At 42.2% G+C, this 144,179-nt stretch overlaps 1 long non-coding RNA gene across 4 annotated transcripts; it reads left to right on the top strand.

Moving 5' to 3' along the window:
- The first annotated feature begins 95,624 nt into the window (after positions 1-95,624).
- Positions 95,625-143,879, top strand: LOC138107551 (uncharacterized). 4 transcript variants are annotated; one of them, XR_011149579.1, is made up of 5 exons: positions 95,625-95,701; positions 107,370-107,541; positions 121,681-121,805; positions 125,569-125,703; positions 143,616-143,879. It is a non-coding gene; the product is annotated as an uncharacterized lncRNA (long non-coding RNA). The 4 variants fall into 4 exon arrangements; XR_011149580.1 differs by lacking the exon at positions 143,616-143,879 and adding an exon at positions 126,034-126,602; XR_011149581.1 differs by lacking the exons at positions 125,569-125,703; positions 143,616-143,879 and adding an exon at positions 122,295-123,935.
- The last annotated feature ends 300 nt before the right edge of the window (positions 143,880-144,179 follow it).

The raw sequence follows: 144,179 nt of genomic DNA, 5'->3' as shown, positions 1-144,179 counted from the left end.
TAAAATGATTTTGTGCCAGTTGCTTTTGTTGGGCAGGATCCACACATAATATGATTTTAATCCTGTTTATATACACTCCTGGGACAGATTTGAGATCAGTGCTGCCATTTAAGTGAGGTTAATCAAGCATACTGGATGCAGCCTTTGTTTCTCTATTGTGTGGGAAAGGTGACTGGAGCTGCTGGGATCCTGGCTGGCCGTTCCCTGGAAAACCACAACTTTCTTGTTACCAGAGTGTCTGCTCATTAACCTAACCCCAGCCCCGGAGCCTCCTCCTGCCCGCTCCTTGGGACTGTACAGCTGCTGTTATTCACAGAGGAGCTCAGAGTTATGAACTGGCTCGTCCTGGCAGCGGATCCGTGGCTGTACAGAGAGTGGAACACAAGTGAAAAATAATTACATCTTCCCTAAAAACAAACACTATTTTTTGTATTCTCGGTGCGTTTTATGTGTATGTAAAGGACATTATGGCAAAATGAAAAAGACCCTCATAAAAATCCTTCTTGAAAAGTATTGTTGCTGACAGCCGTGACCTCTGTGAGTCTGCATGTTTACCCATAATTCATAATTAACAAAGACATTAGAACTGCCACTAGAGGATTCTGGGCTTTATTTCTTTCTAACTGGGCAGTACTAATGCTGGAAGTGCTCCCAATTCAGTGATTTAACATTTCAGGAAATCTTGGAGAGGCAGCAGAAGCCTCCTTATATAGTTCATACTCTGGGACTGTGGTTATACAGATATGGCTGAGATAATTATTCAGCTCTTGTTATTGCTATAGTTCTGCACCTGATCCCTGAGCCATTAGAGCACTCTGCAGGTTATTACAACTATCAAACATCAAGGTCTCTTTTCTAGTCTCTCGACTATGTGGTTATCATTTTACTTCTTTTAAATCCTCCATCTGCAGAGAAAGCATCGGTGCTCTAACTTGGAGATCTGCTAACGCTTTTTTTTATGACTTCCCAAATGAGGCCCTTTCCTTACCAGCACATTAACATAAAACTATGAACTTAGACTTTCTCTGCTCGTGTTGTATTTATTTTTTTCTGTCCTGTTCGTTTCTTCTTCAAGACCCTGTGTGCCTACACTTTACTGTGGGTGGAGAAGAGCACAGGGAGGCAGGGGTCTTCAGAACCATAAACCCCCATGAAATCTCCCCAAGATTTTAGTGTTTATGGGGATGGGTTAAGTCAGTGTAGATTTTTAGCTGATACACTTCTTTGCTTTGCAAACATTTCTTCCTCCTTGCTGCTTTTCAAGCTGGATAAAAATTGAATGAAGATTGAATGGTACCTTCAAATGGGGCTTTGACTCTGGCTGTGCTTAGAGATTCCTGGCTTTGTGTGCTGGAGGTGGGTAGTCCCCAGGTAACATTTAAGATGGGGAAGCTTGTTGGGAGAAAATCCTTGCTGTACGTGATAATATCAGTTTATTGTCACCTGGCTTTCAATGATGACCTGAAGCCAAATGCAAAAGTATGATCCAGATTGTGGAAATCTGAATATCCAGTCCTTCTTTTAGGTATTCAGGGGACAGGCATTCACTGGGATGATGCTATTTAGGATAATTTTGTGAAGAAGGGCCTGGAGCAGACCCGTGTCAGCTGCATCATAGGGGAAACCAGGAGCTAATGCTGCATTATGCACGAGGGAGCTTGGCTTTGGGAAAGCTGTGTTCTGTGGGAGAGCAACAAAACACCTGCAAAAGGATTCCATCAGCACCAGGCAGACTGGGGGGGAGCTCATCCACCAAGGGGCAGGGGCACTCACAGACAGCGTGGCAAAAGCAGCAAACATATGCTTGCCTTACTTAATATTGCTGTGCTGTCGTCCCACAGCATATTCCCCTAAATGGGCATTAGCTTTATGGGCAGATCAGGAGGATGTGGAGCAGGAGAAAATAAAAACATCATGTGTGTGCCGGTTTGTTTTTTTTTTTTTTCTTCATTTTTTTCAACACAATGTGTAATTTAACAGATATATAATTTATGTTAGGCAGAGGACTGAATGTATAATGCATGTTATGCTATTTTTAAAATCATAGATATTAGCGAGTGTCTCTGGAAAGCTGTGGGTTTATGAAATGAAAGCAAAGGGTAATTATGCTGTGACTGGTGCTTTACTTGTTCTCTGGTTATTCTTATGTATTTTTACTGTCTCCTCTGCATGGCCTTGCATAAGAATAGCACTTTGCACCAACTCTTTGTTAAGGTCTTTCAACAGCAACTTTTAATATTTTTGGCTTGAAAATACCCATAATTTGCCAGTTGTGTTTTAGATTCTATTAGTGTGACATTAAAATAAACAGACTTTACCCAGAGGTTGTTGAGAAGGACTTCAATATTGTCGTACATTGAAATAGCTGTCTGAAATATATCGAGATATATAAAGTAAGGATGTATCTGACAAGTGAAACTGGACAAAATGGTAAAAATACACAGAATTTAAGATTTAAATAATTCTCTTTCTTTTCTATATTTTTGGAAGCTACAAGAAAAGACATCTTTTAATTTTTTTTTTTTTTTTTAAGAGTTAAAATTACTGTGGCTGACAAATTGTAAGAACACATTATTTGTGCACACAAGTCCAACCAGCTACACTGCAGGCCTGCAGAGCCTTTCAACTTAAGGAGTTATATTAAAAATAAAAGTAAACATTCTTAGCTTTCAGGTGGCTAATATAAATCTGGCTAAATGCACTGCACTGCCTGCAGGATTCCTCACCAACACAACTGATCAAAGCACACAGCTAGGGAAATAAAGATAATTTACTTAACTGAATATTACTGGCTTTCTTAAGGATAGATTAATTAGGAAGTAGGATCAAAACCATTTAGAGCAGAAAGAAAAGGCTCTGGGAACAGCACTGAGGAGATAAGTGGTGTCACCCTCAATACAGATCCTGTTGTTCTACATAGCTTTCTCTTGTTTAAAATCAACGTGTGCTTGCCACTTTAAAGCCAGAGTTCCAATTTCATGCATACGTGCAAAAACTTGGACTTGTATCCTGGTGGATTTTGGACAGATATAAGAATTGACTTTGACCTTAGGATGGAATAATCAGCACCTTGTTTTCATTAATCCTTGTCTTTAAATAATAATTACTAGATTTATGATATTTATTAACTTATAACTTGCTTTGGACTGTGAAACCACATCAATCAGAAAATGGGTCATGAACTAATTTTCAGGTATTTAATATTACACTGTGAGTGGAACCTTGTTATGCTGTTTCTTATAAAAGGTGAATAATGGGAATTTGATAGAAATGGTTAATTATGCATTTTTACTTGATTTTAGGAACACGTTGGAATGTCAGAGCTATACCTGTCTTGACCTAACATAAGGCTTCTTGCTTCCCTGTGCCATCATCCCTTCATCATGTTTGGAGACACTTCTGGAAACATCACCTCATGGTGCTCTGGAACAAAGGTGACTTCACTTTAGTGGTTTTCCTTTTAAAGACAGACACACACACATGGAATGGGGCATTATATGGTTGGTCTTTTGGACAAACAGGACAGTTAAACAGTACATCCTTACTTCCCTGCTCTGAGAGTCTAACACTGAACTGTCAAACTTCAAATTACAGGCAAATTGCATTGCTTAAGTTTCAGTGGTTTTGTGCACTTAGGCACAATAGCACCTCATTATTGCATAGGTAGATAGCATCCACTGAAAGGAAAAATATACAGATGTTTTATAGGACTATATTCTGTGTATCAGCTTTGTATCAGCTTCCCTGTCAGTTGTACAGGTGTTCTTGATATTAAGCCTGGTATTTCTCAGTTCAAGAAAGCATCAAGTCTTGACATCTAGTGGTAGAAGGTACCTACTTTACTGCAGACAATCTCTTCAGAAGATCTGTCTTGCTGGTACTTGTCCCAATGGATGAGTGTGTGAGTGTTGGCAAAATCAGAATGCAAGGGAAATGCTTCAAGCTATAACAAGCAAAAGTTAAGTGAATACATAACAAAGCAGTGCTTGTATATATTTGTCCTTCCATGTATCCCAACTCTGGTCCTGGGGTTTGACCCACGTTGTCATATGGGACTGCACTCATTGGCATGTACATCACAAAACCAAATGAAAAACTTGGCTGCATCCTTCACCTGCTCCACTGCAACTTTTCTTTGCAGCAGATATTTCATGTAAACTCACCTTCTACCTGGGTCTTGAACAGTTGGGTAATACTGGATGGTGCTTCAGTTCTTGATTTCTATTGCAGTTATACCTGGATGTCTATCTATTGTTTTCCTCATCTTTCTGATGGATTAGAGCAACACCTTTCCCCCCCATCCCCCAGAAGATAGGTTTTAAAGAAATGAGGTTAGATTTTAATTTGTATTCTTGCATAGTAGTCACTTGCTAATGTCAAAAGTCTCTATTCTGTTCTGTCTTCTAATGCATGCATGTCACTAGTGGTTAGGTGTGAAGTGATGTATCATTTTCCGTTTCAAAAGCATTGATCTCAGTCTCCTTCACCGAGAGGGATTTCTTCTTTTTTCCTTTTTTTTTTTTTTTTGTCTTAAATAAATCTTAGTGAAGCAGTGTAACATTCCAGGTCAGTTCTGTAGGACCACTCTGCTCTCACTGTAACCGCTGCTGCAGAGCATGGAAACTTGCTGGCACAGGATTGCAAAGTGACTCTGCGGGGGCTGGATGACTTCCAGCCAGCGATGAACCACAGCCAAGAAATGCCAATATGGATAATGCAAACAAGAGAGATTTGGGGCACATTTCGATTTAACCATCTGATTTAATTGACAGAATAAATGCACCTGTCATCGGGTAATATTCTTCTGATTAGTTTTGGCTGTGCTGATGAAACGATGTTAAAAGAATGTCAGAACAACCTGTCCTGGGACTCCTACAGGCAGTTTCAAGCTAAGGAAGGTCAGTTTGCAACTAGATGAAAGGTTTAGAATTATTTCTTCTCTCTTTGTGATTGCGTGTGTCTTTTACTGGGCCACAGAACAATTTGTCTTGCATATTCTCCTTCTTCAAGCATGAGGAAATGGGTCCACGGGTCTAAACAAACACACTTCAGTGAAACCCTTGGTTTCCCAGGCTCTGTTAAGGCTATTCTGTGTCTGGAAGGAGGTGCATTCCTAAGGGCACGCTTTGCCTATTTGTACATTGTCATTCAGAATCGATGGCCTTTGTGGAGATGGCACCTCGTTTAAGAGGACTGGTGCCAGAGCCTTTTTGCATCCCTAAACGCAAGGAAAAGAGTGCAGCCCTGAGGCCACACTCACCTTCAGGTGATCTCTGCACCAGGAACCAGGAGTTGGTTATGAGCAATAGGGCTGCCTTTTGGCTGGCACAGGTGGCATTTTGGAGCCTTATCAGTGGTTTTAAAGGTAAGATGTGGGTTAATCAAAGTTTTCTTTATTGTTACTGCCTGTGGTGTGGTGTCTGTACATGTAAGCTGTGGACAAGGCCCACTTTGTTGGTGTGTGATGAGGAAAAACTCTTGGTTTGAAAAGGTAAACTGGCAAGATGGACAAAGGTTTGGAGAAAAGAGAGGTGAGGGTCTCCATTTGATGGGGAACTGTTCTACTGGAGGGGAAAGGTCCTAAGAAGGGATTCCACCTCCTCCATGAGCAGCTGAATAGGGCTTGCAGCTTGTCCATTGTACCTGCTGCAGGGATTCTCAATGCCACGTGCATGAAGTGGCTGTGAGCACATGGCTGCACATCCCTCAGTACAGATGGAGCTGCAGCTGTCCCCTGTTGCAAAGGGGGAAAGTGAGGACAAGGCAATTGGGTGATTTGCCAGAGGTCACAGCTAAGGTCTGTGCTAGCACAGGGAATGAATCTAAATTCCTTCAGGCCCAGGGCCTTACCTACAAAACTCTGCTCCCATTAATAACAGAAAATAATATTTTGGTTCAGCACCACATTTCTAGTGGTGTTTAATCCTCATTTTGGTGTACTTCAGACCTTCAAGTTGATATTTATTGCTTTTAAGTGAGGATGTTATACTACAAAGGAATCTTAGTGACAAACTTTCTTGTTGAAAACCTGACTGTACAGCCAGCACAGGCTCCCCCATGGGCAGAAGCACAGGCCACACAGAACTGCTCCAGGGCAGTTACACACTTGGACACCCACTTCTGGGGAAAGGGAAAAACTCCTGCATCTGCTTCACACTAAAATGGCTGAAGTAGCAGTGCCAGACAGGGATTTTGGACTAGATAAATAAATTTAGCATTTGAATATGTTTCTGTGCTGAGATATAATTTGTGAAAAAACAAATTGGTTCTGATTGACAAGTTACAAATGGAGAGGGAGGGAAATTTAAGTTAACTTTCTCAGGAACAGGACTGCAGAGCCAGAGTGGAACAAAATGTAAAGTATCTTTCTTTTGACTAAGGTTTTGTTGGTTTTATTTTTACTAAGTCCACATGAATGAGATTGAAGGGGTGGCACTTATCCTATGGAGAGATGGCCCATAGATTTAGATGCCATCGAATTCCACTGCAGTCCCATGTTGAGTGGAGTTTGAGACCACACTGCTTTATTGCAGAGGTGTGACTCTATTTAGAGGCCAGAATTGCTGTACAAGTGCTCTTGAAGGTGCCCTATTTTCTGTTTGTCACTTTTCTGAGCAGAAACACGTTACCTTCCAGATAGCACCCAAATATCCCTTGAGTGACACGCAGCTAACCATGAAATTTGGGGTTGCACATGGTTTCACCCTCACATCTTGAATGAAGTTTTGATTTCAGCCTATTTAGACATTACACACTAAAACAAGCCAGTTAATGAGCAGCCACTGCAGAGTGCTCAGCCTGCTTCCACCAGTGGGATGCTGCATGTGCTGGGTCAGTCACACCACAGACAAAACCTGCTTTTGATGATGAGGATGGTGTTAAAAATAATTTTTGGATTCCATTTGGGGCTCTGTTAAAGGAGTCTGCCAGTGCCCCATCAAACAAACTGCTCCTTTTAGGGACCTTATTTTAACACTTTATTTTCCATGATGCTGCCTCCCATTGTATGTCCACTTACACAGGATTGGAAATATTCAACCTGAGAGAAGTTTTCTTCTAATTTACATGAGAAGAATGTTTATCAGGTGTAATTGTATTGATTTCAGGGACAGCATGTAAGGCAGGGACTCTAAGACTTCATAACAACTCAGAAAAATGGGTCTGTGCATATTTTAGACTTCAGTTTGTCAGATTAAACACATTAAAATTCTATGAGAGAAGAAACACTAAAATATCACTGTAAAATGAATTCAGCAGATTGTGCCATGGACAAGGCTCATAGGAAGAGAGGGAAGAAAGCAAAAACAAGTTTGAAACTTCCGTGTGGTTGGAAGTGTGGCAGCTTTAACTCCTTCACCTTGAGCTTTGAAAATAAAATCTTGGGTTACCATGAGAAATGAGGAGACTGAGGGATGTACGGTATTATTTAGAAATACGTTGTAACTTGTAAGCCTGGGAAGTTGGGGTTTTTTTTCAGTACTCTTTAGAGGGACTTGGCATTAAAGAGAGAAGACTACTTTAATTTGGTTTTGAAAGTAGAGCTGTTCAGCAAATAACATGCAGATGCTTTTTCTGATTTCTCTCTGTCTAGATTTTACATTCTATAAATGATAAACTGAAGCTTGAAAAAGTTCTATTTCTGCCACTGTCCCAGCTTTAAGTTTCAGCAAACTCAAGTAGATGTGTCCAAGGTAACAGCAGCTTCCCTCCAGCTTTGAAGCACCCTTGAAGCAAGTGTTGCAAGTGCCATTAGAGCAAAGCGTGTCTGGCTGATGGATGTGGGGTCTCGTCACTTCCCTAGATTGGTTTCCTTTGCTTCCCCTATTTCTTCCTCTTCCCTATTGGTGTGAGCAACTCTCTTGTGCTCCCAGAAGTGCAGTGCAGCCCCTGAGTCAGTGGAGAGGAGGAAATCAGCTCCCTGTGTGTGCAGGTGTGGGGTGGAGTTGGGCTGAAAAGAGTCGGGGAGGGTGGAGCAGTTGTGTGGCTGCTCCTTCGCACCTGGCAGAGCATCACCTTCCCCAGGGCTGGAGACAGGGGAGAGCTCTGAGACAACCTGGCAAGCTGGGAGAACCTTTTTCTTCTGGAGAAAAAACCCAGAGCACTGGCGAAGGAGAAGACAAGTTGAAGCGCTATCTATTTTATTCAAATCTGTCTCTACAGAGAGGATAGGAAAAACAAAGTGACTTTTGATCCCAAAAACTGAAGTCTAGCACAGAGTAAATGGGTTCAAAATCTCTTGAGTTAATGAGCAGTGTGCCTGCTGTCCTGGAGGTGGCTTTGGCACTAAGTCTTAATATTAATTCCCGGTTTCCATCCAGCTATCCCACCGCATCATTAAATCTCCCAGGAAATGCAAATACACATTGCCTGTCATTATTCAATGAGAATATTGTTTAACATTTGCAGTGTATACACAACCCATTATAAAACTCAGTGGTGCATGCTCAGAAGCAAAATGTATTACTGTAGATATCAGTAGATAACTATTTATAATTAATCCTGTAGGAATAGCAGTTCTAACAGTAAGAAACATCTAAACTAAATGGAGGGTGAAAACGCCTGAAGTTATTTCCACGGCTGTTTAGGTTACTGGTTTGGTCATTTCAGGGTCAGCCTTCATTCAGACAGCAAGAGAAGTGAGCTGGAATTCATTGCCCAGCAAATAGTAAATATTCAAAGAGGGGCTGAGTCTTATGCTGTGATCTAATTTTTGGTGTTTTGAATAAAAGACATTCTATTTAGGTTTGCATGACCGGAGAGATAAAGCTGCGGGGGCTTTTTGCAGAATACCCTGCAATAGAAAGAGTCTGGCTGAGTTCTAGTTTAAAGCTAAGCCAGCCCTGCAGAGGTGCCTGTCACAGGGGTTTCAATCAGTTCTTCCAAAGGAAGAATTTTTAATTCTCCTTAATATTCACATCATCAATTGGGGAGAGCCCTCATTTCCGCCTATTAGCATGGCTTCCACCTGTAGGACATGAAAAATGATCTGAGCTGAGTTCATCAGTGCTATTCCTGAGAAATGACTCCATAATCGATTTTTAGGGAGAGAATACCTTACATTAATGACGCTACTGGTCATTCTGCCTCTAATACCTATCCTGTCACCTCTGTTCTGTCCCTTGCTGGTCTCTACCACAGCCCATCTGCTCCCCTGCTCAGTGTCCATATGCAAAGCACAGGCCCTTTACACCTGATGACTGAGAATTCCCCAGACGGAGCTAAGCGAATTTTCTTAAAAGTGTGTGGTGTTTCTTGGAAATAAACTGCATAAAAGGGAAATGATTAATCCCAAAATGCAGTCAAATATTGCTGCATGTGAGACTGGGGCAGGAGCTGTTCCTGCAGCCTGGGCTGAGGGGCTGAGTTATATATAAAATATAAAAATACATATAAACCATCCATTTATTAAATATGGTTAGGTGGGGGTTTTTTTTAATTTGTTTTTTTTTTTTCTTTTTAAAAAAGCTCTTGTTTCTAAACTGATTTACTTCCTGGCTATTTGTGGTTGATTACTCAGACTTAACATTTCTCTCTGTTACTCTCTCTCTCTCTCTCAATGTAAATAATAATTCTTCAATTTAAACTTGAAACATATCAGGGCTGTGACCACCATTTGCTGTCAATCTCTTGAGTGTTAAGACAGAACTCCAGGCTTAGCCTAAAAGCCTTTTAAGACATAGGGGAAAAACCACAAATGAAAAATAACTTAACTCTTACACATCACTGCAGATGCATTGGAAAATATTAGCATAGCAGTAAACTTAAAAAGATGGCAAAAGGATTTTTCCCAGAATCAATTAGGCTGGAAAAGACCTCGGAGATAATTGAGTCCTACCCCTGGCTGAACACCACCTTGTCAACCAGACCCTGGAACTAAATGCTATGTCCAGTCTTTCCTTAAACACCTCCAGGGGTGGGGACTCCACCACCTCCTTGGGTAGCCCCTTCCAATGTTTAACAACCCACTGTGGGAAGAAATTCCTCCTGAAGTCCGAGATGTTGTGTTGGGGATCTGAATCCTACGAGTTAAGTTGATCACGTGGAAGTTTATTTTGAATATGTCCCAATAACGCAAAGCCGTGCTTGATATTCAGTATTGTATTGATGAATTGGTCTTATGTGAGCTGCTTAAGTTAATGGTATGTGGGTTGAGGGATTAAAAATACAAAATCCCAGTAATTGGGAATATGCTAGTGTGAAAACTTGTATTTCAGACGGAATGCTCCAAATCACAGTGAAATCATGGATAGAAAATTAGTTTTGCACGTATTTGCTAGGATGGGAGTGGAGAAAGATGATGTACTTCATCCAATAGACATTTGTCCTCGATGGAAGCAGGCAGTTAGAAAAAAAAAAAAAGTGCAGAAATTATTAAAACAAAAAGAACATAATTTGGGTTGCAGAGTGATCCAGTGAAAGATATTGTCTACATTTATTTTTATAATGGCAACCATTCTTTTAAAAAAAGCTCACAGTAGCTAACTAGCTCCATTTGTAGCTACAGTCAGAACAGTGCTCTGTCCTTATTAAGCTCCTTATTGTTTGTACATATTGAGAAGAAAAAGTATCAGGCAATCCAGGGTTTCTTGTTAACATGAATTGCTCCTTCCCAGCTGCTTGTGCTGCTGTTTGCAGAGGCAGGATCCCAATCCCACCCTTGCACATGCCTTTGGATAGAACTGAGGCCCAGAGGGCTGCACTGGGCTTTGACTAAACACCTTTGGTAGTGGAAGAATGTAATAACAATCATCATCTTGGTGGCACTGAGCTCCCCATCAGCACTTATTTTAAAGATAAGAAGATGATGGTAACTTCTAATAATTCTAATAATAAATGCCACATGTTTCCCCCACTTCTGTCTGCGTGCAAATAGCTCATTTAAAAACCAATATATTAACTTCTTATTTGTTTCAAACAAAACGTAACTGATTATTCAAAGCAGGAAGCTGCAAGAAGAGAAACTATCTTGGAAATCCCTAAACACTTGCCCACTGACCTTTGGTGTGCACCAGCCTCTGGAAAACCTTGCCAAAACCTCACAATCTGTCCAAGTCATGTACAGCATCCTGGGAAAAAATCCTTCCTGTTTTGCTTTTGAACTGCCAAACTTTTCCAGAAAAAGCTGAAATCTGAATGCATAAATGAGCCAAATGTGCTCAGCAGTAACTCAGCACCCTCATTTAGTGCAGATTGTCCCACTTCAAAGGCTTCAATAGAGGAAACTGAGCTAAGAGAGGGGAAGATGAGGTGCAACGTTTTTACTTTGGCAAAAATAGGAAATACTTTCATTTTTATTATTATCCTTAAACCTGTATTGAAAGAAAAATATTCCCTAATAATGGAAACCGTTTTGTGTAAGCTGTACCTGATGTACTATTGGAAAATACACCACGGAGCAGTCGTGATTCCCCCCTCACCAGCAATCAACCATCTGATCCCACTCAACAGCCTAAAGCACACCTTAAACCTATTTATTTCCACAGCTCAGAAAAGGCAACAAGAACAATTTATTTGACTGAGTTAATATATATGATTCCATTACAGTTTTGGTGCCCTGAAGGATGGCACACAGGGGCTTTGTATGACCTTTCCTTTAATGTTCCAGTAGTTTGGAAGTGCCATTAAGAAGTGATCAGTGGGAATTGTCTTAAGGATGCCACCCACCCTTCTAAGAAGGATGTGCAATGAGACCCGACCTTAAGGTTTGATTTGAATTTTAAAATGGTATTGCCAGGTAAGCAAAGCATGTGAGTTATCTGCTCTACATACAAAACCCACCCCCCCAAAATAACAAACCCACAAACCTCAATTCCCTCAGGGAAAAAAAAAATAAAAAAAGAGAATGAAAAATGAAAGGGAAAAAAAAAAGAAAAAGAGCAATTGATTCTGTTGTAATTCAGATCTCATAATAACAAATGTAATACTAGAAAACAGAATATCTCATTTTGGAATCAGCTTCCATGGTTACAAATGCTCTAAACCGATGTTGAAGATAGACCAAACATGTAGTTAATGTTACACCCATCATCATACGATTAACATTTTCCTGATATTATTAGTGTAACTCTTCAATATTTTTTTCCTCTTTCTGTCATTCATATTAAATTATGTTCTCACTTCCCTGCCTTTAGTAGCTAACTTTGTACGCTGAAAACAATTTATTATGCCAGCAGAGCAAGGCTGATGGATCTGTGTGTGGGACAGACTCTGTAGCATTCATGTCAATTATATTATATTAGGGCTTTCCATTAATTTTGTCTTCCAACTTCATGAAACACTAGAAGGCAGATTCATCTTTCCCCAGATGTAATTGTATTGATTTCAGTGGTGCCACTACCAAGGGAAAGAGCAATAAATGACAGCAAGTTCTGGCCCCAGAGTTTTGCCAGCCCGAACTTTCCAGTTCCAGCAGAGTTGCTGGACACGATTGTTACTATTTGTTTATTTATAGCCCTTTACTTCCTGTGATCACAATATTCTGTGACTTGTGCCATTAAGCAAATTGTGTAATCCTGTTTGATGTTAGTTTTCAGTAATTCAGCATTTGGTTCTCGAATGACAATCTCATTTTGTCAGGAAATCTGCATTACATGGCTCAAGCCATTTCCATTCCAAGGTACTCACTTATTAGACTATCTCAGATGTGATGTGCCTTCCTCTCTCATGTAATCCTGTTACAAACCCTCTCTACATTAAAATACTTTCTCATGCATATTATTTCGATCCCTACAAGAAATTTCTTACGAGGGAGATGAGCTGTAGTGGCATCTCATTGTTCTGTCTGTGATTTACACCAGTTTTAATATAAATAGCAGAATTCTTTATTATCAATAGCTGGTTTATTTGTTTTAGAATAACTGCATAGTTATGAATGAGGTGCTCTGATTTTTTTTTCCTGTTTGCTGTTGCATTAGTGGAGTTGGTGGTGAAGTATGATTTTTACTTAGTTTTTCTGCTGTAGGATCAATGTCTCCTGCTGCAATTACTAATCTACAGATACATTGACTAGGGCTGTAAGCAGCACATTAAGTTAACTTGCAGTATCCATCTAGTCAAAAATACAATAACAGATATTGGTATGTTGGAAAAAGTGATCTGTGAGTGTGCAGGTGGACTGACTAAAGATTAGAATAGAAGGAATAATTGGATTTTTTGGCTTATAACTTTCAGGGCTTTATAATACAGAAACCAGACATCTCTAAAGAGTGTAGGCTGCTGCCCTCTTGGCTTGATGTGAAGGTCACTGTAGGTGGGCAGAATGACTCCAGCATTGCTCTGTCCCTCTGCAGATCTTGCTGGGGGAGATCTGTAGTAAAATAAGTAACTTTGGTAGCATTGAGAAATCTCCTCGTATGAAAGCGGGCGGAAAATGCAGCGTTGTACAACACCCAATGCGTGGAGAATTGCTGGTGGAATCAGTTTGCTGCCTCTGCAAACTTCCACTCCTTTAAAACACCTGAAATCTTCTGGATGTTGAGGGCTGTGGAGGACCTGGGGGAAGGTGTCTGCACTCCTCTGTGACTGGGAGGTGTGGGCAGGTTCCTGTTTTCCATTTGTGCAGCCCACTCTAAACAGAGCTATTAAGTCAAAAACAAACAAAAGCCTCCAAACTGATCAAGTAGATTTCAGGGAATGCTGGTGTGGGAAAAGAGTGCCAGTATCAAGTGTTTCATTTCCAAATGCAGTGCAACAGAAAAATAATATAAAGCTAAAAAAAAAATCTCTGCAACCATCTAATAAAAGTGAAGATGGAAAAAATTGCCTGAAAGTAGAGTCAAAACACCAGGTAAGAGGAGAATCACGAACAGACAAAAATGCTGCAAATTCCATACAACATCTGAGAGGAGATTACAGTGTCAGGACAATGGAATCATACACTGAAAATGGTGTTTAAACTGCATTCTGGAAACATTATTGCTATGCTGTAGTTATATTTAACAGGAAAGTTTTTATTTTATTTTTGCGTGTGTCCTAAGTGTGAGATGAATGTATGTATAAAAAATGAAGAGAGTATCTAAAAATGTGCTTCAAAAATATTACAATGGCACATATATTTAAAAAAAAATAAATCACTGGTTCCTATTTTTTGAAAAATGGAATGTTTAGGGTATGATAAATGGTAATACAACTTTTCATTTTTGCTAGCCCAGTTATATAGCAACTGAAGAATTCATATAAATAGTTGAGGTGGATGGCCTGTGGATATTGTACACAAATAAGCTTTCTTAAAATATCTCTTTGCCACCATCAGTGATGCCTACTTAGAATAAACTGACCTCCAGGCTTTTAGCACTGCAACTGAAATGGAATTTTTTTTAATTTACTTCTGAGGAAAAAAAAAGAACCCAACAAATTTCAGCCTTCAGATCATTGTTATTGCATGAGGAATGTTTTCTGCGTGAAATACATTCACAGATGGTCCCTAACCATAAGCAGCACATACTGTGTGTACAAGATAAGTCATTCTTTAGCTTCTCTGGGTTTTCACATTTAACCTGTTAGGGGGGAAAAAAAAAAAAAGGAAGGATGCCAGAAAAGAAATCTCTCTCCCTGTTCAGATGCTACAGCCCAAATGATCCTTTGTGCAGCTGCTCCTCTACTGCTGCTGTCTGACTCCTCAGCTCCCAAGGCTTTGGGAAGAAATGTAGCTGGTTTAATCAAAGCTTGGTGACAAATTTACAGTTATGCGTGATTTTAGAGTTTCTTTTATTAGGAAGTTCACTTTATCTTGTCCAGGCCAGTGTGATATCCAATAGAGGTCAGAGACTGTGTGCAGACTCCAGAGACTGATGGCCAGGAAGGCAGGATTCTGCTCACTGTCTTCCCAGCAGTTCTTGTAATTTTATGCCAATCAGACACCCTCAGAGAATTACACTGATTTCTTGGAGAGACTTGTGCAGTACTCTTCAGAATGTGCCCCAGTCAGGCATAGGTGGTGACAGGGATATGCAGAGCAAGTTGGTGTTTTGTGAGCAATAGCAAATACATTTTGTCTGCAGTCTCAGTGCTCTGGGGGTACCTCTCTCACACACACAGAACTTTGGGGATGCTCAAAGTTTACACACAAAGCAATCAGAAAGAGTGGTGGGAGCCACTGAGCACAGACATCACCTTTGTCTCGGGAAATTCCTGAGCAGCAAATTCCTGGAGGCTGGGAAAACAAGTTGGGGGATTAAGCACATCCGTGTACCTCGTGTCCATGGGCTGCCCAAAGATAACTAGCTGGCAACTGGCTGTGTGTGAGGCTCGTGTGGAAATGCAGGCACCACGTCTGGGAGGACTGAGGAAAGGAGAGCAGATGCAGACAATCATTCTTTGGTTAAACTATAGCCGTAACCATAGCCAGTCCCTTTTCCCCACTGGCATTAGTCCTCTATTCACTCTGCATCCCGGGAGGTAATGGATGCACTGATGGAGAACAGAGCTCTCACACAAAAGACACTGGCTCAGTCTTATCTCTGGGCTCTCTTTTCAGGTTACTTTTGGATCCTGTGAAGTTTATTAGCTATTAATTTCTGTTTTACATAATTTTATTTCTTCTTATAGCTGCTTAAAGGTATAAAGGTGGGAATATTTTTCATTTAGTGCATTAAATTCAAGTTCTACATAACCACTTCAAAGGAGAAATTGAATGAGCTTGTTTTACTAAGCAAGAAATCAAATTTAGATAGACATAAATCTAGAGGGGAAAAATTAACCAGCATACCTAAGTGGATTTCTTCTTTATGTGAGTTTACTAGGACTCAAATGTGTAGCCCTTCATGCAAGGTCTGTGAGAAGAGGAGGAGAGGATCAGCTCCCAAAACTTCATATTTGCACCCGTGGGTGAGACTCTGCACTAGATCAGTAACAATGAATGAACCAGCTGTGTAGCAACTGTTCACCCAGACCTACAGCTAACACTGGAGCTAACCCTTAATTAGAGCTTTTCAAAAGTAGGGGGGAAAAACCCTTCTGTGTTTTTAAAATACTTTTGCATTTTTCTTAGCTCTGCACCTTCTGATTTCACAGAGGAGTGGAGGCAGGAATGCTGAAAATACAGTAGGAAATACTAACTTTATACCTAAGAGATGTATTTTGGATTGCATTAAAGGTCTCATTCTTTCTGGATTGTCAGCCCAGATCTGCAGGCACCCAAAGCTTCCAAGCCTATTGATAAAAATCTGTGTTTGTGAGAAGTACTCGGTGTTTTGCTGGCTAGAATTAACGGCCGAGCTTTCTCCATCGCTATACACCTTGAGATATGGATCTCCCAATTTTTGTTACAGCTTTATTAAATAATCTATTTTTTAAAAGATTTCTGATTTGAAACTCTCGCATAGAGTTCACTCTTTCTCCACGCCAAGACATCACAAAAGCACATTCTCAATTGACTGCATTCATCTGGATTAATCTCCTGCTTAAACCTGAAGAAAGGGTGTTGCTGCATCAGAGCCTTGACAAGTCTATGAGGCAACTGGGTGAGCAAGGGCTGAAAGACAGGGTAAAACACAGGGTCTTCAGTTTGGGATTTGAAAGTTGGAGATGCTGGAATTTGTATTAATTAAAATGGTGGATGTCAGTATTGTACAGTACTGGGGGAAAAAGAGGTGGAGGTGGGTGGTTTGGTTTGCTTTAATTAGAGAATGTGTAGTTGACTCTGGCTTTGGGGGAGATGAGATGCATGGGCTGAAAACAAAGCATATGATCTTGCTGAGTGCTGGTGAGACAGTCTAGACAGATTTATCTGGATGCTAGAGAAAGCTTTAAGCAAACAGGCTGTTCCTGCTCTGATGTGTCATATTAATATTCTTTTACTTCATGGCTCTTGATGATTTAAGTATGTGGCTCTCAGAACAATCATATTTTGCCTAATAAAATTAAAACAGCGTAAAAAATTACTGTTGCAAAATGGGAGGCACCAAATCTCTAAAAGATGTAGGCACCTGCATTTCTAAAGCCAACACAAGAAGGAAATGGTTGCTGTCTTTGTTATGGTGTAGAAAATACAACTTAATATTGAATTCTCATCAATCTGTGCAATGCTTAGAATGTCCCAGATTATGTTAAATCAAACAAAACCTTTCTTTGCTAACACTTTTTCTTATTTCCTTGCACACTGTTTTGCTCTATTGTGCATTCAGGCTGAGGGAAGGCAACCTCTTTTGTAAGGACTAAGTGGGCTCTGCTGTTTCGGTTTGCGTGATGTAAATCAATATATGTGTTCAGAACCTTTCCAGCTAAGGGTATGGCTTTCTCTCCAGCGTAGCTTTTGTGACATGGAATTAGAAAATTCCTTTTCCCTTCACAGTTATTGTACGTGCTCTTCTGTAGAGTAGTCGTTCTGTTCCACATTTCCAGAGGAATTTGGGTCATTGTTTACTTGTGGCTTCATTAAAGAACGTCCAGTAGGTAACAATTTCCATCGTCAACCTTTGAATATCAAACACACTATTATAATAGTCTTTGAAAGCACTGCATGGAGCACAGAAACCTGAGAGACGCCAGAGCAGCTCTAGTCAAGTTATAAAAAGAGCACTACCATCGCTGCCTGAACAGAAGGAACGTGTGGGGAGATCGAGGGCATTGCCATGACAATTCCGACCGGCGGCTCTTTGTTCTCCTTGCGTTCTGACATAGACTTTCTTCTTCCAACATCAGGAGCAAATGATGATTAGGAGAAGCCGTGCTTGTTGTGGAGAATGCATGGCCAAACACCTCTTCTCCTGTTTGTTGGAGCTACAAAATACGTGGTCAATGGAGTCTAATTTGAATGAAATTTTATGGGCTCACAGAGGTTGGTGTGAAGTAAGGAATGCTCGACTTTGACCTCTGTAGCCTCTCTACAGAGAGCTTAATAGAGAAAATGTTTTAAATTACAGTATGTTCCAATTATTGTACATTTATGGGACGGTGTGAGCTCCCTCTACGGGCTAATTTAACGTCTGCAAATTCCAATAATTCTTTTTTGTAACAAAGCCTCTGTGTAGCCTCGTGGATAAGGTGCCTGCCTAAGGTTTCTAAGGTTGTGCTCTTTTGAGCGTGTGCAAGATGGCTGCCACAAAAGTGTTTGAAGCTGCCGCGTTTGAAGCTGCCGCGTGTGTTTGAAGCTGCCGCATTTGAAGCTGCCAGGTTTGAAGCTGCCGCGTGTGTTTGAAGCCGGCGCGTTTGATGTTGCTGAGTACGTTTGTAAATTTGAGGCAGACTTTAATATTGTTAGACGGTAGGGGAGTCCTTTTCAACCTTTTTTCATTTTTCACTTGAACTTTTAAAAAGTTTTATTTTAACTTTTTTTTAAACTATTTTAACTACTTATGTCAGCTGAGGAGTGCTGTGATTCACAGCCATTATTGTAAGGAGGCTGTTATGTATTTTTAGTGCTGCTGGGACCATAGGAATTTTTGAGTGACTTTGACTGCAGACAACAATGTGGAGAATAATCCTGACTGTGAAAAGTGCTGTTGGGGCTGCAGAAAAGTACAGAATAATTTTGACCAAGGGCAATCATGGCTTCTCTGAGAAGAAATACAAGTCTGCCTGGGTGTGGAATTGTGGGTTGCTGAGACTGGGAGGAAAAAAAATTGCTGGAAAGAGAAGGTGAAGCTTTGTAGAGAACTGACAGTGTGTTCAGTTAGCTGGAAGCTACAGGTTTGGAAAAAAAATTCTGATGGGACTCCAGAGGAGCCTTCAATGATGCAGGGAGTGAAGAACTTGGGCTGTTTGAACAGTAGGAGAAAAGCATAAATAGTGCCATTTGTTGAAAGCTATGAACCACCAGAAATATTAGGAAGGAAATGCTGAATGCATTTGTTGAGAGGTGTGAGGTGCAGTTCGTTTCTTCTGCAGGAGAATTGTTCTGTAATGTTGCATTATTTAGGAACGCAATTTTTCAGGTCTAGAAACCAGCCAAGACTTGGAGTGGGACTGGCAAGTCTCTGTTGGGTGGGAGAGGGAGAGTTTTTTAAGTTGGCTGAACCCTGAGTTTTACGTGAGCAAGCAGTATGTTCCTGTGCATGTGAAAGTGGAGGTTGGTTGAAACCTAGAGGTTCACACAATGTAACTAAGGGGGTGTTCTTCAAACGGGACCGGTTTGCTATCGCTGAACCACGGGGGGTGACTTCTCCTGGTGGGCACCTCTTCAATGGGAGCTGGGAGCACTGTGCTCCACTGAAACGATCTGTAGTTCTGGGTCTTTAGAGGTCCTTCCCTGTCACTCCTCCAGACCTGGAGCATCCCTTCCTGGTGAGGTCTGGTCACTGTCTTGGAGACCCTCTGGACACCCCATTGGCTCTGGTACTCTTTGCAGTGTTAGGAGATGGATTTTGTAGCTGCTCTGTGAACATGTTCCTTTTTTTCCGTATCTCTCCATCATTTGCCTTCTTGGCACAAGATTGGGATCTGGGAGCCTATGCCTCAGATTACTGGCAACAAGATGTTGAGATCACAGATTATTTTGTTTATAGTGCTGAACCTCCCTCAGGTTACATCATCACCTTTTAATTTTTCTAGCCTTGTCTCCTCTGTTCCAGTGATTCTTTGTTCAGATGTGCTCATTTTATCACTGGAGCTGCTAACACTGAACATTGTTTTGTATGGAATTGCACAAGTGATGAAATGATGAAAAAATGGTGTGGTACATGGCAGAGTTGGGTAATGTTGATGCCTTGGCTTCCCTGGGAAGGTTTCACTTAGGGATTTTTAATTTCCGTACAATAACAGGCACTGAATGGATCTGATTGATACTGTTTGTGATAAGTTGCTGGTATGGTACTCCTGATTTTTCTACAGGCATTTCTCATCTTTATTTTAGAATATTTGTTATGTTTGTTCGACTTACAATGTTGTTCTTACTCTCTCTAGTTTATCAATGACGTAATGAAATGAACTTCAGTGTTTTCTTTGCTGATTACACAGACTTTTCATTACTTTGAGGCACGTTTTTAGTTAAACCAAAGTAGCCTCTGTGCCCTGTCTGGTAAAATTCAGAGGAGCTCAGCTGGATTTCCAGTGCTAGAGCCTGGGCCCTCTTGCTGGCTTTTGCACAGCTTTGGAGCAATGTTTGGTCTTGACTCTATCCATAAACTTCCTCTCATAGTTTCAGTTGTACATATAGCATGTTGTGATCTTAATAACAAATCAGACATAATGAGTAGCCTCCTCACTTTCCTTTTCCTTCTAATAAAGTTTTTTATTGAGTATCATCAACCTTAACACTGTGTCTTTGGATGATTTTTAAAATAATTTTGTATCAGACTTTGGTGTGATTGCTTCTGTCTTTCTGTCTTCCAGCTTTGGTAAATCAGAGGGTTATTTACTTTTGGACAGTGTTGTTAATAGAAAATTTATTGCCATTCATTCTGACCTTTAAATACCTTCCTTGTTAGTATTTTGGGTGTTTTTCCGTGGGTTTCTCGTTCCATCCTTTCCAATCTGTTACATTCCCTTCGTTTTGCTGGGGTTCTTGTTAATTTGAAGTGGAATTTACCTCTAACTTGTGTATCAGTGTCTCCTGCCATCTAGTTCAGCTCCATCCTCTTGCTCTTAACTCAGCAGTGTTATTATTGCTGGTGATTGTGCTGAAACCCCTGAGCAGCTTCCTTACCTAAGAGCTTCTCACTGGTGTAAATTAATTAGAATGTTATCCAAAGCAAGACCATTGCATGAGCTTGAGATAAAATGTCTTGACTTTTCTGAACCAAAGTTGTGAAATTTTGAGGCAACTCCTCAATTATTAATTAAGAGTGTCGACCCTGGTAATTTACATCTTCCCTGTTTCTGAAATTTGTTATATTTTTTAGCCCTTTGCCTGTATCTATGTAATTAGGTTTTGAGGCACCTAAAGCTATTTGAAACAGCAATGGCTTAGTTTTCCTTTCATTTGTGATCCTGAAACATGCTTCTGTTAAATGAAGTTGGTGTTACTGTGCTGATTTATAAAACAGCACTGATAATCAATCTTAGGAATCTCAGTTTATATTAAACTTGTGCAGTATTGAATTTTGTTGTCTACCACATTTCATTTTGTTGAAAATATTTGTGGAAATAGTGATATGAAAATGAACACTTCACTGTGCACAGTGCATTTTTTCGAACTATCAGACACAGTCTGTCTAGTCACTGAGTTTTTTCTCTTTTCCTGGTGGAATCCTAGCAATTTGTGATATTACTAGTATATAGCTGTATTTAAAAGCTAGGATACTAGTTATACTTAATTATATATAATTATATTCTGCTCCTCAGTCACATACAAAAGCTTTCCAATGAATAAGAATATGTGAAGGGTCTCTCTTACTGTTCCTTCCACTTATTGTGTGGTTCAGGTACAAATGGGATTATAAGGAATGGGGATGTGCTGTTTGCTTCTTGTGGATTCTGCCTTACTTTTAGCTGAATTCAAATTTTGCATCTCTTGATCTACAATTTTTTTTCAAGAAAATTGTCATTCGACAGCAGTTGCATGGCTGTAGTTGAAAATTATTTATGTTACTGTTCCTCAGATTCTTGGCTTCCTTTTGTTTTGCAACTTCTGTGGTTGAACAGACAACATGTTCCCAGTTAGATGTGCTTCCAGCTAGTTCAGCACAGTCCAGCTCCCTTTCAAACTGCGATGCCTAAAATTTAACTGGAAACCCCATCCTTAGATGCAGTGACCTGATTTGAAAAATGCTGAACTCTGAGATGCCCAAGGATTGGCAGATGACTGATACTTTTAAGGGACACCACACATGCACAGTTGAGAATGCACCTTTTAGAGCTGTACTTTAGGACCTTGATTTGAGAACATCAGCCTTTGTCCCTTTCTAAATAAGCCCAGCCTATGTTTGGCATTGCACATTCCTTTCCCCAAAAGCTTAGAACCAGAGCAAAACAGCCCAAGCATAGCCCGGATAAGATGTGACATCTGGGAAATGGAATTAATGGGATATTTATTTTTCTTTGTTTAGCTATGGAAATTCATCCCAGGCTTATTCCCACCCTCCCTCATTTCTTAATTTTGTGCCTATGGAATTTATATCTCTGAAAGGGGAAACAGAAAGTTTTTTGTTTAGCCATAGAGCAAATATATTGCAAGATAAGATTTCTCATAGGTGTTTAGTTCACCTATTAATATGTAGTACTTAGCCTTTGTAGAATACGTAAAAATTTGCAAATTTTGGATTATTGTGAACATAAAGGCAATCGGTTACAAAAATAAGCACTTTTTATTGTACAGTCAGCCAAATTTGGGGTTGGAGTGGTGACACAATGATTTGCTATCCCGTGGCTAATCCATCCAGTTTCACTCACCTGATTTGGTTCAAACTTAGGGCATCCTTTATTTTGTTCCCTGACCAGAGGGCACAGAAGTGCCATTTCTGTGGATAATAAAAGACATGAACAAACTGGGTTGATGTAATAATGCAAAAACTCTCCAGTGCTGTGTTGGTTTCTTCCTATTCTTTGTTTGGCTACTTCTCCTTCAGGAAGATGTATTTTTATTATGCACACCTGTATGTGCTTGTTAACAAGTTATTTATATCCCAACAAAACGTCTTCTACTGCGTGGTCATTATTTTTTTATTAATTCATTATGCCCTGCAGAGTAATTCCATCCAAGAGAGAAAACAGAGCCACGTGATTTTTATGAGTGGTCAAATACACTTGAAAACTGACTTGCAGAATTAGAGTCATGTTGCACAAATAGTGGGAAAGGTTTACTTTATTAAAAGTGCAGGGAAAGCAAGGAAGTGTTAATCAATTGGATAATTTCTTTGCTATATTTAATTCTACCTGCTCTTTTGTTTCACGATAAGGATAACGGAATGAATAGTGCAAATGATGGATCAAGAGGAGTCTTTTCTCAGCTGTAATCCTTAACTCAGGGTCTGTGGGGCTCCCCTTGCTCCCTAGAAGGTTTTTTTGGTATCATACACAGGTGTGTCTTTGCTCTGCCCCTGAAAATCCAGCAAAGAGAAAGCAGCCAAGAAGCAACACAATAGAGTGTGGGGTTAGATTTCCTGTGTGGATTTCCCTTTCCACATTGTTGCTGATCTTAGTTTGCTCCAGTACACAGAACTGCAGGAACTGGAGTGAGTGGGATTGCAGGTGAGCCCTGAAGGAGGGGCAGGGGTTTGCTTTCCATGCAGTGCAGTGCTTCCCTCCCACAGCAAGTCAAAGCAACACCTAGCAAGCAGCATTTTCCATCTGCATTTCCAGCATTAAGACACCTGCTTGTGAGCTTTTCAGTGCTTGCCAGATATTCACCTCCGAGAAGGAGCGGGATCTTTAACATCCACAAGGGTTCTGTGCTTGTGGAGTGCTGGAGTCTCCCACCAGGAAACACCCTGATTCACATATCAGTGCACAGGAATGAAGCTATACATAGCATTCCTTTCTCTCTTACAGGATTTAAAATAAGTAGCTTTAATCCCTGCACTGTGCATGGGAAAGCAAGAAGAGGTGGTGTTGTTTATGGTCTGTGAACAGGCACCGGAGTGAGATTGGTACTGGCAACACTTTTCCCATCTGAATAATAAAGTTCTGCACATGAAGGGAAATCTGAGCATTAATATAGAACCTTTTCTTTAAGCTTCAGGACTACATTATGCGTCCATATCTTGGGCCCAATAAAATGAATGGATCCTTTTAGTTTTCCTACTGTTATGGGTTTAAAACAAGCAAAGTCTTCTATTTTTTCTACTGCAATTTAATCTAATTTTAATATTCCCCAGGTAATAGTGAAATAACCGATTCTGTCCGATTCTGCCTTAGATAAAAGCATCAGCATGTTTGGAACATAAACCTTATTTTACCTTTTGTTGAGCTGCCCAATTTAGTAAGAGCAATTCAGTGCTGCATCTTAAGTGTAGCATGACTTAGAACACTGGAAGCTGCCTGGAATGTGAAAAAAGGGAATAATTTATATTTAATTGGTCTAAACCTACCTTTCCTAGGTCAATAAGAAGAGGAAAATCAGCAGCATTAATCAAGATAAAATTATCAGCTGATTAATCAGTGTTCTAATTACTGCATAGTTCTTTCCCTTTTCAGTTTTAATTACTAAACTTCATTGTCTTTTCCATATGGCCATCATGCATTCACAGTACACTTTTTCTCCTGGTGAGATCATTAATATAAAAAATGTACATTCAAGACATTACTGAAGATATAAGAAATTGCTACTGCCTACTAAGAAATTACCAAGGAAGCTGCAAATCAGCCATAGGTTATACAGGAACAGTCCAATAAATCTACTAACACTTAAGAAAATAGATACAGTAGAAATGCAATTATGATTATCAAATCAACCTTTGTCCTAAAGTGAGTTTTGCCAGTCTTATTTCATCAAATCTGTCTCTTGGTTGGGTCAGAAACCAATCAAAATCTGATTTAAGCTGGCAAAATAAAAGGGGAGACTTCTTAAATTCACAGGGCTAATGTTGACCATACAAATACTCTGTTAGCACATTCTCTTTAGCAGAATATTCCTTCTTCCTGAGGCCCAAGTCCTCAAAGATGTTTGGGCACTTCAGATTTCAGTAGATATTAGATATCTAAATATCTTCAAAGGATTTAATCTCAAATAAATAAATCTGCCCTGTATTGGCAGAAGTATCTTGACTTACTTAGTCTCTGTGCAAGTCACAAGGAGGATGAAGAGTTGGGCAGTGGCATTTAATGTTGTTTTTTTGGGTAAGAAAGTCCACAGCAGAACTGAGTTTCTGATGAAATCTTAACAGCTCGTAATGTGTCAGTCTGCAATCTCTCTCACAGCTGCCTTTCTAGAGAAGTCAGGAGCTTAAGACAGCGAACAGGATGTGTTCTAGCATTTTATGGAAGGAGCACTAGTTAGTAGGTCAGCACCTACAGAATGAAGTGGGGAACTCAAGAGTTCCCTGGGAAGAGCTGGTGCTTTGTCACTGAGAGCACCCAGTTCTGTACACTTGGGAAACACACAACAGAGTCCTACATAATTTTAAATTTTTGACGAATGCCTTAAAGCATTTCCACTGCCTGGAACCTGGCAGGTTCTGTATCTGGTCTGTGAGGTCTCTTGCATCCTTCAACATGCTCTTCCTCCATGATGGATATGGTGGATTTCCACTATCCAGCTTGCAACAGTCTTCTCATTTTAAAACAATTTCTGTGTCCTTGTCTATTTACTTTTAAAATCAGGTTTTCCTGAGAAGAAGTAGTCATACCAGTTATTTAGTTAACTGATTAGTAATTGAAGGCCTAGTTTGGAAATTGTACAAGTTTCCTATGAATATTCATAAAAAATAATTAACTTGGCTTGTGATTTAGAGCCCAACAACAGTTCACTCTCTTTTTTTGATAGATGAGCTAATTATATGCCAAGGTCTAGTTGCTGGGGTTTCTTTCCTAAGTGGTGATTGACTAACTGCTGCTGGTGACAATAATCCCGGGCTGGGGAGGCCTTTTTTGTGTGCTTTGCTTTGGGCTGAGGTTTTTTTGTTTGTGCGTGTCTTTCCCAACGTTGCTCTGCAGCTGGAGGTGGCACATCGCCACCACCCTGCAAAGGACGTGGGTGCCCTGATGCGAAGTCCCTTCCGTGCTGAACCCGCTCCGGCTTGTTTTCCTCCGCAAAGCCCTTGGAAAGGAGCATTGCGAGAGGCAGCTCCCCGCAGGACTCTCATTAAAATTCGCGATATGGTCAAATCGCCGCCGCCCCACGGCAACTCGCTGGCTTTTACAAGGGGCTCAAGGAGGCTGCTCAGCCCTCCCAAGCCTGGATGGGCAGCTGGCCTTCCTTTGCCCGTGGTAAACAGTGGGAAGACATTGGGATGGGCTGCCCAGGGAGGTGGTGGAGTCCCCATCCCTGGAGCTGTTTAAGGAAAGGCTGGACGTGGCACTCAGTGACCGGGTGGCGATCGGTCCCAGCTGGGACTCGCTGCTCTCCGAGGTCCCTTCCAACCTAAGCGACTGTGTGAAGCCGAAGCCCATTCCCCACTTGGGGAGTCGCACAGCCGCCGGCCCAAGGGCAGGGGCAGCGGAGCCCGGTGCCGGGAGGGGACGGCGGGGAGGCAGAGCCCCGCTCCCGCAGCCCGGCCGCGGAGCAACGCTGCCATCTAGTGCCACCCGCGCCCTCCCCGCCTCTCGGGCTCGCTGCTCTCCGGATTTTTTTTTTAATTTTTTTTTTTTTTTTCTGAAAGGTTTTTATCCCGTCAAGGAAAAACCGGCTCTTGGAAAACAACCAACTCAGTTGGAACTCGGAGATAATAATCAGTTTCTCTGGGCTTGTGAAATTGGCTCATTAAGCGTGCTTTTTAACAGAAAATATTGGAAGCGATTAAGTCTGCTTTAGTGAGTGGGCATGAAATGGCCAACCTTCGGCCACCCACAGCTCCTAGGTGCCTGGCGTCGTTTTATGCATGCAGCGTAATATCTTTACTTGAAGTGCTGTTTATTCATCACCTGCTTATTTATCTCTTTGCATTTGGCAGGCACATCGATCAATGTTAAACTGTCACACAAGGTTATTTTTCTTTTACATAACAGTAGAGGCCTAAGGTAGTGGCATATTAAAAGTAATAACTTTCTAACTTGTAGCTTGAGATGACAGCACCATTTGTACCTGAATATATTATAGCCAGAAATTCGGGGAAAAAATATTTAAAAAAGGGGAAAAATATTAAAGAAGTTAAAAAAACGGATGATGTCTTTAGGAATTAATGTTCTTCCAAGGTCAAAGGCTGGGAGCCAGCATTCCCTGAGTTGCTATAATTGTGTGCCTGCGTGTGTTGTGAACGTGTCTGGTGAATGGCTCTCCACCACACAACAGATCCACCTCTGACCCATGGGGATTAACTTTAGGCCTTAACATCCCTGATAAACTACAAGGAGACTCCTCTACACATGCTGTTCACCACCCAGCCTGATTTATCCCGTGAGAATCAGTAGTTCTGCTTAGAACTGGATTGATTCATCCCAGTGTGTGGATCCAGACGCTCGTGTCCACGCCGTGGTTGTGCAGCAGTCACCTGGAAGTCAGGCCATGCCCAGGGAAAACTTGAGTTGAATAAACAGGGAGGGCTGTAGTTATCAACAACTGTGCGCAGCCATCTGAAAAACAGCAAAAAAGTCAACGTGGAAGTAAATCTTTTCATTCTAGTTTCTCTCACCCTCACACCCCCCTTTTCTTTTTTTGGTTCTAGTATTCTGTTGCTTTCAAACACTGCCCAGCTTTGATAGACTTCCTGTCTTGGCACAGGGCCAGGCAAGCTTTCTCTGTACAAACAGGTTTTCTTTTTATTTTCAGTCCAGCCTAAAAATGCCTACAGATAGAAGAATGTCAGATCTTTTTAGTGTTGAATTTCAAAGCGGTCCTTAGAATTCTTTCCTCCCCTTGATCTCGTCTTTGGATTGCAGCTTGGACTCGCTCTCTGTTTCTAAATATAAGCCATGGACAGTGGCTTTCTAATAAAATGCTTTGATAGGTTTGTGTACATGGGAATTAAGCATGGGGCTGTGGTGGACTCTGTGTCAGGAGCCCCGTTGGTGCTGACATGAAGCACCACTGCTCTCCCACCACCGCACACGTCGCTGCCAAAGCACCCTGGCTCGGAAGTGGGAATGGAGAAATGGAAGCGCTGAAGGAAGCAAGGCCATGAAATGCACTTCATGCAGATGGCATCTTGCTTTCTGGGTTGAACAGAATTTATCGTTGAGCCTGGTCTATCTTTGGATCTGTTAATTCATGTATTCATTCCTGCTCTTGGGCAGACGCTTCTGCTTTATCTCATGAAGTGCAAACCCAGAAGGGAAGGAGGGGGAAGCTCGTCCATTAAAAAAAGCAGCACCTCCACATGTCTATGCTCCTGGATCAATATTTGCATCAAAGTGGTTTAAATGTATGTGGCTCTAGGGCTGTCCATTCTTTCAACCTGACCTGCAGCATTGATTAGGGCTAGTAGAAGGAAGAGAAAAATAGCAAATCTGGTAAGATAAAATTAAAAAAAAAAAAAAAAAGCCAGGAATGTCACTGTGACTCCTGAGAAAGAAACACTTAAAGTGCTCCCATCATTTGTATGACCTCAGCAATCCCCTTAGTTAGACACTGCCCCTCTTCACCACCCACATGTGGCACTTGTGGTTCATTTGATCGTATTTCTGAGAATAACAAAGAGGATTTCAGATTTTATCTGAACAAAGGTGAATTCCTTGTTTGGGACGTATGAGTGACCTCAATTCTGGATAAAATATATACACTGGTTTTTTAAATTGCTACTTTGCTTTCTGCTTGTATATCCTAATTCATGGAAGGCACAGAGAAAGTTTGTGATGTGGATAAAAATTAACTTCTACGTGTTTTCTTCCTCCATTAAGACTGCAAGCCCTTCTCTGCACTCCTTGGACATTGCACATGCAGGGAGTGCAAAGCAATTTACACCCTGAAGAGATTCTTATCTTAAGAGGAGCACAATTAAAGCAAAGCTGCAGGACTGACCCTCAAATTTTCCTGAAGGAAACGTTTTGCTCCTTCTGTTGTTTTTCCTAAAGTATCTTTCCAATTCATTTTGAAGCACTAGAAATTGAAATCACTAAGCGAGAGGTCTCTTGGTGAAATCTTGGCTTTATTTAAATTGGCTTTACCAGTTCCAGGATTCCCCTCAAAGACTTTGCCTTTCTGTGCCTGCTGGGATTGGATGGTGTCTTGTAACAAGATCAGGGCTTACCATTTTTCCCCTTTTTTTCCTTTTTTGTTTTTAATGTATAGACTAGTTTGTTTACATTTGTGTTGCAGTGGATAAATTTGAAAAGGCGAGTTACAGTCTTGGATCTGCGTTTCTTTCTCTTTGGTCTCAAATAGACTTTTGGTATTGAATTCTCTGGATGTAGGATCAGCCTTTAAACTTTGACCCGCATGTGCGATTGCTTAGGCAACAGCTAATTCTGAAGCAGAAAAGATTTAAGATCAGCTTTTTTGAAATGACTGTGATTTTTGATAAAGAGAAACAGAAAAACACAATGACAGAACATAGGATAATACATAAAACTGAGAGGGAAAAAAAATGACAGCTGAGAAATTTATCATGTAAACAAAGAAGTCCAGCCTATTGAATGGAATAAAATTGAATAAATAGAATGATCTCTCCTCCATGCTCTGCAACTCCTCGGCTGGCAAAGCACTTAGCACCTACTCAGATTAAGCTGCATGAATACAACAGTATTAAGTTAGCCTCACAAAAGAGGACTTCCAGTATTAAGAGTGATCAAAGGATTTTAGCAAGGCAGGCTTGCCCACGACCATAAAGGTCTCCTAATAAAGTAGAACTGAGCAATTAATTTACTTGACAGAATGTCTGCGAGCAGTTTGCAATTTCCCTGTATTTACTTGTTATTCAGAGCAGCTTGGTGTTTTTGGGAATGCTTACCCACAGAATCGATCACGAGCGGGATTCCATGAGGATTCCATACCTGATATGTTAAATTTGGGCTGGGTTGCTTACAGCTAATTGGTCATTTCAGTCAGAGGGAGAAGCAAAAAATTAGCATGTCTAAGACATTTGCCCAAATGTTAAACCACTGTTGGCCCCATAAACCTTGCCTGAGGCACTTGGCATTTATTGTCCATTCCACTTGTCTCACTTCACGTGTCTCCCAGACATAATTTAGGGCACTGGCTGCCAGTAGCCCTGTCCTAAAACTAATATACAGCTCCCCATAAAACAGTTCTTTCCTGACCTGGCATCGGTACCTCCTATGTTTGTTGTCTTACAGCATTTTATTATCCCCAAGGATAATGGCTCCTGCAAAATGGCTGGGGATTTCATGGCTGTCATGGCAAACACAGGCTTGGAACATGTGCTTTATATCTAAGGCAGATGGGCCAATGTGCTGTGCTCTGGGGGCTGGGAGGAGAAATTATGGCTCTAGGCCTTTTCCTCCTCCAGACACTGGGTTTGGGTGGTATCAGCCTTTGGAGGCTGGAGATTCTAGAGATTCCAGCTTGGTTTCTGGTGTACCTGGAAGTTAAAAATACTTTTTTTCTGGTTGCATTATATTATCAGCAGCCTGGAGAGATGCAGGGATTGGGACCACTGGAGATCCCAAGGTGTTAACAGCCAACCAGTTCTGAGGTATTTTCATCTGAAACCCAACTTCATCGCTGTGCAGCATTTTAAATTCATGTTATTTGGCCACGCACAGCAGGTGTGAGCACTTCTGTGGAAGAATGCACAGCAAGGAGGATACAGGCATAATAACCTCCATAATTTTATCTAGTGTAGTTCACCAAAGTTCTCTTTTGAGGCAAAGTACCAGCTTTCCTTAAAGCTGTGATTAGCTCTTAGGAACTTAGCTTTTAAAGGATGTCTTGCTAATATTCCTCCATGTCCTTCCTATTTTCTCTCCCTTCTCCTCCCTGAATTATTTCCTCTCTGACAGCCACATGGCAAGTGGAACATTTAGTTTGGGTTTTGCTGCTGAGTTTGTCCCATGGAGTAAGTTTTAGGGTAAATGCTTCTGTGCTTGAATGGTGGTTATGGAGAGTAAAGATAACATTTAAGGGTAGAACTACTACAATGAATTCATGCTTGATTTTTCAAGTGGTTGTGTTTTGAATCACCTACCTTATAACACCTCTTATAATTAGGTCACTTATGTAAGAATGGATATGAGTTTCTAATGTTAGACAGGCAAGCTCTGTAATGTTGGCTCGGGTCCATTCCCATGCAAACATGAGGTTGCTGTGTGCGTTATGTTCTCCAGTGCTGTGTTCTAACGCGTCCCTGCCTCTTGAGCAACGGGGCTGTCCCACTTAATGTGCTAATTCAGCTCCCTGCCTCCTGTGTGACACAGGATTCCAGAGCTGTCGTTTACATTTCCTTAAAGTATGTCTAATTTATAATTAAGCACTAAAAGAAGAAACATTTTTATCTTCCTAAGAAATCTTGCCCCTGCTTTTGGTGTAAGCATTTAACAGACTCAATGCTCAGCAATAATGGTGTTTGAGAAATACAGTCAGAAGAGGGAAATTGCATTATAAAGTTTCATTTCAAAGAATATCCAGTAGAAGTGTCAGCTGAGAGGGTCTCTGTTTCCAAGTCAACGTGTTACCTGGGCCTGTGGACTTTCAAAGATCAGATTAATGTGCAGAAACTCGGTTTCTGTCTTGTGCAACCATCTGAGATTCTGCTGGGCAAATATGGCATGATATATCAACTCCAGTTACAGTTGGCTACAACCTGCTCTTGGGAAATCTGCTGCATTGTGTGGGCCAGACTGATCTTTAGTGTAACACTGAAAATAATACTGGAAAAGATTACCCAAAAGATATGGAGTGTTATCCACCCTTGAGTCCTTAAATGATACTGAACACTTTTCTGAAAGCAATGTTCTAGGCAAACCCAAAACTACGGTGCTTGATACAAGATTTTTGGTGTAAAATCACTGACCTAAGTTGCAGAAGATTTTCCCTTGGATAGTCAGTGGGTCCTTCCATCTCTCATGCCTGTGGCTTCAAGGGTGTGCACAGAAGCTCCCGGGAGCACAAGTGGCAGCTGCAAGTGGGGGCCGGCATTTGCAAGAAAGCCAAGTATTGTACTCTGCGGGGTCTGAGACAACCTAAAGGTTGTCAAGGGGCTGACAACCTGTTTGCTCAGCCCCACCAAACAGTGAGGAAGCTGAATCTTGCTGGTTGTGTGCTGCTGGCCCTGCACATACAGACCTAACGTGCTGCCTGTGCCAAAATCTGCCAAACACTACTGAGCCCCTGATCAACAAATAGTCCTTCAGTCAAGGAAGATGTCAGCAAGCTGGCTGGCATCCAGGAAAGCCCAATCCTGTCAACAGAATGTCCTGCAGCTGTCTGAGGAGCACACCTTTACCCATGGGGATAAGGGGACTCTGGGAAGGGTTTTGTCTATGCAAACCATACAATCAGTAGTGGCCAAGTGTGAATTCTCTGTACTGAATGAGTGGATGCACAAACAAATTAAAATTAGCTAGCATCATTTTATGACATAAATGAGAAGGGAAAAAACATCAACCTGTAAGACAGCACTCTCTTCAGACATGTGCCTGTCCTCTCTCCATTGCAAGAAAGTCCTGATCTCTCTGTCGCAAAACTTGCCTTTATGTACTTTGGATACATCTAAATGAGAGCTTTGAATATTCCCTTCATGCTGGCTCAGCCCTACAGACAGGTTTCAGCACCCCCAGTTAAAAGTGAAGCTGCACTCCTTGTGGAGCCCTAGACATGCTGGTTTTACTCATGGGACTCCATCATCAGCCCTGGAGATGTGGCTTATGCCCAGTCTAAGACCTTGAACAGGGCACAGTGGCCCAGTACTTCTCGATTAGGATTTTTAAAGGTTTTTGAGACTGTGATTTGGCAGCAGGATGAGGAGCTCCATGTCCCTCTTTGCTTTCGGAAAACCTACCTGTAGAAAAGGTGCAGCACTTCTGTTCTTGCACAGTAGCTAAAAGGGTAACTTAAATGTTGGTTTTTTGACTTTAGCAGGTACTTGCTAATGCAGAGCGATGTGAGGCAAAAGCAGTCAAGCACATCAGTGATTCAGGCTTTCTTACTCCTGTTTAAACCATTCCTGATTGAAGCTGAGAACAGACAAACATGAAGACGTGTCTGATGATTCTGAGCTGCTGGAAGTGCTCATTTCACCTCTTCTTCCACTAAACCAATACTTCCATTGGATATCTTTGTCATGGAGCAGGAGAAGGCAATTCCCTTTCTCCTCTGTATTTGTTAAACATAATTCTTGTTGATTTTTTCAGTTATATACTTGCACTGAAAGTGGGACAGGAGTCCTTAAGAAACTAAAAATAGTCCTTATAATGATCTCAATAGGAGGGAGATTATCAAATTGAGGAGAAAAAAGTATAGGGAATTAAGATGTCAAGTACTGTAAAGCCATGTTAAGAGTCACTCCATGTACTTTGGAAAAACAAGTATCCTAAATTCTCTGTAAAAAGACCAAAATATACCTCAGCAAGGCTTCACTCAGCTGTTCTAATCTCCTTAGAGTTGTGTTTGGCCCTTTTATAACATAGAAAAATCAACTTCAAATAAATTTAAGGAGGACCATAGATAAATAATATTTAAAATGGAAATTTAAAGAAAAAAAGTATAAGAATTTGGGAGTCCTAATTCCTCTGGGAACAGATGCATATCATCATCTTCACATGCCTAAGCTACACGCCCTTAGGCTGTGAATGTCAAATACCCCTTTATCTTCCAGCACACTGGTATACAAATAAAGACGTTTCTATAGCAATTCCAATTTCAGGAAAAGGACAAGTGCTGAGTGAATATGATCCAGGGGTTCCAGATATTAGGGTGATGCCCATGATCCAAGAGGGGGCTAGGATGTGATAGTAGCTGTTTTCAATAAAAAACACACAGACCAAAACACACGCCCATGTAACAAGTCTCCATTGACCTTAGCAATGCTTTTGATGCTCTCAGACTTCCAGCTCTGTGAAAATTATTGGCAATATTTCCCAACTCCTGGATGTCCAGAAAAGTTTGTGAAATTATCCGTCATCTGCACAATGGTGTGCTGGATAGAGACTGGGGCTGGCACTCTGCTGGATCCATTTGTAATAGCAAAAGGAGTCAAGCAAAGGTGTATTTTGGCACAGACTGTTCTTTGGACTGTTCTTTGTAGTAATGATTGATGATGCCACTAGAGACATGATGCCAGGAATATTTATTAAATTTTGAACATCTGGCAAGCTCTTTAACCTGAGCAGATTGAAGGCCTCCACAGCACTGAAGGAGAAGGTTATATGTGAACTCCTTTGCGCAGGTGGTTGTGCTTTCGTTGCACACACTATAGAAGACCTCTAGTTCACGACCAACAAATTTGCTGTGGCAGCTGAAGTCCACAGATTTATCGTCAGTGAGAAGAAAAGCAAGGTTGTGCACTAGTCCAGAGCTGGAAAAGCATCTGCAAGATATAGAAGCAGCATATTAGTGTGGGTAATGGATTTAATTCATTTTTTAGAGACTATCAGATGTCTAAGAAATCATGTGCAGGATTAAAAATACATGTTTTGCATGTGAGATTGCATCATAAATTGACACATGCATGGTATCCCACAGAATACCAGACTTAGTGTTTATTTTGCTGTAGTAATTTCCACATTAGTCTGTGGCTGTGAAACATGGACAAGTCATTGCTGGCACATCAAAGAGCTGGAAAAATTCCATCACCAGCACCTTCGAGCTATTATGCATATCAAGTTGTAGGATAAGAATCACAAATAACAAGATTTTGCAAAGAGATTGCACAAACAGTATTGAAGCAATTATTATTATAATAGCATTATTTTGCTGGACTGGACATGTCCTCTGTATTTAGGACACAAAGCTCCCACAGTCTGTGTTGCACAGTAAACTTAGGACAGGCAGCAGATCAGAAGTCAGGAAAAGGAGAGGCATTTGTCCAGGAAAAATCGCTCCCTGGTTGCCACACAGATGCCATCATTTGGGAAACGCAGCATCAGCTATTAATATGGAGTACTACAGTGTAAAGTGAGACATGTTGGTCAATGGAGCTGAAAAATAATTCACAACTCCAAACTTGTGAATAATTTTGCCCTTGTTGAACATCTGTGATTAAATCGCAGTCTCTTTAGACGTGGTTGTACTAAATTCAATTCCAACGTAAACCAAATCATTGCTGAGGAACATTTAGGCATTGTTCTCTCCGTGTCCAAGGAATGATGAAGTTCCACTTCAGGAAACCATCAGGGAGAGTAATGTTGGAGACAGCACTGGGTACTGGTGATGCTGCCCTCTGTCCAGCCCGTGGGATTCTAGGATTCAGGCAGGTGTGGCTCTGCTAATGGAGTGGAAATGGGGAGAGAGCGAATTGGGCTGAAAGAGAAGGAGCCCTAGTGTGATGCTAAAGAAGCTCCACAGCAGCCAAAAAGAGAAGGCACGAGCTCAGCTTCCATTCTGGAAACACTGCAAGTGATTAAGCCTGGCTCCAGGAGAATGGATTTTTCTTTCCACAGCTCTCTGAGAAGGCATGGGAAGTTCATAGGGAATGGAGAGCTGCTGTCACTGGCTCCTGGGATCCCGGAGCGAAGCGCACAGGGGAGTGGACTGGAGGCTTTGCAACGTAGAAGTTCCCTGTGGATCAGGATTTCTTCCTGTTTGCCCCGTTCCAGAGATCCCTGCGAGTGGCCCCCTGTGCACAGGCCTCCTCCCCAGCAAACAAAGGGACAAATGTTCAGGGGGGTTGTTCCCTCGTGCTTCCTTAATATGCAAACTTATAATAAAAAGGAGATTGGAGGGAAGGAAATAATCAGATCAACTGCTGTCATTTCCATTTAATTGCCGTGTTTGCCATTTCAGCACCAAGCACTGAAATGTGCTCAAGGCAGTGGGAGAAAGGCAGCCTTTGGTTCAGTAGCTGCTCTTTAAACAGGAGTTATTCAAATCCCAAGCAAGGTGGCAGGAGCTCCGGGGGAGCTGCTGCACTAAACAGGTCAAAGGAAGAGCACAAAGCACATCTCAGAGTTTGGGATGTGGCGGTAATAAATGTAAACAAGCCAATTAGAATCTATTGTTTGCTGAAATGAAACTTCAAAACCCGGGATGGTTGTACGCGACTTATAGGAAATGAAGTGGAAGCAGTTCAGTGCGTGTAAAATTGATAGGCAGTTTTTATCTCACTATCCTTTTTATCTAGAGCATCTGAAATCCAGTAAATATATTCGCTTGCCCTACTTTTGAGAGTAATTTTTCATCACATTTTCAGTAATTGGATATCACATAGTTTATGGTCTTACTCTGTGTTGTTGGAATAGCCAAAAAAAGGAATAAAATGATAAATTGAATTACTTTAGGTTGGGCAGTTTTTATGGGAAAGTGAGATAGACTGGATGCCTTAGGTGTAATCCTCTAGACCACATTTGAAAACTTTTAGGCTAGTAAAAATCCCAATCATTGGCATGCAGTATTTCACCTCTGAAACGAGATATTGTTTACTGAAAGGAAAAAAAAATCAACAGTGTTTTAGTGTAAAACCTGTCTAGATTTTTAATGAAATATTGGAAGGAGGAAATACTTTTGTCCTGGCAAGACCTCAAGGGTGCTTTTCTTAATTTCTCAGTTCATTTTGTTCTCTTATCTAAAGTATGTAAAAGGGATTTTGTATTTCAGTTATGAAAATGTGCATATTTTATGCCACAAAAGAGAACCTTTTCTTCCTTTCCTTTTTTTTCCCCCCTTTTGGTAAATATTCTTTCAGAAGAAACACAATCGATGTAGTCAGAGCTAACAAGCAGATGGATGTATTTGAATGCCATTATCTTATGTACAATGATATTATCTCTTTCATGAAAAATTCAGCAGTTTGGGCTGCTTTAGTCAAGGAGAAGGAGGAAGTAGGGAAGAAAAAATAGTGAGAAAAACATGATCAGACTTGGAATCCCTGAGGGGGTCACATTGCATCATTTAGCAGGAGAATAACCAATGCAGAAGGAGCAAAGTTGGTGGAGTTGCTGTCTGCTCTCCTTATGGCGTTCTTGGCTCCGAGCTCTCTTCAAGCCCTGCAGCTGTAGGTGGGCAGCTCTTGGGCCTGCTAAAGCATCACACCATGACATTTTTATCATCAGTCTAGGAGAAGAAAATAAATTTGCTAACAGAATATAGTTGGCAGGCTAATACTGCCTTGTCACATTCCAGACATCTCCAGGTCTGGCCTGAGCCAGGGGAAACAAGAATGAGGGCCAAGAAGTTCATGATGGACATGTTATATGAAGAACAGAAATGCATTAAAAGGGGGGGAGGCTTCTCTGCAGTAGAAATTGGGTAGACCTGGTGATTTCAGAAACGGGGGTGCTTGTGCCCATGAAATACTTACACCTGGGAGGTGGAAGGCTCTGTTTCTGTAAAACCTAATCCTAATCCTCTCTGAGGCCTTTAACATTTTATTTCCTTTTATTGAAAAAAACCCCAGAATTAAAACTAATGCTGTTGAGGTAGAGAGCTGTGCCCTGTTCTCAGGTATCTGCTGCATCCAGTAACCTCCAGCAGCTGATCAAAACCACTCATATGCAAAGATTTGGGTTTTGGTCTCTCTGGGAATGGCGTGTGGGAATGATTCCCACTGCTATTTGGTTCTTGTGGCATTTTCTGCTCCCCAAACCCTTCCCTGTGTGCCTGCCCCCGTGGTGGTCGCACTTGCAGGGAGAGCAGAGAAGGTGTCAGTGCCACTGCAGGGTTTTCAGGGCGGAGCTGGCTGCAGAGATTTTAAGGATTTCACGTGGACACATTGATGTGCGACGGAAGAGTCGCTGTTCTCCGCAGTCGTGCTCCCCTAATCCTACAGGATGAGATGATTTGCATCATCTGGTAAATTAAATCTACTTTTACTCGCCTGCCCAGTACAGTGGTGGCCCTGAAGCATGGGGTGTGTCCTCCAGAAGCATGGTGTTCCACAGGGTCACTCCTCCGCGGGGCATCCGTCCCATTTCACTCGGCCACATGTGTGGCAGTGTGGAATTCAGCTTTGTTTACACTAAGGGAAAGAAAAATGCAGGGAAATGAATAATTGAGAAAAGGCCTTATGCAAACAGCACAGCTTCTTTGGGGTTCTGGATGTGCCACGGAATGTCTTAAGGGTTAAGGTTTATGAAAATGATTTTCATGGTGACCAGGTAGATTGACTGAGCTTTCTGTAGCCCAGGTTGTGGGAAGAGATGTGTAAACCCAAACGGAACCTTCAAAAGTCCTTGCCCAATACATGATGTTTACACCCAGCCATGCTGCCTTTTTCACAGTGATTTGCCAGGTTTCAGAACATGTAAAATTAAGATTTACTTTACTGTAAGGTCTTGAATGTCATTGAGGTGTTCTGATTACTAAATGGTTTCTCTTTGTTTGAATTTTATTTAAAACAGTACATCAAGGGTAAATATAAAGGTTTTCCTAGGCAACCTTAAAATTATTATGTCTAATCAGGATTTTTTTCTCCCCAAAATGCTGAGTTACTCAATTCCTGTGTCATGTCCCTTTAGAAAAATAAAAGTGTTAGTTAGGAAAATATTCAGGTCATTCCTATAAAAATAACCTCCATTTTTTCTTTTTGATGAAATGGGGTTTGTTGAAAGTGCTGGCATTTGGTGGGCTGAAAGAAAAAGTAGGACTGAAAAAATATTTAATCTAAGTTGTAAAGGAGCTTGGAACCACACCACAAGCATCATAATTAACTTTAATAATTATAAATGTAAATGCAGACAAGCCACAAGGTTTTAATGGTGTGCCACATGCTTCTGCTAATTATTTTAGAGTTTGGACACATTCAGTGCCAGCTAATTATAAACCCTGCTATGGAAATCATCTGTTTATATTAGACTTATTGATCTCTAGTGCTTAAGCAATATGAAAAGGGAAATCTACAATGCCGTACCATCTGCTTTGTATTCCTAATTGCTTTTAAAGAATCAAATATATAAATAGTCAGCTTTTTATATGTTGGGCTTCAAACTCATTCAAGAAATATGTTCTGCAAATCTAAGCGAGCGAGGAAAAGGTGGAGCATTAATAATTTCTCTCTTCCCCTCCAACTTTTTCCATCCTTGGGTCTCTGCAGTTCGTTGACCTCAACGCGGGAGAGCAAAACCTGCATCTCCCAGAAGCCCCACATATTGGTCAAGCCAGCTGAGAAGTTGTGCAGTTTATCATTTACATCTTTTAATTGCACATTTTCTTTTACTCCTTGCCATCAAACACACCTTATGGCCATGAACATTTCTTGTTATTCCACTTAATGGATACACAAGAAGAGGGGAAGGGAAATTAATGTTCAAACTAACGATCACCTCCTCTGGGAAGTATTTGGCTTTATGGTGGATTAAGCCTATTGGGCTGCATGATGGGCATTTGCTTGGGGGGGGAGGATGCACACTTTGAGACAGTTTTTTCTCTCTCTCTTTTTTTTTTTTTAGAAGTAGCACTCTTAGGTATTTCACAGTCATTTCTTTGTAAAATTGCTGATTTTCATGCTGTATAAAATAACTGTTTTCAGTGCTGTAGCTGCTTGCAGTGTCACTTTTACTGGGATAGGCTCTTTTGTTAGATATTTACTGTTCTGTGACCCTTTGTCGTGGTTGAACCCTGCAGGCAGCAAAACATCACAGCCACTCCCTCACTCCCTCCTTTCAGTGGGACAGGGGAGAGAATCAGAAAAAAAGAAAAAAAAGAGTAAAATTTGCGGGTTGAGATAAAGATGGTTTAATAGGACAGAAAAGGAAGGGGAAAAAACATACAAAGCAAGTGATGCCCAGACTGTTTTGGAGCAGCGGTCCCAGACCAGCTTTCCCTCCAGTTTTCCCCCAGTTTATCCACTGCCCCTGTTATCCCAGGATATGGGATATCCCTTTGGCCAGGTCAGCTGTGCTGGCCACGCTCCCTCACAGCTCCTTGTGCAGCTCCTCACTGCCAGAGCATGGGAAACTCAACAGTCCTTGACTCAAGGTAAGCACTGCTCAGCGACAACTAAAACATCCCTGTGTTATCAGTGTTATTCTCATCCTAAATCCAAACCATAGCACTGCACCAGCTACTGGGAAGAAAATCAGCTCAGTCCCAGCCAAACCCTTTCTTTTTCTAGAGATGGAATTTTTTTCTAACTTTTTTCTTTTCCAAAATTAGAAATTCTGGCATAACCAAATTGTTTTGTTCATTGTTTTGTTGTGGGGTTCAGCTCTCATTACTGGGATGTTAATCCTGGAGGAATCCTGCAGCGGACGTAAGAAGGAGAGTGAAGATGCAGAAGGGTGGCTGGTGTGAATTGTCCCAACTCTGCAGCTTGTGAAGCCCACGATGACAATTTGCATAGGACAGGAGAGTGCCCTAAGAAAGGCCGGCTCTGACAAATTGAGAAACTGGGCCAGATCCCCAGCTCGTGTCAGTTGTAGTAGCTCTGCTGAAATCCATGGAGCTGTGCCAGGCCGCACCAGCTGGGAGTCTGGCAATCGCCGGGTAAAATTAAACGAGTTAATGCACTTGACTGCTGCAGTTAAGGGGTCCTGAACCTCTGCTGCTTTGCCTCTTGAAGAGCTGCTCAGACAGCTCCCTGCCCTCACAGCCCACTCACACAGGGTGTAAATGTGTAGGAGGCACGGTAGGACAGAGACTGTCCTTAAAAACACACCTCAGAGCTGTGTCTGTGGGTGAGGATCACTCTTGGAGATTCCATTCTTCTGGTTCCTGTGTTTGTTAAATGGCTCTGCTTAGCCTGGCACTTGGAAAGGAAAGTCTACCACTTATGGCTTTATGTGCTTATCCTTTCCCAGTGCACATGCACACCCTCATTTGAATCTCTCTGAGTGCACATTAGTAGTGTGGGATTCTATTATTATCAGAGTTTATTATTATTAGGGCTCCTATTTTTCTGCAATTCAGCAGGGAAAGAAGAACAGCTTAAATTTTAAATAGTTTTAAAATTCAAAAAGTGCCCAAAAGTGAGGCACCAAGTAAAGAAACAACACTGGAATAGGCTTTCAAATGACCTTTCTGGTAAATCTCACATTTATAGTGAACAAGGTAATTTGGAAGCTTTTAGAGAGAGCTCACCAAGCTCCTGGTCTGTATTTTCCTTTTTACCCACCTTTTTACCTTTCCTTTTTACCCACCACCATAAGCAGTGACAGTGAGAAGAACCACTGACCATGTAGCATCATCCATGTGTTCTCCTGGTGCTGGGGAACAAGTAACAGAATGTGGAAGGATGGGTTTTCCTTGGTGACACACTGTGACAATAAGGGATTTGGTTTGGTAGCTTGCAGGGGCCAGAGCCTCTGATGCTGTCTGGAGAGGAAAATATCTCTGTCATCTCAGAGGCTTTCATCTTGCGGTGCTATTCCGAGTGCATCCAGCATCACTGCACCTTCCCTAAGGAAAAGCCAGGCCTCCAGTGGAGACACAGCAGAGCAGAACAAGCACAAGTGAATTCCTTCTGAGGATGGTCATAGGAAGGTTTACTGTTTTTTTCTGCTCACAGAAACCAAATATAATTATTACGACCTACTCCTGTTCAAGTTCCCTCTTGGAAATCATCACCAGAGCCAGTGAGGATCTGTCTACATGTAGTGTTTAACTTCTCCAGAATGTAAATGTTATAGCTCTTCTGCTGTACTTTCAGAGGGCTTTCCTGGTGCCATTAGCACTTTAACATTATTATTAAGAACGGGATTACTCACTCTGTACCTTTGGATGGCTGGGAAAATGAAAGTGAAATGTCAGATGCAATTAGGAGAGATGCCACCTCCTGTATTCCCCGGACTCCTCTGTTTGTCGCCTTCCTGTATGACCCCCACTGGGAGTAAAACCTACAGTAGTCCTCAATGAAGTTGTCATGGATGAAGCTTATGCTGTAAGCACAGCTCTGGTGTGGTCTAGATGACTTTAAAGATCATGGAAAGCACCTAATATTTCATCCAAAATGTAAGCAGAAAAGAATTAACTCCATGGTTTTATTGGATAAGGAAGAAAACAGTTCAGTGCTTTCAATAGCCATCAGCTATAGCTCCAGGTACTGTGATATTAAATAATTGAGTCTGAACTTGCCAGCAGTGGGAATTATTACTATTGCAGAGGCAACATTTGATGGACAACGTTGGAGATGGAAGTGGTTGTTTTTTGAAGCTGCTCTTGCCCGGACAAAAGGAATTTGCTCTCTGGATTGAGGTGGCAGCTTTGCACTTGGATGACACAAGTCCTCACCCCTCAGCCAAATCACAGGCATCCAGTATATAGCCTGGAATGCCGGATTAGTGCCTGAAAGCTCTGCCAGAACCCCGCAAGTCGGGATAGCTTCAACCATGTTGTAACTACACAGCTTTGTAACCTCCCGGGGTGAGGATACGGAGTTTGGTATGGAGATGGATCCATCTCCTTGCACCTGAATGTCATATTCTCCTCAGAGCAAATGGATGGGCTTTTGTGTGGAGACTGCCATAAACACAGTAAAAACTCTGATTTTTGGCAAGCAGAAGCTGTTTAAGAACCAAACAAAACTGCTGTAAAACAATAATTTGAAGGAGTAAACCAGCGCTAACCTGCATGGCAAGTTTCAGCTGATGCGCTGGGAAATGGCAAAGACATTAAACTCCCCTAAGATAAGGGTTATAATAGGAACTCCAGTGACCCTCCAGTACAGTGGGGCTTCCGTGCTACTATAATTAGGGTTATTGCAATGAAGTCAGGCATATAAATGTTAACATTCTGCTCATTAAAACAGTTCTTTTCAGAGAATTAAGGATTCTGCATTTTACATTCATAAAGTGAATAATATAAACTTAACTTGCAGTTGCTTTGATTATGTGTTGGAAAGAGTTAAAATTCTCTATGTAGATCACTGTAGTTTTATTATGTAAGATGACCTTAGGAACTGTCATCCCCCTTGAATTTATACAAAGAATTCAAAGTAAAGGTTTTCTAGGTTACACTTCTTTTTTCAACCCTTTGTCCTGTCAGCTCAGTCCTAGATATCTTCATCTGCCGACATGCCCAGATGTGCAATGAATGTTGATTTGAGCTGGCCCCTCAACCCCTCCCTGCTGGTGTCATTAAAACCAGGGAGGTAGCTGCTCCCCTGGCATCTTTGGCAAGGCTTGGCTTTACACTGCGGACTAAATTATTGATGAAGAGCACTTCTGTCGCAGTGTGTTTTACCCACCTTTAAATGAAACAGTGCGGATAGAGCTGTCATTGCCTCCTCTCACTCCCTGCAACTTCTACATGACATTTATGATGTGGTTCAGATTGCACTGAAGCAATTAATTTCCAGTAGAGCCTGCACTCAGAATGAAGTTCCCTGACAATTACCAAGGGCTGGATTTTCAGGGAGCACACCACACAGTCATTGATACGGTATACAAAAGAAAACATCACAATACGCTGCAAAGGTTTGTTGGTCTTTTTCTTTCCCTGAATCTGGTGCTTAGTGCCTGAACACCCTTTTCACACCAATAACTTTTCTTAACGATGTGGATGAAACCTGGTGTTCAGCCCCATGTTTGGGCCTGATCCTGCTGTGTGCTGAGTGCCTCCAGATCCTGCAGCAGTCGGTAGGACCCAAGTTTTGCCATCTGTTAAGTAAAGCCTTACCAAAATGCCTGTCATTTTTGGTGAGAGACAGCCAATATCTTCACATCAGACATCTGTCTGCACCTGGAAGCAAAGCCTGTTTTTAATTCTGCGTTCAGCCATTCAAGTGGTGCTGGTGCTGTGGGAGCTGCTCTTTTATATCTCTTCTAGCTGCTGTCTGAACACAGGGATGAGTTTTTCTGGGAAGAAGGTGTGCTCCTTGCCTAGGGTTTGTGTAGGATAAAGAACACAATAGGTTTTGTTTACACAGGTTGTTTTCCTCATACTTAAAAGTCTTCCTAAGACCTTGACAGTGAGTTTGCCACATGAACCATCTCCCAGTCTCCCCAATGATGAGGATTTTGTTCAGCTTTGGGATTTACAACCTGTTTTATTGTAGAAGGGAACGGTGACCTGAGCATGGGACTAGACCTGCTACTTCTCTTGTCATGGGCCCACCAACTTCCAGAGTAGCTCCCAGAGCTGGACAGGAGTAGCCATGGGTTTGTATTTTAGTTGAAGCACAGCCAGCTCTGATGACAGCGCTGTCACACTAACACAGGGTGAGAATTTGCACTGGCACCTCTGCATCAGGGTGATGGGCACTTCAGGAATGCACAGACGAAAATACAGACAGGATATTGATGGGTAAACTAATGTGTGGACTTGTACTTACAAGCTCAGGCTCAGAGGTGAATATTCTGACAACTGAAACGTTTTGACACAAGTTCTTATTAAGAAAACGTGTGAACCAGTTTGGATGAAATCAAAAGTGTCTTTACCCAGACCAGGAAACAATCTGCTGGAGACTTGGAAAGAGCTGTAGCTGGCCTTTCCTACAGTCCTGGTTTTCCTGTAGCAACTCATGGGGTTGCAATATCCGAAGGTGACCCTATGGAATGTGATCTAGTGTGTTTTGGCCCAGGGGATACTGTGGTGTGAGCACCAAGTTCAGAAGTGCATGGATTTAGGAACCTCTCTTTAACATAGCCTTTAAAATTCTAACTGTACTGCAGGTGCCTGGGATTTTTTTTCCAAATGCATGATATTTGAATTTCCTTCCAGGAAGAGACACTGGAAATAACTCAAGTGAAGGGATTTTTTTTTTTTTTTTCCTGTGACATAATTCAAAAAACCATCTCAAAAAGCACCCAATGTCTCCATCCCCCAAACTGATTTAGATTAGGATTCAGAGTGGCAGAGCATCTGGAATATTTGGAGGTAAAGGCTACCTTCCTCTCCCAGCAGGGAAGCTCTTCCCCAGTAGTTTGGTCTCAGTTTTGTGGTGAGTGTGGTGAGCACTCAGAGTTGTTGGTGTGGCTGCACTACTGCAAGCTGCCTTCAAAAGTCTCTTTAGTGTCTACCAGGGGTCCGAGGAACTACTGTTGAAATTTTTGGAGCCAGAATAAGTTCCTATAAAAACTGAGTAAGGAATCTGGCATGTTCTTCATACTTGAGTGAAACCTCACTTTTAAGGATCTCACTGTTGTTTTGCAGTTGAGGTTAAGCACAAAGTCTTGTGGGATGCATTGTGGGATTATGTCAGAGAATGAGGGATACTTACAGAGGAATTTTAGGACAGCAAGCACCCTTTAAGGAGCATTTCAAAACTCCTGTAGATATTTATGATCTCTTTGAGAAAGCCCTGGTCTTGCTACTTGTTCTTTAAAACACTCTGGGGATGAACTGCCTCAAAGAAACCCTGATTAGTTTAGTCCCTCTCCGTTTTTCCCCCTCTTTTTTTCAAATTTATTTTTTTAAACAAACCAGGAATTTATCATCACACCTACTTCTGCAAAGTGGTATTGTAGTGCTGTAAGCCCGATATACATTTTTCATGTAAAAACACAACCTGTCAATCGACATTTTCAAACTCCAGTGTCTCTACTTAGCAATGTAAATAAAACTGCTTTATTTTCTGAGGTTTAGGAACTATGAGGGATAAGGTATAGAAGGAAGGAATCACCAAGCATGTGAAGAAATAGCAGCTCCAGATTTTTTAATGGAACAGGTTAAAATTTCTTTTTGAGGGAAAGTTAATATATTTAAATACACGTGGGCAAATTCCCTCATCTCCTGGAGAGTTAGGACACGAGTCTGTGCTCTGTAGCAGCACTTTGCTGCTGGTGCTGCAAATGTGCTTTGTACCCATGTTAAAGGATGCTGCTCCAAAGCAGAGAATTAGACTTCAGCATGTAAAATAGGGAAATGATGCAAAGCAATTTGAGTGGGAAATCCTGGGACATTAGTGATGCTCCAAGTGCAAATTTTAATATGGATTTAACTGCAGAGCTGCTACTGAGGCCTCGGTAATGTTATTTTAAGGTTAATTTGGAAGCCTCATTCGAGGTTTTGGCTGCCTAACAGTCACTGTCATTAGTGAGAGTCGCATGGTTGAGTTCCTGCCCTGGAAATCTCCCTCTCTCCAGTTGTTTATGTACATAGAAATAAATGAGCAAATAGACCATTCTTTGAGGAGACAATTTGGTGTATAATAACACATTAATGTTTTAATCCAGTCATCGGTACTCCCGCAAGGCAGGCAAAGGAGCCTCAGATCTGAGTTCTGAACCTTTTCTTAATGACAGATTTCTTTGGTCAGAAGCAAGTCAAGCTCTCCCTTTGTCATCCTGGCTTATTTTTCAGTCTTGCTGTCTTTCCACAAGACAGCAGTGAGAGATTGCTATGAAACTAATTAATGTCTGACAGACAGATCGAACCAAATATCCAAAGGATTCCGACTGTAGTTCATTCCCCTTTACAGAGCAGAATACCACGAGGCAAGAAACATATAGATGACATTATTATACTAACAAATAGCTGAGGGAATTTTCTTGCTCATTTTATCCAAATTAGACAATTTAAGACAATTATGGTTAAACTCCCCTCCCAGACTGCAGCTCAGTTTCCTTGATGTGTTGGTGGTTGTAAAGAGATACATATGAAATATTACCTAGGAGGGAGCTGTGTGCTTTAGTGGACCTCTATTGTCTCTCAGACTCGACCACAAGGGAGAAATAAGGGTCATGTGTCATATATGCATAGCCAAAGTATAGAAGATTTATGACTTAGTGAATATGTAGATATGCTGGTGTTCTTGACCAAGCTGTGGAAACTGTCCTTGAGTGTGTCTGAGGTTTTGCTGTTAAAAAAAAAATACTTCAAAGCGAGAAAGAGACAAACAATTACACACACGGAGTCTTGGAACACTTGGGCAGTGTTCTCTGCAATTGCAAAAATAATGACTGCTCATCCTGGTCTCTTGGGGGGGAAATTTCCATATTTTTGCTTTCGAGGCACTTTCAAAGCCATTTACTGCCATAATTCATACACCGCTGGATTAAGAACCATATGCCTCTTAAAATCAGCAAGAGGCTATGTAGAGGATTTGCTGATTTAAGGAAAAGGCAAAAATAAAAATAAAATAGGCAGATTGAGACCTACTTTTACTTGAAAGGGTATAATCATACCAGTTTGGCAGTCCACTCATTAAGAAATAGTTCCTGATTAATTGGATAGAATGACAACAAGAAATACCAAACCACAGTGTGTTGACCACTGCATTTGATTTTATCCTTACTGTGGTGTCTGTTGGTCACCAGTTACCTGTAATTGTTGTCAGCTCATTCAACACAAGCTGTATCCAGGGGATTGAGCAGTGCTGGTGGTGGATCAGGAGGAGAACATTTCATCTGCAAAACAGAAACCAGGGAAGGTCCTGTGGCATCAGCTCTGAGGGATCCCAGTTTGCTACATTAGATCACAGCACGATGCAAACTCACTGTGCTTCTCAGCAGAACATGCATGGATTTCCCTGCTCTGAAGTAAAATACCTCCAAATTCTACAATTCCTAATCTTTTCTGCAAAGGAAGATGGAAAGAAAATCTATTTTCTCTTCATCATCCTGATGGCTTTTTCTATTTAAAACCAACTTGCCCAATGATAACACCATTCCCAGTGGACAGTATGACATTAAAATAAAATATGCATCAATGCTGAGAACACGGGTACAGACACAGGATTTGTGTCTCCTTGGCTAAGTTGTAATTAATAACTTTTCCTAAACTTGTTGCTGATCTTTCTGTAAGAAGCTTTTATTTGCTTAAATTACAACAGGTTTGTTCCTGCTTAACTGAAGGCCTCTCTTGCATCAAAACAGACTCTAATGTTTGACCTGCGTCTTCCTGGACAAGGTCAGGATGGCTGGACAAACAGAAGATTAAAGGCCCTCTTTCCTTTGTGGTGGTATTGCTGTCAGTGGTAGGAAAAAGGGAAGTACAAGATGGGATTCCTGTCAATGCTGGCTGTCACTTCAGTAAGGGGCCTGTTCAGTCCCCTGTTGGTTTTTGGGACAACCCAGTAACTTGTTGAACTGAATATTTTGCAGAAAGAACCCTGTTTATGTCCCTCTTTAGTTTTAGTGCCTGGATAGCAGCTCTTGGGGAACATTTGCGAGAAGCTGCATTGATTTCTCTTTTCTCAGAAGGCCTCACCTGGAGCCTTTCATCCTGTTTGGACCAACGCAATTTGGGAAGGATTGGAATCAGTAGGACACAGTTTAGAGGAGAACAGGGAGGATAAATCAGAACCCCAGAAAATGTGGCTCACAAAGATTAAAAGAAATGGGTTACTGAGCCTGAGGCACTGATGTCTGGGAGCAAGACTGTTCTTTTCAGATATATAAATCTCCCTGTCTGTGCTGGACAAAGCAATGGACTGAAAGTAGCAAGATCCAGGCTGGATTTTAAAAAAGCCTTCCTGGTCAGGGAGGTTATAGCAGCACTGGAGGAGGTGGCTGGAGTCTCTCTTACTGTGTCCTGCCTGAAGCAGGTAGAGGAACATCTGGTAGAAAGAATTGTAATTTTCTTTCAAAGGAAAAATGACCTTTAAGTTTCAGGGTCTTTTCCCACAATGTGCTTCTGGATCTCTCCATGCAGGTCCTGAAACTGCTGTTGTTACAGTATATTATAGTATTCCTGCTAAGAGATCATATAAATGAAAAATTTCCTGCTTCCCCCTTTTCCTGGAAAGATGCTATCAGTAGCTGGAAAACCTCAGAATAAAATTGGTTTGAGTAAAGGCTATTTGCTTTCTGAAATTTTTGTAGGGGCTGACAGGTTCAAAAGCCTCTAGAAAAGAAATTTTTGCTCATTTGTGGTCATTCATTTTCTTTTTTGAGGTCTTAAAAGCTTAAAAGGAACCTGGCCTAAACCTCCATGCTTCCTATTCCCTTGGCAGAAGTACAGGACATCTGAGGATATTGACTGAACAAGCCCCCTGAATACAAGCCTCGGAATTCACATTTACTCCTGTTTGAAAGAGCAAACAGTCATGTCTGCAATAATGTAAATTTTGCTTTCATTGTGACTGTACTCCCGTGAGCTAATTACATTTCAGACACAAAGCCTGTCAACTTTCCTGCTCTGTGGTGATAAAGGAACCTGCTGGGTAAAATAGCCACCACTTGTGTTATTTCAGGAAACATCTAGCCAACTGTGGGAGAAAGTCCTTGGTTTTGTGTTGAAGTAAAGGAACAAAGCAGGAAAACTCGAGTAGTTATAGTAAGTGTAAGTGGCCATAATGATCAATATGATTGGACAACACAGTTTAAAATTAATCACAGTCGTTGTTTAAGGAACCTGTCTGGTTTTGCCTTGCTTGTTCCTTTTCATATTTATTGAGAATACTGACTGAAATTGAGACCCTTTCCTCTGGGATTTAAGGCTGCATGTTTTCCTTTGCAGCCAGGGTGGGCTGGAGCTGTTCCAGAACTGTGCAAGAGTGGCTTAATTTCCTCCCAGCTGATGTGCTAGAGGTTATCACCCTAACCAGCTTAGCCAGCTTGTCCAAGGAGAAAAAGAACATTCCACCAGTCCTTCTGCAATTCAGTGCTCATGTAGCCACTCAGTTTTGAGATCTATTTTAACTAAGCTATATGATTTTTTTTTCTCTCTTCCCCCCCCTCCCCTGCTGAGCAAATAAGAGCACTCCCAGACTTGGATTTGCCAGCTGAAATGTGAAGGTGACATGGATCAGAGGGGGGTGATGAACAGCCCAACAAACCAGGGGTGAAGGCAGCATCTTTCCCTGCACGGCCCTTCCCATAATACGCTTCTGGGAGGAACATAAAGGCACTTCCAGAGGTAGGTTTAGAGGCCCAGCTGACAGGTGCTGACTTGTTTAGCTGCTGTGCCTTGATTACATTTGATAGTGTGCCCATAACCTGAGCAGATTCCAGAAAGGAGGCACATTCTGCTTATGGCAAGTTCCTCGTGCAATACATCACAGGTTTGGGGTGGAGCTTGGCCTCACTGCAGCACTTGGGGTGAGGAGGGAACTCCAGGGAGTGTGAAGGAGGTTCTGAGGGAAGCTGGCACTTCCCTGCCTGCCCTGCGTCATGTGACAGCACAGGACATTCTGTTCTTTTGGTTGCTGTTGGTGTTGAGCTGTAATTTGGAGGAGGTGCCCACCCCCAGAGCATTGTAGCTTCTGTCTCACCCCACACCTGGCCAGGCGCTGGGGAGCTACAGGCGTTGTCTGAAATGGAGGGACAGGCTGGGAGGTGGGAGCAGATGGGAGGAGAGGGGGTATGAATTCTTATTTAGCTGCCCCCAGTAGGTGAACACCAAATTTAGGAAGATGCCCTTTCCATCAAGAAGCTGATGGGAGTCACCCTTTCTGAACAGCTGTGACCCTGCGAGTCACTAAACATCACATCATTCTCCTTCAGTTAGCAGCACTAAGGGTGATACAAGATCAGGGAGGTCAAGCTCCTCTCTGATTATTTAATATAAACCCTTGTTGGTAGTTTCAAACCTTCTCCAGATTTTATCACACCATTCACAACTTCATGTCCATTAACTTCAGCTTCATAAGGTCCTCAAAGCCTGTGCATAACCAGTATCGCAGAGCCACCTGGAAATACTGACTTCCTGTGAGGCTTTTTCCATGGGGAATGGTCACCCTCAGAGGTCTCCGTTGCACTGACAGGACCATCCTCATGGGTGCTTGTCAGAAATATCCCCTGGAAGGCCACAGTTCATGTTTTTTAGGACATCTCTGCTTTGCTGATCAACATGCCAGTGCCTTTCTCAGTGGGACAACACTCCTTTATCCTGGGCAGAATCTGTCCCAAAGGACTGAGGAGATAGGACTGTAAAACCAAGTTTTACTCTGCTTCTAAATAGCACAAATGCTACCTTTATTTATGAAATGAGTCTAAAAGCTTAGGTCAATGTGCAAGTATCCTGTTAAGCAGTGCTTGGCTGAACACTTTTTTCATTAAACAATTGTTCTGAACATACTTGGTATTTTGAGAGACAATGGTGAGGACACGGTGGCCTAAAAGTGCCCTAATAGTGCAAAGTAATTTATTCCATACATTTTCATGAGTATTTTTGGTTATGCATTGCACACGTTCTAAATACATAATTACATGCTGTCTTGACCGATTGAGTAAATAATACATTAAAAAAAAAAAAAAGATGAATATTTAACAAATGGAGTGCAATGGCTTCAATGGGGGGAACATAACATAGGTTTAAAAAACCTGCCTAATTATGCACTTAACCAAGACATGAGGACAGTTCCTCTAGAGCCACTATGGCCTGTCAAGTAAATAATATGCATTTTACAAAACCAACTAATTACGGATTTACCCATGGGACTGTAAAAGATCTGAAGATGCAGGTAAGTAATATGCACTTTATAGCTAACCATGCATGGGGAATTTAATTTAATTAAAAATCTGGTAGGTGGAAAAAAGAAGGTAAATAATGCCAATAATCTCTCCAAAGCCAGGACATTCAACTTAAGTTACCTCCTGTAGCATCTTGATAAAGTCAATGTACCAGTGCCAAATATCTAAGAGGGGGATTCATGTGGGTGGAAGTATTTTTGTTGAAGGAGATCTTACTGCTTTCCTAAAGTTCTCCATGATTCAAAGTGTCTCTGCTGGCCTTAGGAATGCCAGCTCAGGGTTCCTCTTTGGGATTACGTTGTGCAGTCAGGGGTACAGCGTGTCCAACATCTGCCTTTGGTCACACCTTTCCATTTTTCCCAGAGATCTTTATATGAGATTGGCTATGGGCCTCATTAGGGAAAAAAAATAAAAAGAACAGAAAACTGGGTTCATATTTGTTTTTATTAATATGCATTTCTCAATCATCTCTCTCATTCTGGAGGAATTTTCTTATCTTTTTAGGGGGATACAAAGATGACTTCTTGTAAGCTGAACCACTAGAAAAGAACCACTAAGGTTTGAACACTCCATCATGTGTCTCTTTTGGAAATAGGTTTTAGAGAAAAGAGGGCAAAAGGTGCCATCAAGACTTTAAAAGAGTTTTGAAGGAGAAAAAAATTCTGAGCTTAATCCTGCCAGGTCCCAAGAACACTGTGTGCACCTGAGTGTGTCACTAATCCCTTGTACACGACTGCACAAAAACTGGTGCCCAAGGAAGACTGGCATTTGGGCAGGCTCCCTTACAAGTTACCAAACCAGGTGAAATTGCAGTTAGGAGTGTTAATTAAGGTAAATGAGTAGTGCCCGTGTTTGCATGTGCATACACACACTCTTAGAGGTATTAACCAGGCATTTCTTCACTGAAGGCTTTGCCAGGCGAGTCTGAAAGGCTGCAGCCAGCACATTTCCTTAGGAAACAGTCCCTCAGCCAAAAAGCACTAAACAGTTAATGGTGACCCATCCTTACTATTTCTCAAACAGTACACAAAGCCATTTTGTATTTGTCTGTGTGTTTAGTATTCCTCTTTTTCTCCTAACATCTGAAAAACAGTGTTGGGACAGCTAAAATATCCCGGTCCCCCCTCAGATTGCTGGGTGATACACAAACACATTGTCTGAGATTCCCCCCCAGTTTTATACACCAAAGTTGTGTTCTGAATATAAATCCCTGCCAGCTATTGAGATCACAAGTATGAAATCTGAAACTGCTGGTTCTATGATGATAAAGGGACATGCTCTTTAAAGGAACCCAGTTTTGCTGCGAGCAATGAACATGGGATGTGGAAAGAGACCTAGATTTGAAGTAGAGTTTGAAATGCTGCAGGGATTCCATTACATCCTTCTAACACTCTTCTCTCTTGGTCAGATAGAGGCTTTTTTTCGTTGTTTATGTGTTTACTTTGAGAATGATAGATTGGAAAACTTCTATTAACCCTCTTCTCCTTGGCTCCCTTTCTGTCCCCACCTTTCCCCATCACCCACTCCCCAGCTTTTATGGAATACAGTGGTTCTGTATGGGATCTGAAGAACTGTATTGTTTTGCCACAAACCCATCTTCTCCAGCTTTTTCTCTTTCCTATGAAATACGCCATTCTTTTTAAAATGCAAAGTGGATTTGTGGTATTTGATTACGTACTGAAACCAAATCAGAAATTTGTTATTAGGAAATCAAGTTTCATGCTAGGAGAGACTGGAGCACAGTCAAATTAACAACCTGGTTTGTATTTTAACAAGGTTATGGTCTCAGCATTCTGCTTACGTTTCTTACAAAAAACCCTCAAAAAAAAAAAAAAAAAAAAAGCACCCAAACCCCCAGTTGCCGTTTATTGTTTAGAAATAGCTGGTTTTGCTTCAGATACTTGAGAAAGCAGAGGAGTGAAATAAGCTCGTGGCAAGCTGTGAGGGTTTCAGGACCAAGCACTGCAAATAAAACTCACCTGGAGCTTTTGAGGAGTGAAAGATCAAGACTGCAGTGAACAATTTATTGCCAGCAATTGCCTTGACCATTGGGTCAGCATTGGAAAAATAATATGGTAATCTTTACATTAACTTCAGTAGTTTCCTTTGTGCCAATTGCTCCTATTGTGACTGTGCTCAGCTAGGCTGGCATGATGGGAGCTCTGCTACTGGACTGCTTCAGAGGAGACTTGCTTGAGTTCTCAAGCAAGGTGGATAGGACTCGGGGAATCTGACAAAAAATGTTTTATCTGAGCTGTTCTCTTAATTAAATTAGTCCCATTCCAATAGCCAGCTGAATAGTGATGTCAAGGAGGAGACAGCCACCTTATGAAACCTCTCCTGTAAAACTTACTGTATTTTTAGATTTCTTGGATTCTTTCAGTGCCATCTGTAGCTCACACATCACATTCTTTACCATGCCATTACTTTCCAGAAGTAGATGAAAAATCAGAAATTATTTTATCTAGGTCAGAAAGGGAGTATGCTGAGAAAACTCCTTTGTGAAGGGAGAAATCAAGCTATGGCACAACATTAGGGAACACAGGACTCATTAATTTAGATACTCTTTTAATATTCATGGTTTAGTAGCAGCATGTCAGGATCATAGAGCAACCAGTGCTGATGTTATTGCTGCCTTAAAAAGATTCTTGCCTCAGCTCCAGGCAGTTTAAGAAACATTTTTGGTTCTTCGCTTCTCTGATGGCCAAATCCCGCGCTCTCTGCCTGTTGGGAAGCTCTTCAAGGACTGGTACCTTTTGCTCCCTGATTAAGACCCACAGGAATTGTCCCTGAGACCCTTAGGTTGTGTGTGAGGAGGTTTCATAGGACTGAGCAAAGAAATCGGGGGAGTTTTTTTCCCCTTAGCTTTCTTCCAATAATTCAGAGGGAAGTGGAATAAAATTTGTGTGGAATTGTCGTGCAGCAGAGGGGAGAGCTGAGCGAGCACAGGGCTGGCCAGCGGTGCGGAGCGGCTGTTCCATAGAGTGTGAGTGCCCTCTGCTGCACAGCCCGGTGAGCTCTTGGGCTGGGCCTCTCGGCAAAGGTACAACCCGCAAAAAAAGCTGTTTCCCCCTCTCATGCGCACTGCAGGACGCACCAGAACTTTTTGAGGAACGGGCCACGTTCCAAGCTCAGAGTTGGTGCTGCCGTCAGTCAGTGGAATTTACTGCATCGACACCTACTGTAAATATCGGAATATGTAATGAACATTCACAGTGGTAATTTCCAGAGTTGTTGTAACAAGCTGGGTGAATAAATCCAGTATCTGTATGTGAATAAAGTGAAATGCTTTGAAGTACTTAAAAGTAAATTTTAATATATTCCCTTAGTGCTCAGGTCATTTATGGTCATAGTTCCTAACTCATTTATTCAGAACAGAATTTAAAGCAAAGAAAAAAATAATTTAAGTTCTTCAGGTGGAGCTTCTATAAAATCTAGCAAATCAATTTTAAATAAAGTATTTTAGCTATTAAATATTCATTTTATTTTGTGCTTCTCCATGTAACTTATACTGACAGCAGCTTTTATGGAATACTAATATTCTCTCACACACATTGCATATCTAAAGCTACTAATTACAAATCACATTTTACACAGGCTTTGAAAAGGAAGCTCCAATACTTTGTAGAATATTCTTTTAAATAGCCTGGTACAATATTAAATAATCATTAGACAAAGATTATTATAAAATCAGGCTGCCAAATTACTGACTTTGTGTTTTCTGCAGCCCTAATCTTTTATTTCTTCCTCAAGCAAAACTCCCACTGATTTGAAAAATGCAAGATTTAAGTCTATGGCAAGAAAGTGGAACATCCCTAAGATATAGCTGGGGATGGTATTTCAGTATTATCCAAAAATTGGGTGCAGATTGTATTTTGGGAATCTACAACTGGGAGACTTTGCCAAATGGTCCAAGGACATCAACAGGATGTAAAGTGCCTTCAGCTACACTTGGAATGTCAGCTGGAAACAGCTTTGAAGTGAATTCCAGCTTTATAATGAACAGCATTTTGGAATCTGCTGTAAGGGACAGTTCTTCACCTCTGGGGCTGCTGCTTCCATGGGATCCAAGGGAAAATGCAGCCTGTGTTACACTGCACTGGAGGGCAGCTGCTCACATGGTATCTCGTGGTGACATCTTTTAAGTCACTCAAAATACCTCCAGTTTCTTTCTGTTCCAAGTTCAGCATTATTCTGGACAGAACCTTAAGCAATTTGAAACATCACCATGAAATTAATGCCGTGGAAAGTCAATATAATTGTAATATAACCCCACAGAAGTTAGCTTGAACGTGCTGTAGGGTGGAGTGGAAGGAGCACCCCATGAGTAGTGCAGGTGGCACCATCTGTCTGTGCCTCCTGACACCTCAGTTCAAATACGTGTTTGTTTTGCTGGCTCAGATCAGTATTTTCTTGTGCTGCCCACAATGATGTAAATCTGAATTAATTCAGGAGTCACCACACAAGAAATGTGTATTGCAAAGCTCTGCAAATCAGCACTGAAGGGCCTTGACAAAGCTGTGGGTGGTAAATTCCCACGCAGATATATCTTCCCTGTATCTTCTCCTTCGCCGTGCCATTGTTCTATTACTTCCACAAGGATTGAAACTCACCTCAAATCTTGCTGATAAATCAAATTCATAACCTTAAGTGGGTATGCAATTCCATGGAGAACAGGCCTGACAAAGACAGTGAGGCTGTTGTAAATACAATTGTGAGGCAGCTGCTAGCCCGGGGCTTTCCTTTAATGCTCCTGCTACTGCAGGCTGACATTGGCACAAATTTAGCCCTGGTACAGGCAGGAGCTCGAGAGCCACAGGAGATCCTGGGCTGGTGAGACTCTCTTAGCACTGTTTGCTGACTTCCTGGGGAATGTCAGCAATTCCTGCCCTCAGAGCCTGCAAAGAAAGGCACCAATCTGTGGCCAAGCTGAAGGCTGGGACAAAACTTGAATGAATGATGTTCAGTCCAGGACTGTGCTGAGACCTGGCTGAAAACAGGAGATGCTGTGATCTTGGGTGTTGGGATTTCCATGAGCTGGTAGGTAATAAAGGCATGGCAGAGGAGGTTTTAAGTTTTAATTCTGTCCCTGGTGACTTCATAATGCAAGGGAATCCTGTCTGTTTGGATAGCACATCCTTAGAACAGATCTCTTAATCTCATGTCTTACACTGTGAGAATTTTAAAACTTAAAACCAAAAGAGTTTCTTGAGTGTTGGGGTTTAGTCCTTTGTCTGGAATAGATGTCTGGATCCAGGCTCTGTTTAAAAACCTTGGCCTTCTTATAAACACTGTCTGTCTGTTCTGTGTAAAAGCATCTCTACAGGTGGCCATGGGTGATCAGAGCTCCCAAGAGCCACCACTGTCCTGTGTCTTGAGTCACGGAGGGACCTGGCTGTTGTTTAAACCCTTTGCCCTGCACATCTGCCATCCCTCCTCACACCTCATTTTTGGCTGTGAAGGCTGGGGAGTGGCTCTCAGGAGAGCTCCTGGGAATATGAAATACCAGAGGTAGTTTCTAATGGTGCATCGTGCTGGGTATCACACAGTTCTGTAAACATTCCATGGAGGATCTGTCACATGATGTGTCTGACATTGATTTACAAGCTGCTTTGGAACTGAGGGAGTAAGGCAAAGAAACCAGCTTAAGTTGAGCCTCAAAATGAGATATAGTTGCCCCAACTTCATTGCCTTTTTGATGCCTCAGTCATAAAACTAAGGAGGTGGCGGACCACTGCTGGTGTTTGCCTTAAAGCCAGAGTTTTCTTTTTCTTTCCCTTTAGGAGAATGGGGTCTGAGCAATCAGATTCTATGGCCTTGTAGCTCTACAAAATTGTAGTCTATTAACTTTGTGCAAGTTGTTACAAGAAGAATTGAGGCGACTCAGAATTTGGTGCAGATACTGGAATGAAATCTGTAGTTCTGCAGGAGCAGCTACAGTGCTCTGAAGAAGTTCATGTGGTACAGGGCAAGTGTTTGCTAGATGCTTTCAAAAAGTAGCATCAAGCCAGAAATGAGGTACAGATTCTGGTTCATGTGCTCTGTACCTTTCCTGTCTTCCACACTTACACTTCAGTCAGTCCATCTACATTGCTCCTCTCTGTGCTTCTTCCTGGCCCAGCCCCTGCAAAGGGCAGATCCAGAAAATCCATTTCCCAGGCTCTTTAGCAGCTGCTTCTCTCCATCAGTTAGTTCCAGGTTATGTCCAAGTGGGATGGGCCCCATCCCAACAGAGTCATTATGCCTGCTACCTTTTCCTGCAGGGAATGTTTTCTACTCTTCTTTTTGACTCTTTTCCAGCACGGTGAGATTGTTTGACTTGTTTTTCTCCATCTTGAGGTTCCTTCTGAACATCTCAGCCTGAGTTGCTCAGCAGCTCTTGCCCTTTTCTGTGGATATTTTTAAGAGCTCTGATGGATAGGATATTTCTGGAGAATTAGAGGCAATCTTGGCCACTGTGGAACTCCACAAGTAAGGTTTATTTGGTGCAGTAGTCACACTGAATATTTTTGGCTGTTTTAAGCTCCCCCAATTCTAGGCCAACAATGCAAATTTGCGAGGATAACTGTATATTAATTTCATATGCAGGTCTCTTTACTGAGAGGAAAAATCAGAAATTAAACCTTACAAGTATCCAGAAGCAATTATAAAATGAGTAGATTATAGTGGTAATACTGTAAATGGAATTTCACTGAAATGTCAAAGTACTTGCCATAAAATGTAGCAATAATATGATACTAAACACAATACAGAGAGCTTTCAAATATTAATACCTTTATTATTTTCTCTATTAATACTGATAAAGTTCAAACAATCATCACCAAGCTGATCAGGGGAATAATGATATCATTACCATCATCTGCTGGAGGGAGCTATAATGGTGCTGTCATTCTGTCCTGCTGGAAGATCACTTGGGAACCAAGTTGGATCCTGACATAAATCCCTGGAGGTGAATGACAGGACATTACCAGGCTCAGAGGATAATTGTGAACTCGCATGCTAATGGCTCAGACTTGTGAAGATACCAATCATAACAAAACTGGGAACAAATAGTAAATTAATTTTTCAGCTTGCTTGGCACTGTCTGCTCAGGAAAAAAGTTCTTTGTATTCCAAGGCTTAGTGAGCTTCACTTGCTGTTTATTCCATTATTTCTTTTATACTGATCTGTACATAATTCAGTTCTCATGGCTGGTGTACTTAATGACCTAATCATCAGGACACTCCTGGAGTTTCAGCAGGATGGGTATTCCTTTTCCTACAGAAATTCCTGCTTTGCAGAGGAGGCTTCTGAGCTGTTCAGACCAAGAGACCTCTGGTAGAGGCAGACTGGTGCATACCTTGAATATCTCCTAACTTCTGTAGCCTCTACTCCATCCCAGTGGGTGAGGAATCATTATCCTGGTATGTCCACATAGAGATTTGCCCTCACAGCCACATTTTTTCTAAGTGATGGAGTACATTTCATTGCACGGTGTTGCTGGTCATGGACTTCACAGGTACATTTTAGAAGTTATTTTTGTGTTAGAAATAAGAACAACAAGAAAAAAAGAAATTGCAGAAGAGCAGCCTGCACGTTTAATTATAATGCTGAATATTAATTAATAAAAAACATCAAAAATAAGTTGCTGGCTGCTGTATAATTAGGTATCTACACCCATCAGATCAAAGTATGTAAATGAACTACATTCTAATAAGCCCCACTGTTTAGCTCAAGAATGATAATGAATCTAATTTGCCTGCCTTAACTTAGCCAAAGCCACTAACTATGTGATTTTCTTCTCTTTGTACATTTTTTTGAGTTGGTACAAAAAACGAGATAATCAATAATGGTGGATACTCTCCTGAGTGATTCCCACTAATGCTAATGGGAGTTAATTGCTTATATTTAGAGGAGACTGTGCAGTTCTGGCACCCCAGTGAATATAAATTACACAGTGGTGGAGACTGCACAATGGGCTAAATCATTCCCACCCACAGGAGGAGGAAAGTTCCTTGGGGAAAACCGCTTTATTCCTTCCACAGCGTCTTGCCTTGCTGCTCACGGGAGGGCTCTGCTGGCCAGGTGACAGTGGTCTCACAGGACATGTCACGAGGCCCCTCACTGGACCTGGGGCCTGTGGGGTGTGTGCTTCGTGTCCATGGCCCCTGGGAGGAGGAGCCACCACAGAAAAGGGAACAGCATCTGTGCTCCCTCACTTGCCTTGTCCCCATGTTTCACTTGCATTTTATCCTCCTCTTCCCCCAGCCCCCGGGCACAAATGAAAACTTTGCCACAGATTTGGCAGCAGAAAGTCCCCCAAATCCCTGGCACAGGGCACAGCAGCTGTGGAATTTCATTCACCCTCGGTTGTGTTGGCACAGCACTGAGGGGCTGGGAAAGTACAGCTGGAAAAACTGCACCAGATCAAGGTATGCACAGCTCCTGAGGTTTCTTGAGGTGGGGTCAGGAAGCCACACAGTTCTGTGCCCTTCCTTCCTTCCTTCCTTCCTTCCTTCCTTCCTTCCTTCCTTCCTTCCTTCCTTCCTTCCTTCCTTCCTTCCTTCCTTCCTTCCTTCCTTCCTTCCTTCCTTCCTTCCTTCCTTCCTTCCTTCCTCTGGCCTGGAGAAAGACCCTGGAGGAAGTTCCACAGGTCAGTCTGGAACCTCAGAGATATCCCATGGTGAAATCAGCCTCTGCCTGGTGGCATCCATGGAGATGACTCTGCTGAATCCCTCCCTACTGGCACAGGCCTGGCACTAGTGAGGGGAAATGGGGTTTTTAATGTGGTTAGGAGTTGGTCAGAGCCTGTTTGGAAGGGCCGTGCAGTGATGCTGGATTGTTAATTCTCCTTATTAACATTACGTAGAACCAAAATTCTGCCACTTCACTTCTCAGTCTCTGAACATCCCATTTAAATTAAATTGGCCTGACATGCCTTTATCCATTTTTAAACAAGAAACAAGACAAAACAAACAAAAGCTATCACAGTTCAGCTGAGTCTGTGAAAAGTGCTGTGTTATCGGAGCTGCAAAAAAAAGCCATCGACTTATTTGAAGATGAAATTTTGCATATTGTTAGTCTATAATTTAGGCACTTCAGGATTTAAAAAATGATCTGGCTGAGTTATTTACAGCAGAAGAGAGGGAGTTGTGTGTGCAGATGAGCTTCTTGTCATCGTGTTTTTAAATCTGTAATGGGCATAATGGATTCAGCTCTACAATGGTAATTTGCAAAGCCCCATTGATTTCAATGAAAATGCAATGAGGGTGGTTAAAGGTATTGGGAGGGCTGATGCTTCCAAATGAAGGGAGATTAAAAAGGCCAATATTAGCAAAAGGAACAAATAGGAATGAATGGGATTAGACAGAAGGTTTAGGATCCAGAAGTCCAGGCACAGGTTAGCCAGTCACTGCAGCGAAATCTCCCTGTATTTAAACAGAACACAGAAGGTTTTGTGCTTCTGTTTCAGGTATTTGAGTCATAAATCATGTTTTCATTTCTTACACACTTTTAACTGCTGTTCACATCTACCTGCTGCTTTGGAGGTCATTCATTGCTCCTGTTTTTAGTGAGGAGGGAAGGATGAGTGCTGTGAGCCCCAGGCACGTGTGGATGACACCTGCAGGCACTGGGGACAGAGCAGTGCCAGAGCAGTGAGGGTGGCACTGACCCATCCTCAGTTGCTCCCAGCTTTGCAAACCTCAACTGCCTGAGCACACATTGTCTGCTCCAGCTGTCTCCTGAGGCTCCTGCTTTGGGAAGCTTTGGCTGGAGTGATCCAGATGTTCCTGAGGGCGGGGCAAACCCCTGCATACCTCAGGAGGGTAGTGGTGCAGAGGCAGTTTGTGTGTTGGAGATGCTGCTGTGGAGTTCTAGATTTGTCTGCCTTGAGAACCAGCCCTGGCTAAAGGAAATTCTTGAAGCACGGTGTGAGTCAAGAGTAGGTAAAGTTAAAAGTGTTTTCAAGGATTGCCTTGGTTACTGGGCACAGAGGGGTGGTGGCACAGCAGCACGAGGTGAATTCCTGCCCTGCTGTTTGGGTGCTCACGCAAGGCCCGATGCTTCCCAGCTCTGCTGTTCCCCCTCTGGCACACAGAAATGAATCTGCTTTTGAGCTCCCAGTGGTTGTGTTTAATATAAAATGTGATTGCCATGTCCATCCTTCCCTGATCCCATCAGCTTTAAGAGCTTTTCCTGGGCTTTCTCTGCCTTCTTGACAGGAGTATTTGTGTTCTGCTGTGAGCAGCTTTGCTGGTCATAGTCTGAACTTGCCACTTCCATTTGCTCAGCACGAGCTGGACCAAGAGACTCACCAGCTCCTTTTTCTTTTCAGCTTTTCTTTCTAAACAAACACTGTCCCATGAAGTTACTTCACAAAGTCCTCTCACTGTTGCTTTCTAAATCCTTCCCCAGAGGAACGTCTTGTTCCTGGGTAGGGAAAGTGCTGTTTTCCTGTGCCATCTTTGTGTCAGTATCTCAAGACTCTTCCAAACAGACTTTTTGACTGGGAGCTGAGATCCTATAGAGCTGTTACTACCTTGTGTGAATGGTTACATAAAGGTGTATGTAGATGTGTGTGTAGAAAGGGTTTAAAACACTTAGTGAGAGATACCATAGAACTTCCTTCCACCACTTCTGTTTTGAATTGGTGGGACATTTCATTCTTCAGTGATAATAATGATTAAAACTTCTTATTTATAACATAAGCATAGCTCTCTTCCATTCATTAAAGAGTCCAAAACTCACTTTCTTACTGTAAATCTTGAACCTTCTAGATTTGTGTTACGATGTGAATTGTCCTAAAGTGCAAAAAACAATTTCTTTCATATCAGTTTGTCATTGTTACTGTTCTCATCAGCAGCAGAGGTATGGGAAGTTTTAGATTTGGCATTGAACATGAAAAGGGTGAAATCCTGCCAAGGAACAAAAAAAGTATTAATATCAAGAAATAGCACAATTAATGTCAGGGTGTTCCTTGTCCCTGCATTTGGAGGACTAAAACAAGCAAAGCAGAGAAGCAGTTGTGTCAGTGCTGCTTAAAGTGAACCAGGTTTACACGACTGAGCTATAGGTGTTTTGTAGAGGTTTGAATCCAAACATCTCATTTTAGCAGCAATGTTAACAATAAAAGTAATGCTTCATTACCTTTGTAGACAGTCAGGTGTGTCTGGATTGCTTTTAAATTCCAGCTTCACTCTGTAAATCCTCTTATGATTAAGGCACGCAACAGTGCGTCCATTGCAATAATTGTAGCCTCTGCTTTCAAGAAACAGGTATTTAAGGAAATAGATTTGTATGTAAATCACTTCTTTGGAGTTAGGAAGGATATTTCTTTTTTAAAAGATTCTGGATGTCCTATAAGACTGCAGACATTTTGTGGCCATCTTCTGTGTTTCATGAGTGGGGCATGCAGCAAACTCCTCATGTCTGCACGTCAAGGTAAAGGCCTCGTTTGCCAGGACTGGGAAATGAACTTGGTGGGTATTACAGACCTGCTCTATATGCATGTTAGTGAGGGGATAGAAAGGTATAAGAAAAGAACATTCATTCATTCTTTGTCTCTTCTTCTGTCTTTAAACACATAAACACAACGGAGCCTCTAGGGTGACACTTCTCTTTCATTGTGGTAAATCTCTTGACTCAAATGGGCACGATGTGTGTGAAGAGCAGACATTCAGATCAGAGATGGAGTGCTAAGAAACTGATTTCTCTGTGCCTAAGCCTGGACACAAATGCAGTTTTTCAATCCAAAGTGTATTTTATTGTGAACTATGTTCTTATTCTTGAAAGTAATGTGAGCTCTTTATCTGCCATTGACAGTCCTAGTGTAGGATTTCAGTGGAGGAACATCTCAATTGCATCACTTAGACTGACACCAGTGCCAAATCCATGATCTATTCTCACACTCACACACCTCTTTCCTTTTTGTGTTGGTTTATCCAGGAAAAACATGCCAGATCTTTAGAGGTGAGGTGTAAGCTGCAGCAGATGGCCTTAATTCCAGAGTACAGGAACTGGTTCTTATTTTTGTATGTCCACTCATTGTCTGTATTTCCAGATATAGGCTGCGATATAGCATTTCCTGGCTGAAAGGAAGAGAAAGAAAAGTTGCATAAGAAATTTAAAGTTTTTTCCCCAGAACTTCCTCTGATTTTTGCTGTAATAATGCCAAAGCCCCAGATAGTCTCCTGATCTCTGAAGTTACACTGAGGACAGCTCAGCTGTGTCTCAGGTATAGTTGGGTTTAGTTATTTTGCAGAGGGGAGGTTTCCTTTTATTTATTTATATTACAAACCCACAGTTTAGTGTAGATCAGTATTCCTCCATGTTACATGGCACTCTGATGTCTCTGTGGTCCTTCAGCTTTCCCAAAATCACACCTTTGGGGCCTGATCCAAAGCCTGACAGTTGATTTCAGGCTCTTCACCGATATCAAACAGCTTTGGATCACGACTGGTGGCTCATTCAAAGCCTCAGCAGCATCAGAGTTACTCTGTGAGACCAAGAGTGCCAATTATATTGCAGGTGGGGCCTGTCCATTTTTATTGAGTGAAAAATTAAACAGTGCAATTAAAAATCTTAAACCTTCCTTGTGTCATCTCCACAGAAAGCTGCAGCTGGAGGCTGGGCTCTGATGGCCCCAAAGGGAAGTGCAGTGTGTTCACAGCCAGGCTGGGGCTGCCTGGGTGGTTTATTCCTGTTTGGTTTGTCACAGCACGTGACAAAATGGCCTGGGAAAGTGTTTCCTTAGTGATTCAAATCTTAAGGTGCGTTAGGCAACTTGCAGGATGAATGCAGGAAGTGCCACGGCACAGAAACGTGGGAAGCTGACGGAAACCTACAGGGAGCTGGTTAAATCTACTTCACTTGAGTGGCCAGCCTACGAGTACTAAGAGGTCAATATATCCATAATTATTATTATAATTTTCTGTTTAAAATATGCCAAGTTCTTTGGGAAGAAAAAATTAAAAGAAAGACTTTCTTTTAAAAAAAACCTTTTAAATTACAGCTTCAAAGCATTAACTTGTCCAGTAGCTTCCTAATTTCCCCAAGGATCTAAGAAATAGGCATTAGGATTCCTGGAGCAAGACAAAGACTTTTAAAATTCTAGATTTTTAATATACAAGCATTTTATATATCTTACTGCAATGGAGCAGCTAATTTTGTGTGACTGTAGCTGGTTACTGGAGCCTGTACAAAAGTAGTTGTAGTTATAGGGAGACTGTGCTGTATTTTTACATGCAGACAGGCCTTCAGCATTTGGGAGAAACAAATATATTTCCCTTTTATGTGTCTCTTTGGCAAAATGTTTTGCTTGTGGAGAAGAATGACTTCTCTTTCTGAATTTGGAAAGTTGTAAATAATGCCCATCTTATGTGTTCAACAAGTTTCTTTTCTACTGCAAAGGAATGGAGTGTTCTCCGTGGTGAGGACAATGAGGAGAACATTAGCAATCCATTATGCAGAGCTCCAGAGAATTAACTTTGGCACAGCAAGTAAATAAGCCTCCCAACAGCCTTATAAACTTTCTAGATAAGTATTATCAGTATTAAAAGAATGAGATGCTGAATTCCAATTTTCTTCCTTATTTAAGCAGAGCAAGTTCGGCTATGTCTGTGATAACTGTTCATAATGTCACTCCAAGAAATTCAAGAATTCATTCAAGAATTCCATTATCCTGGAACAAGCAGGGATGAGACTATTAGGAAAGGGGAATATTTAAGTAGAAGCATCCAAGTACAGAATAAAGATGTTGCCATTACCAGTAAGTATTTTTGCTCTGTGTTTAGGCAGGAGAATGACCATGTGCTCAGACCAAGAGTGGTAATGAGATACTTCCCATTCCAACCATAGTTCAAGAGAATATTAATCAGGAATTTCTCGGTGGGGAATGGCAGGATATAATGTGTATCCCTGGGTTTGTTGTGGATGACCAGGCAGATGTGAGCTCCGAGGAGACACCATGGCCAAAAGGGCTAATGGAATTCTTGAGTGAACGTAAAAGAAAATTTCAAGAGAATGAGAGAGGTTCTTTTACCTGGTTTTGGTGCTTGTGTGACGGCTGCTGGCAAACTCCCTGTGTGCAGCTCTCCTCTCCATAATTCAAGAGGATAATGACAACTGGAGAGTGTTGAGAGAATAATGACAAAGTGATTAAAGCACTGCAAAGGAGAGGGATGGGGATGGCAAGGAGAGAGATGGGCACTCGAGGAGCTTGTCCTTGTACCTACAGTCTTCCCAGCTCCTCAGAGCACCTTCTTCTCATCCTGTGCTCGGCACTGGAATTGCGGGAGCTGTTCCACTGGGCTTGGCACTGCGAGGGGGAGCTCTCCCTGTTGCTGTGCTCTGCAGGTCAGAGCCATCCCTGCCTTTAGAGCTCCTCTCCGCGCCATCGTGAGGAAGTGTCAGGATGAGCCCAGGATGGCTGGAGTTAATGGGGATTGCATGACTCCTGTGTTTTCTCCTGAGGCAGTTCATTTGGGGAGTTGCCTCCACTGAAATGGGTACAAACCTGCTGTCCTGGCACTCTGGGGCACAGGGGCAGCACCTCAGCCTGGCTGAGGTGTGTTGGACTTGTGTTAATTTGGCTTGCTTCCCAGTGGGAAGATACTGTTCATTGGACACTTCTTTCCAAAAGGTTTCTTTGACAGGACATTGTTTCCAAGGCCAGTGTATCAGGCCTGTATGTAACTGGTGAATAACTTTTATCCAAGTTGGAAAAAAAAAGAAAATAATTATATTCATTCTGTTCAATGTAATTTAACTGTTGGCCTTGGTGGAGTACATTGTAATAGAACTTTTCAACGTAAAATGTGTCCTCTTGAAGAGGTTTTATGAACTTAAAGCTATATAAATTACTCATTTGGAAGGTTAAAGGCTAATAATGCTGTGAAATCTATACAGTTATGTAGAAAACATTTACTTCATTCTTCAGGTGCAAATCAGAAGTTTATATCCTTTTTCTTTTAAAAGATGGAAACATTTAAAGAATATTGATGCAAGAGTTATTAATAGTCTGAAGTACATTTTGATAGACTGAAGTTTATCCTTCCATGACAATGGATTTGAGGTCATTTTACCTTCTCTTTCCAGAAGTATCCTTGGGCCCCATAGTTTTCAAACTGTGTAAAGAAATGTAGCATTAATTATGTTATGAAAAAGATACCGGTTCTTTTCAAGCATTTTAAAAGACTTTGTTATTAAATAAGTTACAAGCTCCAAAATACCCCGAGAAAGAAAAGAAAAGATATTATTGTTGGTTCAGTGGCTGATGACAGCAATTAAGAATCTGGGGAAATGGATTTGCACAAAACTGTGATTTCTCACCTGCTGTTCCTTCCGATAATGTGGAACACTGGATCCTGAGAAAACATGGGAAAAGAATAAGAAATTGTCACAAAAAGCAAACAAAATGTTCTGTGGAAGTCCTGTCTCCCAGAGAAAACAGTCATTACTGTAAGAATGGAGCAGCAATCCCATGGATAAGTGTTTTCACTTGTCTCTTCTCCTTGGACTCTCTGTCCTCAGCTTTAACTGGGCTGATTGACTCCTGCTATAGGAGGGGACATAAACAATAAAAAAAAATTCACTGAAGGATGCAGAATGTAGAGAAAAAGTGTTAGAAAAGACTGCAGAAAAATTTGCAAGTTCACTTCTTTAGAGAAAAGCATCATATTTAGCTCTCTTAGAAACTAGAGTCATATGTCAATTTAGAAGCAATTGTTTCCTTTAAAATATGTCACACAAGTGATTAGCCATTTTAAAATCATTCTGCTCGTTTATGTAGAAAAAGGAGGGAGTTTCGTTTCCTGGATGAAAGTGTAGCTCAATATTTAATTTCTGGTTTTATTTTGATGCATATTTTAATAGTCTGACCATAGATCTGAGCAAAGAAATCCTATTATGTATGCACATAATACAATAAGCCTTGTGCACCCTCTGATATCCGTATGAGCCTGGCAAGTCCTTGAATATTCCTATATATGGAATATATATATATATATATATATATATATATGGAGTCTCCTACACTCCATTGCAAGCTCCTGATCTGGAGCCTTGGAAGTTTCAATGCACAGATTCAGAGCTCACTCCTGACTGACCTGAGCGTGCCCGGGTCTGTCACCTCCCTGCTGCAAACCTGTTGCACAGCCTAGTTAGTCCTTTCCCAGGATTAGCCCCTCCCCAGGATTAGCCCTGTCCCAGGATTAGCCCTGTCCCAGGATTAGCCCTTTCCCAGGACCAGCCTAAATCATGCAGCAACAGTGTTGGTTTTCTCCCAGTCCACAGCTCAAATACCAAAGCTTGGGCACTGTCTGTGGCAGGGAATCTGCAGTGTAGCTCTCAGGTTCTCCTCAGAGGACCTGTGCTGCCCACAGGGAAAACTCCAAACTGTGGGATTTGCATCCTGCATGAGCAGAATTTGTGAGACAGCAGCACGAAGGGGTTCTATGGGAGTCCCTCTGTTCCTTCAGGTGGTTTGCAGGGACTGCCCTTGTCCTGGGCCATGTGAAGAAACCAAGTAACAAGGAATAAATTGCTGCCCAGTGAGCAGGAATGCAGGCTGGGGGAAGTTCACAGGAGTTTGCTGGGAGCCCAGCTCCTCCTGGGCTGTCCTGGCAGAGCTTGGGCTGAGCCCTTCCCTCCCTCCAGCACAACCTTTCCTGGAGCCCCGGCTGCAAGGTTGGAGAGGCTGGAGGTGCTCGCACCCTTCTGCTGGCAGAGCAGGGGGCTGAGAGTGGGAACAGGGGCTGTAAGAGAAATTAGACAGATAAATATGAGTCCGAAGGCTCTGAAGGAATCTGCAGGCATCCCGGATAGTGTGGTAATCCCGGGCAAGCTTTGCTCTTGGCAAACATTTATTCAATGGCTGTTTAATAGCTCCTGACTGACAGCGAGTCTGCGGTGTAATCCCAGTCATTGCCTCCCCCCGCCCGCCCCTCACTCTGGAGAGAGTTCCCTCTCCTGTGAACTGCGAGGGAGAAAGGATATAACTGTTCTTTCTGGAAATTCCACTTGAACCAGGGTTCAAGGATAAATATTACCTCCCCTCGGATATGTTAACTATTTTTTAATGATGTGATCTGATATTTTAACAGTGTGCGCAGTGCAGCAGAGCTTTGGGTTTGTTGTTTAAATATCTTTGATGGTATGTCATAACAAATTAGTTTCTAAATGTTGCCAATTTGGCAGACAAAGCTGATTATTTCCTGCAATCACACTGCATATGTGCACAAGATTATAATTAATGACCAGGGATGCCAAGCACACTTTAATAATGATCCTTCAGCATTTAAGGGACTGTTAGAGTTATTGGCATTTGTGCCTCGTGTTGCAGAGGATGGGGGCAATGAATACTGATAGATCTATCAGTGTCATAGAATCCAATAGTTTCCTGATTTTTCTGATAAATTGGAGGATTCACTGGGAGTTATTGACAAAGCAGCTGCAGTGAATATTAACAGTGTTTGTGCTGCTTTCACTGAAGCACTACGAACTCCTAATTAGATTGGAATTGCTCTTTTGGCAACTTTGCAAGGCGGTTTTCCTCAGCATATTGTCCATTTTGTGTAAGGATTACAAGGAAATCAGCGATGGATCTTTGAAGAACACCTGAATGTCAAGACAGCAGAGGGCTGGATCAGAATAAAAACTGAAGTGGAAAGGCACAGGGGATGCTTAAAATAAAGAAAAGATAAAGCTTGTAATACAACCAACAGAAACAGGACATGGAACCAACTTCAGGGCTTTTCTCAGGATGCTCCAGGAAATTTCTCCTGTTGAAATTGTTGACAGCAAAATGAGAATCTACACACTTTTTCAAACTGGAACTTCATGGACAATCTCTTGGCTATAGATATTTTCATCAATATTTATGGTGAAGTTTACTAAACAGACAGTTTTTCAGTAAAATAGTATCATTCAGACTCTGGGGGGAAAAGAAGTTAGTTTATCATAAATTATTTTACTTCCTGTCAACTTTGGTTTTCAAATTTATTTCAGCGAGAGCTAATTCTTCACCCTGAAATTTTCAATATGATTTGTGAATAGGATTCTGGGATTTTCGATTATATTTTAAAGGTGAGCTTACTTTAGTAAAGAAACTTTTGAAGAGACCAGACTTCAGCTCATTATTCTTTAGCAAGTTGTCTTATATGTCAGATTTTACGGAGACAGGCTGGAGGATTGACACGGATACCTTGAATTAAAACCCACTTGCCTCAGACATCTATGAGGGAGGAATTTCCCAAGAAAGGCAAAGCTGTGTTGGTGCTGATACATCTCATTAAGTCCAAACCACGAAGTTCCAACCAGCAGAAACTTAAATTTTACTCTGACTCGTGTAATTGAACAAAATCTGAGCATGTGAGAGTTTTTAGAGACCAGGCAAGAGCTTGTGAGGGGAGTGGAGTGAATGTCCTGGCTCAGTGAGAATGACACTCCTCAGCTATTTGCACAAGGCAGTGCTGGCACTGGCAGGAGGGGCTGGAATCTCTGCCTTTCAGTCCCAGGGTCAGGCAGGTGGCTCCCCTCGGGGGACACTTCTGCTGAGCTGATGATTACTTGGTGTTTCATTGTCTTGACTTACAGGTGATGATTTTTGCTCTTGGTTGAAAAAGTCTCCTCTTGCTGTGGTCTCCAGGGACTTTATTGCCAGAAAATCAAGTCCCCAGAGCTCAGATCTCCCACGTTTTTCCCCTGTCCTTGGCCTCAGGGAGTCAGTTCACCTTTCTGCAGCTCAGCTTTCCAGGCTGTGGGAGAGGTTCCAGCTCCACAGGGGCAGTGGGGACTGGCAGATATGGAAATGTGCTGAGAGCCACCACTGCCTGGAAACATATGGTTATTATTCACTAATAAAAGGGAATTAAAATTTCCCTGGTGATAAAAGTTGTAGAATGCAGTTATATTATTATGAGCAAGTAAGAATATAATTGAGGTCTGGTATAAACAGAGGTGCTGCTATATGAGCTGCTCCTGATACTGATCAATAACCATCTCTCACTGTAATTGTTCCAGTTTGTTTATTGCTCTGCATGTGAGTTATTGATCTTCTTTTTCAAGCTTCTTTGTGTTCTTCCAGTTTCTAATTCATTCTTGCTTTTTTCTCTTAGAGAGTTTAAATAAAAGCTTGAAAAGGATTATCAAACTGAGCCTTGAGAAGAGATTGCTTAAAGCCAGCATCCACACACCCCCCTTCAAAAAGTAAATCAATAGTCCTGACGACCATTGCAGCTTATCAGCGAGCTGTGTAGTGAGGAGAGCAAACTGCAATAATGCCCTGGCTCCTGCTGGGCTCTAACACCTCCTCTCATTTCTGTGTGGAGATGGGAAAGCCGTGTCCATCCATGGGCCCATTTTCACTTTCGATTTTATCAAATAACACCCACACCTGATATTCCACCCAAAATTTGCCACAATGGAGGCTGAAGCATTGCAGTGCCTTCATGTGCTGCTTGATGGGTGGGGAGACACTCTTTTGTACAGCTTCATTTTGCAGATGACCTGGAGGGGGGATCCAGGGAGGCTCCAGTCCATTAGCCCAGTGTCACAGCTCTGGTGGCATGGCTAATGCAGCAGATTCACATTGAAAAGCAGCAGACATGGTTGGATTAGTCAGCTGCAGTGCTGCCAGCAGAATATCCAGAAATAACCTGGAGTCAGGTGATTTGCTCGATTTTTGAAACTCCCTGGGTGTATTTCCTGTTTGTGACAATAGTCACAAACCCAGTGCTTTCCTGCAAGGGAATCATTATGCTCTGTGGTTTCACATCACAATGCCGTTCAATGTCGCTGCATGAAATGAGTTCCCTCCTGTCCCAGGAGCTTGGTTTCCACATTCCTGTTCACTCAGACCTCATTTCAGAGGAGCACATTCCTCTCACTGAGTTCCCCACTCACAGCTTCTGCTCTGGCTTTACATGATTTGACATTTTTCACTTGTTGCATTCTACAAATGATGATGATGAACTTTCTCATAGCTGAACTTCAGAAATACCTGCTATAATAGCAACTCTTCTTGACCTGGTTTCTGTGAGCAACTTTGAGTTCCTTTGAGGAAGGACAGGGACCAGGGAAGCCCAGTGTCCATGTGACTGGTGGGGCTGTGTAAGAGCAGCTGTAAACTCCGAGATCCCCTGCATGTCCTGTGTGTGTGTGTGTGTGTGTGTGTGTGTGTGTGTGCCGGATCATGATGGAGCAGAGAAGGGAGAGGGATGAGGCTGCCTGATCCCAACTTCATGGTTTCAGGGCAGCTGCTGAACCCGATTTGTGAACCTTTTCCTTGGCATATGTGAGTGACAACACCCCGAGCAGCAGAACACACATTTAAATACCTAAAAGAGGATTTCGGGGTCTTAAGTTGTTACCAAGCTCGCTGATGAAATGATGAATACCCCCACCATGAGCTTTTTGCATTTGCCTTCATAACTTTATCGAGACCCAATTGCAATAACTTTGAGAGTGCCCCTTCTTCTCCTTTCCCTATTTTCATCCCTATCAGCAGGTGTTAAAATGGCTTGTTTCCAGATAAGAAAAATATATGTCATATAAAATATCTGTGCTTTTCTAAATGGCTTGTACATCTCATTAACTTAATATTTTTTCCATTGGTCACTTTGGATTTATTACTTTCCAACCATAATTTTTTTAAATTTAATTTTGACCTGGCATTAGCCTAAAATTAAATTCTGATCTACCCTCCACCTAAAATGGTCTGGGGAGGAAGCCATTTTGCATTACATTATCATCCTATCAAATTTAACTAATTTAAAGGTGACATGAATAAAATATTCATTAAAAGTACAGTGCCCGTTTGTCTGTGATCTTTAGTTATGTCCCCATTAACTTTCAGTTGACTCTCAGTTGGAAGTAGCAACCTCTCTTTCCCAGCCTTTCTAGAACAACTTTGATTTACATGAAGAACGTAGCGTGCCTTCTTGCTCTCTTACTCATTATTCGTTAAAGTTCCTTTTTATTGCCTGTCTCTGGGCTAAAATACTTCCCCTCATAATAGTCTGAAGTACTGATGCACTGATTATTATAGCAAAAAAATATCATGACCTGAACGAGCTTCCTTTAACAACATAAAGAAAAATATTCCGGGGGGAATTCAGCAGCTGTGGCGGGGATGAAATGTCTTCTATTTAGTTCAGCGACTTCTCCCTGCTTGCCTTGCATCATTCTTGCACAATTCCTGCCTCTTGACATCCACTGAGCCTCCTTGGAAGAGTGGTTCTGAAAGCCATGAATTCATCCACCGGAGAAGTTGTGTTTAGTCCTTAGAACAGGAGAGATGCAAAAATGGGTTTGCATGAAAAGACACAAGAAATAATCTTCCAGGCATAATCAAGGATATTTTCTTGTGCTTAAAGTGGAGTCACTGCTGTTGGAAAATGATCTACAGCCTTTGAAATATAATTCCTTCATAGTCCAAGGAAAGAAAAGTCCATATTCTGACCAAGTCTTATACATATGTGTAGCTCCATGTCCAGTTCTTATACTTGGTTCTGCACTAAGGAATTCAGCCACGTTGGGATATTTTGCCACAATAATCAGAAATTGGTGCATTCTGGGCTGGATTCTGAGAAGCTGTAAATGGGGATAGCTCAGCCTTTGATGGAGCTGTGGTGATTTGTCGTGGGTCAAAACCCAGCAAAAACTTTATAGAAGAACACAGAAAGAGGAGATTCTTGTTCAGGTTTGGTTCTTTTTAATTGTAGCTGGAAATATCTCATACATAAGTTTATATTCAGTATAAACAGAAAGAAAAATTCCATTGGGCATTTGAAACTTGGTTTGTGGCTGCTGTGGAACACTGGACCCTGAGAACTGCCCTATTCCCAAGTCACAGGTGCCGTGTTGTAACAGAGTGGTGGAATCATAACACTGCACACTCCATTTTTGCCTTATTGATTGTGAAATGATGGGGTAAGTCCAGGGGCTTTTTCCCTTAGGGATTCTCAGACAAAGGAAGTTCCCTCTTTCCAAAGTTAATAACCAAACTCAGTTGATGCCACCGGGGTGGGGATGTGGTCCATATTACAGACACTTGTCATTCTTCTTCCCCTTTAAAGTGGGAGCACTCTGGATTGCTTTAACTGAAATTCAGCATTTAGTTCTTTTGCAGATCTTAGCCGCTGCAGCTCTTATGATTTATAAACCCTCGAATTATTTTTAAAAGTAATTTTTAAAAATCTGTTTATCTGTATATGTAATTCAGACAAAAATAGCCATAAGTTAATAAGAGCCAAAATGAACCTTCACAGTCCAGCATCCAAGCCTGAATTCTTCCAACTTCCCTGCTGAAATCAGTGAAACAGTCCCTTACTTCTGTTCCCTTAGGAGAAATTGGGGTAGTCCCAAGGAAGTCATAATGTTTTCCTTCAGCAGGGCTGAGTTTTGAATCAGACCCAGCCACCTCCTTAACAGGCCTGAACACAGGGATTAGGGAATACTGAATGGGAAAAGAAACGGCATCCTGGGTGATCTGGATTATTGGGTGATGGATTTTAATTGCATTCTGTAGGAATACAATGATCACTCTTCTCGCATTACTGAGGAGTTGGGGTCCCATTAGGTTTTTCTCATATATTCATAGATAAATTGCAGATTTGTTTGCCAGTTCTCCGGAATTTGCAATAATCAATCCTAAAGCAGCCATGCAAAAGTGACAGCTGAGTTACAAAAGCTCATCCACAGTCAGAGATTTCACATATTAAGAAACAAACAACAAAAACCTCATCCTAAAGAACTCCCAACATCCTGACAGGAATTTAGTAGATATGCGGGTTTGGGTCAATTTTTAAGAAGTCCAGTGAGTACACAAAAATCCAAATTAAAATAAAATCAGATTCACTCAAGTCAATACAATGTTAGTGAATTTAGAAGATTCATATCTTGAAAATTTCCTCAGGGTCAGCCAGGCAAACCCTGCCAATAAATGCCAAAGGGTTAACACAAGGTATAGCAGCAATTAGAGCAGGGCTCTGAGTGGAGTGAAATGGTTTTGGATGAAATTTTGCCTTCTGTATCTTTTCTGAACAAAAATATAAACCCCTGGAAATGAATATTTTTCATGCTGCAGCAGCGAGAATTTATGAATCCAATAATTTCTCAGATGCTACTTGAAAAATGTTTCTTTATCCAAAGGTTAACTCCTTTAGGAGTACAAACCTCTAAATTTTCTCACCGGCTCTATTAGCTGGTACAACTGGATTCGCCAGCGTTATAAATCTATCCGTTTTCCAGTCTATAACAGAATAATCCCTGAAATCTCATAGATATAAATGGAATTGCTAATTTTCAATAAATCTGCAGTAACAGGTAATAGTGTCATAGTCCCCAGTTCCAATCATTTCTGCAATAATAAATGAGACTATAGAAGACTCACTTTCGGCCATAAAATTTACTGTGCAGGGCACAGATTTTAACCCCCAAAGTACTTAACCAATTCCCCTCTCTTTGTTGTTGTCACCGCTGCACTACAGCAGCTATTCCTGAGGTAGGATCAGGGCCACTTTGGGCCACACAGGTTACTTATAGGCTGATTTGGGCAGGAAGTGGAGAGTGTTTTTCCAACGTATATTTTCAGCCTGACAGCATTCAGTCCAGAGGGGCAAATCCAGGCTATTTGTAAGAGCCCAGGGACAGACGCAATTCACCTGAAGCTCCCTCCCTGCTCAATCCCAAGCCTGAAATCTGACTTTGAGGCCAGACAAGAGCACCTGAAGTGGCTTTTTTGGGGGTGCTACAGGTAGATTTCCTCTGAAAGCTTCACATTTTATTATCCCAATGCAGCACAAGCTGGGAGTACACAATTCAAAGGTGTGTCTTACAAAGATTCAGGTTCTGGATTTAGCAGTAACTTTAAGTCACGGGACTGCTCCCAGTCACTAAATACCTTCCAATCAAATATATGCCACATCTTTACAGGAACGGGGCCCAAAAGGGAAAGGCTGGGCATGGATAGAAGGGCCTGGAGAGCTGTACTTACTTGTCCAAGATGTTAAAAATGGCTCCAAGAGTGGAACACACATCCCTGGAGTCCCAGTCCAGGGATCTGGTGACAGGGTTGGGCTTTCGGTGCTGGCAAAATAACACTGAAAAATATTAAACATGTTAGGAACATGCTGAAAGGAAAAGTTATATTAACAAGGAATGGCTCTCTGAGCTGTATCGATTTTCAGCTCTGTGTGGAAGAAACTCTCCAGACAGACATTTCAACATGTTATTGTCTCCTATTTACTCAGCAGATATACCTAACACGCTTTATGAGATGAGTTCAGGAGGGAAGAAGTCAATTAAAATCTGAATCTCATGCAGTTATAGAAGATTAAAATAACCCCCTATTTGTTATGTGGAGCTCTAATGCTCACCCCCAAACCACAGGAGCACCTGAACCTCACTTTAAATCCAGCACGTGCTTTCCCTGGATGTGTTCTGCAAGCTGGGCCGAGCTCAGCAAAGTGCACAAGCAGAATTCTTTTAGCTGAGAGTTGTTCAGCCAGGGAGAAATGATCAATCAGGAGCAGCTGGTGAGCTGGTTTCAGCCAGAACAGCTTCACTGTGCTGGACAGGTCAGGAACTTGCACTATTTCTCTTAAGGATTTTTCTCTCTCTCAGGGCTAAGATGAGAAAATTCAAGAATAAGTTCTGCATCAAAGATAAAGCATTTGCATGACAAATCTGTGGGACTTTTCTGAGCTGTGGGACTTCGTGTGAATCACTTTATGCCTCCATTTGCCTGTTTATCAAGTGTAGACATTGGTATTGGCTTCTCTCTGAAGTACTTTGGGATTTGTAGGCAAAAACTCCATTAAAGGTGACAGAAATAATGGCAGTGGCCATCCTAGAGATCCACAGGCAGCTCTTTTCACACTAGCACATATGGGAATTAGGATAGAGCACATGCAAGTGTGGGAACTGGAGGGAAATGTTCAAGAAATGCCTTTAGACTGAAATCTGGTCCCTTTGATGTGTGTGATCTGGGTGTGTTCTCTGTACAAAGAGGGAAATAAGATGTGAGTAAGTGGTGGTAATTCTTCCACTGAAACCTTCATAGGGGATATAGGACTTTTGCACACTAATTAGGAGAGAGGCAGGAGTTTGAGGGAAAATTCACCTCCAAATGCAGGAAATTATCCATGCCAAAACCTATCCAGAAAATTAAAAGCCAATGGAAATGAAAGCCCAAATGATGCTGGCAGTAAGGGGGCTGTACATGCAGGCGGGTTCAGGGGAATTTGAAGATAAAACAGTCAGAGGTAAGTAAAAGGTACAATGGATGTTAAGAGTATTAGGGAGTAATTGAGAAAATGGGTGAATTAAAAAGGATAAATGATCAACAGTGAAACAGAAGTTAAAGAAAATTACATTGAAGACAGCAAATATCTTCGTTCCAGCCTTGGCAGCAGAGCCTGGTGTGAAGCACCTCAGGGCTGCTGAGCTGTTAACAGGGGTGTGCTGCCCCTGGAGCTGTAGGGAAAGGTGCTGAGGGAGGTGTGAGAGGAAGCAGCAGGACACTGCCAGGCAGAGAGGAGACTGAGTCAAGAGTCTGGAAGGAATTTGGGAATGCAGTAGCTGAGTCCACATTGAATTTTACAGACTCATTACAAGTGGTAAATATTTCAGAAAGCAGAGAAACACATCTGTCTCCTATTGCAGCCACTTTCCAGTCCTTCCCGCTTTGTTTGAAATGGAAATCCAGGCTGGAATGTGGAGGCATTGTGGGTAATGCTTTCCAGGAGGAAAGCACCTCTGGAAGCACAGGCTGGTGTCAGTGGTGCTTCCACCCACGAAGGGTCTTTTAACAAACTGCATCTGAAGTTGCTTCTGTAAAACTCCTTTACAGCGCTGAATTAAGCACAAGAACTGATCTCCTCAGTCACACTCCTGAGCATATCTGTGGTCTTTGCATATGAAATATAATGAGATTTAGGTTGTTATTATGTTGTTGAAGCAATAGATTGTGGCTTATAAAATTTCCCGAAGTTGTGTACTTTGTTGTCTGTTTCTGGTTGTTTCTGAAAGAGGGGGCAAGTCTTTGTGGAAGTAGGTAGGATTCCCATCACCTTACTCATAAAAACATTGCTTTGATTAATAGGCTAAAAATTTTAGTAGAAGGATTTTCTGTCTAGCAGGCTCTCAAATCCTTCAGAACATCTTCTAGGAGCTGCTCCTTGAGATAATTTCATCATTAAAAAAAAAAAAAAAAGAAAGAAAAAAACCCAGATACAGATGTCTTTTCACCTTCTATCCACCTGTTAAATAAATTTGTCATTTCTACAGCCAATTCAGGAAAGGAGTTATCAGATCCTTTCCTTGGAGACCCAAGTGTAACCCTGCAGGTCTCTGGGGTCAAGCCCATGCCTTCTCAGGAAGGCTCCCTGCACAATTTGATAGTCAGGGCAGTCATTATCAACCAGCCTGGCACAGGCCTCCAGGGCTTTCCCATGGCACAGGGGCTGAACTGTGCTGCCCATGCCTCCTCTCACCAATTATAAGTTCTGTACAGTTTTTTAAAAGACTGCAAAAACATATCAACATCATTCCCTTCTTTGTAATGAGGAAGCAATTTTACCTTATTATAGCTGTCTAAATATGCATGGGCTGACCCAGTAGGACCCTCATTCACCCTTATTCTTTCCCTCTGGAAATCATATTCCATTTCCATCGTTTCCATTTCAAATTTCTCTTCCTCCCCATCCTTTCTGTGCGCTCTCTCTTGATCCCATTCTTGTTCCATCTTTATCTTTCCCATGCTGAATTGTCACTCTTCACGCTCTTGCTCTCATTACAACTTCCTTTGTGTTTGATGCTTGCTCACCCCCATTTGCAATCCCCTCCTTTTTACTCGTGCCTTTTAAACATCTGCAGTGGTTTGGCACTTCTGCCGCCTATTTGCTGTGCAGACGCCTGTGCATGGCTTCAGTTAGTTGCTAGGTGTCCTTAATGCTGTTTGCTGCCTCCTCCCTGATGCTTCGAGGTGGTGAAGACCAAGCCAGGAAGCAGAGAGAGATGGGTGTAGCACGTGTCTGGCTGTGCCTTCCCAGAAGAGCCCTTGAACCCAGCTCAGCACCCACTCAGCTCTTCCACCACACCCAACCCCATTCCTGGGGTACCTGCTCTGGCTATCCCCCACCTCCCCAAATGTAATTCCCCCTCACGAGTTCCTCTGAGAACTCCCAGTGTGGATCCAAATCCTTTCCAAGGGTTTGTGCATAGCCCTGGCTGTGTCTGGAGACCACAGACTGAACTGCGAGGAAATTTATAGCCTTGTGAAAATCACCTTTCAGCCTCCTTAGCAGCATCTGTTGGGATTGTTTAGCAGAGCATGTGAAACCTCCTTCCTCAGTGACAAAACGCTGCACATTCCTCACGCCTGTCATGCCCCAGGCCTTGGCAGGAGAGGGAGGCAGGTGATGCAGAGTAAGACAAGGAGACTTAAATGCCTCAGAAAATCCATGCCCTGCAAATCGTTCGGGGCCTTAATGGCAAAGATAAGAGAAAGTCACAGGCATATCAAAGCTGGGAATCCTGGTGACCATTGGAGATAACTCCCAGCTGGCCTCTGGCTGGGCTTGGATCATACTTTTACAGAAATTAAAATAGAGTTGAGAGCTTTATCTGGGATAAACTAAATCAGGTGAGTACCTGACCCAGCTAGCATGGAAAGGAAAGGGATAGACCACTCCCAAAGCTGGCTAAGGCTTTAGACCACCAAGCATTCCCAGTTGCACTCAGGATGTGGTGAAAACTCAGCACCCACAGGTGATGATGGGAAAAAAAGAGCTGACAGATGAGAGGCATGAGCAGACAGGTTATAAAGGCTTAAACTGAGGCACTCTGCCTGTCCTAGGGCAGGCTGATTGCACTGGAACCATTCCTGCCAATCTGGGTTACTTTCTTACGGACAGGAGATGCTTTGTTTTGGTTGCCCAAACTTTCTTTGCTGTATTTTACACCTTGTATGAGTGTCCAAGGGCACAGAGGCATTGCTCTTCTCTTGACATTTGAAATATATTGCTCTCCTTTTGATGTTTAAAAAACATGTCAAGCAGTCATATTTTTAAGGCAAGTAAGATCTCTTATGATCTCTGACAAGGTGAGTAGCCAAGCAGACCTTGGCCACAGGTGTGGGAGACAGGAAAATGAGAGTTAAAGCTTCCAGATACCTTTGTGACATCAGCCAAGGGTGGTGTGAGCACTCCCAGCTGGTGCTGGGGATGCTCTGTGTAAGGAGAACAGCACCCCGATTTCTGTGGTTCCTCATGCCCAACCCCTGTCTCCAGCCTTCCACAAGGCATTGGACTCTGTGTGCATCTTGTTTGGAGGAGTTCAGGCTGAGAAAGGATCAGCCTGGATATTTCCCTTTATTGATCTGTGCTCATGTTCACAGGTGCAGGGAAATTCTTTCTGTGCAAGCAAGCTGAACTAATAGAGCCAGCAGAGTGAGCAGCTCTTAACAGCTTCTTATTATCATCTGTCTCTTCTTCAGATGCATTCTGGTGTGCCACACATTTAGCTCTGTCTGCTGGAGAAGTAAAAAAGGTCAAATGAAGGTGAGAACACTTCATTCATAATTTTTATGAGTTATTCAGACCCACTGTGTCATTACCCCTTGGAAACATATGTTTTCTGATAGCAGTTTAGAAAATATTCAGCACATCTCGACAATCTCTCCTGAGCAATACAGATCAGTTGTCACACTTTGTCATGTGCCATCAGGTTGTGTGGTGCAGTGAATTTGCTGGGGTGTGATAAACTGCAGCCATTTGAGATCCCATCCTGATAATTCCTGCGTCTCTAGATGTAATGCTGCAGGATGTGTCTTCTGAGGAGTCAGAAGTGGTTAATGTATCCCCATTTCAGCTACAATTTAGAGGTTTTCTGGGGAAGTACTTGGTCACCCCCCTCATACCCACGGAAGTGTCTTTGATACGAGCATGTTAAACATAACTTTTGGTTAAAGAGCTTCCTCAGAAGGTGTAAGATTTTACTGGCCCTTGACTTGGGGGGGGTCAAGGTGAGTACTCTCAAAACCCCTTTTTGGCCAGGGTAGCTGCACCCCCCACATTCAGGCGTTTGAACTTGGGAATCCCAGTCTCTTAGGGAATCCCAAGGACTGTGCTACCCTAAAAGAGACATCTGTGTGTTCCTCTTCACTGCTTCTTTGGGAGCCAGGTGAGGAGAGGTAAAGTCTCACCTGCAGAAGCATAAACAAGAGCCTGTGTTTCCCAGTGGGATTTTACCAGCTTTTGCACAGGAGAGTGGGAGTTTCCTCCTGTGTTTCCCACCCATCCACAGAGCTGGATGGCACCCAGCCCTCAGCAGCCCTTTGTGCTGATTTGGGAGCATTTCTACTTCACCTGGAGCCTTTCCCTTGGAGGAGACTGGGGCCTTCCTTAGGGAACACAGCCTTGCCTGCCCCACTGAGGTGCTTAATGCCACTGCCATCCCTGTAAGAGAGAGGACAAGGGTGGGGACAAAAGGGACTTCAAATCCACAGCCAGTCCTACAGCTGCTAAGTTGAACTGTGCATTCATTTCAGACATCAGTCGGGGTAATTATGTTAATTATAACCTTTTTAAGTAATCCTAAGGCTAGAAGGCAGGAGAAAACCAGACTGGTTCAGGATGCCTCCGCCTTTGGAGAGAGGTTGCCACCCATGTTTGCGGTGCTGCAATGAGAGCAATGAGGATGATGATTTTGTTAAACAATCCTTTCTGTTCACTGTTCTTTTACCCAAAAAACATTGCCCATGACCAGGTTTAAATTTATTCACTTCCCAGAGAAGTGTTTTGCAGCAGCTGGACAGAGACCTTAACCAACATCCTTTGAATTCCAGCAGGTAATTGGTGGGGTGTCTGATTCAAGCAGAGCTCATTGGAATTGTGGTAATTTGTGATAGTTGTCTGTTTGGATCAGAGTTGAGCCCTGGAAAGAGAAATCTCTTTAAAATTATGTGTCACCCAGACTGCTGTGCAAGGTTATCAACATCTCAGCTGCCAGGAAGGTTAGACTGGGTGGAAGGTTAGACATTCACAGCCGCTGTCTCCATGGGTACATTGTCAGTCAGTTTGTTGGGAGCAAAACCAAGCCTTCATAACTCCAGGTGCTCCATGTAAGGATCACATATTGCAAGGCTGGCTTTGAAAACAAATCTACAGGTTGAATACGGCCCAAATACCTCATGAGTGGTGTCTGAGAGGTCACAGAGAGCCCCCGAGTCCTCCCCCACTGCAGGCCCTCACTGGAGTGTGGGTGAGCTGTGGGAACCATTTGTTATGTGTTTGCCCCCACTGGGTGAACACTGGAGAACTGTGGCTACAGGTGAAGATTTTCAGACTTCAAAAAAAAATCCACCTTTATCCCAGCACTCACCATGGTTTAGAAAAAACCCCGAAATGGTGAGGGTTTAGGGCCTCGTTTGCAAACATCTGTTTGGCAAGAAGAGTTTTGTTATGGTTGTGTGAGCTGACAAAGCTTAAAGGACAGGGCTGTGCAGCTTCCTCGTGCTGAGCTCCATGGGGAGCCCACCAGTCACCTGCTCCCCTTGCGGACTGAGCAGGCAGGAGAGTGACAAGACCACATTTTTTTGGAATAGCCCAATGGCTTTTCTTACATTTCTTGCTAATTGCACCCTCACAAATGCTAAAGAACTAGAAGCTCTTCCCTCTGTTGCCCCATAATGCTGGCCTTAAACATAATTCTTTTCTCATCTCTGTGCCGTGCTGTGCCAACTCTGTGGGGCCCCACACATGCAAAGGTGCTTTGCTTTATGATCAACAGATTTCTGAACCTCAGCAACCTCTTGGTTTCCCGGTCTCCTGCTGTATGTTTTGAGATTTGCAGAGCACTGAGCCAACTTAGAAGGAGCCATTATGGATCCTGAAGCGAGAAGAAAACCTTTCTAAGCCATCCGTTGAAATGCTTAACTGCATCTGCTTTTCTACCACCACCTCATCAGTGGCAATTTGGAAACTGTAACCACAAAACAACTAGCAGGCCGAGTGTGTAACCAGCATATCCAAATGATCTCAAACCCCAGCTTTCTATAGCTTCTAATAGCCTAATAAATGGATTTTTGGTACTGAGCTAAGTACAGTCATATATAATTGCTGTTATTCTCACATTAAGCTGCAGGGAAGTGGCAAACCCAATTAGATTAAATCCTACCACGTCTCCTTGGGATTTGTGGTAGACATTTAAGCAGAGAGACATGTCACTTCCACAGACCAATTTGCTTGTACCTGTCTGCTTAGATTTATTGTGATTTGTCCTTGGTTTTGTGTATGTTTATTTGCAGAAGCCAGCTCCAGATGCAAAACACATCAGTGGAGCTTTGGAACATTATTTTTAATTAGCTGGGTTTGGTTTCTAGTAACATGCTTGATTTGCTTCTGGGCTACTAATGGAGTGTGGAAAATAAATATTGTTGCTCTTGGATATTTTGTTTCTGGTTATAGCAAAGTTCCCATGCTGTGGCAGGGAGGCTTTATTTGCCATGAGCCTCTCAACACAGGGCAGCCACTCCAGACAGAAAGTTACAACTGAGTTTCCTCAGTTTTGTTCTCCTATCTAAAACCCTAATAGAGATCATAATTACACTGGAAAAAATTGCAGAAACCACAGGGAAAAGTTGAATTTTTTTTGTTTCTTTCTGAATTTGAACTGAATGGGACAAAGTTTACCTCAGTCAGCAACCCTGGCAGAAGCAGGGCACAGAGCAGGTAATGAAATGTGACTCCTAATCCCAAGGAGGTGGATTTGCTTCTCTCTGCCAGGTGTAGTTTCTGAATTCTCCTGTACATTTGTATGAAGAAGCAGCAAACCCTTGTATTCCCCCTTTTATTCTGTGCTTGTGTGACTGCACAAGGAGAAGCACATGAAGAGCTGGGGATGGGATATGCAGACAATTGCTTGTTTTCTTTGCAGGAAAACATCACTCAAAAATTATTACCAGGCTAAGGAATTTCATACAGGACACATTTCTTCTTTCAAAGGAGGAAAACAGCACAGATTGACACCAGAAAGCAGAGTTCAAAGTTCCTACAAAGCGAGGGCTGACAAATCATACATTAAATTCCAAGTGAGTGAGCCCAAAGCCCTGCAGTACTGAAATCACTGGGCTTGGGATAATTCTTGTAGGCAAACAGCCTTTCTACAGGGCTGTGAACCTCTTTCTCTGCCCACTCTTTGTTCAGCCCAGGAAGCAACAGTGCCACGAGTGCCTGTCCATCCACGAAGTTTTTACAGCCAGGCTCTCACCATGGACAGGGATTTTACCAAACTCAGGGAGTCACTGGCATTATGTTGGGGAAGAGGGTGAAAATCTCCATTTCCCGGCCCACAGCAGTTCACTGGGCAGGCTGAGCTTCCCTGGCAGTTCCCTGCAGTGCTGGGTAACTCCAGAAACCCAGGAGAGGTGGGAAAGGGCAGGATTTGTGGGGCCGAACGTGAGAAGGAGCTGCCGAGCAGGGTGAGCTCTGTGACGGGACGCGGGAATGGCAATAGGGATGCCATCTGCTGCTCGCAGGGTGAATAGCTGGGAAGGAGGCTCCAGGAAGATTTCCTCCAGGGTTTTCGTTGCCTTTGTGTGGCTGGGGTGTGTGTGTTATGGATATACACAGGCGTCACACGTGGCGGGGGTGCACTTGGCGTGGCGCAGCTCACAAAGGAGTCTGAGGCACAGCGTGGGTAAAGGCACAAAGGAAGTTGTGGGGTGAGAGAGCAGCAAGTGGAAATTGCATGTCTTGTGCCGTGTTTCCTCATCCCAAATTCACTGAAAATGTTCCAGGCCAAGGAAAAGGATCATTTGGCTCCTTGTCACCTGCACATTTCTGAAGGGCTCAGAATTAAGTCCAGCCATAGGAAGGAAGTTCTGCTTTTCCTGCAGGTGAATGTGGACAGTTTTACCTCAGGGGAGGAATAACCAAAGCCTGTAATCTCACTGAGGCCTGTAAGAGATTTGCAGTGCCCTGTCTATAATATGGGGTTTAGATTCCTAGCCTGTCATCTCTAGTAATAATTTGTAAATGCATGTTGGAATTTTTCCATATATTTTATCCCTCTCCTTTTCCATATCTTGGGTTCAAGAAGCGTTTGGACAACCCCCTCAGGCACAGGGGATTCTTGGGGCTGTTCTGAGTGGAGCCAGGAGTTGGACTTCAGTGATCCTCGTGGATCCCTCCCAACTCAGGATATTCTAAAATTCCGTATTTCAAGTACTTTCACTCCTTGGCCCTGTGCAGCAGTGCAGTCTCTGTGGGACACATCCATCTGCTCCGTGTCCATGTATTTCTCCGAACCTCAAACCTAAAGGCTGTGCTGTGAACGCAAGTGACAAGGACAGGAGCCCCGGCAGCCCCGCCCTGCATGAGGTCACAGTGCCAATGATCTGCGAGGTTTGACAGACTACCTGCCTCCTCTTTTTGTCTAGTCATGTCAGGGGTTATTTAGATACCAATAACAGCAAGACTGCAAACACAATTGCATCATTATTTATATCTGTCTGGCAAACTACTGGGACCAATATGATGGTTTAGAAAACAAGTCAGGAGGTATTTATTCAATGGTCTCTTCTATTGATTGTTATCAAACAGCAACTCATAATTTTGCACAGTGAGAATTTTATGACTGCAGTGATCTGAAGTATGTCTCTGCTCACAAACCAAGCTGTTTATTTAATTAAGTACTTCTGGCTCTTTGGATTTAATAATTCTAATTAAATTGTTATGGTTATGACTTGCATTTGGATTATGCCCACAGTCTCAATTAAGGCTATGAGGAGACCTCATAAGCACATGGAAGGACTCATTGCCTTCCTCACAATGATCAGGAATATGGGATGGGGAAGAACCAATGGGGTCATCAGTGGATTTTCAGGGACCATGCTGATGGGGCAGCTTCCCCAGGGACTGAGAGAGATGTCACCCTCTTCTGCCTGTACTGAGAACAGGCAGAACTTGGGGGAGACAGGGTCTGAATGTGCAAAGAAAACCTGGGGAGACAAAGGTTATTCTTTGAATTGCAGGGAGAACAAAAATCTTCTCTGCATTTACAGTCTTAGGCATGTGACTACACAGCCAGGAGGTGAAGTTGTAGAAACTTTGGCTGGAAAATAACCATATTTGGATAATGCAAATAGCAATTGGATTTCATGGAGCGCTGAGTGTATCTTTATAGCAATCAATGAGTAAAATGCAGTTGACATTTCCAGTTGTACCACTTGAGTGTCACAACTGGAAATTCATTCTTTTTCTAACTCTGAGAGTTAGTATGCTGTAAGATCCTGTTGTCCTTCTTGACTCCCATCAGAAGATGGGAATGTGTGCTAATGGTTGGAAGGAGTGCTGTGACTTGTCCGTAGGGCAGCAGCAGAACTGAACATAAAAACTGCCTCCTGTGGTAAGAAATGTGGGTAGAAGTGTGACTAGCTTCTGGCCTCTCCTCCAGTCATATTTACTGTGTGGCTGTAGCACAGAAGCCCAGCAGGATTGTAGAGAGTGTCCCATCTTTCCCATCTTGCTCACCTTTGTTCATGAAGCTGAGATCCAGCACAGCTGTTGCTAATGATAAAGATAAGGGCTATTACTGATGCAGCTTTCCAGTGTGAACAGTGCTGGCTGAAATTACAGTGGTTTTGCCAGCCATGAGTAAGCTTCACTCATCACTGGGGTAACCTGCTCCACGTGGCCCTGCTTGAGCGGGGGGTGGGACAAGGTAACCTCTAGAGATCCCTGCCAACCCCAATCATTCCGTGATTCTGTGATCTCCATCATTTCCACTGGACTCAGAGGCCATAAAAGGCCTCTCTTGCTCTTTGAATATAGCCCTGGCAGACCAGTAAATAAAGAGTTTCTCCTCTGCCCCCTGCTCTGACACCGCTGCCTCGCGAGCAGGAGTTCCCCTCTGCAAAGCTGCACCAAAAACTGTCACTGCAGATAATAATTGTCTTACTGAGTCTGAGGGAATAATCACAATTTACTGTGTCCCTCGGGGAGCTTGTGGGGGTGATGGTAGTGGCAGCACAACAGCATTCAGAATTTTGTACTTCCAAACACAAACTCCTTTCCTGTTTAGAAGGAAAAGGAGCCTGTGTTCGGCACTGGGGTGGCCACACCTACTGCAAAAACAGCCCTTATGGAAATTAATTTTCATTCCTGCATTTGTTAGCTGGTGGGTTGATGTTTTTCCTGATATTTTTTGTCCCAGGTTATGGCACATCTTTGCCTGTTTGACACTGAAATTCCCTCCCAAGTTGTATCTCCACAGGCTTGTTGGGTTTGCAGCTCTGCATTGGTTCAGGCACAGCAACTTTTGGTGTTTTGGAAGCTTTCTGCACATGTCAAAATACGAAACAAAATACTGTTTTGAGCACTCTGCACCAATCCCTTGCCCTGTTTGAGGCTGACAGCCTCTTCAAAGGGAATCATTTCCCCTGCTGGATGAAAGATGGGATCTTTTCAAACTTTGTTTTATGTCTGTGAGTAAGTTTAGCAATACTTTTGTGATAGGAGTGTGAACTACAAGTAGTAAAGCTGATAAAAGCCAGGCCAGCACCGAGAGTTAAAATCAGGTGTAGGGGTAGAGGTTTGAAGAGCATCTGCAAATAGAACCAGGTGAGGTTTGACCCTGGAATTTTTGCATGTGGAACTTATCTTTTTATGCTCTAACTCTGCAGAGGTAGAGCTGGAGGTGCTGGAGTGGGGGAAGCTGATGGGTCTGACAGATGACCCCAGAGCTCTGACTGATGAGGTTCTTCTTTAAAGGGAGAAGAGATTTTCCAAGTGCTTCCCTGAGATAAGGCTTTAATGATGGTGCTGGGAACCGTCTGGTACGAGGACCACACAGACCTTCCTTCGAAACTGCTGCTTGCCAGGGTTTTATGGCTGGTTTGTGCCTTTGCCAAGGGATTGCTTAAGGTCTGGGGGTGCACGGAGCAGATGTCAGGATATGCACTGTGTAATTTAGGAATGCTCTCTTGCCATTTGCTGATTAGTGATACCACTAAGAAATTTTAACATCTTCAGAGAAAGAGTTGGTTATTTTACAAAACTTCATTTTATTAATTTATTGCAGTCATGAGCTATTAGTCAAGATTCCTACAAAGTGAATGAATGAATATTCATTTTAATATTTTTTTTGTACACAAAGGTGAATTCTTGGTTTGCATAAAAACAGCTACAAAACTGGCATCAACACTTACATGCCTATTTCACCAACATGTGTGTGGTTATCTCACCTGTCCACTGTGCCAGATTGTTTACATTATTTGTATGTGAAGAGCTCTAATGTAGAAAACTTGGTGGGTGCAGCAAGCAGGCCTCCCTGCCAGCACCCCTGTGCACTGTGTCTTGTTTAGTCTCTCCAGTATCCCAGTTTTTCCCCCTCACTCTCTTGCCATGTTTTCATTAGCTCTTTTAGTACGTACTTTGGCAAAGCTTCTTCATCCTCCCCTTGTTTTCTTGGGAAGTTTACATAAGTTGTTTTTCCCACTTGTTTCCCTCCTCAGCTTTTTCTATGCCTATGATCCTGTGATCTTTTCCAAAGTCTGATAGATCTCATGGACGCCAACGGGGGAAATTTTCTCTGATCATTATTAGCTTTGGACTAAGATTTATTTCTTGTTAGGTCACGTTTCAGATCGTGCACTTTCTCCCCTAAATTGTTGACTGCTTTTACTGTTAGGGCAAGCGGAGGCCACTAGAGGACTCTGTTTTCCATCTTTTTAGCAGTGCTCTGGAATCAGGTTTTGCAGTTCTGTATTTTACATATATATTTTTACAGAGCCTACAAATACACTCGTTTACACAAATACATCATTTACAGAGTGACCAGGGAGCAGTGGCCACCCATCAGTCAGAAGTGCATCCAAATGACGAGGAAGTCCCTACAGGAAATGTGGTTTGTGCTCTGCTGCCTTTAAAACAAACTCAGTGTCTGGGCAGCTCTGTCCATCTCTCTGTGCGAATATTTGAGGCAATATAGGATTCTGTATTCACTTCTGGCATGCACAACTCCTTTGGTTCTGGGCTTTCAAGGCACCCAGGTGATATAAACAAAGATGTTTCAGAAGCTTTCAGGGTTTAGTGATTTTTAAAACCTTTCCCCCAACTTTTCCCACTGGAGTCTTACAGAGAACTTTCCTATCCTGAAAGGTGCACTGGATTTGGATTCTTTCCAGAGACTTGCAAATCACTTTTCAACATAAGGGGTTCCTTGCTGCAATTTTGAAGGAGAGGAGCAAAAACAAAGCAGATCATCTCTCTGTTGAGGGCAGACAATAGAAATTATTGTGATTCAGAGCCATTATTTGGGTTTTTTTCCAATATGGGTTTTCCAAGGATAACAGAGGTTCTGCTGTCAATCCCCAAGGCTGTTTACCCAGCAGCTGGTCAGCCACTGCCCACCCAGCACTGAAAATTGTCTAATTGCAGTCAAGTGAAAACTGCCAGGGGGCATCTGGCCTCTCTTGACTTTGCAGTGGCAGCACAGCCCAGCAGAAGCAGCTGAAGGGACTCGGGCATTCGTGAGGATTTGAGTTCAGCAGTGCAAAAGGATGGAGAGAGCTCCATGGAAAAGGACCAAACTGCCCCCTGGGTTTGTGGGTGTAACAGGGAGCACTCAGAGTTTGCTCAAGTGAGCACAAGCAGAGAGCCCTCAGAAAACCTCCTGCTCATGGCTGGGTTTGTTTTATAATCAAGTGACACAGTGGAATGCTCTATACTCATCAACTTACTCTTAAAAAAAAAAAAAAGCAGGTACTTGGCATTTGGAGAACATTTCAGTGTTTTCTACTTCATGTGAGTCTTGAGACAAGAAAAGAGGCCAGGGTGGCAATAGCCCCTGCTCTTGGGAGGGACAGAGGAGGCGAGAGGAGAAAGGGTTCTTGAGTGGCTGGGATTGTATGAGATGCTCTGCTGGTTGGCTGCTGGTTTGTTTGGGCTCTGCTTAGTCTTTACCTATGATTTTGGAAGGCAATTTAGAAATTCTATCAGTAGGAATGATTTGATAGCTATTGATGCAGTGTTTTAATGATTTTCAGAAAATCCATCTGTCCTGCAGTCTGGGAAAAAAAAAAGAAAGGAAATATTGTGAACTTGTGAAACATTTGTCTTAGATTTTTATGACCAGTACTTTTTACAAGATTTTCCTGGACTTTCTGGAAATCCATGATTAGCTGTGGGGTTTTACAGAAGAATGGCACAAGAAACATAAACAACCCCCTCCCTGAGAATCAATTTTGAGTGGTGAAAGCACTGAATGTGATGCTTTCTTTAAAAACTGGCGTTACAGCCCAGGCTCCATCATTTTCTATTGACATTTCTTGACGACAGCTTCTGTTTATCCAATTTCTTCCATTTGGGATTGCATTTGTACACTTTTCTAGACACAACACATCCACTGCCTTTGAAGTCTGTAGTGAAATAGAAAATAATCTTTTCTTTTGTTCCATTTCTTATCCCTGCCCCATTTAGCACAATGCAAAGAAAGCATAAAGGAGCCCAGCAAAAATATTTAAATAGTGCTTGTATCTTGAGTTCAGATATATTTAGACAGTTTAAATTATTTAGCTGCAAGTTGGCCTGAATGGTGTGAATTATACACCAAAACTGTCGATGCTCCTGGCACAGTTCATAGTAAGAATTTTAGCAGCTGCTGACAGTGAGCATCAAACCTCCCCTACCTCCAAATGCCTGCATCTCAATTTCTCCCTCTTTATAGAGCAGTGCCATCTCCTGCTGTTCTGCTGTGGTGGCGACCCTTTCACTGGGATCCAGGGGGTGGGAACTTCTTCCAAGAAAGAAATGACAGCACTTAGTATTCCCAGAAGCTTCCAAGGAAGGAAAATATTAATTGATGAATTTCAGGGATTTCACGCTGAGCTTTAAAAATGAAAATACCTTGACACGGGCAGTGCAACTTTATGTCAAAACAGCCAGCACCATTTTACAAAGGTCTGCTCATCCAAAAACCCCAAACATCCTTCTCTACAAAGTGTAGAACTGAAATGGGAACAGTGTCTTTCAATCACTCCAGTTAAAAACCTCTTTTTTGTCCATTCTTCATTTGAACCTCAGGAGTGGAATTTGACATGAACTGTCTGTAAAAGAGTATTTGTGGCTCACACTTGGCACATGTCTCTGATGATGCTGGCAGGGCCAGGGCACACCAAGGCAGCTTTCAGGTCAGAATCAGTCCTGAGGGATGTGCACAGACATGAGAAGTTTACATTGCAATGTATGGTGTGAAGCAACGGCCCTCGAATCAGGAAAATAATCAACCATTTGCTAAAATGTCAGAACATTTTAAACCAGCTGAGAGCAGGAATCCTGGGCCCAGTGCTTTGAAACCATTGTTGGCACCTCAGTCCTGTGCAGGAAAAGAAGGGCAGTGAGTCTGGGGATTCCTGACCTGCCCTTTCTGCATAATCCTCTGGGAGGGAAGATGAGTTCATGTGGCTGGAAAAGGAAAAGCCCTGGAGCCTGCCCTTCACACCTCCCCAGCCCGCTGCTCCTGCCTCCCCAGAGGAGTTCAGCTCTGTGATGCTGACTTCAAAAGAACATATTGAAGTGCATTCCTGAATCAGAGTCAATATTTGTGAGAAGATCAGTGTAATAAGGATTTATGGGAGTTGTGAAAACTACTCAGTGATCTGTGATCCGTGGCTGACTGTCTTTGATATCACAGTTGGCAGAAGAAATAACAATTCTGCTTTGCAGCAGCTTTCATGATTTCCAGATTTATTTTTGTTTTAGACTAAAATAAAACCAAGGCTGGTTTTTTTTAATAGTGACATGAAATTATCTGGGTTTCTCCAGATCAAAAGGATGAGGTTTGCTTCACCTAGAAGTGAGTTTGGCCTGCATGTATCAAAATTTTAATGTTTGACAAGGCACTGTGTCAGCAAATTGTCACCCTGACTGCTCAGGGAGCCATGGAATGGTGACATTCCTGGACTGCAAAAGCCATTCCTTGCTGGAACCCATCTGAGCTGCCCAGAGTAGTTGACTTTATTGGGATTGTATCTTTGCACAGCAGGAAAGTTGCCCAGCCCTTGCTGGCCCCTAATGATAATGTGTGGAACACAGGGAATAATTTCTGAGACAATTTCATAAAAAAGATGGGGGAAATGCACCACAGAGCTGCTGTTGGATTGTGTTGGGGGACTCTCAGGTGCTAAAATCACCTCCCATCAGTTACAGACTGAGCACTAAATGAAGCAGTGCCTGGGAGCAGCTGCCTTGAAATCAACTGCAGCATTGGTTGCAGAGAAAACTGCATGATCATGTAGTCCTCATCTTGTAGTGTTTTGTAAACAGCCAGGAAAAATGACTTCAGGAGTGTGTTGTGGAAGTGAGAGTGGGGAGGAACTTGGCCGAGAAGCAGCACAGATTTTAATAGCAGTCACACAGTCAGTCCAAGCAGACCACCTTCACAAATTCACACTGGGTGTCTAAGCACTAAATGTTTTCTCAGGCATTACAGCAGATAGGCTGCTTTCCTCTTTTTAAAACAGGGTTGTAAAGAGCTTTACACTGCTGAGTGTTTTGTTCTCTGAGTGTTAGAGTGAGTTCAGTGGGTTCCTCAGCTTGGACATAGCATCGTGTGTCAGTGTGTGGGCCTGTGTGTGTCCACATGTGCTCCTTTGCTGTGGTCTGTGGTTTTTTAAGGGGAGAAAAGGACTCTGTGCCTCACTTCATCAGCTGATAGCAGCATTATCAATTATCTCTCACCACCCTGTGTAGGGATGGGAAGAGCTCTTACCAACTTTCATTGCCTGGCATTGCAGGCACCGCATGGTGGGAGCCATTCCTGCCTCATTCACGCTCCACTCCCGTCCCTGTTTTACTTTCCTGACCAATATTTCTCTCACATTTCACTTTTGTCCCCAGTCCCAGTGCAGCACTCGGCCTCCTGATCCCTTCCCCAGGGCTGCTGGGCTGAGATGCACACCCTTGGTTGGCAGCATTTCCAGAATCAGGCTACAGTTGTTTTTGTAAAAGTTACAGTATCTCTGGCCTTGCCAGCAGTAATAACTGAAACAGAGCTACTCACACCCCACTGAATCAAGCTGACACTAAGATAATTATATTTGTGTTAGACTTTCAGTGCCTCTCTGTGTCACTGTTGTGGACTGGAATGAAATAAAAAATCATAGGGCAGTTCAAAGCAATTAAAGTGTGAGGGCCCTGGCTCAGCTTTCAAAACAGACCTAAATGTTTATCTTCCCTGCAGCATAAATCAGCTCTGGCTCACAGGGCTGGATGAGGAATGGCTCTTAACAGGGACTCTTGCAGTCCTGATGTGTTTATTTAATATGGCAAAAGAAATCTATAACTCCTTGTATTTTTATGTATAAGAACCTCATAATTCAGATGGTTTCCCTGTCTTGGCTTAGCAATTCATAAACATTAATAGGGATTTCTCTTCACTGCACTGCAGCACTATAAAGAATGCTCTGCCTGGAGAGGGCAAGTCAGCAGAATTAGAAACTTGTCCTGTTCTGCAGGATATCTGCATTTGTGTACAATTCGACAGGGGCTGGCTTGCACCTTTTCCCACAGGGATAATGGTGCCATGAGGAGGAGCTCTTTCCACTTCCCTGGGCAGCTGTGGGCACATGAAGTTTACTTTCTCTTGCCTTTTCATATTCAACCTATTCTGTGAATCATTTAGTGTAACACGTCCTTTCCAGCAGCATGGGAGAGAAGGGGAGCTTTCTGTTGTAAGGAAAAAGATGTGGAAAATCTTTTCAAACCCATGAGCAGGTCAGATTTCTCCCCAAGAAATAATCAGCCTCAGCACTGCAGGAACATCCACAATCCCGAATTCCAGCCTACGCAGTTAAAGGCTGCTGCTTGCTTTCAATAAATAAAATATTTTTAGATTTTGAGTCTATTTTAAACTTGCATGAGGGAGCCTTCAGTTTGGTGAGCTCACTTTTGGGTTTTTGGCTTTCAGGAGACGAGAGCCTTGACAGTGAGCAGGTTGTAGCTGAAAAAATACTTAAAAGAGGAGGCTTAAAGCAGGAGTGAGTGCACAGAGGTGTTTCTGCATGAAAAAAGTCATAGGAAAGGCTCTGGAAAATGGGAAGAGCTTGGGTGCAGGATGTGGTAATGTGGGCAGAATGAGGGAATTCCTGGTTGACATGGTGGTTGAGCAAGAGCAGGTTGAATATGCACTGGAATTGTGAGCATTGCAAAGAGGGAGGCTAAATCAGGACACCATGGGCTGGGAGGGTAACATTTGCAGTTGGTGTGGGTGAACATCTCCAGGTTCCTTCTGGAATTGTTATCCAGGCAGTGATTTCCCACTTCCCCTGGAGTGTAGGGCAATTTAACATCAACTTGTACATAATTTCTTTAAAAACTGTGGGGAAAATTTAGTTCATTTTAGACAAGAGGCCCAGATGACAATTCAATGAATGCTGGAAATTTCTGACAGCTTTTTAGTAAATTCAGAAGTGGACATGATTCTGTCTCACGCACAAACTGTTAAAACAATAAATTCCAGTGGCTTTGTTCCATATTTCTGTTCTTCGGGGCTAGACCTTTAGCAAGCTCTTGAAGACTGATACAGACATGGAAATTATTATGGAAAAATTAACTAGTATTTTTTTGTTTAGTATTTTGGGCAAGTTCACTATGTCAGTGTCAGCTGGCATGTAACTGCCCAGTGTTTCACACACATTTGTGGTAGGATAGAGTGGCTTGGATTACAGAAGAGGGCAGTGATGTTTCATTTTTTGGAAGTAGAATCCCCAGCTAACAAAAGCTTCAGCTCTATATAACACAGGAATAGAAAAGCCCAAGGTTTGCTCCTGCTGTTTTGGTTCCTCATGTTACAGTCATTCTTCCTACCTTGTTATTACTTGATTTCCATCAAGGAAGAAGTCCCACCTTGGAGGGGGTGTGAAGGCAGTGGATGGCACAGAGCACTCCTGCCACCTGCCTGAGACCTCTCCGGCTCAAAGGGCAAATTCTTGGTAATATTTCAAACTGCATTAAAATGTTAATGACCTGTTACCTGCTTGTTTCACCCCACAGTTTGTTGGGCCTCAGCCTTCTGACATTACAGCTCATCAATGGCGTTTTGTGATCCCCATTCATGATGTTCTGCTTCCTCCTGGGGAGAGGGAATAAAATGAGGGATCATTATAGAAATGAGCATATGCTCAGAGCAGACAGGCTTCTATTCCAGGCACATCCTGCATGCTCGAGACGTCAGACGCCAGGTTTGATGGGCTGGGTGTTTTTAGCTCACACATGCAACTGAATGGCAGGACAGTTTCATCATGAAATCGCTGTGCTGTTCTCACCTGGCTCCTGCTGCCACAGCACATGGGATGGACATGGCTACAGAGGGGTTTCCCTGCAGGAAATGGCTCTTCTCTGTTTGCTCTGCCTTGCTCTGCCCGACTTAAACTGACAGCCCACAGGCGAGGGGGGAGAATCCCAGAAGCCATCGCAGCATCTCCTGGCTCTTCTGCTCTGGCCTTTCCCCCACCACAGAGCTGCTTCCAGACCTTCTCCCCTGACTCACCAGCCCAAGCAAGTTCTCCTCTCTGCATCACCTCCCAACTTCCCTTTATCCTTGCACCACAGGAGCCTTTCTCACTCATGCTGGTTCAAGAGGTGCTTCAGCTCCTCCCTGCATTTCTTCCCACTGATGAGACCCCAAGAGAAACACATTCTGTCGGAGCTGGGCAGTTCCCTTTGATCATTATTCCATAGCAGGGTTGTCCCCTGCTTTCCCCTTGCTGGTGGTGTGCTCTTTCCCTCACTTCCAGGTTTTCTCAGTGCTTTTCCATATGTAAGGAACTGTTGGAAGCCCCCAGTCTACAGTGAATACTTCAGACTTTTGTTTTTCTTTGAATCCCACTGAAAGATTGGTGACAGATAAACACCTTGGGGTACAGATACTCACTTTCCCTGGGTGCTGATATGTGTCAACCTCTATCTGTGTTTCCTGTTTTATCCTGTCAGTTGTTCTTTGTACATAATCCAAGGGGTACATGGTCCCTTGGGAACGTTGTGAAATATTTCTATTATTGTTAAAATACAGTGAAATAACCCCTAGAAACTGGGCCTTCATGCTTGCTTGATACCTTGCTGAATAGCTCAGCCTTTTTGGGCAGACTTTTATCCTGTCATATTCAGTCTCTGCCCTTGGAGAAGCATAAATACTTGTTAAAAGCCTCATGATTAATTAACCAAGTCAATTTTCAGAGTGAAAGCAAAATAGTTTCTGTGATAAGACTATTTCTAAACAATTATTCCAGATTTGGTTAGACTGTGGACATACAGTCCTGAACACATTCCTGAGGTGAAAATGTTTATTGATAACAATTATTGTGCATAGAGTCCATTTCCAAAAGAATTTTCCAGACAAAGGATAATTTTAGAGCATTTCTCAAGTAACAAAAAGGACATATAAACTTCAATTTGTTACTAGAACACACTGGCAAGAAAACCAATCTTATCCTTAAACTTTTTTAGCTTCCATGCCCAAATCACTAATATTTTAATTAAACCACTCATCCCAGGTGGCCTGCCACAGGATCAGGGCTTCTACTGCAAGTACAATTTCTCACAAATCTTATTTCTTGATGTAGCCCTTTAGGGTTTGGGAAAGTCTTTTTGGGAATAATTTGAGTGTACTCTGACTTGTGATGACTACTCCCAGCAAAGTTTCCAGGTTTTCCCATTGAATTTGAGGATAAATGATTTGCTCCAGAACAAACAATCCTGTTGCTGACAGACATAATTGCCACTGTTTTCTCTTTGCAAATATTGTGACCGTGTTCTGATTTGCTGTGATCTCATTGAGATCTCATGGGGTCCAGCTGAGGCCATTTATGTCTTTCCACTGGAGCCTCCTGAGCTTAACCTCTCCCACCTGCCAGCCCTGGGCCCTTCAGTGAAGTCCCTGGAGTTCAGAAAACAGCCAAGAAGCAGCGAGAGGGGTGAGTGGTCAGTCTGTGGCAGCAGTTTCAGTATTTCCTGTAAAAATACCAATAGCTACTCAAATACCTTTAAAATTAGAAATGCTTCTCTGAATTCCACAAGATTTTAAGGGGTGGCATCAAAGTCTTTGAGATTAAAGTGGTTTTTATGTGTTTAAACTTAACGGTATTAAGTCTGTAAACCCAAGGGAAATAATACTAATAATAAATATTAATCTTACAAGTCATAGTAGTTAAGAAATGGCGCTGGAAGCTGTTACAGAATTTCAGGTGCCATTGCTGGAAGTTGATGTCAATGAAGTTGGTGTCTGCTTTTGATAGATCAGTCACTCCACTTACTCAGGGAGCAGCAGGGTAGCATTAAGTATTTGTGGCTGGTCTGTTTTCCCAAGGTCATTTTAATTAACCAAAATAACAGCAGGCGATAGAATATTTGATCTAAAATACAGATACCAGTGGGGATAAATGAGGAATAATTCTAGCTTCATGTGCCAGAGATGTTGGTAGTGGATAAGCAGTATCACAGTTTATTTTATATAGAGGTATGTGGGAAGCTGGCTGCCTTTAAAATAAATGAATTTATTTAGGCAATCAACTTCTGCTACACAGTCAGGGGCCTGCAGAAGGCCAAATTGTAGTGTGGCAAGGGTAGCTCTTAAAATGTCTTTACAAATGTCTTGTTTTCTGCTTCATTCCCTTGGTCAAATTGATGCTCTCTGGATGGGGAAAATGGGCAATGCAGTGTCAGGGAAAAAATACTCCTGACTGAGGGCTGGCAAAGGCTTTTGTGGGAATGGCAGCACAATATTTCTGCCCTCAAAGCTTGTCTGCACTTTGAGATGTGCACTGGTGCATTCCTACACTGAAAAAAGTAAAGTTGATGGCTACAACTCTATGAAACACTCAGGACTCTGTGAGAACCCTGGGGGTTTTCATTAATAGCACATACAAGGTTCAGATAGCTTGATATGAGTGCATTTAGGTTTTTGAATGTGTTAAAAAGGGTCACATTTGATACTGATTTTTGCATGTTAATTTTATGAAGATAGTTAAACTCTCTGTAACTCCAAATAAAGAATTCTTTCAGAGCTATTTGTAGGCAGAGTAATAGGAATGGTATCTGAAAGTGCTGCAGTTGAACGAAATCACGTCAGGCCCAAACTGAATACATCCGAGATATTCATAATTCCACTAAATGTCTGTTTTAGCACTAAATGCATCAGGATGGAATTCCCAGGTGTTCATTGGACCATAGCAGATCCTGAGCAGTTGAACAGAAGAAATGAGAGTGACTGGTTTAGTCCATTTCCCAGAATATGTGCCTAAATACTCCTAGTTGTGTATGCACATCTCAAGGCATCCTGTACCATAGTAGGCTTTTTGTTTGGTACTCGTGGAGTTTGTGTTACAATCTCTCACTCCCACTGCCAGACTATTCCTGCCTTACTGGAAATGCTGGGTTCAAAGCCCACCTCTCCTGGTTAGATCCACACACCCCCTTGCCTTATTTAGGACTGACTCTGGCACTAGGGGAACGATTCCTCTTGCCTCCCTCTTCACACGTTTTCTGAACTACCTCTAAGTGGAAGTGATACATCTATAAATAAAGGCCACATAACACTGGGGGAGGCAGGAGGCTTCTGTCAGTTATTTTGGTTTGGATGCATCATTAATTAATGAGTTGAGCGTGCTCAAAAAAGTAACAGTAAATGTTTTCATCAGCTGTCAGTGTGACATGTCATTATATAACCTGACAATGTTAAAAAAAAAACTTTGGAAATTATCTGAAGCATTTGGTCCATAATAGTTTTAGCATTTATCTTTCTTTAAGAGTGGAAGCGATAAGTGACCTGAGGGGCTCCAGGCACATCCCCACTATTCCAGCAGTGCAGGGCTACAAGACAGGGAGCTCTTGGCTCATGCAAAGGTCAGTTGGATTTTGTCCAGTCACCTTCTAAAGGTCCCTCCCTCTGAGCTGGAGAGGCTGGAGGGGAGCTGGTCACCTGCCCAGTCCCTTGGGTGGTCACTTGGTGCAGGATGGCTGAACTCTGCAGCTCTCCCTGCTCCTGGTTGTCACCTACTACAGTCCCTCTGTTGCAGGTGCAAACCAGGAACAGGCAAAGCAGGTCCTTTTCTGCAGAGCAAAAGGGACAGTGGTTCCCCTTGCCACCCCCTTGGTGACAGCAGCAAATGTGTCTTACATTTAGTCAGAAGCTTTGCTTACAGTCAGAAATCTGAATCAGTGATGCTGTCGTGGCCAAAAATACCACCTGAAATGCAATTTGCTGCTTACCAGTTGGGTTTTAGGTGTGGAAAGGTTACAGTAAGATACAGACAGCACAAGCTTTTAACATGTAGAGGTGTTTGAAGCTGATTTCTGTGGATGACTGATTGGATCTGTGGGGGACCACACTCCTTTCTCTTTATCATTAACACACTTTCTCACTGAACCCAAGGGCCAAACAATTCCTTGGAGCTTGACCCCAGAACTTAACACTGCAGTGGCTTTAAGGAGCAGGAGGATTTGGGAGCGTTACCTTAAGAGCCCAAACTTGTTCAGAAACAGTTCCCTGACTTTCTCTGGAGGGTTGTCAGAGGAAAGGGTCAAGCTGCTGCTGCCAAGGATGAAGTACTTCACAAGAATGAAGTACTGGAGCCAAGCTCTTTGCCAAAGCAGTAGTGAGACACTGATGCTTTGGGCTGCCATGTGCCTTGATGAGACTGTTGATCCTTACCAAGAGCAGTAGTGCTGATTAAAATGCTGGTACTTGCTCCAACAAGTTCCCCTTCTCTCTTTCCCTTTAGTTTCCCCAGAAAACTTCCTTGCATTGTGTTTTTTAAACCATGGTTACACTGTGCTCTTGCCGTGTTTTTGCACACTGTGCTTATAAACTAGCAGATAATTTAGAGCTGCTTTTCATGTAGGAATGATATTTGCCCCTGATATGTTTAGAGCAATTCCCAGCCTTGCCTTCTGGGTGTTTGTGCTCATCCCTTACTGCTGTGCCATCAGTGGTAGGTAGGATCCTTTAAAAATCTAAGCTTCAGGAGTGAGTCAGACTCTTCATGTTATTCATCTATTTTTTGCTGCTTTAACCATAGCTCTTAAACACTTTGTTCAGATGCAGTGCTGGGTTGTGGAGGCATTTGATTCCTTATTTTATTATTTAGCACATTAGTGCTTCAGAGGCTCAGTTAGGTCCATCTGTCAGACGCCATAAAGGCACAGGACATAAAGATGTTGGGTTTACACCTTGTCTCTCCCCAGTACACACCCAAAATTTTGATTTCTGGATGAAATGTTGCATTTGCTTTGAACCTGCTTGGTAGATCTTTCTCTGTGAATATCACTGTCACCAGCCATGGCTTTGCTGTACTGTGAACTGTGTGTGAAAGGCTACAGCAAGGCACTGCCATTGCATTATTGTTAAAGGAAAAAATAGATTTTGACATTAAGCTATTGTAGCTTTCAGGGGTTTTTTAAATGCCTCCTCCAGATTTAGAGGTTTACCAGTATTTCAGTGGTTGATTTAGTAAGAAAGTTGGATGAGGAGCTTGTCTTTTTCATTGTTGTTTATAGTTGTGGTTTGTAAGAAAAAAGTGATTTTTCTAGCCAGGGGGAGATTTAAATGTTTTAAGTAGAACTGAAATTTTGCCTGTGCTGTTGCACATGTTAATTCCAACACATGAGCCTTGTAAAGGGGGTGTTGCCCAGTTTATCCCTTTGTTCCCTTACAGCAAAGGAAGAAATTAGAGTTTTGCATCAATGTGCAACAAGTTAGGTAAGAGTTCAAGCAGGTGTTAAGAGAAACATTAATCAGCTTCACATGTAGTGCTGTATTTTATATGTTTGTGATTTATACCTGGGTGAATGTTTAAATTAAGTCCATGGATAAGTTGATGATGACTATGAAATTCAGCAAGAATTATAGAATATGGCTGCAGACAAGGCAACAAACTTGGTTTAAATCTGTTAGAGTGGATAAGGTGAAAGTCCACCTGAGCAGACTGAAGTCACTGCAGGATTTAAGTCTTTAAAGCTGCTGAAGGACTTCATTAGACCACTGCAAAAGGTAGTAAATGTCACTGACAACAGCAACAGAGGAAAAATTCAGGAATTTCAGATTGGAAAACTAAAAAAAACATGAGGCTTTCAAATTGGTTTTAATAAATATTTTTTCAAAGAACAATTTGGGTTTCATTACCTCTGTCAAGCTATATACAAGTAAGTTCTTCACAGATTTTTTTGTTTTGTTGGTTTTTTTTAGTAAGAAATAATATTAAATTTCAGAAAACTGAAGCTTCTGGCAAATTAGGAGTCACAGACAATAAGAAAATATTCATACATCAGTTATGTGATTCTTTTCACTTGCTCTTGAAAAAAAAGCTGTCAAGTTTTCTGTGAGGGAAGGAGATTTATGTGCAATTGAGGTAATTGTGTCTTTGACCTATGGACTGGATTTCTTAATCTGGGCTTGTGAATTGTAAAAGTTGAATTCCTTTTGAAACCTAGTTAGAAAATATCTCTGGAGAATAAAACAGTATGAAATGGAGCCCTGGTTTTATTACAGAGGCTGCTGTAAGGGTGACTTTGTTTCATGTAATTGCTTGGGGACCTCTGTCTGATCTCTTCACTTGAAGCTGATAGTACAGGCTTTAATTGAGTAAGGCTCCTCTTGAAGTGGAAATAGTTTACATTGGGAAATTCATTTCTAGAGCTGAATATCTTGGCCTTTGTCTCAGATAAAAATTAATTTTGCGCCTCTGCATTCACCACAGCTGACAGCAGCACTTGCTGCTGCCCCTCCAGCCTGGAATTCTCAGCACCTCCAGGATAAACTCCCCTTTCCGTGTGGTTCAAATGCAGTGCTGAGCTCTTTGTCCCTTTCCAAAATACTTCACATCAAGGCTGTGGACAGCCTACATCTCAAATCCAAGGAAATAGGATTGGCAGCTTTTAAAAAAAAGCAGGATAAAATGCAACTTCACTTGTTTGCTTGCTTTCCGGTTTGGGTTGATTTATGAGTGTGTTACTAATTCTTTTAAAACTCTGCATTATCATAGAATGTCTGAAACCCTCCTGGAGCCCAGGTAAAAATGAATGACAATTCCTTGCTTGAAGTAATGCTTCAACTTGCAGATGGCAGTTCCAGGTTTGGCTCCAGACTTAGAAACAAGAGAGAAGTCTGAAGTTTTTGGGGTTGATTTTTAAAAACAAGAAATCCATTTGGAAGGGAGCAGGCAGAATAAAGAGCAGATGAGGCAAAATAATGCCTACAAATACCAGCTTATCTCGTACATGTCCCAAAGCCCAGCCTAGTCTGTGAGATCCGGGCAGCATGGGAGAGTGCAGGTTGTCCTTGTCAGTAAATGTTATCAGGATAGAAATCTTTGAGTGATCCTGTGCTGAAAGGGAGTCTTGGCATGAATGAAGCAATCTGTGTAGGTGTAGTAACTGAGAGCCTTTTTGGTCTCTGGTGTCAATCTTCTTTAAGAAGGGGTTGTACAGTCCTGCTGCTGCCAGTTTCCATCTCTGCTGATGCTAAATGTAGCAGTTGCAGTGATTGGCTGGTGCTGGTTTTTTGCTGAAAGAAAAGCCTTTGTCATGATGAGACAAAAAGGGGGTTATTTTTAAATTCCTTGAACCCTTCTGTAGATGAGGAAACACAGAACAGTTTGTTTCCAGGTGGCAGTGATCCTCTGCATCCTTGGACTCTGAAGCAGGTTCAGTCATGATTCTGTTCAGTACTCAAAGGAAGGAAAGCCAAAAGGAGTTCCTGCAGAAAGCAGAACCCAGTGAGAAAATACATTTATTATTTGTCTGTCTGCCTCCTGTAGCAGGAGGGAAGTAGCTGGTGCTGGTCATAAAGCTTTTCTTGGAGAATGGTGCATTTTCTGAAGCAGTCTTGTAGTTCTGGAGAGTCATTGCTGGTCTTGGATCCTCTTTCCAGCCCTATTTGTGTTTTGCACCTGGCTGTTAATGCAAACACGCAGCCTGGTTTAAAGTAGAAATGACACAGAGCAAACTGAATATGAAGTTCAAGTGTTTTGTTGGTTCAGGGTTGGATTTTCTGGGGGTTCTTTTGGCGAGTTTTCCCCCACTTTACTTGTCTTTGCACTTTCATGTCCATCTTCCAGAAGGTTGTCTGGGTAAGCAATTATTAAACCTGTCTTGGGAAATTTGTGCATTTATCACAGAGTGTTGTGCTGCCTTTCAGCACATGGCTGCTGCATGTTTGGGTGATGTCATGAGCTTGAGTCTTCAGCCAGATTTCTTCAGTGACCTGCCTTGGGTTTAATCTAAAAGGATTTTGTCTGCAAGGCATTTACATTCCCTCAGGATTTGTCAGGATGATGACAAAGTATTAGTGCATTTCTTTTAATGATATCTGCAGTTTGAAGGAGCTAGATAAATATAAATGCTCTCTGCAAATTGAGATGAAATGCTGTCTGAGAGTTACACAGACAAAAGGTATTTAAGTGGAAAGATCATGCAATGAGTGTTTTAGCTGATCCCTCTGATCACACTGACATTGAATATATCCAGTGTTTCTCATTTTCTCTGAGAACATGGGGTGCCATTTCCTACATCCCAGTAAAGACCACTGGAAGAGAAGAGGCTGCTCTGAATGCCTGGTGCATGCTGGAGCATTTTTGTACAAGGTAGAACTGATTAAACATCATTAATGATTAATGTATGATTTGCACATTCAGCGTTCATTGCTGGAGCTGAAATCTCTCTTATTTGACTTCAATCTGGTGGAATGTTCTCAGGAACGTTAAGCAAAATTACTTCAGTCCTTTTATTCCAGTGAAAGAATTTAAAGGAAGAAAGGTTTTCCAACTGCTGTAAAATGGAGACCACCTGTCTTTGATCAGGTTTCTTTAGACTTACAGTGTTTTAGAAGGGAAGGCTGGGGGTGTAAAAGGCAAAATTATCAAACCTTAATTTAAAGAAAAATAACTTTTAAAATAATAATGTTTCTCCCTAATTGTCCTTTATAATATATATAATAATTTGTAGCAAACAGTTCAGTACTTTGAAGCTTATTCAGAAAACACAGCATTGCTTTTTAAACCTGAAAAAAAAATTATGGTCAGAGGACAGAGCCCTTGATTGCATTCAGAAAGCTGAATGGAATTCTCCATGCAGTCTCACGCACGTTCAGATTTCATGTAGGCATCTTGCAGCTTTGCTGAATGCTTTGATCTGATTCTCAAATTGCCCAAAATCACAGTCCTTAGCTGGATGGGAAAGACGGTGCAGCCACAGCGGTGCAAAAGGGGAAAGAAGCAGCCTTGATTCTGTTCAGAAAACAGGGAAAATCAAACCAGTCTGCTGGTATGGCTTGATCAGAACTGTTAAAACTCATATCTTGTCTTTTGGCCCTAAGTTGGTCTCAAGTCTTGATTTACTTGGCATTAAAATAAAAAAAGGAATCAATATCAGTCTGTATAACATCTCTATCTTACTACATTGCTTGTATGTTTTATGTCACCCACACAACAGGGAAAAGGAAAAATATGACAGGTTAACTGTGTAAAATTTCCTAAAATTTTAATTCAATTTAGAAATTATATTACAGTAGGCCTTTGAAATATTTAATTTCTCTTGTTATGTTTCTTTCCCCCAATGAACACTTTTTTCTTTTTCCCCCTTAACCTCTTGATGAATACTATTCCACAAATAATTCTTCAGCTACGATTTCTTTCAGGAGCACTTCTGTTTTCAGTCTATAGAAATAATTTTATCTTCTTGCTGTTATGGCAGTGACAGATGATATTTTCTTTTTCTCTGCATTTAGGCACCTTATATTACCCAGCTCACTGAGGTAAAAAAGACCCTCCACATGTTGAAGCTCCAAAACCCTTGATGTGCTCAGAAAAGGCACTACATTATTTACTTCCATTTCCCCCTCTTTTTGTTTTTTTTGCAAAGGTTATTTCTGAAATCCAAAAGGAAGGGAAAATGGCCTGTTTTGGTTGAGACCAGGAGTGTTTTTTAGTGAATTTTTGTATGGCAAGTGCTGTGCTTGGATTTCCCCTGCCTCAGAGACAGCAGGGCTGTATGTATAATGTATCAGAAGGGATAAACAATGCACATTTTAAATGATATCCTGATATTGCTCAGGGTGTGACTCCCTCCCCAGAAGGATTTGTGGAATGGGAGCCAGAGAGAGCTCATCAATATGGCAGTTAAAGGGATCTTTCTTTGAGGTTTTTCTTTGTGCATGCACACACAGGTTATTTGTTTGAAATTCCTTGTACATCTGCATTTGCTGGGTACTGAATTCTGGAATTTACACTTTCTAGCTGCTGTTCACAGTTGGTTTTTGTTGTGGAAAGGTTGGGCCTTGAAGTGCAAGGACTTCAGCCCTCACTGCTGTGAGGGTGACGAGGACACGCAAGCCATCTCGCCGTCCCACACCACATCAGCCAGTTATATTTTGCTGCTAAATCCCTAGGAAACGTGTTTTCCCTATAAAACAGTGTGTAGAGAGCGCTAAGTGTCTATTTTTTAGAAGGCTTTCCTCGGGGCGGGGTGCCATTTTGCCGTTGTGGTGAGGCTGAGGGGCTGCTGGGCCCACGCCCAGTGCTGCATCCCCTCACAGCGCCCACAGCCCCTGCTGCTTGCCGAGACAGTTTTGGCTGCTTCTACTGCAAATATTTTGTGAATTGTGCTTGGTTTTTGGACCAGCAGAGACCCTGGCACCTGGGCTACACTTTTTCCCCTCAGAGTTGTGGGAAGACTGAGCGGGAGTGTTCCCATGAAGGGGAATCCATGTCTCCGGGCCGCGTCAGGTGAGCTGGGGCTCCTCATACCCTTCCCCTGTCATGGTGTTTGTGAACGTTACTTTCTGTTGTCAGAGGGCTTAAATTTTCAATCTTTATTTTAACCCGCTGATCCCACTTAGTCCTCTGAGGGGGTTTGTGTCAAAATAACAATAAAACCCCAAAACAATATGGGCGTGACTTGTACACTCAGAAGAGCACTGGTAGATATGGGTGGATTTTAGACAAAATTGTCCTTAGCAAATCTAGAAGTATTGTACAGAAAAGGCCATGTGTTTCTGTGTGTCCTTAAGTTATTGTTTATTATCCCCCAGATCACAATGTTCTTGGAGCCCTTTGGCATGGCTGGGTGGGTTGTGCTTGGTGAGCTGTTTCAGTATTAATATTTTTGGTAAGACTGCCGAGGGAGAAGCAAAAGCAGCCCTTTGGTGAGGCATTCAGACCCTTAGCAGCCCCAGAAGAGTTGTCTGTGGAGGTTTTGTCCCTTGCTTGCACACTCCAGTTTGCTCCTGGGATTTGTGCATTCCTCAGGTAGCTGGCTGGTTTTGCTCTCCTGGGTGCTACAAAGCAGTGAGGCTTTATTGGCATCAGTGTGTGAGATCCTGTGGCTCTGTTTAAACTTATCCTCCTTTGTGGCTAATGTTTGTGCTGCTTCTAACCAGCTGTACAACTTTCAACCTGAATGACCCTTCTTTTATTTAAAAAGAAAAATAAAAAATATCAGAGGTGTGTTTTATCTTCCCCTCTGTGATTGGGAGAGAAAAAGTAATCACTGTGGCCCTGATCATGACAGAACTATCTGAAGGTATTGGCAACTCTGCTTTCAACTCTCACCCTCTGAAATGCTTTCTTTCATGTTCGGGGTAAAGTGCTGTATTCTTCTACATGTTTGTGCCATCATTATATTGATAAAACCTTGTTTTATTCCTTTACAGTGCTCTTGACTCAAGGTAACCTTGACATTCACCTCCGGGACTTGACTGATTTCTAAAGTTAAATGGCTTTGTTAATTAACCAACAATTTAGGCTTCTTTACCAAAATCAGGGAAATCTGCCTTTTTGCTGTTGGGAGATCTAAAATGAGAGTGACCCAATTGCTGTTTCCCTGAACTAATTTAGAAAGGGAACTTGAAATGCTGGGGGGCAAACTTGGGTTTATTGCGGTATTTTATGTATTCCATTAACTTCTTCAGTTGTGGTAGCAATGCAGAGGAGAAATGATAGCAAGTCTTGAGTCACTGTTCATGTTTTAAATAAGACAAATAAAATCTTTTAAAAGATAAGTACGGTTGATACTTAGCACAAGCCCAGCTCTGATATGCTTCAGGGATTCCTTTAAATTCCTGTTCCTGAAAATGAAAGAATCACCCTGTGTGGCAGATGCAGAGGGAATTTCCTGTGTGCAAAGAAAAAAACAACCCACATTAATTAATATTCCTGCTGAAAAGAAATTTGCAGGGAGTCAGAGGAGCTTCTCTGAAGTTGCCAGCTGTGGAATTTGAATTTTGGGCATTTATTCATAGAAATCATTGGGGTTTTGTGGCATTTTTCTGTGGTCTCTCCCCTGCTCCCCACCCATTTGATTAGTGTCATATTTATGATGCTCAGCGGTTCTAAACTGGTGTGATTCCACCCTGAATGAAGTGTCACAGTGGCTTCCCACCTGTGTGAATGGAACAGAACATGACATGTTGGAGGTTTAGGGTCAGTCAGAAAAACAGTAATGGCTTGTTACTCTTTCTAAATATAGCTAGATTTTTTTTTCTAATTTATTTTATTTTGGGGAGTGGGCATGAGAAGAGGAAGTATCAGAAAATCAGGTGAGAGAGATGTACAAGATACTGTCAGTAACATTTTTGCCTTCTTTTGTAGGAATTATTGAAAGTTACCTGCTCTTTGTACTGGTTGTAGGCACAGGCTGGCATTTAATGACAAACTGGCAAATGAAACTTTTCCTACATCCGAGGATTCTGTCAAAGCCAAGAAAGATGGGGAGACCAGGCATGATTCAGCTGTAGACCTTTTGCTTCCCTCTTCCCATTTCTCTCTCTCCCCTTAGGCTCCAGCCATACAACTGCTGTTCCTTATTTTGTGTCTGCTCCACACATGAATTATCAGAGCTTGTCTGAATGTACTACTTAACCTTCTTTCCCTCAAATCCTTTGGCAAATAAGTAACATATGGGCAACATTTTGGGTACAGCTCACATTCAGAGTTTTGATACAAGTGTGATACTGAGCTTGGGTTTGAGCACAGCTGCCTAGTTTCCTCCCAGAATTTCCATTCAGAAATCCATGTGTGTATAGTGCATATGTGGACATCACAAACCTATGTTTTCCCCCCGATAAAGTGCTGAGTGTTGTCCATCTTTATCCATAAGCAGCATTAGCTGCACTTAGTTCCTGATGTGGGGACTGGTGCTGGGAAGGTGCACAGTTGTGTCATGAAATTGGTGACAGTGAATTCCTCCTGTTCCCTCCTTGTTCCTTTGGTCCCTTTCTGGTTTTATTTCCCTGCTACAAATAATTTTCCCAAATTATGTAAGTAAAGCTAAATGGACATCTTTCCAGTTTATAGTTACATTAACTAGTGGTAGCAAACAGAGGCATAATTAGCTGGTAGATGGCAGATGGGGATTGTTTCAAATTTGCTAACCTGGTAGAGATACAAAATAGAATTCTGGCTACCCAAGGTCAACAGTAAATCACTTATTAATCTTAAAACAGCATTTGACCCAAATTTATGGAATAATTTTTTCAAACCCATGGAAGTAAATGAGATTTTGGGATGAGCCTGTACTGGTGATTATTTGATTTCATGGGAAATAAAAGACCTGAGGCTTATGAAGTGTTTGTTGGTTTTTTTTTCTTTCTAGTGAAACAATGAATGTTAACTCAAGAAATGTGAATTGTTTGTAATTTACTGTGGAAAAGCTTCAGGCGTCTAACCTCAAGATAGACGAAAATGCATCGTGTGTTAATCAGGCAGAACAAGGAATAAGAGAGTAAGAGACTGGGTGCAAAGATTTCACAAATCTCAGTGATGTGGTAAGTGAATTTTGCATGTATTTGTAGCTAATTAACTTGCTTCCGAATTACTGTAAATTGCTATTGTAGCCACTGTGACACTGGAGTTTCAAGGTGCTCCCAGGGAACACACAAGAAGGTTCCTTGGAGGAGGCTGGCAAATAAGCAAGGACAAAAGCCCCAGGCTTTTCTCTGAGCCTGACTGGAGAGCAGCAGTGACAGAGGTGATGAGTCAGTGGACAGTGCTGGCCCCTCTCCAGCCTTCCCATCAGCTCAGGGATGCTGGAGGCATTTGCAGTCAGGAGCCCTGGCTGCAGGAGCTTTGGAAGGCGTTTCCATGGGCTGCTGAAGTGAGGTTGGAAGGGAAACGCAGTGCACTGTTTCTGTGACCATGAACCCTTCTCTCTTCCCAGGAAAATAAAAATATAATGAGAAGGGGGAGCATTCCCAAGGTCTTTGTGGATCAATGTAATGTTGAGCTAAAGGAAATTAGAGGTTTGTTGAAGTTCCCAGCAGTAGAAGTGGTATAAATTGATGTGTAAAGAAAGAATTTACGTTGCCAGGAACACTTTAGCACTATCATGCATTCACAGCTGCATTTGCAGTTAAGTTACAGATCGGGTCAAGTGTCTTTAGCTCTGTGGTTTTCCAGAGGTCTGGGAGACAAAGCTGACATCAGGGCAGGTTTATACTTTCCCCCCTTAGTGTTCTGGATGCTGTTGCATTTTTACCACTGTGGGGCAGTTTACAGAAGTGTTACTTGAAGTGTTGCACAGACATTGAGAGGCCAGCACCAGTGACGCAGCAGCATTAGGAGAGATGATAAAATGAGGGGTTTCAGCGTGTGCCCTTTCTAAACGTGGTCACGTAAGTAGAAGGTAACACCTGGCGCCATGCCTAAACTTCTGGCCTGCCTTATTACAAGGGCCTGATGTCAAAGGTCAAGGAAAGACAGCAGGGACCCTGCAGGTCAGTCTGTACCTCACTGGGAAGAAGCTCTGTTCATCCTGAAACATGGCAGGGAACAGTGGCTGGGGACACTCACTGCATACCGAGAAATCTTGGCTCAAAGTGACCCATGGCCTTCTGTAAGAAAAGAACAGGAAAAGTAAGTCTAAACCATCCAAAACACCAGTGATGATGATGAAGAAAACATCCCTGGATGAAAAAGGTGTTACTGAAAAATATAACCTAACAGCAAGAGTCTACAGTTAAAATTACTTTAAATTGTGCAGCTGTAATAAAGTTCCAAGTGTCAAATTAGCATTTCTGTTTCATTTCCAATTCCAGTTCTTGTGTTTTACATTATAACTGCATGAAGGTGCTATTAAGAAAAGCAGAGCCCAGATGTTGCTGCTGATTGTATTGTTTATTGTTGTGCAGAAGGAAAATAATACCTGATTTATGATAGAAAACACTGTGGGGATAAATGCAAGCACCAGAACTGGATTTAAGTGATGTTGCTACAAGTGGGATGCATTTTCCCTTTTCCTAACCCCTCTATTCCCTAAACCCCCTGTAAGGCTTCTAGTGCAATATTCTGCAGTCCCTGTACAACCCAACTTTGCTGAAGTCTGAGAGAGATTTATGGTTATGTTACTTCTGTCACTCAGAGCATCATAAAAACTGTCTCCCAGCAAGAAAACAAAGATTTCTGGGTCTCAAAGAAAAGCAAATACTCTGAGCACAGTTCCAGGTAGATGCTCAGATGTTGTGGATTCCCAGAACTGCCTCTCTATTTTGGGCCGGGTTGCCTCTTAGAATCACAGAATACTTTAAATTTTAAAGATTTCTAGAGGCCTCTAGTCCAAGTCTGTGCTTAAATCAGGGCCAGCTTTCACCTCAGTCTGTTTGCTCAGGCCCTTGTCCAGCAGAATTAAGGAGATCCCATGGGTCATCTGGGCCCCTGTTTTTCACCAGCCTTGTCTCTCTCTCATCAGAATTTTCTGTGCCCATACCCTGCTTTTCACTTGCTGATAAATACTACCTTGCCTATAGAGGCAAGAGAAAAAGATTATCCTTCCCCCTCTTTGGTGACTCACTGGTGTAGTTCAGCACAAGATCCCATACACTTGTCTCTATTTATACATTAACTGACGTGTGATGCAAAATGGGATAAATATAGGTAATTTCTGGCTCTTGATGGAGACCAGATATGATGGCAATCAACCTGGAGTGTCTGCTTTCCATTTTGTTTGTCCTAGGCACAGCCTAACAGCCACTTCTGAGTCTGCTCATAGTGCTTTTAAACATAAAGCACTTTCAGATAGTTTAAAAAGTGGTCCTGCTGTGAGAATCACTATTTGCTGTTAATATAAAGCATCTCTAAAGGCAGCTTGCCATTACTGTGTGCTTATCACAGGTAACCTCCTGTTTTGTGCCAGGGAGAACCTCTAGCACAACTGAGCTTTCCCGTGTGTATAAATGCCTGCCTCATACTGCTGCCCCCAGCAGTGCTAATTAGAGTCATTTATTCTGCTTGGCTGAAGGTATGTGCTGTAGGCTCTGAAGCTTGTGCTACACCCACTTCTCCAATGGCCCCTTAGGAAAAAAATCCTTCTTACAAAGCCTCAAATCCTTTTTCCTCATTTTTGCATGTTAAAAGTGACACTCCAAACAGGGATTTGTGTGTGGTGTTTGAAGGCTGTTGCTGTGAGGACACGCGTGGCCTGCTCTGTGCAGCCATGAGAGCAGAGTCACTTGGGGTTGTGAGTCACTGCCTGGCTGTAATTAATGTCCATGTGCATATTCAAAACAGAGTGTGGCAGGGGGGAAAGATGGCACTGGTGTGACTCCAGCAGCCATTCCCAATAAATTGGTGGTGCTGACACATTTGTGAGTGACTTTGGCTGTTGGATTGCAAATCGCCCCAACAGGGGAACCAGGGTTGCTTGACTTTGTTAAAAGCAGCCAAGTGTTGCAATTAAGTTTAATATTAAATGACATCTTCTGCTTAGTTCATAGGTTCATGTGTGGGTCAGTTCCTTCTTTTCTCCCATTATTCCGGTTACCTGAGAATAATCCAGAGTTTTACACAGCCCAGGCTTTTGGACAATGTAGGTGCATGAGCTAAAGTGGGAAATGCAGGACTGTGGAGGCAGTTGAGATTTATTGGAGCTTGCAGCTTGTCCCAATGGACTTGGCTTAAAAATATGTTTAGAAGATAAAAAAGAGAAGGTTTTTCCCATTCCATGAACCACATGAGACTTGGCTTCATTCCTGTTTTGCTTTAGGTAAAAAAAATGCATTTACTTTGGATTTTTTCCTAGAAAAAACTAAAGAAAGAGTCTGCACTAAGCAATAGTGTTGTGGTGAGAGAGGGGAAAGATTTAGCTTCAAGTTTTTAATGTAATAACTTAAATTTGGGTTTGAGGTGGTTTTTGCTTTAATGATTAATGGTCACTTGGCTACTTTGGGGTATAAATATTTTTCTTTTCATCTTCAAATTTTATTTGATACCTAAGGGCTTAATTTAAAAATGTAGTAATATTCTGGTAGGAAAAGCTCTAGATTTAAGTAACTGCTGCGTTTATTTTTTCTTTTGACAAAAATAGCACATGAATTGGTGGGGGGCGGGGTTGGGAAACCCCTAATGCATATGATATCTCACTGGGGAAAATCAGGGCTACAAGTCCCCATGCTGACTTCCAGGAGAAGGTATATCCAGGAAAGGAAAAACAGCACTCAAATTGCTTTGAAAAGTCAATTTTCTCTATGGCAAAATTGTTAAGTGCATTTTGTTTTAGAGAATCTATGAATATTTTGATTTTTCGTGTTGATTTGGAATGCAAATAGATACTGAGTTATCAGAATTTGCCAGTGGGCAAAAAAATTTGAATTTCAATCAATTTTGCTAAGTACCCAGCAAAGAAAGGTTTCTTAGAAGTTTTATTCAATATTTTTCATTGTACACGTGCAAGGAAACATGATCTTGAAGCTTAGAGATCATCAAGCAATTAGTTTGGGTTTTATCCCACTGAAAACTTCAGAAGTCCAAAATGTTCCAGAGCATAGGTTTGTTTTTTAATGGGAAAAAAGTAAATAGAAATTTAAAAAAACTGTGAACTTTATATAATGTTTTCCATGAGGTTCTTGATTCTTATTGCTGAAAATTAACCTTTTTTTCCTTTCAAAAAGAGAAAATCTCACTAAGAATCAGCTTTGCAAATTCCTTTTTGGGTGTTGCTGCTCCTCCTGGGGCACAGCAGAGCAAATGTAAAAGCCCTGATGGTTTTCTTGGATAGCTTCCTTAGAATATTAGAACTTGTAGTAGGCAGGTGCCCTGTGTTATCTCCCATTCTCTGGAAGTGGGTTTGCTTTGTGCCCGACCCTCCCAGCTCCTCCCCGTTTGAGGTTCTCTGGCTGTGAAATCGGGCTGGATCTGCCTGTGCTGGGACTGTCACAGAACAGCTGCACACTGAAATCCAGAGCTGCTCTTGCACTTCTTCACCAGCTGAGCAGTTCTTGGGTATTTAAAGCGAAACCTTTTGCTCCCCCATTGGCTCTGTTTCTGCTCAGTGCCTGAGTTTTATAGGAGTAAATCTTGGCTTTCAGTGTTTAAAACTCAGTGCTTTATTTCTGTGGATTTTTTGGTGAAGAATTGTGACCTTTTGGATAGAAAATGGAGGTGGAGTTTGGGTGTCTCCAGTTACCAAGGCCTACAATACGCCATGGTCTTTCTCCCTTGTTGAGCTGCCAGGATCCAGTTCTGGAGAAAAATCCAGAGAGGATGTGCCGGGTGTGCAGTGAAGTGGGACAGTGAACAGCTTCCACAAAGAAATGCAGCAAGTCCTAAAGAAACAATCCACTTTCTCACCCAAGAATAGGTGGCATTGTAAATGTTTTTCCCAGAGCAATGTTACATTTTTTTTTCCTGTTACTGGAATTTTCTCCATTCTGTCTCTAGAACGGTGGGAGTAGCGATGGAAGCACCTTTTTCCCACACTGTTATGTGAGAGCTCTGAATTGTTACTCTTGGGAGATGAGAGAGGAGCATTAAAGGCAGCAGCACTTATCCAGCTCTTCTAAACTGAGGATTTGCTGTGTAAATAAGTGTCTGGTTTCAAACTCTGATTTTTATCAACCTAGGAAAATGTCCTTCTCTCCTCCATTCTCTGTTCATCTATGAGAAGTGTGTTTGTAGTTTATGTAGGTTGTGCAAGTAGGACCCACGATTTTGTCATAGTGGTAAAACATGAGTGAGAAAAGGCATCTTCTGCATCTTCTTTTTCTTGTCCCTGCCATGTTCACTCTATGCTGGGTAATGTTTTGGTGCCTCCACAATGCCTTCAAACCAACACCTTCTTGGCTGCTTTTATTTCTACTTCTCTGTCTCACAGCCTCTTTTTTTTTTTTCCTTTAATTTTCCTTTTCTTTCTTGAACTGTACTAGGGTCTTTAAGCATTTATGTTGCCCCATTTTTTAATGTGCAGCTTTTAGCTGCATTAGAGGCAGTTGTGAGATCAGTGCTTTTCGCACAGTCCTATACACAGTTGCTGTCCAGCACTTAAGTGCAACTATGTGAGTGCATTAGAAATACCCAAAATAAGCAAAGGTAAAAAAGAGAGATGACACAATTGCTACTTTGATTAAGTAGATTCACTATTTAAAATGTCTTAGCACCTCAGCCAGATTTATAGTGTGGTTTCCTACAATTCCTTCCTAGTGTTCTGCCAAGAGATTATCTTGAATCCTGACACTCCAAATCCTGTTGTTACTGCTCTTATTAGAAAAGAACATTTTACACATGGTTGCTGAAATGGCTATTTTAGAAGACTGGTGCTAGTATAGGGCATATGTGTCTTAAATAAAAAGTAGTTAGAAAAATGCATGAACTGCTTCCCATATGGAATGAAAGATGAAAGCAACATGCATGGCTCTCCCTCTCCCTGGATGGGCAGGTGTAAAGCAGGAAGAACATGAATGTAGATGAATTTGTTTATACACACATTCTGTTTTATCTTTCAGAAGGTAAAATGTTGTCTGTGCTTTTCTAAATCCTTTTCCATGTGCATGTCTTTATACATGTCCATGATAAGAGATGCTTGGCTCACATAAATCAGAAGACGTTAGAAATGAGGGAAAGAAGTTGTTTTGTCTTGTTTGGGATGTTCCAAATCAGTGTGGTCAGGAGCTAATCCCAGTGATGGGCTGCCTCCACCCTCAAAGGAGAAGTTGTCAACAGAGTCATGCTTTTGGGCACACTTGGTGAGCCCTTTCCTTGCCCTTTTCTCACCAGGAATATGCCAGGTGCTTGTCAGCTTTTTCCATTACAGTTTGCTTCAGCAATCACCTGTGGGGGCTACCAAGGACACCTATGGAAACTCAACACTGATTTTGGGGTTACAGTATTCTGAAACAGCCTCAATCATTATAGGGAGCTATAGGTTCAGGAATAGCACCAGCTGGAATAAGCATTGCACTCCCTGAGGAGCTTGCAGGTAGGAGCACTTTTGTAGAAGAGGGGATGTGTATGGGAATAAAACTGAGTGGTTAAATCCCATTAGGCCATAGAAAATGGAAAAGAAAAATAAATCAGGGATTAATTGCAGCTTTTTGCCATTCGGATGAAAAACCAGATAATGACATAGACACAATAAGACTTTCTTGGTTTAATTTGAACATTCAATAGAACTTGGTAAAAATTTCTCATTTTTGGGTTTTTAAAAATTTAATTAGAATAGCCACAAATTGTATATAAGCACTTTTCTCAATAAACATAGTCCTTTCCCAGTCAGTGAAGGATTCAAAATGAAAGTTGTTACTGAGAGGTGAAATTAGAGTATTTGTGTCATTGCTATCCTTTCATGTTTTGCCTTTTTTCATCCTTTATTATTCTTCTATCTTTAATCCTCTTCTCCTTAATTCACTCTTCAAGGCAGTGGAAATGGCTTAGAAAAGGATGATGAAAGCATGAATGGAATAATTGTGTCTTCTGGTTTCCAAGTCTCACCTCAGTGTTGCAGAAGGGCTGTGAAGTATTTTGTTTAAGACCTGAGTGCCTCAGTGATTTGTTGGTGTGTGAGGTTGTGCGGGTCAGCCCTGCACTCCTGTGACCCCTTTTGTGCTCTGTTCTGCTTCCCTGACATCCACTCACAGACCTGAAATTGTGTTTAGATAGATAGAATTTACTGAAAGAGTATCAGTTCCCCTTGATATCTTTCCTTATAACTCCTCGTGAGCTGAACTTACCTTTCTTACACCACCACATTTAGCTCAGTGATGAAAAGACCATCAGAAAACTTCAAATACATGACAACTAATTTTTTCCTCAAATAAATCATCCCATAAATCTGCCATTCACTGTATCCAGCAGTCCCAGGACAAGGAAGTGCAGAAGCTGTGACTATGGGACAAGGAAAGACTAAGCAGTTGTGTATATATGTGCCAAGGGAACAGGGAAGTAAATGGTAAATTCTGTGTGTTGGCTGCAGGGGCAGGGAGGCTGTAACTTGTCTGTTTCCAGAATTTGTGACCAGCATCTGAAGCTCAAGAGTGTCATTGGCAGTGGGTATCTGACAGTAAGTGGCTGAAAGGTGGCAGGAGAAGATGAGGATTCCAGAGATTTTCTTTCACAGCATCAAAGGCTTTTGAGGGATAAGGATCGTAAAGAGATGTGAAGTGAGATATGAAAGAGTACTGGTTGTAAAAACCCACTAAATAATACTTATCAGCTATATTTGGATCAGTCTGAGACCATCAAGAGTTACTTTTCTAAGGCAGAATCTCAGAAAAAAAAAACCTTTGGTTTTTTACTCCTGTGTTCAAACACAATTTCTGTCATCATCTCAGAGACTGGTAGGAATGGTCCACTTGATTGTGCTAATGACAAGCCATTGATGGATGTGTCTCCTTTGATTTGTAGTGCCGTGTTGGCATGAAGCAGGGCTTAAGGCCAATTTAGTAATTTATGAGTGTAAAATCCATGCCACTACAGTGCTGGTACTGTCAATGGCTGCTCACAGCAGTGCTGCTGTTTGGGTGCGATACAAACAGAATAAACCTGTCAAAGGCACTCCTGCTCACCCCCAAGGCACTGTTATATCCTGCATTTCCTGTGGGCACCAAGGAAGGGGAGCCCCAGACATTCCCAGGTGTGTGTGAGCTGTGTAGCTTTAACACAAGCATGCAGTAGATGAATTCTTCCTTTCAGGACAGTATTTTCCAAGGGCACAGCTTGTCCTGTTGACCTTTACTGAGAGCCAGAGTCAGGTCTCAGCACTTTGTCCTGCTGTTGGAAGTTGAGCTGCTCTGTTCTATTCATGCCTAAAGTCAAAGCTTTATGGAGCAGTTCAGTGTTCAAGTACCTGTGACTAGTTTGCACCTCATATCATCCTGCATCCAAGACAAGAGTAAGTGCTTGACTCACAGCAGGATCTTCCTTCTCTTTGGAATCATAGAGGATTTATTTTGTTGCTGCATTATCAAATATCGTCAGTAATTTTCGTCTCTCAACTGTTACCCCATGATCATTTCTCTGTTTGGTGAATGGAACCTCTATCCCATTAGAGGGATATCTTTCTATTCCAGTCTCTAGAATTCTCATTCCTGGAATCATGTCACTAGTGCCAAATCCCCAAAGTCCAAACTGATGTCTCCCCCCTTTGAGCAGCAGCTACCTGCAGCAGAGGCCTGGGCATCAGATCTGGGAACATAATCAATTCCTCTTCCTTCTACTTCTGGAATAAAACGGCTTTTGCATGCTTGCACTTAAACTTTTTGCTCTTCTCAGACTTCAGTTTGAATTTGTAAGTGGAAATGACAATTGCCATGCTTCTCATCAACAGGTCTCTGGCCACTTTAAGAAAGATTATTATAATATTATTTCCACTTTGCAGTAGCAAAAATAGATGCAAAGCAGGATGATGAGGCTTTGCTTCAGCTTACGAACCTACCCCATGCAATCATGTTTCAGTGGGCTTGGGAAAACGTGGAGCAGGGGCCCAGAGCAGCTGTGAAATCTCCATCCTTGGATGTAGTCACAGCTCAGCTGGACCAGCCCCAGCAATGTGCTCTGCCTTTGGCTCATGGTTAGGCCAGACAAACTGCAACCAGTATCATGCTATGCTTCCAATTTCAGACACAGGAATGACTCAGGTTTCCAGAATTCCAGAGCTTTGATTGGCCTGTACTACATCATGCAAGGTAAATTGTGTCTTTTGAGAAGGAGAAAAATTTAACTCTTTCTGGCACACTTTATTTTGCTTGGAGTGATACAGCAGAGTTGTAGTTTCAGTCAGCTCAGTGCCAGTCCATTTCTTGGGAGTCAGGGCAGAGCTGGTGTGATCAGAGAAGTCAGAGTGGAAGCAGTGTGACCACTGAGTAGAGCAAAAGAGCTCATTGAGGCGTCTCCACGCAGGCAGAGCAAACACCAACCACCTCCTGCATCTGTGAAATCCAATTGCATCACGTTTTATAGACACACAGCTGACATAATTGAGTAATTCTGTTTATACAGAAATCATTCCTGCAGCAGTTTGCTCAGCCAGGGATCTAATGTCACTGGTAACCATGGCACCATGCTCTTCACATTTATCAGCCTCCTCACACTTCATTTTGTGTGGCCTATAAAAATAAAAACAGAATCAGATCCGTATCTTGGTCTCTCTGAAGGGTGAGGGGTGTGTGTAGCAATTGGTTTTGCATCACGAGGTGTTTGTGATGGAGGCAGAGGCTCTTTGGTTGGCAGCCCAAGTGCTGCCCAACACTGAAGCTCTGCTGTGCTCGCGTGCTCTTCCCTGGAGTTTCGGGTGTCCTCGGGGCACGGAGCTCTGCTGGAAGCCGGGGGAGCTCCCACAGGCCCTGTGTGTGTTGTACCATCTGGCAGGAAACATTGACTTTTCAGTGCCATCTCCAGGGACTAGTTTATTTTATCCAACCATGGCTTTCTATAAAAGACACATAACTCCTCCTCCTAGGAGAGTGTCCTGATCACTGGGTTAGTGAGTTTTACACACGTATGCTCTGCTCTTCACAGATTCTGAGGATGGTGTGTTTGGTTTTTACAGTGTGGAAAGGAATTCTCAGCGCTGAGTCTCCCCTTCCCCCTTTTCAAATGCAGATGCCATTCAGGCATTTTCCTCAGAGGTGAAAAGATGGAGCTGAAACCTCTTAGATGGGTTAGGGAGTTGCAAAATCTTCCATGTCTTCATGTCAGCCTCATGGCAGATTTATCACAGAGCTGTCACATAACAAGGGAGGTGCTGGTGTTGTGTTTGAAAGAAGTGCTTAGTTCCAAAAAAGGGAAAAAAAGGTGTGAGGGAGGCTCTGACCGACCCAACTGTAACGGTGTGGAAGGGGAGACAGCTCTGCCCAGCCCCAAGGAACGTGCAAACTGCTCAATGGCAAGAGGCTCCTGCACTTCCGTGAGTTTTCCTGTGTGGATGAGTTCCGAGGGCCCCCGCGCTGCTGGGCCTCGAGGGACACCCCGTGCATCACAGGGATCATCTCAGAGCCATCCTGGCACTGTGCAAAACTGTCCTTGGGCTTTTTTGGGGGGTGCCTAGTTGAGAGCTGTGGGCTTTGCTGTGCTGCCCACACACCTGAAAATAGGATGTGGCATAAAAATGAGGACAGCTTTACCATTAATGGAAACAAGAAGGTTTTGGGGGAAAAAAATAATTGGCAGTGATCAATTACAGGTTCAGATGCAAGTTTTCCATTGTTTCTCAGTGAAGAGATTTAATGATGATTACTTGTTAACGTTGCTCTTCCTGTAGAGACATTCTCTTCTCTTGGTGAAGTGACACCCAAATTATGTTTGTCAGAAATACGAATTTTTCATAGGTGGTTGATGAAGGCCTTATTTAAGGCTGCAGCTCAGTAGGTTCTTAGCTGAAAACTTCATCAGCTTTCAAGTGAGTAGAGGCCAGGGGGTTTAGCAAAAAGAAAGAAAATAGCACATAGAAGGAGCCCTTTGAGGACTTGCCCTGAGACAAGAAGGTGTTCAATTCTGCTTTCTGTTTTTTTCTGTTTTGACCCCAGTTTAATTTGTACCTCAATACATCCCTACTTGCATTTTTTAATGAAACTGGATTGCTAGAGCAAAATGAAGCATAAAGCCACAGTCTAATGCTTGCAAAATGCCCTGACTTTTGTTAAAGAGCAGCTGTTTTCTCTGAGCCTGTGTGCCTGCCACTGGCTGACAGAAATCAGATTTTCCCTGAGAATTTCCTTAATTAAGTTGAGCATTTGACTTAACAAGAGAGAAATAACTATATTGGTGGATGGTGTTATGCTGAAAAATAGAGCTTTTAGTCATTTAATAATAAAAATATTTGCTCAAGCTTTGCCTTAAACTAGATAAGTATAGATGAGTCAAAAAGTTCTGGAAGACATTGGTGTATAAAGGGACAGATTTTTGGAAGGCTTTAGCTATGCTATCCTGAATCCTGGAGTGCAGTGCATTTCTGATGGAATTACACACGTTGCTCCTCTATGAATACCAAGAGTCTTTCTGGTGATTACGGCCTTTCAGTGAATAAGAAGTGAATTAATACCGATTAAATTGCATTACAGAAATAGAACATTTTCACAGCATTGGAAGCTGCTTTGCCAACAGCGCTGTGCTGGGAACTGTTTCAAGCTAATTTCTTAGCATTAATGAATGGGAATTACTAAGTATAAACATTTTTTTTTAATTTTATTTAAGAGACTGGTAGAGCCATCCTTTCTTATGTTGAGCTATAACAAGATATGTATGAGCAATTTTGATGTTAATTATATAACATCACATTTCTCACTCGTTCTCTGTTCCCCTCCCCCCACATTTTTTTTTAAAAAAAGCATTTTACCCACCTTTAAGCTAATGAGTTGTGGAATTCCACAGTGATTGATGCCTGTTTAGGCTCATAATTCAGCATGACTACCATGTGAGATCACTTGGTATGAGGCAAAGGAGAATTTTGCTTGTTCTTAGGTGGTACGAAGAATGCAGAAAGGTTCACGTAACACTGGCCAGTGACAGTAACAAATAATTTTTGTATCTCTGTTTATATAGAACATTTTCTTGGCTTGCACTGTAAAACCTGGCTATCAAAAGTATTTATGTTATGATTCTACCTGAAGTCATATAACTGAGGTAACTTCATTTTTTCAGCATAACTAAGTCCTACAATAAGGAGTTACCACTAAAATATTTATTATTGTTATATTAAAAAAGTATTCTGCACTTTACCCACTGCATGTTGTCATGAGAGACTGGAAATTAGAAGATTTCTACAAAAGTCCTGAAGTAGAAGAATATAGACATCAAACTGTGTTTCTTCTCTTTTAAATACCCTGTGTTTTAAGGTCTGGGAATATTAGGAAGAGCAATATACTTTCAGGATTAGCATGTAATACTAACAATTATATCCATTGGAAACAGTCCCAGAGAACCTGGAAATAATCAGAAGGGAAGGATGAACACGTAGATGGAGTGAGTGAGATGTGCTGGCATGGGGATGTTACCATGCCCAGGAGGTTTAAGTCAGATGGAAATGTGCACATACTGGAAAGTCAGCATGAACCAGGCAGTGCAGTTGGGCAGTTCCCTGCTTGTGTCAGCCCTGGCAGATCCTTTGGGAGAAAAAGTGTGAGGCTGGAGCTGTTAGCTCCCAATATCCTCTGAGCCTGAGAAGTGTGAGGGAAGCTCCTGGTGTTCCACAACTGAGTCATGGATCAATAACCTCAGTTACACTTCGTGACACCAGCAGAGGCTTCCTTAGCAGAGGTGGAAGGCTTGAATCAGGTTAAAACACCAAAATCATTAATATCTGATGTTCCACTGGCAAGCTATTCTAGTATCCAAAACAGCAGGTAACTTCTGACCTTTGTTTTCCCCAAACTGTCAGAAGTGAAAGGAATCCCATTTACTGCAGGACTTTGTAATCTGCTGGAGGCTGACACCCAAACACATCATTCAAACTCATTCCTCACAGTCTTGTTCCCACATCACCGAGCTTTCATCTCACGATGGCTGCGTCCATCAATTTCTGTGCCTGCTCTGCCCATCTTTGTGTTTTCCATCAGTTTGTTTGGAGCAAGAAAAATGAAACTTCACACAAAACCTCACAGTTCTTTCAGGTGACCTGAAGTCATCCAGGGGTTTGAAAAACAGCCTTAGGTTAAAACAAGTGTGTTTTCTGTAGACTGTGGATTGGCAGCAAGAGCATTAAACTGCAGGGAGAGAACTGGCAGGATGGAAAATTTCCCAGACTCTCGTGGTTCACAGGACATTTTCAGATCAGCTTCACAAAAACAAAAATTTCCAGGTGCTGTGGTTTGATGTGTTTGTTTGAGGGTGTGTGGGCAGCCTGAATGTGACCTCTGGCATTGCCTGTCAGGGTACCCTTGGGGCTGTCCTTGTTCCCCCAGGAGCTCCAGTGCTTTCCCTTCCTTCCCTGACAGCACAGCAACACTTACAAGCACATTTGCATCTTGATTTGTGTGCAAGATTTCTGGTCTTTATTGCCCCGAAGAAACGACATCAAATTTTCCTTGAACTCTCTCCCTGGAAGGAAAAGGCAGAACAGGGGAAAGAGCAGAGATGGATTTCTCCTTCCTTTTGTGCTGCTCAGTCTCTCATCTGTAATTACTGTGTATCACCTCTTGCTATTTTGTAGCAACATATAGAAAGAAATCTTTTCCTTTGATTAAACGCCAACAAATCCACAGGATGGCAGAGCACAAAAAGAGCAGCTGTCAGTCCTTTTATATTCCTATACAGACACACAAACAGGGCCATGAATCTTTGTGAGAATGTCTGCAAGGTTTACACAAGATAAATCGTTTGAGAACAGAACCAGACCCGTGCTACCAGGGCTTAATTAATTATATTAAAAATAATAATTTAATTATCAATGAAAATTAATGAGTGGAACAACCTACTGCCACCTGCCGTGTGAAATTAGTTTCAGGAGAGCTCAGGCATTCTGAGAAATGCTGTTGAGGAGATTGAATGTGGTATTTTCTGTGTGTCCTGAGCCCCCAGTGTTGCACTGCTGTCCTGTAGCTGAATTGGAGGAAAGGACAGGAAGCTGCAGGGTTTGCAGTTTGGTACTGAACACTGTGAATTGATGACTTACTCTGCGCTGGTGAAAATCAAAGTGCAGATTTCTGGTGGAAGTGGCATCAGATTTCAAAATTAAACTATTCCACTTTGATTTTTGATGTTTTCAGATGACTTCACCAACTCCTAAACCCACCACTGTCTTCAGGGAAAGTTGTAGTTGCTATTTCTGTATGGATGTTATGGAGTGAAAAAGAAATCCCACAGGACGTAATGAAGCAAGTAGGAAAGAAAAGTAAGTAAAAGTGCAAGAAGAAAGCAAAAACGTTGCATAAAGACCAAACGCCTGCGTTGGGGGTGGCACCGAACGTACAGGGATCAGCCTGCCTGGATCCTTTCCTCGTGGATTATTGCTTGTGTCCCATGGAAAAGATCCAGCCCTGCCGCCACTAGAGGACACCCTCGCATTTAACATACGGATCTTGCCTTACATCATCGCAGCCAGAGTGGAACAGGTGCTCTTTGGGGAGGGCTGAGAGAGGCGTGTCCAAAACGGACTCAAAACACTCGAGCAGTATTTTTAAAAAGTGGATTAATACTTAAAGCTGAAGCCATTTAATTAAGGATGACTTCACAACATATTGGGGCCTCAAATAAATGAAATCTTCCCTATCCTAATCCAAGTAGTTGGTAGGGGGTTTCTGCCAGTTTTTCTAGAGGGTTAGGATTTTTTTCCCCCCTCAAAATATTGATCATTATCTAAAATATTTCTCTTTTTCTCAAGGTTTACACAATGAAGTTGTTTGGAAATCATTCTGTATCCAGTTATACTTGTTGGAAGGATAGGGAAGAAAATCCAGGGAGGTTTTCCAAATGTTGAGTATTGGCTTGCTGCTGCAGCAGCTGGTCAACTCCTGAGGAGGAGCAGAGCTGGGCATTGCTAATTGCAAAATCATCCTCTCTCTCCCTCCTCCCCTGGTGCTGGAGCAGGAGCAATTCCAAGTCAGTGCTAGCATTCCTGCTAAATAAAAATAGACTGAATGTAACACATGGTTACAGGGAACGTGTGACTGTAGCCCAGCATTTGTGAGAAGGAAAATCTAAAGGTTTGTGGAGGGCACCAGGCACCAATAAACACGACTCAATCAGATCTTACCTGTGGGGCAGAATAATAGAGAGCAAGAAAAACTCTTGATTCAGGAAAGGTGGGGATGCAGCAGAAGTCAGGTGAGGAAGACAAGTGCACAGCTGGGCAGGAAGGCCCTGGTGCCACAGGGAAGGGACATGGTGGGAATTGTCAGTGGGTCTGCAGCTCTTAAAGACCAGAGCCGTTAACAGATCGTAGAGAGCCTGGGCACAAAGGTTAGCTGAAATACAGTAGGAATTGCCAAAGTGAGAAATTAAGTCCCTGTGAAGGAGTTCAGAGGATAATTGGATGCTGTGGAGTGAACAAAGGGACTGACAAATTATGTCTGGGTGAATATACAGCTTGGTGAAATAGCAGTTTGTAAAGACAAACTCTCCAAATGTTTATTGCTGAGAAATAAAAATATGCAGGATAAATTTGTGTAAGAGGTACCATATCAAAGATGATAGTACTTATGGTCCACTTTTGAGTAAGAAAAATATCATTACCTAGACGGACTATATGGCAGATTTGTGGTGGACTTCACTGGGATGGAGATCTTTCAGTACCTTTTTAAGGAAAAGAACAATGTAATGCATGTTTATGGTTAATGAGATGACATGTCTGAAAAAAGCAACAGGTCTTGGGTCAGAGGTTGCCTTTGGAGAAGAAATTCAGTTTTCTTCTTGATAGCTCATCACCCTCCACAGCCAAAAATGTGTCAGATATCTGCTATTTGGGGTACTGGGATTAACTATCGACATCTAAAAACTCTGGCTGTTGGAACAATCCTGCTGGCAGACTTTCCCCTTACAGAAATACAGGACAAAGCTGTCCAGGTAAAGACTAAAAAACGAACGTTTTTCCTAGAATCTGAGCATCTTTAGCTCTTTTTCCAGGAGTGTTGTGTTGTGTCAGTGTCCAAAGTGCAACACAGCATTGTATTTCTTGTATGGATTGTCACGTTCCCAGATCCCTGAGTGATTGAGCTTTCTTCGGGTGAAAAATTGTGAAATGCACATTTTTGCCGACCAACTATCTGTCACTGAGAAAAGCCATGAATAATTCTGAGTGAGAAACAGACCTGAGGACTTTGCAGTCTGCTCACAAGCAGGAGAAGTTTCTCTGAATAAATAATTGGCTGGGAATCAGCCAGTCCATTCCACTTGTTACCAAATCCTTTTCAAAAGAGGAGTTGGCCTACAGGGAAACTATTCACAGGTATGCACCTTGGATAGAATATTTGAATTGAAGTCCATGAAAACAAAATATTATTATTTCTTGAGCAGTGAACAAGAAAGATCAAAATACAGAGACCATTAAGATGCACAGTTGTGCTCTCAAAGCAGGGTGTTAACAGGGGAAGCTGAACACAAATACACCTCTGGTGGCACTGTTATTTCTTTGCGCTGTTCCAGAGGTATAAAGAAACTGCTGCTGGCAGGAATGCCTGGCATTGCTCTATTGCCTGCTGTCCCACCACTCTGACCAGGCTACGGCACGCCCAGGAAGGGAAAGAGGGAGCTTGAAGTACCTTTGCACTGCAGAAATTCATGGCTGGTGCCTCAGCTTTCTTCCAGCTTATAAAGAGAGTGGAGGCATTCCCTGGGGCTGCTCGACAGAAGTAGAATAGAGAAGGAGAAAAGTGGCAGGATGTCATTTTTGCCTTGTATCCTGAATTTCACCGACTCTTTTAGTGTCAGGCAAACAAGAATCTCACAAGCTACAGAAGGGCTCAAACATGTTTTGTCTCTAATGCAGAGGGGTTGGTCCTTTGCTGCTGCTCAGAACCCTTGTAAATAGAGGGAAATTTCTACCCTGGCCTCCACCAGCAGTGTGCTCAAAGGGAAAATCATATGGACACAGGGGGATGGGGCCAGGCCATGGTCCTGCACCACAAGACAGTTCAGGAGCAGAACTGAACCACGATTCTTTAAAATATGGTATGGTGAAAGAGGCAATGTTGTGTGTATTAAACCCTTCAGTGAGTCCTGAACATGAGAAAACCAGCAGTGAATTCCCCAGGAATACCCATGAGGAAGCTGCCTGTGGGACAGGGCTCAAACAGAGCACAGGAGATAGTACCAAAAATAAGGGACATAGAATCACAGAGTGTGAAAGAGTTGGCATGGCCCTTAAAGATCATCCAGTCCCAACTGCTGCCCCTGCCATGGGCAGGGACACATCCCACTAAACCAGGTTGCTTAAGGCCTTATCCAGCTGGTTTCACAGAGCCTGAATTCCTCCTTGGAAAAGCCCTTTTCCCTCTGCAGCTGGCCAGGCACACTCTCCTGGCAGAGAATGTCCAAGGGCACTGGTCGCCTGAGGCCAAAGTTCTTTGTGGCTCTCCAGCAGAGTTAAAGAAGCTGTGTCTTTGTTGCTATCAGAGATGCAAGAGCCAGAAATATCCCAGCTTTGCTTTTGGGTGTCAGAGTGAGTTTGCAGAGATGACGATGGGAGAAGTCACCTTTTCTTTTCAAGGCCAGACACAAAACTACTTTTGTCAGTTGTGTTACTTTTCAGAGAAAAAAAAGGTTGTACTACAACAGCCCCTCTGTCCGTGGTGGAAACTGGGGTAAGTTCTGTGCCTGCTGTGAAATGTCACAAGGCGACAGCAGTTTGGGTGTGGCAGTGTCACTCTCAAGCACCTGTCTCTGGTGAGATCACCCCATTTACAAGTTTGAGCACTTCCTCTCTCCACGGCATATGGAAGAACTGAGGACAAGTAGGGGAAGCAGCATCAGGTCCCAATACAAGTTTCTTATGCTCGTGGCTGCTTTATTTCAGGTAATGAAGGTGTTTGGGTAGATGTTTAACAAATGTAGATGTGTTGGACTTCCACTTCTACTCTGAGGTGCAGTGCTTTGGCAGAGATGTGGTGCCACAAATATTTGAGTTTTGAGTCCATCTCTGATTTTATATTTTCTTCCAGGAGAAAACAAAGAAACCTGCTGAGTTCACACTGTAGTAACTTTGCAGATGAGGATGAGCCCTGCCCAGCTTTGCTGCTCACAACAGTGTTTCAGCCAAGCAGTTGGAACTCTGACAATGCAGTGCTCCCAGCCAGGTGTGTTTAAGTCATTTTTTTCCATTTTAAACCTGCATTTCGAGCGAATGACCACAGGCTGATTGCTCTGGCTTTGTCTACCAAATTGCACTCTATTAATCTTCACTTCTAAAAGAAAGGTGCTGCTGCAGCACAGGAAGATGGGGCATCCCAGAACTCCATGCAGATTTCTCTAACTGAAGATTCTCTAGTGATCTAAAGCACAGATCTAAAAACAAAAAAAAGAGGTTTTGTTTTACTAAGAAAGCAAGGAGTAAAATGATTTATGCTTGCTGTTAGGTGCTTGCTGATAGGATCATTTAAATAGGTTTCAGTATTTAATTATTACAGAGAACCCATTCATTTGGATCACGTGTATCAGAAGACATCCAAGAGATAAGAAAATAATGTACCCCAGTCTTTAGGTCCTTTCATCTGCTGTTGGACACAGCTCCTCCAGAGCTGCTGCCAGAGTCTGAGGTAACAACCCAATTTTCTGTCCCTGCTTGCCACAGTGCCAGGCTCTGCTTCCTGCAGGTGCCATCACCTGCCAGCACCCAGATGGGCAAGGAGAGAGCTCCTGGGGCTGGAAGCAGGAACCAGTCTGTTGGATTTCCCATATGAGGAAAGCTTGTCAGGCAGCACTGGCTGCAACAACAGGCAGTAACTGCATCTCCTGTGCTGGACTGATGGATGCAGACTGCCAAAGATTTCCAAAACATAAATAATTCAGTTCAGTCCTTTCTAGGTGAGGGAATGAATTGCTGAAGGCCCAGCTCCCTGAAGGAGGTTTAGGGTGTTAAGCCAGCTCCACTTGGTCTCTCCTTGTGAAATTATGGCAAAAGTTGCTCCTCAGATGGCTTTATATTTGCATTTCTATTAAATATTTATTGTTCCTCCTCCTGCAAGGAACCATTATGTGGCAGACATCCTATGTATTTTTATATTCCCATTTTCTTATAGTTTACATGTACTATTGCCTGAAATAAACATGCTCAATTATGAAAGAAAATCTAATTTGCAGGCTTATTTGAGCATTTTCTTTCCCAAGGTTTCATACAATTAGCATTTGTTTTTTTTCAAAATATGGTAACTTCATTGAAAGTGAAGGAAAAGTAAAGAGAAGTAGGACAGATATTTACAAGCCAGTGCAGAAACATGCTAGTAATAATAATACTGTGCCCCTAGGATGCCTTTCCTCTGAGCACCTTAAAATGCAGGACATAAATTAATTATAAATGCACCTTCCATGGTCTCTCTGAAGTAGGTACTGCTAATTGAACTTCATGGGCAAAGTAACCACATGGCAAAGGTATATATTTCAAAATCCATCTTCCCTAATAAGCCCCTTAATGCATTTATTAGCTCTGTCAGCAAGCACAGTTTAAAACTAGAACTTTCAAGTGCAGTCTTGAGAGAGGGCCCATTGCTGCCCCACTTGAGAGAGGGCAAGGCTTGTCTGACACCATTCCCATCTTTCTGTGCTGCTCTATCCATTCTCTTTCCTGGAGGGATTGAGGCTGTGGGCACTTTCAGAATATTTTTTGTCACTGCCCTTGTTTGCTCAGCGCTGTTGCAGAGGAGAGGGAAGGTTTGGCTGTACCCCTGCACCCAGAAGTAGGCCCCAGCATCAGAAAATGGGGATTGAAGACAGCTCCAGCAGGAATAAAAGCCAGGAGTTGACCCTGAGCTGTGATTACTGCAGATGGGTTTAAAAGGAAGAAGGCTATAAAAAACAAAAGGAAAAGGGAGGTGGAGAGGGAGACAGAGCCAGGGTAGGTTTTGCATGGTTGGGTTGCTGATTAAAGCTCATCCTCAGTGGGGCAACTCCTGGAAATGAATCTGGCGCGTGAGAGCATCCCGGCTGTGCCAAGTGCAGGAGCTTCAGGGGCTGATTTTCACTAAATGTCCACAATGACTACAAGCTGATGAAGTGCTCCTGGGCTTTCTGCATTTCCATTTGCTTATTCACATCGAAAAACAGGGCTTTGAGATTCGGTTGGGCTGCAACTTTTATTGCAAATTTAATTACAAATGTAAAGTAAGCAAGTATATCTCCCAGGTAATGAACTCCAAACCTGGCACTGTGTTGTCTTGATGGAATATTTCTTGCCCAGATTTATCCCATGTACTCACTAAACTGTTCTAATTGTTCTTTTAGAACCCATAGATTTTTTTAGTGCCCTATTAAATCTAAATTAAACGTTTTTTGAGGCATTTATAGTACTATCATTTGCTCCAGCAGGGAATATGCAAAAGAAATGCTGTAAAAGAAATCAGGATATATTCTCAGGAACTCTAAAATAAAGGCAGGGAAAAGCCAGTGCCATGCTGGGAATCACCACAGGTGTCCCTGGGCTTTGCTATTTGATTTTGGGATTGCTGGTTAAAAAGTCTTGCTGAATTTGGATGGCAGCCATGAACAATTATTGACAAATAGGGTTTAGATGTGGCTCTTTGGGGCATGGATGATCTCCCAAAGCTGCTCTTGTCGGGTCACTGGTGCCGCTGGAGAAGCTGCAAAGTGGGTCTGTGCCTCTGTCCATCACAAGCTTGTGCTTCCTTTCCCTGGGGGGACACTCAGACACTGATGTTGGTCTTGCTGCCAAAGGGGAGCTTTCCACAGGAAGTACCTGAGTTTAGCAGTGTTGTGGGAAGCAGTGTGGATAATGGAATTTCTCACGTATCTGGGGCCTCTCTTCCGCATCTCCTCTGCAGGGCATGATCATGTGGAAGGTGGGTAGAGGAGGACTTACCCAATAAATGCCTAATGCTGCTGTCACTCTGTAACTGGGATTTAGTGCTGTTAAGACCTCAGTGGTGAGGTGAGAAAACACAGTCAGTTCACTGAAATGCCAAAGGCACAGACATTGCTTTCCAAAGGGATCCCATGGAGGGAGAGAAACGTTGCTGTTCCTCTTCACCCACGCTGTTATTACCAGGTCATTTTGAAAGCTTCTCCTACAATGAATTTAGAATGTTAGGATTCAGGATTATAGCTGTGGCATAGCTGCCTCTCCTACATCCAGGTACGTTCAGGATGGAGGTACAGGAAGTTTGCACTGCCATAGATGCTTTTTCAGTGTCCAGCAGACTTGATCCTACTCAGAAACCCTCCCCACAGGTAAACTGGGGACAAATCCTGTCCCTACAAAATCACCCTGAGACAGACCATTGATGTCAGCAGAGGTAGGATATCACAGGTGATGTTCTTGGCCTTTTGGCCTCTTTGCCATAATTGCCTGAATTATTAAAAAAAAAAAAAAAAGAAAAAAATAGAAAGGAACAGCAGCAGCCCAGAATGTCACAACCTGCTCATTTTATTGGCACTGACGCTGCATTGGTCCTTGGACGCATTTGCTTTTACAACACACAGCAAATACCTTTCCCCCACCCTTGCCATTTCAGTGCTGATGTTTCATTTTAAACCCACTTTTTTTTTTCTGAGTGGATGTACAGTTCTCCCTAACAGTGGCATCAGGGTTACTATGGCTACAGCTTTTCATTGTTGAGGTCTAGCATGTGGAAAAGAGAAAAATGACTCCCAAAGTCACTGATAAATGTTATTAGGAAAACCAGGCAGCAATGGATTAGCTCCCTCCCATGTCTCAGACCACTGTGTGAAATCAATCTGTAGTCCCTTAGTCACATGCCTTTTGTTCCTCCATCAGTATCTAACTTGCTTCCAGGAGTCAGAAGTGTGTGGTGTACGTGAGATTTCTCTTGACTTGGAGCAGAACTCAGGCTGTTGCTGCCGTTGTGATTAATGTCTTGAGTTCTCCCACACCTTTTTGCCCTTTCCCTGTCTCTCTTCTGGACTAAAAGGAATATTAAGGTACAGGGAATTCAGTATATTTGAGCTGGCTGTTACTTTCTAAGAAGTCAAAAAAGATACACTGAATTCCTGAAACCAGAGTATGAGGATTAGGGTTTGTGGGATGTTTTTAAGTATTTCATCTTTTTCTGTAAATTAAGGTATTTGGGGGGAAAAAACCCACAAAATCTCTGAGTGAACATCTGTATCTCACTAATTTCCAATGATAAAATGATTTTTGTGCCTTCAAGATATTTGAAAGATTAACTATAATTCCTTTTGAAAGTTCAGAGTATGGGGTTACATTCACAGATTTTAGCTTGTGTTATATATTCATATTTTGGGTAAGCGTGGAGGGAGGTTCTTGTGCAAATTTTGGTGATTTAGGGTTTGAGAAAAACATGCCAGCCAATAAACCAGGGATGCTGGATGTGAAGGCAACCACAGCAAAGGGGCCTAAAGTTCAAACACTGTGTTGTTCACAGCTGATTTTGTGCAGGGTTGGCCAAGGTCTCACAGTACTCATGAATTATTCACTCCATAGTAAATTACACCATCTGAACGAGGAAAATAGGATAATTTGGAAGAGAGGGTATTACTTCTACCATCCTAATTCCCAATGTCTGTAATTTTGTACTTTGGAAGGAATTTTCAATATTTAATAGAGGAATCTTTCAAGTTATTTAAGAGCTTAAATTGCTTGTGAAGTCCTGGCCTTTAACACTCAGATATTAACAGGTTGATTTTTTAAAAAAGGAAAAATGCATTTATAGGGATCTCAGAAACAATTTAAATTATATTAAGAATCATTTAATATTCAGAAAATGTTTCAGCATTTAAAGATGTTCCTTGTGATTTTTAATGTGATGCCCTGAGGAGAAATATGATGTGGTGAGATCATTATGATAGCAGCACACTGAACCCAGGACATTCCTTCCAATTCTGCATTGCAGTGTTTGAGCACAGAGCAAATTGTTAATTCTCTCAAAAAGAAAAATCGACAGCGAGCAATCTATGGAATGCCTGGCAGGATGTGCTTGGTGTTGGATGGGATCTGGAATCCTTCATGGCTGATCCAGAGGCACATTTGCCCCCTAAGACATAGGGGCTGAAACCCCCTCACCCAGCTGGATGGACAGCAGATTAATTGAAGGTCTATTCATGTTCAGGTGCTGAAAATAGATGGGGTTATTCTTGAACAGCATTTGAGAATAGCCCTAGATGGCTTTTAGCTGTACCTTCGGTCAGTTTTCAGAGGGAATAATAGTCTTTTGTAGAATATATTGTAGGGCACAAGAGGAAAACAAGAACTGTTTACTTGGTTAATGTTTGATAGTTTCATCCAGTGTACTGGTTCTTCCCCATGGGTTCATTGGCTGTGCTTGGGAAATTTAGTGGTGTTCATTTTTGTGGCTTTTCTTGGAAGGTATTTTTTCTTAGAGGTCAGAGTTAAGTCATCACTCTGGAGGATGCTCTAATTCTTTGAGCAAAACCTGCTCTGTTCATCCATGCACAGTTGGTTGAGTTTTAAAGCAGGGACTGAGTGAGAAAGTGCAATTTGGGGAAAGAAATGGTGTATGGTGTGGAGGTAGTGACTGCTCTTACTTCTTTGGCTACTGCAGGGGCTGGACAATGAATCTGTGCTAATACCATGCTACTGGTGACCTGGCACAAGAGGCAGGTTCCAAAAGTCTTTTTTTTCATACATTTTAATTGCCTTTGCTTGTACAATTTATCATAAATGTGATTTCAGTGATCATGATTTAGATGTGGCAGCTTTGCAAAAGGTTGTCCCCCAACCCCATCAATATAGAATAAGTACGAAAAGGAAAAAAACTTTGTTTTTTCTTAGAATTCAGATTAGTTTTGCAGGGAACTTGTAGGATATATCTGATGTGGAAGTGAGAGGAATTTCCACTGAAGAGTGAATGGGTAGAATTGTACAATACTGCAGTTGAGAGCTGTCTTTGGTACTGGAGCACTTGTACGTGGATTCCTGAGATACCTTTGAAACCCGCCTGTTGAATACACCTCATTTGGTGAAAGAAACTGGAGTATTTCCCCATTAGGGAAACTTCTGGGTTGCAGCCTGGATAACAGCTTTGAATATTTTGGAGTTGTTCAATCAGTTGAGAAGAGGATGCAGGTGATCACTTTGTGTCTCTATGTTGAGAGGAGTTTGAAGTCTGTGCTGTATCATGCTGGGGATGTTTACCTGAGTGATGAAAGTATATCTGTGATGGGAGAAATTCTGGGGTGCAGAGCTCTGTAGAGGTAAAAATGTCTTGATTAAATATGTCCATCAAAGCAAGATCACTCATAGGCATGAAACTTCATATGTATACAGTTATGTATCTTTATTACTTCAAAAATTAATGCGTAACATTCTTGGGGAAATAGCACAGGCAAGTGGCTAATGAATTGTCAAATGTAAGAAAAATGCAAACATGAAAGCTAGTGTTAGGTGATCAGCAGCTGCAAACATGAAATTTTAATGACTGAGAAAGGCAGCCACCTCAGCTTTGATTAATAAAGCATTGCATTCAAAGTTATCACCTATCTGGCATATGTAATAATACCAGAAAGGAAAAGCACAATTGTTTTGCTTGCAGTAGGTTTATCATGTTTGTGCATTAGTTGAGTCATGCCAGAGTGTGTTTGCTTGGTGATAGCAAAGGGAGGACATCTGTTCAGACAGAAACACTTCGACGTGCGCACAGAAAACATTTTTCCCACTTGGCTTTCATTCCTTGAGTTTCTGGTGAAGAAATGTGTTATAAATGGAGAAACAAAGCTCATAGTCCTTCTTGCACATTGGCCAAGCTTCCTGAAGAGGGCTGGGAGACAACCCATGGGGCAGGTCTCAATACGAGGTCTAACTCTCCATAGGATCACAGAGCATCAAAGTGCAGTTTTTCTAAACCTTGCTCTGACGCTTTCATTTCAAAAGAGAACGCTGGGGTTTGTGAGCGTCCTGCCATGTGTAAGGAGCCTGTCTCTCACATTAGGCTTGCTCAGAGGCCAAGGTGAAGGAAGGCCTGATTTCTGAATCCTGGCATGCTCTTCCTGAAAGCAATTGTGACTGCTGAGGCACTTCTGGAACACCTCAAAACCAGAGGGGGAAGTGCTTGACCAGAGGCTGCCCTGAATCAGAAACAGGAACTGGTACATGACTCTCGTTCACCTCCTGAGGCAGTGCTGACTGTGGCCACATGTTCTCATCTCAAGCAGCTGTTGAACACCTCCCTGTCTGTGCTTGACTGACTGCACAGGAGAGAATTGCATTGCATTTGATGTTGTTGTCATAAATGCTGTGACCATTTCAATATTATGATGTATTATTTGCATAACCAAACTGATACAGCTATCAACGAAGAGAACTAGTTATTAAATTCACTATTGCTCAGGTGTCAGGTGTTGCATGAGGAATGGATAAAGCAGGCTGACAGGAAGAAACAAGAGCATTTAATCTCTTTTATTTACTTCTAGAAGTAAACATTTGTTTTAGTTGCTTGGCCAACGCTATTCATTGTGGTTGTTGCAGTTCCCAGGTTTTAGTTGCTTTCTCTTCCAGCTTTCTGCTCCTCCCTAGATTCAGTTCTGCATCAGGAGAGTCGGTGGGATGTGGTGAGAGCACGTGCAAACTGACAGGGTCAGGTGCCCCTTTGAAAGGAGCAGTCTCCAGCTTGGTTTTAACACATTATTTGTCTTCATTGCCAAAAACCAGCCATGACTCATTTCTTCAAAATCTTCTCTCTCTCGAGTGCTTTGCTGACTTGGGCATTTGTCTTCTTTCTTCTGTTCTTCTGTCCTGACACTTCCAGTTGCCACCTTCTGCTTTGAAATCTGTGCTTCTCTGTCAGTCAGGAGCTCTGGACAGGGGACAGAAATTCAGCTTTACTGCATGTGGCAGTTCCAAGTTTGGTGTCTTAAGGAAGGAGGGTCTGCACAACAGATTTTTCTGTGTCTTGGTGCTCTTCCCCCTCACCTTCTCTGTGGATTTTTTGGGCTGATGGATGTTTTAAACCAGATGACACTGTTAGGTTAAATATTCAGAATAAAAACCCTATAATCTGGGGGTTTTCCCTTTTCCTCAGAACTGACATCTCAGCCTAAATTTGAAGATTTATGAATCTTAACCATGGCAGCTCCCAGTGTCTCTCTCAATCTATTTTTTTTCTCTATGGCACTCCTGGACTCTCATCTCTTCTTCTCCTGTTCATGTAACTGTACTCCACGCTCCATAACCGCTCAATTAACCACCCCAACATTGCAGTGCAGTTGTAGTGGGATTAGAGAGCAGCAGAGGGATGAATGGATACCACGGGTGTTTTCTCTGGGCATTTCAAATGTTCAGAAGCAGCAGAAGCTGGTAATGTGGGGTATTAAACTGCAGCACTGTGTGGGTCAAGGATTCAGTTGCAGTGTTGTGGGGACAGATCCTCGGGTAGTACAGGTGTCACAGCTCCATCCACCTTCACTGAACTCCTTTGTGATAGGGAAACTCCAAAGAGGAATGGGTTCTGCTCTCTGTAGTTGCCTGGAAAATGCTTCCTTTGTGCTTAGATTTTGTGCCTAATAAATCTAATTAAGTAGGATAAATTCGCATGATTTTATAGGGTTTTTTTAAAAAGGCGTTGAATACTTTGAGGGGGTTTTTTGCCTAAAGCCTCTCAGCTGTTGATAGAAAATTCTTGTGCACACAATTTTTTAAGGCATTTTGCAAAGGAACTCCCAAACAGTTCTGCTGTGACAGGATTATAACAGTGGATTGTACTCTCTTTCGGATACTTTTCAGGAGGTTATACATGTAGCTAATGGGCATTACTTAGTAAAGAAAATTATTACTAACTGCAAAGCTAAAGAAAAGGCAAAAGGGAGTCACTGAACAATTCCATTGTATCTTGGAAATAACTCTTGGGATTTAAAAATGTCAAAATAATTTCACTACTCCAGTGGAGCACAAAGAACTCAGAGAATTCTTTGTGATGATAAAACAACCACTGTAATTCCTGTAATTTAACCCTGGGATATATAAATACTAAAGTACTGACATGTATTAATTTGTTAGCAAAAGTCAAATGACGACAAATGTGTCTGGAATATCAGTTTATCCTTTATACTGGAGAGACACCAGGCAATCTGGCAGCTGGAACCAAAATAAAGCAGAGGACAAAGTAGGAGAAACAACTGATAAAAGGGCCATGAATAATTTATATTAACTCAAAAGTCAGCTCAACCAGCATCAGTCAGGGAGGTAAAGCCCCCCCTTGGCAGAGCCCTCCTGGGCACTGTGTGCAAGAGGCCTCAGCAATCAGCTTCCTGCAGGGCCATTTCTCCACCCCAGGGAGACTGTGGCCTCTTAAACAATTTGCATTCCATCACTACAGTTGAATTAGGTGCTTTTCTTAATGGCACATGACAGATGTGCTTTGTATCTTGCTTCCAGAAGGGAAAAGTGTCAAACATTTAACACTTCCACATGTCTTTCCCTAAGCTTCAAAACCTCACCTGTAATCTCTGGGGTATGGTGAGGGAGAGCACAAACTCCTTATGGTTATTCTCTCTGCATCTCCATCCTCTACCTGATTCTATTTTTCATTCTTCTTAATGAAAACAGGGCATTATCAGCAGCACAGGTACAGCTCTTTTGACTGCAGAGAGAGTGGAAATAAGACTCAGGTAGATAAGGTGTGATGGAGTGGTATTAGGCTCACCTGTAGGCAGATGAAAGATAGGGTTTGGATTAGTGGATGATATCAAGGATAATGAATGATGGCATCTTCTGAGGTCTCAAATTCCAGATTCCAGCACTAAACTCAGTACAGGGCCTAATGATAAGCAAATTGCTAAAATGAGAAGCAGGGCTGTGCACAGAAGAGAGATGGAGTAGTTTAGTCCAGGGAATAAGAGCTGAATAAATGAATGGACAACAGAAACTCTGTTTACCTTGCCTTGCTTAAAGAAACTTCTTACTCGGCTCACAGAGTCGGGCTTGCACCATGCAGATACGATTTTGCATTTGGAAATAGCAAATGCACATCTGAAGTTTGGAGTTTTTCAAACTTTTGCCAAAGGAGAGGAAAATCATATCTTTTTTTAAATTTATGTTTGGTTTTTCCTTTTTTCTCTCAGTCTCTAGTCAGAAATTGCACTTTCACCTGCCTATTCTTGTGAAGTTCAGTTTGCAAAGGTGTGAATACCTTCAGTGAGGTCTTTGGGTCAGTACTTGCCTGAGCACTGCTCTGGGCTTCTGGCTGAACTCATCACTGGAGAACCAGGGGGTCTCTTGCTCACCTTTCCTGACTTCTCAGAACTTGAGAGCGGCACTGGGCTCACATTCTGCTGTTTTTAAAAGCATCTCCTTGAGTGCCAAAGGTGCATCTCTTTCATGTAATTCCTATGATTCTTCTGCCCAGACAGCAGAAGAGCATATGGCTGCAAAGCACCAAAAATCTGGGAGCTCCTACAGCATTGTGCTCATTGCTCTTTTCCATGTTTTCTGGCATAAAGTCCCAGTGTTACTGGGAGCACACAGCCCAATAGGCATTAATCCCAGAATCCCATTTAGGCAAGTGAAGTATTTAAAGTGAAGTATTTAAATGCCTTCCCTAACTGAAGCTGTAAAAAAACCACCAAACACCACCCACCTCCACTCCCAGTGCTTAACTTTCAAGATAACTTCCCTGAGCAAATAAATAGTGGGAATGCTCCTGCTTTGTTCCAGGGAGGACTTCCTAAACAGCAGACCTGGGCTAAATGACATTTAATGGAAAAGATTGTGCCCCAGCCCTTCTCCCGGTGGATTTATCTAAGTCTGTGTTTGCCTCACTCATGCTATGAGACCTGGAGGAAGCTGGTCTGGGTGTTTCATCATTTTCTTAGTGTGGTACAATCAGGTTTTTACCAGAGTTAACAAAAAGCTAACAAAAGCCAACACTAACTGCTTTTCCAGATTTTTTGGGACCTTTATAGTAACATTTCAGCCACTAAAAGGTGAAACAAGAGAGAAATATTTATACATGAGGCAATTATTAGATACAACCAAAACAGGCGTGTAAAGTGAAGCTCTATCAATGTGGCCAGGTAAGCAGAACATACCCTTTTAAGGTGCTGGTTGGTTTGTTTGTGTTGGTTTTAATTTGGCAGCCAGACTGACAACTCCCACTCACTCCTGGTTGTGCACCAGCTGCTGCTCTGCCCTGGTTCATTATTCAGGAGATCATTAGTGCTGTTTGGGGGAATTGACCTCGGAAGGGCTCGCCCTTCTCAAACCCAGCTTGTTTTGGGTATGTCTTTCGAATAGCATCTCAATTATCCTTTGGCCTGAAACACCCAGGTGGAGGCTTTCTTGGGAATGTGGAGTGGTGGTGTTTGCCCAATCAACAGATGGCTGTAAAATTGTCTGGGTAAAGGTATTTGTCACCAGGGAAAAGTAGGAGCCAGGACATGGCCTGACACATGGATTAGCAGTGTGCTGGCAGGTGCTGCCTGGATGGCAAGGGCTGAGGTGCCAAGTCCAGGATTCCTACTTTATGTGATCCTTCCCATTCCACTTCTTTTCCTGCTCCTTCAGTCACAAGGAAACAAGTCAGAATGTCTTTCCTTAGTGACAAGAGAAAAAGGGGAATTTTCACTGATGGACATTAAAAGAACAAAAATATTGAAAATTTTTCCTCCTAATGGCTCAAAGTTTTGATTCCTTTAAAATCTTAGTTCTCTTGGCCACACTTGAAGAAACAACTCTTTGATGTCTCCTTATCTTGGTGATGTTGAAACATCTCTAACATCTCTTTCATGCTTTTCTCTGAAGAGAAGCAGTGCCACACAGAAGTTTTGTCTAATGGTTGCCTTGCTTTTCTCACCTGTTTGGCAAAGGGATTACTTTACCTTTTACAGCAGCAGTTGCAGATGTTGGTAGATTCAGATTGTTGTTACTCCTCTGGGTCTGGCTGGCCTGAACCTTGCACAGAACATCAAATATTCTGCTGAGCCTTCATCCTTTTATTTCTGTGGAGACAGTCAGCTTCATGATCTCATTCAAATTTGTGGTCAACAAAACAACAAATCTTGGGTGCTTGTACATGTTTTGGAACTGGCAAACAGGGCAGTGAATTCTGGGGTTTTTTATTTTCTTGTTTTCCCATCTCTGATACTGCCTTTTTACCAAATCCCAAATAGGAAATGACTATGAAGGAAGCAGAAACTGCCTTAATGTCTTCCTTTTCCCAAGAAATGTGAATGAGTGATAGATCCAGTTTCTTTTTATCAGGCTGTTGTTTTTCAAGGCATTATGAATGCAATCTGAAGCCCAAGGAGGCAAAATCCACTCCTGCAATGGTCTTTGGCATAAAAGTCACCCTGGAAGTCTCAGACCTTTTCTTTTCCTTTTTCCATGTGTTGCTTTGCTGAGTGCCTTGCAGAAACCCAGTGGCCCAGTGTGAAGAACTCAGGCATCGCAGGAAATTGGAAGCAGGAGCTCCCCTGTGCTTCCCCTGGGTGCAATAAAGCCAGTGTCTGTCTCTAAAAGAAAATTCTTTCTGTGGAACTCTTCCAAGGCCAATTCTCTGTGCTTGCATATTTTCCCCATTTCACATGTAGTTGATAGATGACATTTTGTATGCTACATTAAATCACTTCAGGTTTTGGAAGGGCGATTCTGGCAACAAGGTCCACGCTGTGTGAGATGGGAAAGGGTCGGATTGAGGGAGGGAGAGCACAAATGGAGAGGCAGCGTTCCATCGTGCTGGATCCCCCCAGTGAGAGAACTGTCCCAGGCACTGCTGTTAACAAGCAGTCAGGCAAAATCCAGGAGTGGGAATCAAAGATCAAAAATCTGAGCCAAAGTGCAACATCAAACTCCTGCAAGTACAGCCGAGCTGTGCACAGCCATCATCCTGTGCCTGTTCCCATCTAACCAGGGGACAAAAAGTGAATTTCAATATACTTATTCCATCAGTGACTATCAAATGGAAGAGTTTGATAGCAGGGTGTTTCTAAATGCAAAACAACGGGCAAAAGTATCTTTCAAATAGCATTGCCAGAATTCCCATTAAATATCAATTAGACCTGCTTCTTATTAATCAGAAATGACCTGCAAGGTAAATGGTCTTGATAAGCAGGACCCACAGATGATTCTGCTCTGCTAAAAGGTATTTTAAAAATAATTATTCCAGTTAAATTATTTTTTCCTATCAATGAATATTAATGCATCTCACTGTTCCTGTGGCAAAAGGCAGGCAGAGAGCTGTGTTTGGGTTTGCACTTCAGATATTTAAAGATGTTTAGGGAAGTCTGACTGCTGTGTGGGCACCAGCCTCAGTGCAGCCAGGGAGAAGGCATCCTGGAATGATAAATGAAGCAGCAAAGCAAAAGCTGGTGTTGGGCATTAATCTGAGGATTGATATGGGCTGTGAAAACCTCTTGACAATCCCTTGTAGAGGGGAGAGTTACCATTAGGTGGTGGTTTCCGTGGGCAGGACATTTTCTCTGCAGGGCAGTTGTAGTCCAGTCAAGTAGAGGCACTGGTTTTCTGTGCTGTTACATTTCCAAGGCATAATGAGTACAGGGTGGTGCAGTTTGGGGAGAAAACTCTGTCCTCAGTTCTTTGCAGATACAAATAACTTACAGCAGTAAGTACCAGAGGACATTTCTTGGCTGTATTTGTTGCTAGCGCTGCCAAAGCTTATTGAGCAGTAAGTAACAGAGTCATAGAATCCCAGAACAGTTTGGGTGGGAAAGGACCTTGAAGATAATCCAGTTCCAACCTGGTCTTGGACACTTCCAGGGATGGGGCAGCCACAGCTTCTCTGGGCAGCCTGTGCCAGGGCCTCACCACCCTCACAGAGAACAATTTTTCCTAAAATCTGGTCTAAATATATTCTTTCAATTTGAACCTATTCTCCCTTGTTCTGGCACTCGAGCTCTTGTAAATATCTTGCCTTGTCTTTCTTGTAAGTGCCTTTCAGGTACTTGAAGGGGCAATTAGGTCACCCCAAAGCTTCTCTTCTCCAGGCTGAACAATCCCAATTCTCTCAGCCTTTCCTCATAGCAGACGTGCTCTATCCCTCTGATCAGCTTGGGGGTCTCCTCTGGGTTCACCCCAACAGCTCCATGTCCCTGTAGCAAACAGGGCTCAGAGGTCAGCGCTGCTGGGACCATCTCTATTTTCCTAATTTCCAGAAGATGTGTTTGGCTCTTCGGGATAATTGTGGCAGTCAGCTGTGGGAGGTGGCAGGAACCACCCCAAAGCAGTGTGACCATTTAGCATTCAGGCCAGCACTCCTTGTTAGTGCCAGAAGGATTGTACCTGGAGTACAGCATGTTAGAGCCCATTTGCATGGAAAGTGAAACCATTGAATTTTTATCAGCGCTCATTAATTCAAATGTTCTGTAAAACTCACTTTTATTGATTGAGTTTAAGGCATTATAGTTGGAAATTTCACTGAGGCAGGTGAGGCTTTCACTTAGCAATGGAGGGATGATCAGCAAAAAAAGGAAAAATTAGGAAAGCGAAGAAATGAAGTTACAGTAGAAATAGAAAATATATTTAAATCTGTTAAAGACATATATAAAGATGTCTCTAAGATTAAAATCATAAGTTTCTCTCTTCTGTGATTTTGGACTGGTTGTAACAGGCAGTCATTAAATGACTACAGTCTTCACTGATTCTACTTGTGCTTATAGATAGGATTTGAGCCTGTCTTGATTTTCAAAGATAGTATTGTGGGATTTCAGTTGACAGATTTACAATTTTCATGTAAATTTAGTTTGCATCTAAAAGAAAAAAAAAGTTATGTTGGTGATGATTTGGACAGTACCAAACTACAGAACAGCCTTGAACCCTCTCTGTCTCCATGGAACCAGGCCATGTTCAGGTCTGCCCTGTCCCAGATTTTGTCCCATTTTCCTGCTTCCCCCAGCCATGCAAGCGTGTGCAGCCACCTTCCTTTTAGAGCTGGGATTGCACTGGCCCTCCTTTGAGCTTCCAAGCAAATTGTTTTAGTATCCACAGGGAGCCAGAACAATTTTTGTGGCAAGGAAGTGTAACCTGGCTGAGTTAGAGGATTAATGGGAATGGTGTGTGTCCTTTAACATGTCCATTTTGGACTCTGACCTTAGGAAAGGAAAAACTGGCTGGGTCTCTGCCTCACAGAACTCGTGGAAGGATAACCCATGGAGAGAAGGGTGGTGTGAAAACAAGGAATGGAATTCCATTCACATCTGAATGGCTTTCCCTGACCGTCTTACATAGATACTGGAAAATTGCATGTTATCCCAGCCCCCCTTCTCTGCCAGACTTGTGGTTAAGGGGGCTTTTTCCAAACAGTATTGGAACTCTTTTTTTTGTCTTGGTTGAAAGTTAGGCTTAGACCATAACAGTACAAAGTTGTTTCAATTCCAAGCACTGTTCGGTGGAAAGGGAAATAAAAAAATGTAATTAATTGGTGTAATGTTATCTTGTCAGATAATTAGGGTAAATGTGCAATCCAATTTCTGCTGTACCACAGCTTACTCCTCACGTACAGCGATGTATTTATGTGTAATGATGTTATTAAGTTGTTGTGCACACCGAGTGGAAATTGAAGAGTGTTCACATCCTAAATGCATCTACATTTAAAAGTTTAATAGACTGACTGCTTTTAGTTAAAATGCCTAAACATGAGTCATTAAAATATTATAAACTAGTAACTGGCACTGTAGCTGACAACACTCCATTCCCACACCACATTCACAGTGATCTATCATCACTTAGATATGATTTCCTTGACTGCAGTTAATCAAAATCAGCTCCCACTGTTCTGGTTAAGTTAACCGAGGTATTTTGGTATTAAGTTAACCGAGGTATTTTAGTTGATACATTCAGGGCCATGTTTCTTCATGTAGCAAATATTGCCACTTCCCCATCTGCCCACTTGGGCAGCCAGGGAAGATGAGGGTGAAACAACTGCTAGGGGCTCTTACTGGTACCAATATCTGGAAATAAAAATAGAAGATAAATGGGGTGTGACACAAAATATTTAAAAGATACATAGACCAGCCAAAAGTGTTAGAAATCCAGCTTTTTTTCGGAATTAATGTCTATTTACCTATTTGTATAAAGCATGGATTTACATATTAGTAGAGCCCTTTAAATTATGCAGGGTTTTTTTTCTCATTGACTTTTTCAGTGTGATAAACATTTATTTCATGAACCTAATTTTCTCTGAAGTTAGTGGCAAATACTTCTGTGCAGAAACATATGAAGAAACCATTAGTCTGAAGACCTAAAGAGCCATTAGTCAAAGTACATAGAACTGCACTGATAAATAGATACCAGATCAATCTTTAGTGTAAACCACAAGAACATTCATAGTGTAGGCTCCGTTTCAAAATGAATGGGTTTTTCATTGCTTTGTAAAAAAGCAGTTAATGACCTGACTTTGATCAGTTTCCTATAGACATAAAATGAGCTGGCACTGAATGGAGAGGAGTAAAATCAGAATGCTGGCTGGTAAGCTCCAAATTCTCTAAGGATGAAAAATGAGCCAAATGTGAAATCATGATCACTCTGAATTTGATGGGAAAATTTCAGGGGAGCAGAGTTTAACAGCTTTGCAGTGTTGGTAAACATGTCATTCCATAAAGCCCTGTTATGAAGATTATATGACAACCTTTTTCAATGAAATTCAACACAGAAAAACTAGATTTGTATGTATGTAGGGAGAAATTATTGGTTTGCAGTATCCATCCTATTTAAGTCTCCTTGGACTGAGCCATTCAAATTTCAGCCCTCACTTCTGTGCAGTGTAACATGCTGGTGGTTTTGCTAAACTGATCTACACCTCTGGTGCCTACAAATCCAGACTAGGAATTATCAGCAGCCAGTCCATGGGATCCCCATGCTTTGTGCTTCCATACAGTGTGCAGACAGCTGGGCTGGTGGATTTCTGGGATGGAAACTGTAAAGTCCTGAGCACAGCAGCTCTGCTTGGCTTGGTTTTATTTTGGGAGGCTTCATTTTTCCAAAGCACATGCCATGGATGCTGTAATTAATCCTTAATCTCCCTGATTCTTTGTAAAACCAGGGCTTGCACATGGGCAATAAAAGATATTTACTTGAGCACCACAAGCAGGCAGTTATTTTTTGGAAAAAGGTTCTCATACACAGACTTAGTCATTCCTTCAATAAACACTCGGAGGGAGCAAGCCAGAGGAGCCCTTGATTGACAGTGCTCTCCTTTCTCTCATCCTGATGAGGCTGGGCCAGTGGGGAGTCTGACCAGCAGGTCAAATGTGTATTAGGGGCAAAAATTGACAAAGAATATGCTAGAAGAAGTGATTTTCCAGCTGTGTGCAGCCATTTTCAACACCCTGGGTGGATTGTTATTTGTGTGTAATGGAATAGCTGGGGACAGCAGGGCTGGGAAGACATAGGTTCACTGTGGTGGTAAAATACTGAAACTGTATTGAAGAGGGGGAGTTGCCTTCTTGGTTATTGTAGTGCTTTGTTTTGTTTCATTTTGTTTTATTTTTGGCCAGGCAAATACCTAGAGCAATCTGAGCATTTTGGAGTCTGACTGAGCTCTCTGTCTTCCTTCCCCTGTTAATAATTTGTGAAATCCCCCTGGAGCCTCCATCCACAGCCTGAGCACAGCATCTCCTTACCTGCAGAGGCGATGAACCTGTGACTTAAAATCAGCCTGTAGAAATAAGGTTTCTTTTCATTCACTGCTGTTTGCTTCTTCTTTCTGAGTGATTTTGGTACAGGAGAAAGACATGATAAATGAGTAACTTCAGTGTGCTTCAGGATGTGTTTCTTGGGCCATTGCAACCCTTCTGCTGAGGCACAGCTGAGGGATTCTGACTTTATGTCCATAAAGTGTCCAACATATGCCTCTATAGCTAAACATACGGCCCCACCGTGCAGTCCCCTGTGAATCCTAATGCTGCTGGAATGTAAAGCACTCTGCTGCAGAAATGGTTTGCTAAGGCTAAGTTTGCCTTTTCCTGTGCAGCTTCACAGAGGGAGCCTGGCCTGACACCAGAGTTTGCTTTCACCCCGAGCATGGATGCTGGGAGGGTCTAAAGCACAACTGCACAGCTTCACCTCAACTCCCGTCTTCTGTTTCTGTCACAGACTTGATAACTGACCTGCAGAAACCAGCCTGCCTCTGATGGCCCACACAGAGCCACCTGAGGAGGGAGGGGATTACAGATGCCTTTGAAGACAAAATGCACCGCTCCTTAGACAACAGTGCGATTTCAGAGAAAACAACTCAATGTTTCACTTTCAGTCATCTCAAATAACATTGCTACGCCTTGAAGTATTCCAGAATCTCTTTCACTATACTGTAAACCTTAGAAAGTTTTTACACGTGCCACCTGCCAGCCTTTTTTTTTTTTTTTTCCTGACAATTTGCAGATTTCTGTTTTTCTTTTTTCTTTCTTTTGGTTCTTTAACATTCCTAACTTCCTGCATTTTAAGGAAGAAGTGGGACTTTTTGTATGGCTACTATTTAAGAAGTCTCTCTAGTGGTATAATTTAATATTATTTGAGGTTAGTTATAAATAAAGACTAACAGAAATGTTTGTGACAAGAAGAGAAACAAAGTCAGAGGAGCTCCTCTTTGTTAGATGTGTGGGGTATTTTCTTTACTCCTGGCAGGAGAGTATCTGGAATCTGTTAGTAAGTGGGAGCACA

This window comes from Aphelocoma coerulescens, chromosome 3 (genome assembly GCF_041296385.1).
Source record: "Aphelocoma coerulescens isolate FSJ_1873_10779 chromosome 3, UR_Acoe_1.0, whole genome shotgun sequence".
In the NCBI taxonomy this organism is placed as follows: Eukaryota; Metazoa; Chordata; class Aves; order Passeriformes; family Corvidae; genus Aphelocoma; species Aphelocoma coerulescens.
Note: the sequence above shows the minus strand (reverse complement) of the source record. Positions and strands in the feature narration are given on the sequence as shown.